The following is a 142,665-nucleotide window of genomic DNA, read 5'->3' on the forward strand; positions in this document are numbered from 1 at the left end:
CTCCAAAGAAAAATGCAAATAAAAATACCTTGAAACTCTAAATATGCAAACGAATCTACGAATTGCTTTGGCAAAACATGTTTACAATACATTATGACAAGAAATTTACATGCCTCGTTTCTTTAGAGTAGCCATCATTCGAAACAAAGATCAAAAGTAGTTTAAATTTTAGAGAATGAAAACAGATAACTACATCAATTTGAATACCTTCGACAGGCATAAGCCCTTCTAAACTTCTTGAACTGGTTTGCTGCACATCTTGGAGGAAATGACATTAACCAATGGAATTATCAAAAACAAATTACAAAGACAAAAATATACAAAGAATATATGTGACAATTTTGAGGCTTGCAGCAAGTGCCCCGTAATTTCTGCTGATAACCTATAAAGTGTAAATCATCTTTTGTATGCAATCCCGCCCAACCCTGACACCCAACCCCAAACTTAGAAGTAAATTAGCATGTTTCAAAGGCTTCAATACAATCCAGGCCTGCTCAAAACTTGCTTTCATGAAGAGATCACACAAACCATACTTCCAGGCATAGAAAACGGTCAAAGAAAGAAGAAATTGAGTCAGTACCAACGTTACAAAGAAGAAATCACTCCATATTCAAACCACCACAGATTCGCCACTAATTCCATCATGAAGCTGAAGTGAACCATCCTTCATCAAGTTTAGACTAAGACTCTTGAATCTCTCCCTTGAATATTGCCTAGATGCTTTTCTCCAGTCAGTTCCAGTTTTCATCATGGCCACAAACTCCTCATAACTTATCCGGTCATCCTGTATAAAAATAAAAAAAAAACAGAACAAAAATTAGCAATTTTCAGAAAGTCATCCAATGTCAGTCATTCTATGTTATTGAGCTCCTTTTCCACCGCCTTCCCTCCCATGTATTTTTATCTTCTTCAGCAATCAGATTCACGGTAAATAAAAAACCGAATCTGAAAAATCGGTCATGCGTTTAAAAGCCAAACCTTGTCTGTGTCAACCTCACGCATGATGTCTTTCAATACATCCGCTTCAGTCTCCCCTGACTCATCAGCTAATGCTTCGCGTAGCTCACCTAACTCAATATACCCGCTCCCATCTTTGTCAAAGAACATGAATGCTTTGCGGATATGCTCGTCATTCTCCATTTTCTGCAGGTGAATTGTCACAGCTACAAACTCTCCATAGTCCAGTACTCCGTTCCCATCAACATCGGCCTACGTAATTCAAAGCAAAGAAAACCATCCTTGGGTCACAAATATGTTATTACAAAATACAAATACATCTGAGAAGTCCAGGGTTGGAATGAATGAAAAACATTTTAAATAAGAAGCTCACTAGAATAAAACTATAAAACAAGGTTCGATGGTTTGTTCAGCCATAAAATTTAGTATAGCTAAGAGGTTACATTGGCTCTAGAGAAAAGTGTGGTCTATTTCTGGTGAAAATGTGCCTTTTTTCTCACAAACTATTTCAAAGAAAATAAATTAAAATAAGCAAGCAAAAAGGGAGAATAAACCCATTGTAAAGAACCTCTAGCTTCATTTATCGAATTCTGAACAGTAAGTCAGTAACACTAAAAGAAGACTACTTTTTGTCTATTTACATTAGCACGCATTCATCTTGTTTCTAACACTGTATGACATAATGCAATTCAAGGTATACGCATCTTGCACATGCCAAACCAGAAAAAGGATAATGAGAAACTTCATTATAGGAGGGTAAGGCGAGCTCAATTTTCAGCTCAACATATTGCTAAATTCAGTTCTCAAGAATCAAATCCGATTGACTTAAACTCAGCACTTATAGACTAACTGAAATGATGAGGAGCAATTCGCCAATTACATTAGAATGGTGTGTGATACAGAAACTTACCACTTCCATCAGCATCTTTATCTCTGGCTCAGCCAATTGTGAACCAACCTTCTGCAACCCAGCCTTGAGTTCCTCGTATGTTACTTTGCCATCTTTGTCAACATCCATCAATGTGAACATATCTTTCATTATTTCTACCTCTTCGACAGATAAATGCTCAGCAATTACCTGCAGATTTATTTCGAAGAAACCCAAACCACCAAGACATACATCAGTTTCTTCATATTAATTTTCATCACACAGAAACTAAGCCAGCAATTATACATGAACTAACACAGACGCTTACCCTGAGGGCTCTCTTTTTGAATCTGTTCATCACAGAGAACTGCTTAAGCCTTGCCCTCACAATATCTCCAAGTGGAACATTTGAAGCTTTCTTTGCATTTTGTAGCCAGGGATGTTCTGCAAACATATATATGGACTGTAAATATCAAACTTGCTTTCTATATTGACTGAAGACCATGCATAAGTTCAGCGACCAAAGAATTCAAACACATTATAATTTCTAAAGAAAAAGGAGGGGGACGCAGACAGGAAACAATGAAATAAAGGTTCACTTGGGAATGAGAATATTCCTCATAGCAAAAGAAAAAAAATCACAAGACAAGCAGATTATTTCAAATTTTTAGCTGCTTAAGCATTTGTCAATTTTTGTGTAGGCTTGTGTTTGGGCTTGTCCATATCACCAACATAGCTAACGCCATTGACACAAATCTACACATCCTTCGTCTTTCATATTAGACAAGAGACTTCTATTTACCAACATTACCCCGCCTGCTCTTCTTGTTTTTTTAAAAAAATCCCGAGTTTAGTTTTCTTTGTCCTGGGCTTGTGTTCTTTGAGTCTTAGAGGCCTTAAGTCACAATCTTCTCCTCCTCCTTTTCTTTTTGGGCCGAGAATTCAGTGATCTAAAGTTTTGAATTCTCCACTGATTCATCTTATTCAATCTCATCTTCAGATGCAAATAGTGTTGGTGATGATAGATACGCCAGATTCTCTAAATCCTAGATTCTAGGATCTAACCATTATTCAAAGCTCAAATAAATAATAAGATAGAGATAAATTATTAAAGATACTAAAAATACAATAAAACAGGATAAGGATAAAATAGAGTTAAGATATATATCTCAACACATTCTTATTATTAAGAGGCACTAAAATCATCTTATTCAATTACTAAAAGATTTAAATACTCCAGATATAATAGTTACCAAAACCTCATACTTGAAAGGCATGACACTTATCTCATCACACATCTCCCAACAGGGAAAAATAAAATACATAAAGCTTATTCTTCAACATCAAATAAGTTTATTACAACCCCCCCCCCGGCTTATACTCAGGCAAATTTCATATACACCCAGATACAGCCACAACATGAATCCTGCGTAGTCTAGTAAGGATGATGGAAATAAATTGTGCCTAAGGGCTAAGAGTCAACAAATATTGAATTTAATCGATCACATCAGATACTAGAACCAAAACTCATTGGGATTTTTGTCTATAAACATTTTGTGCAGCATGCTAGCACTTGGAGAAGCAAAATAGTCTCCAATATGACCAAGAATTAACAGTCCTCAATGTACCTAACATTGACATTACTTATAATTACTGAGACCGGAGACTGCAAGGCATACTTTTATCGGACAGATAACTAGACAGCCTGAAAAATTTCAGTGTCTCACATTTAGCGTACTTATAAATCCCTAGTATAATGATACCCTACCAAGTCAATGTGACAAATGCACTGTTACGCTCGTAACAAATAATTGATCATCTTCTCGGTGTTGCGGTATGATCAATCGCAGAGGGATGAAATGCTAACCAAAGCAAGAAATTTAGTGGGTTTTTTATTTTTCCATCTATTCAGAATATTCCATTTAGTCCAAGTTACATGTGAATTAATCTTACCAAGCACTTGTTCAGCTGTTAAGCGCTTTTTAGGATCTGGTTCCAGCATCTGTCGTACCAGGCTTTTGGCACTATCCGAAATCTGAGGCCAAGGTTCCCTCTTGAAGTCAATTACGCCTCGCAGAATTGCCAAAGCAACGCCTTGTTCACTTTCTGCCATGAAAGATACAAATGTCATGAAAATTCGAATTTCCGTTACCATATCCACCCGCTACAGAAGACAGCTAAAATTTCAAAAGCAGTACCTGCCCAAAATGGAGGAACTCCGCATAACAATATATAAAGAATCACTCCGGCGCTCCAGATGTCAACCTCTGGCCCATAGTGCCTTCTCAGAACCTCCGGCGCCATATAATAAGGACTCCCAACAATCTCTGAGAACTTTTCTCCTGAGAGAAAAGAAGAAATTAATTTAAGACGAAAGCGGCATGAAGAATCTGTTGAACTATAACCGAAAAAGCAAAAGCTAACCACACACCAGGCTTGAAAAAGATAGAGAGCCCGAAATCGATGGCTTTGAGGGCGGAATTCTCTTTCTTGTTGGCAAAAAGGAAATTCTCAGGCTTCAGGTCCCTATGCATAACCCCGTTAGCATGGCACATCCTCACAACCTCTGCAATTGTTCTGGCCACGTTCGCGGCCGCTCGTTCGCTGTAGTGTCCTCTCGCCACAATCCGATCAAAAAGCTCGCCGCCCTCGCACAGCTCCATCACAAGGTGCACGTTTTCGTTGTCCTCGTAGGTAGCCTTGAGCTTCACGATGTTGGGATGATCCGGTAACGTGGACATTATAGCGACCTCGCGCCTCACGTCCTCAATATCCACCGCCGTCCTCAGCTTCCGCTTCGAAATCGACTTACAAGCCAGTGCTTCCTTCGTCTCTCGGTCCGTACAGAGGTAGGTGATCCCAAACTCTCCTCGACCCAGCTCGCGACCCAGTATGTACTTGTCGCTGATTCGGGTTCGATGACTCAGTGGAATCACATCCTTCAAGACCCGGATCGGAGCCGTCGAATGAATAGCTTCTTCTGAAAATGGATTCGGTCTTCCTTCCTTGATTTTCTTCTTGGTTCCATGGTTAGAGTGGTGGTTGGACTTGTCTTCCACGACCTCTGCTTTCACACAGCAGTTTCCCATACTGATTTCGAACTTCAAAGCACAGAATCGTCCCCCTTGATTTCCTGTCACGATAAAATAGGCTTTTTTCGAGTTCCGTGGGGAGTAGACGGATCGGAGCACCGCCGGTGGGTCCTCCGGCGGAGGGAAGTGAAGGAGGGAGGGAGAGAAAACGCAAGGTCGGTTTCAAGTGAGAAAAAATATGCTATTTAGGATTATTAAAGAAATAATCTCCTCTGCCAAGAGAAAATTGAAATAATGATCCAAATATCTTAACTAAAGGCTAAAAGGTACTAGTAGTGTATTAGTTTTATCTTTTGTGCAGTTTTGTGATTTGAAATCAAAATACATACGCGGTTTTTGTTTTCCCTATCCGGGTTTTAACAATGGGTTGCACGCTTTGGTTCCTTTCCCTGTTGCTAGAATCTGGAATGAATTGCATAATTATTAGAGTTCTTATAATTTTGTTATGCATGGTTATGTAAATTAAGAACTCTTTTTCAGAACAACAACAATAACAAATCTCATTTCATTAACAGAATTGGCTACAAAAATTATATGATACCAATATACCTTATCATTTATTAAATCTTTAAAAATATTATTAATTAAAATATTTCATTTAATAATTTTTAAAAGTATTTTTTTAAATTTTTTCTACCTCTCTTAACAGAGTTTAAAATCACTTTTTTAGAACAAAATATAAAAAATAACATTTAAATTTTTTTATGAACAAAAATTTTTGTGAGTTGGATGTGGAGACTCATTAAAGTCAAGGTATACTTTTAAGTTTAAAAAATGCTTATAAAAAGATTGCTTAGTAACAAAACCCCCATATGTTAACACAAACTTATGGGTTATGAGAATAATATTTAAGTTTAATCTGACCGTAAATACGCGATTAGTATTTGATTGTAATCTTCACCATGTGGAGCTTTGTCACTCGCGTACCAATTTTTTACTTTAAATGCCTTGATCAAGTATATTTATAATCATCAATAAATATATACACGTATGTGTTTGTGTAGAGATTCGAATTAGGAAATCCGCCTCCAGCCTCAAAGCATGGGGTTTAAATAGGACAAGATATGTGAGGTGATGATAAAGGCACGGTCTTAAAGGACAGGTTAATACGTTAAAGGATTAATAATGTTTTTTTTAATACAAAGCTTCTGTAAAATCATATAAAAAAATCAAAATTAAAATCAGGTCATATCAAAAATCATAAAATTTTTATAGTTATTGGATGGTCTATTTAATAAGATAATATCAAAGTGACATCTCAAAGCTCTGTGAGTTAAAAGATCGACACAATTATTAACATTTTGTAAATAGATAAATAATTTATTGATGTTAATAGCAACCGTCTTTTATTTTTTGGATTTGAGGGGGAAAAAAAACAAGCAAGGAATTGAAGCAGAGCTGAGGCGAAGTGATTGTGGCAATCAAAACAGATTTCTCCATCGAGCAAGTGAACGAGTAACTTTGGAATATTTGAGGGAGGAAGCTTTGAAAGTAATTGGAATTGAAATATAGCAGTAATATAATTGATAATTGATAAGTTTTTGAGTTAAATGTTAGTATTTTAAAAAATAATGATAATTTTTTTAAAATTATATAAATGATATTCTATTCATTCAAAATGTCATAATTTTCTTTAAATTTTTATAAATTTTTTTTATATTAAAGAATTCATGTAAACAATCAAATTATCATTAATTCAAATATCAATTATCATTCGTAAGTTTTATTCTATATTTATAACTTTTTTAAAAAATTACAATAATTTAATAATAATTTACAAGTCTACATTTAAAATCCTAACATTCTTCAAACGTTACAAATATTAATTATCATTTATAAATTTTATTTTAATATTTATAATTTTTTTTAAAACTCATAAGAATGTAACGATAGTTTGTAAATTTACATTTGAAATTATAAATTAAGAATAATTTAATTATTTATATTAATTTTTTAATAACAGGAAAGTACTTGAAATTTTTTAAAAAATTATAACATTTTAATAGATTAAAATATCATTTACATAATTTAAAAAAAAACTTATTATGGCGTTCTTTTTTTTTTTTTAGTGAGATTTGAATCTTATTTGGTTCTGCAGTAAGAGACCAGTTCTTTCTATCTTAGATGTAATAGGCCATGAGTCCACAACTACGACAAAACGACATGGCCCCGTGTTGAGAAGATCAGAAAACAATAATTCTCAAAGCCGGTGGCTTCTAGATTTTCACTGCCCAAGTCGTTCAACGATGGAATGGAGGTGGAGGGCCCTGTTTCGTCTAATCTTAATCCTCTTGCGATTTATCTCTTATTCTTTGTAACGCCGTTCCCATTTATTTATCTTTGCCAAATTAATCTACTCTCATTTCGAATGATTCCATAAGCTGTCTTTCTTCGTTTTCTCTTACTAGCTTGACTTTGCGTGCCCACACGCGCGCGCACATTGTACCTCATTTGGGTGAAGAACACGAGTTATTTATCGATTTATTGATTATTGATTATTGAAGAATTTAATTATCGGTTGATAAAAAAAAACTTTAATTTTTTAGTCTCCATTGAAATTTACAAACTAGATATTTTTAAAATAAATTAGTATGGGAAACTTTTAACAACAGGGTAGATAATGTCGACAAAAAAAAAAATCGAATGTCCTAGGCTCACTGTCCAACTGAAAAAACACCCCACGCACGTAAAGTCCACTGTATCGGGTAAATCTTTTGCTTTTTTGGCCGGAGGTAAATCTTTTGTTCAACTAATAATAAAACACATAATTTCACCTGACAAATGTACTTGATTGTCACACTAATCAAGTATTTATATTTGTTTCAGTTGATTTGAGGTTTGCTACTGTCTCATAAAACTAGCGAGAATCCAAGGCTGGATATAATGAGCACCGAATAAATAAAAAAAATCAGAAGCTATAATGTATTTATGACCTAATACGGTAATCATTGATACAAGAACCGAATAAAAAAAATATCAGAAACTATAAAGTTTTCAATTTAATTCTGTGTATAGTGTATTAAAAAAAATCTGTATATAGTGTCACTATTACTATCTCGTTACACAAAGAACCATAATATTAAATTAAAAGTATAGAAGAGAATGTTTGTTCAAAGCATGTATACCTAATTACTATCTCATCGGAAACGTTGTATCTGAGGTGTTGGCCATAAATCGGAAACAACTTTAAAGACGAGCGTCGATAAGATTGACGAGGTCAGCGGACAAAGGAGCTAAAGTTCAAAAGCATACGTGGGATTAAAGACGATGTGTGACGCACGCGGAACTATTTTCTTGTGTCCTCGGTAAAAAATGAAATATGAAATTTTTTATTATTAATATAAAAAGAAAAATCAGTATAATCAAATTTTTTAAATTTTATCCTTTATTTATTTATTGTCGTTTGAAATAACAATTTATTATCATTATTAATCATAAAAAAGAGTAAAATTGTGAATTTTCATTTTTTTATAATTTTAAAATTATAACTAATATTTTTTAATAAGTGTGAAATTAGTTAACTTTTTCATTATCAGCGATAACATGAAAGAGTTCATGTACCTATCTCACTCTCAATTGTTAGAGTAACAGATCAAGAAGAGATAAAAATTATTATAAATTATAAATCAAATAAAAATAACACAAATACTTACACCACACTTGAGCCCTGCATAGTAGATAATAATTTACAGGGAAAATGGCAGTGAAGGCCTTGGAGGAGAGGGGGAAAAAAGTAATAATATTCCTGAACAATTAAAGATTCATCTATGTATAAGTCAACTGATTAATCTTTAGTTGCATATAAACGAATCTTAATTGTTCAGGACTTTCATCTTTTTTGTTTTTTGTTTTCCCTCTCCTTGGAATCCCACTGATATTCTCCCTGATTTATGTGAAGGATTCATTTCCAGGCAATACAAGAAAAACAATGAACAACGTTGAGATACGAGGGTGTCAAAGTCAACAATTTTATGATGACGCGTTTTTGTTCTACATTTTATCGTCTTTGTCTTCACTCAAAGGTTACCAAAAAAAAAAAGGGGAAAAAAATGTTGGCGATACTTTGTCTCCGTCGTCCCCAAAGTCCAAACTCCAAACTAATCCACCCTTCCCTCAACTCAAAGAACAAGTCATGGGTTGTATTTACGCCTTTTCTATAAATGCGTATCTTTTCCATTTTTAATTGTCTCAATGGGGACTTGGCCTGAATACTATTTCAATCAAGTTCTGCCAAGGTGCATGCAATAATATTACTTCCCTATGAATTCTTTTTCCGGGCCAACATTTTCTCATTAATTTTATGCACTGTTTACCAAGTAAAAATAACTTTTCTATAAAAAAAAAAACATGTTCCTTGCATATCAAACCAGTGGGCTAGGTTAGGTGGAATTTTGGCACAGATATCGTGTTTTTTATAAAAAGGTTCACATTCCTTTTTCTAAACAATATGTGTTAGCTAAACGTTCACACTGAGTCCTGCTTCTCTAAATCCCGCCAATATCATGGTATGCCTCGCGGATGGAAATGATAATAGCCAAATCTTCACAATTACGTCGAGGAGTTACAAAAATTAGCCACATGTTTAACATATAAAAAAATATTCTCCATCAAAAAATGTGATGATGAAACGTATGTTATCTTTAAATATTTCAATTCATATATAATTGAATATGATTGAATAAAGTAATGTATGCGCACCTGAAAAATTCATGAGTGCTTGAAAAATCCTGATTACCTCAAGTGTAGATAGGTATACAACCCACATGTTCCCAGAGTTTTCAAAGAGTTCAGAGATAATGAAGCAGTCAAGAAATGAGTCGTGTGTTTTGCGGTTATCCACTAATGGTCTTATATAGGTCAGATCAATAACCGCATTATTATATAATAAATAATTATATATTTTATTATCTCTGACTCAGTCAGTTAAGAGATGAGGAATAACTGATGGTTATTGGGTTATAGGTTGGGCCTCTGTCCATTGGACTCACTTGTACGGTCCTCCTATCATAGTTCACACAAAATCATAAAGATCAATCTGTTTGAATTTATTAATTAATGTTAATTTATAAATAAATAAATATTCCAACAACGTATCCATTTAGAAAATGAGGCAGCTGGTACGTTTTTCATTTTTCATTTAAAAAAATGTTTTTTATTTGCCAAACATTGAATAAGAGTTTAATTAATTTATCTTTTGATGTGTTTTGGCTGTGTTGATTTTCATTTTTTAAGATGCACTAAAGTTTCAACAATTTAGATAGAATTATGAAAACAACTTTTAAAATCCGACGAATGTCTTGAAATTTGTTTGAGTGTTGTGTAAGCCATCAATATTTCCCGTCTTTATAGAAATTAATGAATATAATAGTCAGCCGGCGTACACCTTTAAAAAAAAATGTACTATAAATTTCAAGAATATAGTCTGGGAATTTGAGGATTTAGCTAGGAACGAAAGGCATTCTCCCATGTTTGATTTGAGGTGGTTGTCTCCCAAAGATTAAATGACAAATTGACACATAAATTATAAGGAGAATTTTAGTTAAAGAGCATTGTAAAAACTTAATTTTATGTGAATTTAAACAAATTTTGAAATGTCAGTTTAGGAAAGAAAAGTAAAAAAAAATTTAATAGTGAAAAGGCTAAATACCATTCACTTATTATACAAAATTATTAGTTGTTAATTTTTCTACTCCACTTATTAATTTATAAATATGAGTTGTAAATTACATGAATTGATATGTCAATAATTATATAAGACTTGACATCAGGTTTTCAATCATAACTCACAAGCAGCAATATAAGTTTTAAATTACTAATTTTATTTATTAACTTATTAATATCAGTTGTGAGTTACCATCAAATTTTATAATTTACTAATATCAATTATCAATAAATTTTATAATTTATAAATGATATTAGTAAAATAATAATTAATGCTATTAATTGTCTGACAAATAAATATAATTTACAAGTGATAACAATAAACTAATAACTATAGTAAGAAAACTAACAACTACTAATTTTGCATAACAAGCAAAGAGTATTTTAACCTTTTCAACATCAATTTTTTTTTTACTTTTTTTAAATTGAACTAAAATTTTAAAATTATTTTGAACATTAAATCTCTATAGTACAGTAGTCTTTAACTAAAATTCTCCCTGAATTATATAGCCACAAACATATAAGATCCTAAGATCATTTTCATGTGATGTTTCCATTCAAACTTCAAAAATAGTGTCAGCTAGTAATTCTTTTCATTAACAAAAGTTATTTTTTATCATTAATTAATCAGAAAATGACAGAAAACCTTCAAAAATTTAAAAATATCCAAAAATTATAAACAATTATCCAAAAATTACAGAAAATGTGTAAAGAAAATTCTAAAGATCATTTCCTATAATTTTTTACATCATTTTCTCTCATTTGTCAATCAACTAATAACTAAAATTAATTTTTATTAACAATAAAAATCATGTTATATCATTTTTAAAAGATGAGAATAAATATTATAATAAAAATAAATTTAAAGCCTTATATAACATGTAATATAATTCACGAGTCAAATTATTCTTTTACCTCTGTGGCCATATGCATCATGCCATCGTGCATGTCATCACTCAAAGTCGCTTCATCGACCAATAATAAATAATAAATAACACGACCTGTTTTAGGTCTCACTTTGCAAAGTATTGATGGAATTGAAATTGTTCTTTTGTGCACCTAATTAAAGCTCGCATCTTTTTCGCATTCTGCATGCCTTTCCAGCTGATCGACCACCAATCTTCTTGTTCTTGTTCTATTTTTTTTGTTATTTCATGTAGAAATTTGCAAAAGTGAAAATTACATGCTACTGCCATGATTGTGCTGAATGATGACTTTACAAGAAGGAACAACTTTTCTCTTCTCGTTCCATCCCTCCCCGTCTCTTTACGTACGTTGTTCATGTAGGCTACTTTTACGTAATTATTTAAAGGTCTGGGTATTTCTATTTCTGCCGTATTTTTACAAAGTGGTTAATTATTGACAAGTGCTTATTTTCTAATCCATATTAGGCGCTTAAAAAACGTTTTCTGGCTCAGTGTCACGTGTTCCGTCTCTTGGAGGGCAGCGATATTAAAATTTTTTTATGCATGTAAAATAGAGTTTTTCTTTTGCCTAAAGGGCAATTTAATCCTTAAATTATAAATTTAAAAATATCTAAGATTTTAAACTCATTTTTAATTTATTTTTTATTTTTTTAAAAAAGTGCAATGTTAACCCTACAATTAATAAAAATTAATTTTAACTGTTGTTAATTAGAAAATGAAGAAAAAAAAATATATTAAAAAATATTCAAAAGTTTCGCGAATAACATGACATAAAAGTTTTATCCTTACAAAAAAAATAACACAGAAATGCTCTTTTCATTACAATTAATGTCATTGAAATATAACGTAATATGATAAAAAATGTAACGTGTCCGTAAAATAGCACTCTCCCTCACGTATCTACATTTCGCTGACTTCGTGATGGACATGAATCAGATGTATATGATCATGTGCTCTCTTTCGATATTTTCCATTATTATTAGATTAGATTCGTAAATACGGTTTTGTTTATATTTGAGCCGTAAACCTATGCGACGAAGTCTCAGTTGCATTGTTGCATAAAACATAAGAAAACTTTATCTTATTTTCTCATCCCCTCCTAACTATCTTTCTTTCTTTCTTCTTCTACCATTGCTTCTCTCATTATTTCACAATTTCATCAGATCATATTTAGATGAAGCTCAAATAGATATGATATTTCACTATTAAAAAAATTAGACTTGAACCGAAGTTAAATTGTAGAGTAAAATGACCATAACAACCTTCTTACATTAAAATCTTTACATGTGTTAATTAATTTCTTGTAATCACTTGTTAAAATATTTACTTTTTTATGTTAATTCGCTATTTTCATCGAAAAAAACACATTAATTCACTATTATTACTTGTTAAAAATTTTACCTGTGCAAGTTAATTTGTTAACATCACTTGATAATGATTTAACTCAATTAACGTGCTTATTAACATGTAATATAATTTATCAATTCGCTATAATTTACTTATTAAAACATGTGCACTGTATGTTAACATGTAAAGTAAATTTCTTTACAGGTATTGGCAAAAAAAAAAAAAAGTTTTTACATGTAACTATAGGAATTGCTAAGAAATATGACACGTCTAATAGGTCTACGATAATTGAATTACTAAGTTATTAAATAATATCAGAAAAATAACATGTAAAGTAAATATTTTAATAAGTAGTTATAGAAAATTTAACAAGTAACGTCACGCTCAATAGGTACAATAATTGGGTTAACAAATTATTAAATAATGTCAAAGAATTGACATGAAAAGTGTGTTTAGTTTAAAATAGAGCCGATAAAATGGGCCAAACTCATCGTAGGTTTGGTTGGGCAGATTGACATGGTTTGCATTCTGTACGGGTTGAATTCTGTCAACCCGCACAACCCATAGTGGGTTGGTGGGGTAACAGGCCAACCTAAAAATAAAAAAATATTATTTATAATTTTTTCATAGTAAACAATCATATATTCTCATTAAAAATTAATTATCTAAATAACAATGAAAATATTTTTAATTAAGACATACTTATATCGTTACTTAAATATAAACTAATTTAATTTCGTGATCCTTCAATTCTCTAATTTCTTAGAAGACGGGTTAGTATTATACATATATAAATTAATAGAAATATTTTATTTATCTCCTTTTCTCTTCATCCTGTTTTGGCATTTTCGCTACAAAATTAATGCCCCAATCTAAAATATCAATTTTTTTTAAGAAAATGATGATAATTTAAACTCTGACTATTAAATTACTATTTATAATACATTCAGTTCATACCATCTAAACATTCAAATATCTTTGTATCTATCTTTTTTCTTGTTATGTTCAAGTTAAGATGATAATATAATGTATGATTAGCACTTCATAAATATGTTTATTTTTTAAATAAAAATAGCAACTAAACTTTTTTTATTTGCTAATTTAAGTAGCACTACTTTATAAACAAGATAATTTAAATGAGCTATTATATGAATGAAACAGAGTATAATAAAATATTTTATTTAATATTATCTTGATCACATTTGGATTATATCATATCACTGCTTAAATGCATGAGCAATGTATTTTATTATTTTCTACCTTAATTTAAACTTGAATTAAATAAATATAAAAGTATCAAGTATTTAGATTGCAATTTTATGCATCTTTACTTTCAACACTTTATTTTAAACTCAATTTTATTTATTTATTTTTTTAAAAATATAAGCAGGCCAACTCGCCAACCTGCGAGTTAGCCCACTGTATGTTCAAGTTATATGGTGTAGGCCAAAATTGTCTTACATATAATTGAAGTAATTTCCTTTAACCCAACCCATAACTTTTTGACTATTGGCGAGTTGAATCCATAGGTCTAATTCATATTAATGGCTCTAGTTTAAGGGGAGGAGAGGAGGGGAAGATTTTAATATTATCTTATTTGATTTTGTTGGAAGGGGATAATAACTAATTTATTATTACACCCCTATACACTAGCTCAAATTTTTTTAATTATTCCTTATAGAAAATAAATTTACACCCTGATTTAAATTGCATAATTTTTTAAAAATTCACTCTCATCCTATTATATTCTCAATATGTGAATAAAAAATTAAATTAATAATTATAATGATAACAATTTTTTATAAAAAATAAATAACTCCCTAATATATAATAAAGTATGATGAATTGTAATTTTTTAAAAAAAATACAATGAAGTCAGTCAAGATTTAGGAGTGAAGCACAATCTAATATGAATTAGAGATTTTTTTAACTATGAGTATATTTAAAATATTAAAAAATAAATAAGGATAAAATAATAAAAAATTAGCTATCTTCTAAAAAACTTAAAGGGGAGCAATATGACAAAAAAAAAACCTCCAAAATTTTTTAACCAAGAAGCATCTCCCCTCCCCAGCCAAATAATATACCTGAAAAGTAAACATTCTAACAAATAATTATATAAAATTAGCAGGTAAAGTAAATATCTTACCTTAATAATATTATTTCAGCCATTTTATTTTGCTTTTTAATTTTAACTCGAGTCCAAATTTTTAAAGTAAGGTTTTAAATTTATTTGAATTTCATCTATAATAACGCCACATCACATCACTTGTCTCTCCTTTTTTTCCCCTGCCATGGTTGACCTAGAGATCGAGACCGATAAGCTGGTCTATCACAAACAATCATCCCAGGCCCAGGATAAACAGTGATTCATGGAAAAAAGAGACGAAGTTTTCAATGTTGGCCCAATTGGATTTTTTTTTCCTCTTTTTACTTCACCCGCCCCAAAAAAAAACGAAGAGAAAATTGGTGAAAAAATTGGTCCAAGACCAAATACAATTCAAAGACTAAATATAATATTTTATTTATTAAATAATACATAAATAACTAAAATATTCTTCATTTTAAATCAATGAAATTAAAAAAATAAAAATTACATGTCCAATGCATGCACCCCAAATCAAAAGTCTCGCATCCCAACTCAAAAATCTTGCACCTCAGACCAAAAGTCTTGCAAACCTAAGGTACAAGACATCTGACTTGGGTGCAAGATTTCTAACTTGAGGTGCAAGGCTTCTAATTTAAGGTGCATGTGTTGAACAAACAGTCTTTATTTTTTTTCAATTTTATTGGTTTAAAAAGAGAGGTATTTTGATTATTTATACATATTATTTAATGAATAAAATATTGCATTTGGTTTTTAAATTGTATATGATCTTTGGGATTAATTTTTCTTTCAACAAAGTATTTTTTGCCAATTTCTTCAAAAAAAATTATTTTTTAATAAAGATAAAAATCATATATCTTTTACATACACGAACATGTTTCTTTTTCAACAAATTTATTTCGGACGTTGCCAAGTATTAAATGTTAGTTTTTTTTAGCAGGAATTCGAACTTGGTTCATCAGGTTGTGAAAATTTTTTAACCAAGAAGCATCTCCCCTCCCCAACCAAATAATATACCTGAAAAGTAAACATTCTAACAAATAATTATATAAAATTAGCAGGTAAAGTAAATATCTTACCTTAATAATATTATTTCAGCCATTTTATTTTGCTTTTTAATTTTAACTCGAGTCCAAATTTTAAAAGTAAGGTTTTAAATTTATTTGAATTTCATCTATAATAACGCCACATCACATCACTTGTCTCTCTTTTTTTTACCCTGCCATGGTTGACCTAGAGAGCAAGACCGATAAGCTGATCTATCACAAATAATCATCCCAGGCCCAGGATAAACAGTGATTCATGGAAAAAAGAGACGAAGTTTTCAATGTCGTGCCCAATTGGTGTTTTTTTCTCTTTTTACTTCACCCGCCCAAAAACAAAGAAGAAGAGAAAATTGGTGAAAAAAACAAATAGATAAAACATTACATCCCTGTACTCCTATTCCAATGTCGTGAAACATTTTTAATTTCACATTTAAATTTTTTTTCAATCATGGTACATCAAAAATCATTAAAATTAAAATTAATATCATTTTTATCTTCTAATTTTATTTAAAAGATCATTGAACCTTTAAATTTAGTTATAGGTTAAACCTATCATTTAACATTAAAAACTTTCTTTCTCATCACCCTCACGTTGACTTATTATCTTTTCATAATTAGTAGGTCTTATGTAACATTAATTTTAATACTTTTATTATAAAATACTTAAATTGAGGGTGTACTCTGATCTTTCAAAAAAAATTTGAGGAGAAAAAATAACTATTAACTTGATAAAAAATAATAATTTTTTTTAAAAGCTAAGACTCACTGTTGACAAATAAATAGATTTTTTCAACATCAATGTGAAGGAGAAGAGAATCTTGAGTGTTGAAGGAAAAAATTAACTCATAATTAAATTAAAAATCTTCGATAACATTTCAAATAAAATTGATTGACAAGAATGACCATTGACCCTTAAAATTATATGACTTTAATTACTTTTGACGTGGGATGAGATGCATGCCTAGCCGGGTTTTTTTTTTTTTTTCTAATTCAATATTCAATGCCTCAAATGAGAATTATCGTACAGAACTGGAACATAGCGTGGCCACAATTTTGGCATTTCAAGCAGGTGCTGTTGAGTGTACTCTCATAAGGAAAAGACCCAAATGTACTGGAGTTGATCGAAATCTAACCATTAATCAACTAAACTAATTAACGTTGTAGTGCGTTCCGCCTTCATAACCTAAGTAAATGACACTTGAGTTTTAAGGTGATTAATTAATTTAAATTAAGTCTCAATAAATTTTAAAATGCCTATAAAATTCTTGAGTCTTTTAATAATAATAAGTCTTACAAGTATTTGTAAATAATTGTATGTTCTGTTGCAATTTTATTATGATATATTTATAATTTATTTTTTAAATTTTAATAGAGAACATAAATGTTCGTCTTTAACGTTGAGAAGTATTGAGTCTAATTGTTTTGGAAATTTGTAAATTTGGTTATCTATTTTACAATTTTTTTATGATATATTTATAACTTATTTTTTTAATTTTAATAGAAAACATAAATATTCGTCTTTAATACAACAACAACAACAAGCCTTTATCCCACTAGGTGGGGTCGGCTACATGGATTGCAAGACACCATTATGCTCTATCATTTATTAAGCTTTTAGAAATATTATTAATTAAGAGATCACGTTCAACAACTTCCAAGAGTGTTCTCTTAGGCCTTCCTCTACCTCTCTTAATCGGACTCAAAGTTATATGTTCCACTCTTCTCATTGGTGCCTCCCTTGGTCTTCTTTGTACATGCCCAAACCATCTCAACCGATTTTCTACCATTTTTTCCTCAATAGGTGCCACCCTCACTTTTTCACGTATGTGCTCATTTCGAATTTTATCTTTACGTGTATGTCCGCACATCCATCGTAACATTTTCATCTCTGCTACTCCAACTTTATGCTCTTGCTGTCCCGTTAGAGCCCAGTATTCACTACTATATAACATTGCCGGTCTGATAGCAGTACGATAAAACTTTCCTTTAAGCTTATTAGGCACCTTACGGTCACAAATAACTCCTTTAGCTTTTCTCCAATTAAACCACCCAGCTTGAATTCTATGTGAAATATCTCCACTGATTTCGCCATCATTTTGAATAATGGCTCCCAAATATCTAAACTTTTTCACTTGAGGTATAATTTGATCTCCCAATTTCACTTCCAAATTATTTTCGAATAGTCCTTTATCAAATTTACAATATAAATATTCCGTCTTACTTCTACTCAGACGGAAACCTTTCGACTCCAATGTCCTCCTCCATAACTCAAGTTTGCAATTAACCTCTTCTCTTGTTCTGCTATAAGAACTATATCATCCGCGAAGAGCATACATTTGGGATTTCCTCTTGAATATGTTCCGTCAAAACATTTAAAATCAAGTTGAACAAATAAGGACTCAGAGATGATCCCTGATGTAGTCCAATCTTTATAGAAAAATCCTTTGTTTGACCACTAGGCGTTCTTATACTAGTTTTTACCCCCTAATACATATCTTGTATGGCTTTAATATAAGCAATCCGTACTCCCTTTTTTTCCAACGCTTTCCAAAGCACTTCTCTTGGTATACGGTCATAAGCTTTTTCCAAATCAATAAAAACCATGTGTAGATCTTTATCTTTACAACGATACTTTTCCATTAATCCCCTTAGTAGATAAATCACCTCTGTAGTTGATCTACCTGGCATAAAACCAAATTAATTCTCAGAAATACTTGTCTCCAATCTCAACCTGTGCTCAATTACTTTCTCCCACAATTTCATTGTGTGGCTCATGAGTTTAATCCCTCTATAGTTAGTACAATTCTGAATATCTCCTTTATTTTTATAAATAGGAATTAATGTACTTCTCCTCCACTCATCAGGCATTTTTTTGGACCGTAAAATCACATTAAATAACTTAGTTAACCATTTCACCCCTTCTTCACCTAAACATTTCCACGCTTCGATAGATATATAATCAGGTCCGTTAGCTCTACCATTTGCCATTTTCTTAAGAGCTTCTTTTACCTCCTTATCACGTATTTTTCGATAGAATGATAAATTTTGTTCTCCTTCACCAGTTACTAAATCCTCCAAGTTACTAGATGAATCCTCTCCATCATTGAAAAGTTTAGAAAAATAAGTCTCCCATCTATTTTTAATTTCATTATCTGTAACTAAAATTCTTCCCTCTTCATCCTTAATACAACTTACCTGTTCTAGATTCTTGATTTTCTTTCCCTACTCTTGGCAATCTTATAAATATTTTGCTCTCCTTCCTTCGTCTCAAGGTTCTTATAAAATTCTTCAAAAGCTTTAGAACGAGCTTCACCCACAGCTCTCTTAGTTTCCTTCTTAGCCATACGGTACCTCTCCCAATTTTCCTCATTGTTACACAAATGTATGGCTTTAAAACAGTTCTTCTTATACTTGATTTTGTCCTGTACACTATTATTCCACCACCAAGACTCCTTATCTCTCGAACCAGAACCTTTCGATTCTCCCAAAACTACTTTTGCAACCTCCCGTATCTTTTTAGCCATATCCTCCCATATGATGTTAGCACTTCCCTGAGAATCCCAAATTCCTTTATCCAAAAGATTTCGCTTGAAAATATCTTGCTTCTCACCTTTTAATTGCCACCACCTAGTCCTTGGTGTTACTACTTGTCGACGTTTTTGGATTTTACTCATAATACACACATCAAGGACTAGGACCCTATGTTGTGTCGTTACAGCATCTCCAGGGATCACCTTACAATTTTTACAAAGTTTTCTATCTGTGTTCCTAACCAAAAGAAAATCAATCTGCGACCTTGAGGCTCCACTTTTGTAGGTGATGAGATGCTCATCTCTCTTCTTGAAACAAGTGTTGGCAATCTTAAAATCATACGCCAATGAGAAATCAAGAAGAGTTTGCCCTTCATTGTTTAACTCTCCAAAAGCAAAACCACCATGCACCCTCGCATACTGACCAGCTTCCCTCCCGACATGCCCATTAAAGTCTCCTCCAATAAAAATCTTTTCACTCTGTAGTATGTGTCGAATCAACCCCTCCAGATCCTCCCAAAATAATTCCTTAAGACTGGCTTCTGTCCCGACTTGCGGCGCATAAGCGCTAACAATATTAACAGTCTCACGTCCAATTATCATTTTTAAAAAAATAATTCTGTCTTCAATTCTGCTAACTTCTACAATGTTTTCTTCCACTCCTTATCTATAATGATGCCTACTCCATTGCGTGCACTTACTTTTCCTGTATACCAAAGTTTGAAACCTTGAATATCCTTAGCTTCTTCTCCACGCCATTTTGTTTCTTGCAAGCAAAGGATATTGATTTTCCTTTGAATCATAACCCCTACAACCTCTACAGATTTACAATTTAATATCCCAACATTTCAAGTACCAAATCTAATTTTACTCTTATGGACTAACTTCTTTAGCCGCGTGCGTCCAGAATGACGCGGTAGCCCTTGCTCATTTAACACTACATCTGGGCGCCGATGCAGCGGCTCTAACTCACTTATCACTGTACTCGAGCCATGCAGCGCGTTACTTACGGGCAACGACCTAGCATTAACATTATAACGTCTATTGTCCATGTTCATGATAGATTCAACAAATTTTTACATTGGCTGTTGATGGCCTAACACAACCCTCCTCCTTTATTCGGGCTTAGGACCGGCTATAAACATAGGCGGAGTTAAATATTCGTCTTTAATATTAAAACATATTAAGTCTTATGGTTCCAAGGATTTACAAGTTGGGTTTTTAATTTTGCAATTTCATTATGATAAATTTATAATTTATGTTTTAAAATTTAATAGATAATACAAATATTCATATTTAATGTTAAAAAATATTAATCCTATTGTTTATTATTTATGTTATCTATTGGAAATAAAATATTAGAATTACTTATTTATAAAAATTTAATATTTAATTTTGCAGTTCACACGGCATGTTTGCCCTTATTGATAGGTCATTCATTTTTTAATTACTTGTTGTTTATTTTTTAATCTTTTTAAAATTTGAAAAAATAATTTAAAAAATAAATTGCAAATGCATTATAATAAATTTGTAAAATTAGGAGTTGAACTTGCAGATTTTCGATAATGTTAGACTTACTACCATTAAAAGATCATAAGACTTTGTTGGCACTTTAAAATTGATTTGAACTTGACTTAAATTGATTGGTTATCTTAACACTTAACTATTATTCTCCTTTAAAAACAATGTGAAGTTTGATTTTTTTGACAATAATCTTTTACTTATTTGATAAATTATTTATACCAAACAAATGTATTAGTACTAAACCTCGAGAGGTTTGATATAGTTTAAATTTTAAGGACTTTAATTGATTATTTAATCTTTAATAATTTTTTTTTTACAGCATGAAAGTCAATTTACCTTATTAGAATCCAAACTTGAACCGTTAACCTCGGTCTAATAAAAAAATTAGTTTAAATTTTTTTTCTCTTAACACAATATTTGTTTTCAATATTTAACAAACATGTAGTTTCATACAAAAATGTAAGGACTTCTTTACCTATCCATTCATTTAATTTATACTCTGTTTTCATTCCATCGCATTTCTTGTATTTGGTCAAGTGGATGGTTGGTTTCTAAAAAGTCATTTTTACAAATTAGTGTTATATCATTGTCAATGTCAGCTAAGCTTGTGTTTGGCATTGCGTTGAAAGTAGCATCGCTGGAAATTAGAATCCAATATTGAGCCATTAACCACGGTCCAATAAATAAATTACTTTAAATTTTTAGTTCTCTTCCCACAATATTGGTATTGGTTTTTAATATTTAACGAGCATATAATTCCATATAAAAAGTATTTAGGGCTTATTTAGTTTTTCATTATTTTAATTTATATTATATTTTTATTCTGTTCCATTTCATTCCTGGTATTTAATTAAGTGGATTGTTATGTTTAAAATGTTATTTTTAAAATAATTGTTATATCATTGTTAACTAAACTTGTGCTTGGCATTGCGTTGAAAGTATTATTGCTAAAAATAATCAAATTTATTTTAGTTCCCTATTTTATCTTTTATTTTCAAATTATTGTTTATAATATAAATTATGTGATTAAATAATATTTGTTTTGGCAACAATGTAATTTATCCGATACACTAACTTAACTAGTGACATTGACTTTAACTCATGGGTATGTAATTTTGTTAAATATCTTTAACATTCTTATTTAGGGGAATAAAAATTAGATGAGTGTAAGTTATGATTGAAATCTTTTAATTCCATGAAAAAATAATTTTAATATTTCTATTTAATTAAAAAGTCACAAACTCACGATGATTAACAAAACATATAATGACGCTAGAACATTTTTTTTAAATATAATATAATAGCTTCCGTGCGTTACATATTGTAAAATGATGAGTTTTAACTTTTAACCCACACATTGATTTTTGTATTAAACACAGAGAATATTGACAATCACCCAGAAACAAATAATAACAAGCAACAACTAAAACATTTAAGTGCCTGTTTGGATTGAGAAAAATAATTGATAAATCGATTAATGAAAAAAAACCAAACATCAATTTTTTCAGTTAATCGATTGTTGGCGAAGAATCGATTTTTGTCCTAAGCTGTACTTGTGAGACTCTGTGAAAAAGCTGATGAAAAATATTGAAAAAAATTATAAAGAAAGACAAAAAAAAAGATACTAAATTTAATAAAAATAAAATTAAATTCTCTCCTCTCCTCTCCTCTCTCTATTTTTTTAATAAAATTTAAATTTTGAAGTCTAATAAAAATTGTTAATATAAGTTTTTGTCAACCATTACTCTTTACTTAGCACTAATTATTAAAAATAATTTAAATAAAATATTAATTGATAGAAAAATTAATTTAATTTAACTTAAAATTTAAGGTCATTGCAAATGTACAGAGAGAGAAAGAGATGCATCATTTATTATATTATTACATTTTTTATATTATCAAAATTTTAAGACAATTCTTAACATCTTCGTCAAATATGACTCATATTCATGATGTTATTAGAGATTTATTTATACATTATCATCTTTATTAATTATTATAAAATTGATGTTGATATTTAATAATTATGTAAATTAAATTGTTTATATTAATATAATTTAAATTTTTATAATTAATTAGATATATAATTTAAATAATATATTTTTTCTTAAATAAAATTTAACAAATTTAATAATATTATATACAAATATATTAATAATTTAATTTTGAAAAGCAATATCCTTTCTAGTAATTTATATAATTAAAATCGATTTTTACTAAATTATTCAAATATTTTTAATTATTTTAAAATTAATTTTAAAAAATAATATCCAAACAGATTACATTATAATATAATTAATTATAATTAAAATTATTCATATTAATCAATAATTTTTATAATAAATTATACTTAATTGAAATTCAAATGAGTCCTAAGTTATTTTTTGCAAATATATATAATATATGCATCAAAGAAAGGAAAGATGGCAATTTGAGACCCTAAGGTTGCTGATTATAATTATTAAATCTAAATATAAATTATTGAAATACCTCATGATCCTTACTTATAATTTAAAAATACAAATAGTTTAAAATGATCCTAAAAAGTGACTTTAATAAATTTTTAAATGATTATTATATATTTCAAGTGCTATTAAAAAGTTTTAAAAGTAATATTTTAGTTTTGTATTGGGGAAACAATTTATTTTTAATTATTGTTCATTAGTTTACCAACAGATATTAATAATATTCCCAATATCTTTTTTTTTTTAATTTTTTAAGTGGTCTCCCTATATCCTAATAAGGATAAAACTTTACAAGTAATTAAATTAATATTTATAAATAATTTTAATAAATTTTTAAGTGAATATTGTATATTTAGAAGTGCCATTGAAAAAATTTAAAAGTAAATTTTAATTTTATATTTAAAAAAATTTATTTTTAATTATTATTTTTAATTTTTTAGTTGATATTAATAATATTTTCATCTTATAATAATAATTTAAATAATATTATTTATTTATTTATTTTTTAAATTGAGAATATATTTATAAATTCATATACATTTTAAATTTTAAGTAAAGATTATAGTTTACAATTGATATTTTAATAATTTAAAATTGACATTAGAGATTTCCAATTGTCATTTTCCCCTAAAAAAATGACATGACGTGAAATAAAAACAGTTCATTATAACATTCAGGCCTTAATTAATAATTATTAGACTCTGTATAAATAGTTAATTTCCCCATCAAAATTCTCTGTCCATCAAATCTCAGCCCCTCCCGTCCGGTGTGGGTAGGTGTGTGTGTGCAGTGCCCAGACAAGTTAGCCAGAGTTTCCAGTTGCCACTACCGTCTTGGATTTTGCCGCCGATCACTCCTCGTCGCCGGCACCGGTAGGCACTTTCTCTTCCCTTCAATTCTTCTTTCGCATTCGATTCCAATCAATCTCCTGCCTCTGAGGCCTCTTTCTACAGTCCCCAGTAAGCGTCTTCTTCCATTTACTTTCTTGGTCTGAAATCTCTGTCTTCTTTCATGCCCTTTCGATCATATTCTTTTTCTTCATGGTTTTTATTTCTTGAGAGACCTACACGCGCAGGTTTTGTACGTATTCATGTGTGTAAATTGGATTTATACATGAACTCAATTGATGGGACATAAAAAGCGAAACCCTGCCCCGCGTTCCAAACAATCGGCGGCGGCTTCTCCGGTGACACAATCTGCCATCGGCGGAGCCGCCAATGGCCCTGCCTCAGCCGAGTCCGAGTTGTGCAGGAGTTCTAATCACACTATTCAAAGCGCGAGTAAGATCGAGCTGCCTCCTCACCCCGAGCCGTCGGCCTACTCCACTATCAAGCTTGAATGTGAACGAGCCCTCAATGCGCTCAGGCGTGGCAACCACACAAAGGCACTGAGGCTTATGAAGGAGTTATGCTCCAGACACGAGAGCTCCGCTTACTCGGCCTTGATTCACCGAGTTCAAGGTACCATCTGTGTCAAAGTGGCCTCAATTATTGATGATCCAAGTGCGAAGCAAAGACATTTGAAGCATGCTATTGAGTCTGCCCGAAAAGCCGCGGAGCAATCGCCCAGTTCTATTGAGTTCGCACATTTTTATGCAAATTTGTTATACGAGGCAGCGAATGATTCGACTGAATACGAGCAGGTGGTGAAGGAGTGTGAAAAAGCACTCGGGATTTCAAATCCAATTGATCCTGCGAAGGAGAGCTTGCAGGACGAGAGCCAGCAGAAAATATCAACTGCAGACGCCCGGATAGTACATGTTCAGAATGAGTTGCGGCAGCTAATTCAGAAGTCAAACATAGCTTCCTTGTCAACGTGGATGAAGAATCTTGGTAATGGGGAGGAGAAATTCCGTTTGATTCCGATAAGGAGGGCTACAGAGGACCCAATGGAGGTGAGGTTAGTTCAAGCTAGAAGGCCAAATGAGATAAAAAAGGTGACCAAGACACCTGAGGAGAGAAGAAAAGAAATTGAAGTTCGAGTGGCTGCTGCAAGGCTGCTGCAGCAAAAGTCAGAGTCACCCCAATCCCAGAACGAAGGGGACAGGGATGACAGGACATTGGATTCATCTTCAGGGTCTGGGCAGAGGATAAGTGAGAGGCGGAAGTATGGACATGTCCGAAAAGCTGGCTCTACATCTGAAAGGAGAGATTGGGTACGTTTATATTGGAATTCGATGAGTATTGATTTGAAGAAGGAGTTTCTTAGGATTAGGATATGTGATCTCAAATCTCACTTTGGCTCTTCAAAGGATACTTTGCTGAATGACATAGTAGCAGAAGCTTTGTCGTATGCTGAGGCTAACAAAACGTGGAAATTCTGGCTTTGCTGCCGCTGTAGTGAGAAGTTTTCAGATTCAGAATCTCACATGCAGCATGTTGTGCAGGAACACCTGGGGAATCTCTTACCTAAAATGCAGAGACTTTTACCTCAAAATGTAGACAATGAATGGATTGAGATGATTCTTAGCTGTTCTTGGAAAGCTCTGGATGCCTCTGCTGCAGTCAAAATGCTTGAAAATCAAGCAAAATGCAAAGATTTTTCGTTTCCTGAGGATACCTATATTGATCATACTGAGGAGCACCATTATTGCTTTAAAGACGCTAATAATTCTTTACCTGAAAGGGGACATAGCCTTGCTACCTGTGCACCAAATATAAGTAATCATTGTAAATCTGAGGAAACTAATATTACAGAAGGTGTTGAAGTTGAACGGTCTGTAGTATATTCCCTTGCAGATGGTTGGCCATTGTCAGATGACTCTGAGCGTGCAAAACTTCTTGAGAAAATTCGTGCAGTTTTTGATATGCTTATTAGACACAAATGTCTTGCTGCTAGTCATCTTAGCAAGGTCATACAATTTGCCATGGATGAGATTCATGGACTTGCTGCTGGGTCTCAGCTTCTAAACCATGGTTTAGACCAGTCACCAACGTGCATATGCTTTTTAGGAGCCCATCAACTTAAGAAAATTCTCAAATTTTTGCAGGAACTATCACATACTTGTGGTTTGGGTAGATATGCTGATAAAAGTACTAGTCCCATGGATGATTTACACAATTCAAATCAAATTCCTGAGATTAAAGAGAAGATTGTTCTCAATGGAGATGCATCATGCCTTCTTCTAGATGAATGTTTAGTGCCTGCAGAAATCACTCCAGGTGCTACTAAGAGTGCTGCATTGGATGATGTAATTACCCCAACTTCTAATGACGTAGTTTTACATAACACCGGTCCTTTCCTATCTTGGATATTTTCAGGTTCATCTTGTGGAGATCAATTGACCTCATGGATGAGAACAAAAGAAGATAAAAGAAATCAAGGAATGGAACTTCTCCAGACTCTTGAGAAGGAGTTTTATCACCTACAGAGCCTCTCTGAGAAGAAATGTGAGCGCTTGAATTATGAGGAAGCACTGCAGGTAGTAGAGGACCTTTGTCTAGAAGAAGGTAAGAAGAGGGAAAATTTCACTGAATTTGTTCAGCAAAACTATGGATCTGTTCTCAGAAACCGGAGAGAAGAGCTCATTGAGAGTGAGAATGATGTCATGTATGTTAGCAATAGATTTGAGTTGGATGCTATAACAAATGTACTGCAAGAAGCAGAGGCAATGAATGTTAATCAATTTGGTTATGGGGAAAATTATACTGGTGGATGTGACGTGGAATCAGGTGAAGATGATGAATGGAGAACAAAACAAATGGATAGCTACATAGAAATAGCCATTCAGAAACTGAAGGAAAACCTATCTGTGGAGGTCAGTTTGTTGACTTCACTACGTTTTTACTTGGTTAACAGAAGAAATGACCTCCTTGATGTTCTGACTTATTTTGTTATGCAGCTTAGCAAAATTGATGGACGGATCATGAGAAATGTTACAGAGATGCAGCAGTTGGAGCTCAAGCTTGAGCCTGTTTCTGCTTTTGATTATCGTGCAATATTACTGCCTCTAGTGAAGTCATACCTAAGGGTTTGTATCTTAACTTTTGAAACATTTACTGTTGCTTCACGTCATTTTTCTATCTTTATTGTTGTTATACTCTTTTAAGGCACGTTTGGAAGATTTGGCTGAGAAGGATGCGACGGAGAAGTCTGATGCTGCAAGGGAAGCATTTTTGGCCGAGCTTGCTCTTGATTCAAAGAAGGGTGTCAAGGGGGGAAGTGATGGTGCAAAACATATGGAGAAAACGAAAGATAAGAAAAAAAATAAAGAGAACAGGAAAACAAGGGATTTGAAGGTAGGATCATGAATGCTGAAATTTGTCCACATACTGGGTCACTGTCCATGACAACCATCTATTGTCTGTCTTGCAGGCTACATATGGTCATGAGCAGCTCATTCTGGACACTGCTACTCCCGAGTTAGTACATTTTCCCATATTTATCTACCTGAGATCATCTTTGCTATCTTTCGGAGACATGGCAACTTTTATAAATGCCTTTGATGTGCTTCTGCTGCAGTTCTTATTCTGCTGCGCCTGATAATGACCATGATTCCATTCTTGTTTCTACAATTAGTGCTGACTTGGAACAACTGGAAGAGGAAGTGAGACGTAAAATTGAGTTAGAAGAAGAGGAAAAAAAACTTGAAGAAACTTTGGAGTTACAACGACGAATAGAAAATGAGGCTAAACTGAAGCACCTCGCTGAGCAGCAAAAGAAATCTTCTGTGACGTATTTGGAGAAGTCAGCTGACAAATTTCTGGATTGTCAGTTAAGGGCTGTTGCTGATGGTCCAGAAGTTCATGAACATATGAGACCGCCTATGCTGGTAAGTTTCTCCTATACATGGTAGGGGATGGAATTTCTGGTGGCCAGCCATTAAGTTACTGTTGCATTTGAGAATTGGAACGCAAATGTCCAACTTAGGGAAATTTTTAGATGAGAATTAGGTATTACAGGAAGTAAGAAGTATGCCTGTGAACTTTTACTTTTTCTCAGGAGCAGTTGCCAAATATTAATGGTTACCCTAGCAATTCAGATGGTGTGCATATTGCCACATCAAATGGTTCTGCGGTACCAGACATATCTTTACTCGATTCAGTTAATCAAACTATTCATCATAAGCATCCAACAAATATCAAACAAGGTTGGCACTCTTTTTCTAAGATCTTTTAAATTGCAGTATTTGCTTTTCTTGTCCAAGTTCCTCATCACGTGCTTCTTTCTCCAGCAGATCTGTCTTGCAAAATAGCTCCTGAAAATGATTTTCAGCTGGCTGAGCAGCGGACAGGTAAAAAGGGTAAACGGCATAAAAATTCTTCCAGATTGGTTGTTGGAAAGTTTGAGGCTGTCTCATTGGATAAAGAGAACACTGATGCATATACCGACAATCAGTCAAGAGAGCAGGTTAAATTCCACAACAATCAGGATGCTAACAACGGTTAGTTTACTCTTTTCCAAGGTTTATTTCCGTGGTATATTGGTTATGTTACCTTTTATCTTGGGTTTGGCTGCAGTTGATGTATGTGCTCATACTGTAAGAAAAGCATTTAACTGTTAGTTATCTATTACTTTTTTGGTTGCTTGTTTATGGTCTATATGCTAGTGGCTCAAGAAAATGCTCAAGGATGCATAGTTGCTTGACAGCGTTCAATAAAAATATTTATTCAAAATATACTCCCTTTAATGTACGACAGGGAGGGTCTATGGGGCTTAGTAAACTGGCATTCAAGATTTAAAATGGGGGTTGTTGGAGAAAAATTGTGGATTTAGTGTTGATTGGTGGTATCTCAAGAAAACAGCATTCTGCGTGCAACAGGGTGTGGTTTTAAGGGATGTTTAGTGGCTGTTTAGGAGCTATTAACAAGCTAGAACTGATTGAGTATTCTATGGGATTTGATTATTAGTGGTGTTTGCCAAAGGAGTCAGGTGGGCCTGTCCAGAAAACTGATGAAAACAGAGTAGACGTTATGATGAAGGAAGATACCAGGCTTCATACCTATGGCCCCCTGGGCATCTTGTTTAAGGTTTGATGGCATCTGATGCAAGACTGGAAGTTGACCCTGGATCACAACTTCAGAGAATCAAATACATGCATAGAATGGTTTCCTTGTGTGGCTTACTGATCTTGTCCTGTCATAGGAAGCCCTGTTAGGCTGTTGGTCACTCATTCTAGAGATGTGTTCAATGAGCTTATGCTGGACCTTATATGCATTGATGTGTATGGTATTTGAACTATAGCCTTTGAATAAAATAAGTAAATAAATAAATAAATAAATGAAGGTTTGATAGCATCCCCCAACCAAAGAAGAGGGCAGTTTGCTAGCACAATAGTGTAACCTGATCATTCTGTCCAAAATATAACAAGCCTTATCCCACTAGTTGGGGCTTGTCCAAAATAAAGTATTATGATATTTAGATAGGCCTCTTGTAACTTGAAAGATATTTGTATTCTATTCTAATGATAATGGAGATGATGGTTTGTGACCTAATGGAAGATAGTAGCCAATGAAGTCATAGGGAACACAAGCTGCTGCTTGAACAACTTGTTGAACCACAAACACTTGACCAATGCACACAGTGACGTACCTAGGTCAAATCATGAATTGACAGCGTTGTGAACTTGGATCACCAATCTAAGAACAAATTAATGAGATAAGGTTACAAGAGCCAAAAAAATGACATAGTTCTCGCACAATGTAGAGAAAACACTCTGCTAACAATTCCAATCTGAAAAATAATTGCAGTGGTATTTATAGCCAAAAGTTGCCTAATAATCCTATGAATATTCTTTCCAAAATAAATTTGCTAGGAAACTACTTATGACTCTAGCAGAATACAAAATCAAAATTTTCCTAAAATAAAATAGCTAGAAAACAGGAAACTAGTCTAGATAGTAGGAAACTAAATGAGATGGCAAGAAAATGGAAACCTAGATAATCTGACTTGGAGAGCAAGTATGGTTCTAACTTTGGGAGCAAGTATTGGATCTAACTGTCTAAGCCCCTTTGGCCGTCCAAAGTAGCATTCCAATCACTACTCAAGCACTCCAACTTGCTTGGCCTCTTTACTCTTTAGTGATCCATTTCGGCTTAAAGAAGGAAGGCTAAGGTTCTATTTGCATCCTCAACGTTCGTAATAATGTTATGAGTTTCTAATGTAACAAATTGATGTCCAATTGCTTTTTGCAACTTCTTGAATCTTTGTTTTATCATTAGGCTATTATTTTGATACGGGATGCTTATTTCCCTTCCTTTCCTGCATCAGTCTCATATGACATGAACTCAGGCCCTTAATACAAGCCAAGACTTGGAAATGCAGACGACCTCAAATACCTCTTGGACTGAAGCATAGAATTAACTTGAGAAAACATCCTTCTAATCCTCTTACCCTTAAATAATTGTGAGTAAATTGGATCTTTGACATATTATAATAAGTTAATAGCCCACAATTATATAAAAACATTGAAACAACTTGATCTTTAATCTTACCTTTCTAATTCTTGATGTGAATGTGTCCCTGTATCATTTGTGCTGTTAAATTAGATCCAGAATCAGATTTGATTGCCATTATATTTATTAGCATTACTCCTGCTGTTCTCTTGGTTTGAAACTATGTCAGTATGCCAAAGAAGGCATCTATTGAAGGTATAATCTACCATATGAAAACTAAGAGTTAATGCTCTGCCATCAGTGCAAGGAGACAATGGCTTAATGACTCTGAAAGAGTTACAAGTGGAGCATGATGAGGAGGAAAGGTTCCAAGCTGACCTAAAAAAAGCTGTGCGCCAAAGTCTGGGTATGATTTTTTGTATATGACCTGCTGCTGCTGCTATTTCATACATATTTGTTATAGTAGCTCTATACATGTTGCATAGAATAAGATTGTTTTTTGACTTGTAAAACTTAGGAATTGAGTTGGCATGCATAAGAAGAACAGAATCTAATTTACCATCACGAAGTTACAAGCACTACACATTTACTATAGCATGAATAGCAGCTTCACTTATATTCTACTAATCTTTGGTCTGACTTAAGTAATTGAGGCATTATATGTTTGAATATGTTTAACGTGTCTAGTATATGCAGCTATAATTCTTAGTTGTACATCTAGGGTGAAGCTCAACAGTTGTTTGCATTGGAACTCCAAGTCCAACTTTCTCCGTGATTTGATAACTAGATTTTTATATTTTATCTCTTGTTGATAAAACTAGCTGCATTTGTTACATAGGATAAAATATCGTTTGCTTTCACTGATACTGTCCTCAAAATGCTTGTGGGACCCATTGCTTGTGGTAGGGGTTAAGGGCTAAGCGTTATGGGATTTCAATTGCCTGTCATTGAAAATAAGAGTTGAAGACCACTTTCTAGGAACTGAGTGCCATTGTATATCCTTTAATTTGTTCTGTTCTCTACTAAGAGACATCAACATTGCCATAATTTCTTATTGGGATATGGATGAACCTAGTCTAGAATATTGTTGAGCTTTTTATGATGGGGCAAGCCTGTTTGCATTATATCAGGTAACCTGCTTGATGAAACTTTTATGGCGTCATCTCTTTGAATTATTATGGAAAATTTGATGACTCTCTGACCTTGTTTGAGGTACTGCTTATTCAGACACATATCAAGCTCTTCAAAATTTGCCTCCAGTTTCTAGATTGGGAATGCCAGATAAAGCTGCTTTGCAAGTCAATAATTTTGGTGCTCCACTGGAGGAAAACACTACTGAGAATGTCAATGGAGGTACTTTGCTTGGTACTGGGCTGAAGAATGAAGTGGGTGAATATAATTGCTTTCTCAATGTTATAATACAAGTAGGTCTTCAGTTTTCAATTTGTGATATACCTTATTTAATCAATGTGATATGTTTTATGGTCTAAAACTTCCCTTCTCTGTATGAGCTCAGTCTTTGTGGCATTTGCGACTTTTTCGCAAGGAATTTCTTAGAAGACCAAGATCAGAGCATGATCATGTGGGTAATCCTTGTGTTGTCTGTGCCTTGTATGAAATCTTCACTGCCATGGAAATTGCATCAAAGGATTTTAGGGGAGAAGCTGTAGCCCCTACTTCTCTGAGAATAGCTCTAAGCAACCTATGTCCAGATAGTAACTTCTTCCAGGAGGTGCCACCACCAATATATGATTGTATTTCTTGCCTTAAAAATTCCTAGTATTTAAGCATGTTAAGACATAATGTATTTCTTGTGCGGGCAATTTGATTTATATGCTGAGTGCTGACTTTTCACAGGCTCAGATGAATGATGCTTCTGAAGTCCTGGCAGTGATATTTGACTGCCTTCATCGATCATTTACTCATGATTCAAGTGTTTCTGAGACAGAATCAGTGGAAAGCAATTCCATGAGGTCTTGGGATTGTGCAAACAGTAGTTGCATAGCACATTCACTCTTTGGAATGGACATTTTTGAACGAATGAACTGCCAACATTGTGGTCTCGAGTCCAGGCATATGAAGTACACTTCCTTCTTCCACAATATAAATGCCAACTCCCTTCGGACCATGAAGGTATCTTTAGACCTTCAATTACTTTATGAAGATTCCCCCTCTCTTTCCTGCTGGTGGAAACATGGGTTGACAATTATGCTTGTTAAGACCTTACCTGAATCCCCTTCCATACTCTGCAGCTCATGTGTAGCGAAAGCTCCTTTGATGATATCTTGAATCTAGTGGAGATGAATCATCAGTTAGCTTGTGATCCGGAAGCTGGCGGCTGTGGCAAGCTAAATTACATCCATCACTTTCTTTCAAAACCACCTTATGTTTTCACGACTGGTAGCTTGGATTTTTTTTTTTTGGGAATGTTGTTTTTTCCCCCTTTGCTGTGCCTTCTTGGGCCTTTTACCTTATTGATGTTGGGTATGTACAGTTCTAGGTTGGCAAAAGACATGTGAGAGTGCTGATGATATTAAAGCAACTTTGGCAACACTGAGCACTGACATGGACATTAGTGTTCTTTATCGTGGATTAGATCCAAAAAGCATTCATAGCTTGGTTTCAGTGGTAATTTTTTTGTTTGCTTGTTTGTTTGTTAAGATTCAATGTTGAGCACCCCAGTTATCATAATACTGAGATGTTTATATATATATATATATTTTTTTTTTGTAATAAGATAGAAAGTTTTAGCTTTCTTTTGGAAAGAGACATGCAATATAAACATTTTTATAATAAATTTTTGGTAAAAATGTTAGTAAAAAGGGCATTATTTACAATTTTCAGTTTAATCAAGATCTGGACCTCTAGCGTATGTTATGGGAGTAGGAGAACACTGATCTGCAAGTGATTTTAGCCACTGGAAATTCTCTCTCTCTCTCTCTCTCTCTCTAAAATACTTCACATATCACTAATTTTTGTGCTGGTTACTTTTTTAATGCAAGTTCCTGGCAGAACTATACCAAACAGTGAATCCTTATTTATCTACTAGATAATTTGTAAAACTAGTATTATGTCATACCTATGTTTTAATAAAGAGGATGGGAAGAAGGAATAGCTTTCATTCTGTCTTTCCGATTTTCTATACTAGATTGGGTGTACCATTTTTCCAATTTTGTGGTGAAGTGAGTCTCCCACGTATGCCCACCTTTTTACTCAGTATTGTGGATGTTTTGAATGAATAACAGTATCAATCGTCCCATGCAATCCAAGTATTCTGAATAATTTATTTGCCGAGGTGTTGTTACAAATTTTTAGGTATGCTACTATGGGCAACATTATCATTGCTTTGCTTATAGCCATGAACATGAACAATGGATTATGTATGATGACAAGACAGTCAAGGTGAGTTAAATCTCTGACGGAATCGATTCATTTCTTGAGTTTTACCCTTCTTGTGTTTAAATTTTTTCATCATTCTACAGGTAATTGGTGGGTGGCTTGATGTTCTTACAATGTGTGAAAGAGGGCATCTACAACCTCAGGTTCTTTTCTTTGAAGCTGTAAACTAATTTTCTCGGGGGAACTGATAACATCATCTTTGTGACTGGAGAAATTATCTTTGACATGGTTTGGTATTCAACTGGTTCCGTGTGAAGCTCTGTTCATGTAGATGCGTCGCTGCTTAGACAGAAGCGGTATACAGGGGCAAATAAAAAAGCAAATTTCCGAAGAGGCAACAAGTTTTGGTCTACATAGGTCATTTTTGATACTCAAGGAAGGACGGTTTCAAAAGGGGGAGCCGGGAGGGGACTAGTGAACCGTGCACCAATTTTTTTTTTTTTAATACTAACTGGATGAATTTGGACGCTGAAGAACTGAGGGAGACTTTACATAATTGGTCCATTTTGGGAGTTTATTGTCATTTCCTGTTTATATTCAATAAGCAGGCTCTGTTTTTGGGAAATAGCACCAAAGCACGTGGAGGTTGCCCAGCTCTGTGCGAGAAGATCTTATGGTAGAAATGAGTACCTATTGTTGTCGGGAATTATTTTGTCGGAGGGGTTATAAGAAATATATACATATTAGTTGGAGGAGAGGAGATTATGTTTGAGATTTTTCCCTTGCCCTCCCTACCTCCTCCCCACAAACAAACCAAAGTGATTTTAGAGAGGATCTGTATAGCTTACAGACAATTTCATTTTTTTTGGGAAATGTCATCTTGTTGCAGTTATGGCTGAAAAGAGTGTGGCTTCCTGATCTTTCTTCTATTTGATTAGTTCTTATCCTTTTCATGAATTTTGATATCTGCAAGGGAAGTTGTTATTTGCTGCGTTTTGTTTGTGCAGCTGTGTACTGAACACTCGCTTCCTCGTTCAGATTGCATTTTTTTCCCCTAGGGGGGTGGATTTGTATTCAGCGTAAGCTGACTTTTATTAGCTTTATTATTCTATCAATTGTATATTTGTGACGTTTCAATAAAAAAATAAATAACGAAAATACAAAAATCTGTACATGATAATATTCCATTCTCCCATTCTGTCAACGGGCCTGAGATAATTCTTCTCACTTGCAAACCTACACGAAGAGGCAGACATAATTAATATCATTGTATATATAATAAAATATATGAACTTTTTTTATTGATAAGTTGTGAATAATACTCCTTACAGGGTATTTTTGAAGGTTTTTTTGTCTTAAAATATAAAACTCTAAATAGGTTAAGGTTTTATTAAATACATCAATTTTAATATTATTTTTTTATAATTAATTTTTATCACTTTTATTTTCAATAAATTAAATACTGAATATTTTTAAAAATTTATATTTTTATTTTAAAAAAATAAAGTTGTTAAGTGTATTTAATCATGTTTATTGATATGTAAAATTTTATTTAAAAGTATTTTATAATTTGAGATAGAGAGAATATAATTTATTTGAGAGAATTTACAAATTAATTGGGTTGGATTATTAAAGTGTGAGGGTAATTGAGTTTATATGAGAAGTTTTATATTAAATAAAATTAAAATTAATAATTAATATATAATCAAAGTGAGAGATCGCTCTCCATTGATAACAAATTGATTGCTTTGCATCCTGATTCAAAGATATTAATAAAACAGATCAGGTTGGTATAAAATCTTTGTCGACTGTAGACAGTGACGTTAGATGGAGACAAGTACTTTTCTTTTTTTTTTTTTTTTTAATAAAAAAGGACAAAAGGTTAGTCTTGAGCAAAATCTATTTGATCCATCGATCCGCTTCTATCAACATTGGTCCGGATACAAACGGCTTACCCCCTAAATTAAATTAAGGCGCACGCACGAAGGTGGTGACAATTTTTCATTAAAAAAAAAAAAAAAAAACTAGTCACGAATGAGCACAAGGTAGCCCCGAAAAGTCGGAACGAGGAGTCTCCACATTCACAACGGTTCTCACACTCACACCCATATCCGAGCAAATCGCCTCTTTCCCCAACAATCCCCAGTTTGACTCAGTCTCTCCACTCCCACCACAGGCACTCGTGATCAAAATGCCCCCCACTTCCCTCTCCCTCACTTTCTTCCACTCATCAATATCTCTCCACGCATTGCTTCTCGCCTCCATCGTCGCCGAATCTCAGCTCCTCATCATCACACACCGCCGTTTCACCATATTTGACTTCCTTGTGATACAATATGACCCTCAAGGGTGGCACCAAGCAGGCCTGTGCTGCTTGCAAATTTCAGAGAAGAAAGTGTACCCCAGAATGCGTTCTTGCTCCTTACTTCCCCGCCGACCAACCCAAGGCGTTTCAGAATGTCCACAAGTTATTTGGAGTCAGCAACATCGAGAAGATACTCAAGAACTTGGATCCCAGCCAGAAGAAAGTTGCCATGGATTCCATTATCTGCCAAGCTAATTACAGAGATAAATACCCCGTTCATGGTTGTTGGGAGGAGATTTGCAGGCTTCGCTACCAGATATGGTACGTCGAAGAAGAGCTTCGTGTTGTTCATCAGCAACTTGAGATTTACAGACAACATTTCCTGCATTATCAGCACCAAGGTTCTTCTTCTTCAATGGTTGATGATGTCACTTCTCTGTTAGAGTTGGGGATGACACCCCGTAATAATTATGCACTACAACTCCTCAACCATACCCCTCCGTTAAACCCAGATACATATAATTCCTCGGAAGCTGCTTTGCCGGCAGTTTCCGACCAACATTCTTACTGCAACAGCAATAGTGTGGGTTACAACTCTATGGACGTGGAATCCAAGGATCATGTTGTCACACCAAATCACTTGTTAGTCCAGCATGCCTGCCAAGATGATGATGGAGATTCCATGGCCATGGCCATGCAGTCTTCGTTGCAGCTAGGTGACTCGCAGCCGCTGGACATGCAACAAAAAGTTGTCGGAGAATACTACGATGAGATGTGTCCACTTTTTTGATGCAATCCATGTTAGGCAATCTTATAATTATTCTAAGGAGGCGGCTTATGAGGAAAGGTACATTTTGTTTCTTACATGGTTGTCAAGCAGGGATCTGAGTGTGATCAACGTGTAAATGTGCCTGCGGTTCTTCTGAATATTGACTGAAAGATCAAGAAAGTGCATTGAGATTAAGTGATCAGAGGATGAATTTAACCAACCCCCTTTTAAGCTCTCTTTCTCCCTTTCCTTCCGGATTTCATTTTTCTTGGTAGGTTTTCCACTGTTAATTAAGCAGTCCCCTTGCTTGTTGACATTTTGAATAGAGAAGAATACCCTCCACTTGATTATAATCAATTGGATGGATTCATGAATTTCAATGCACGATTAACATCCACACGCTCTCATGTCACTTGGTCAACACTCAAGCTCAGTCAATTATGTCACAATTGACGGTTCATTAATGAACTTTTGGCCTGTTAATATAACCCTAGCTCAGCATAATTTCTGTTAACTTCTCATTCTTCTTGGCATTAGTTTGGTTGAGATAAATATGCAAAACTGTCTGAAACTCTTGCGAGTGTATAATTTTCAGAGTCTAATGTACGTGAATGGCCATCAGATTACGGGAACAGAGCATATAATAAATTAAATATCTAATAGCAGAAGATGGTTCATCCTAGAACTTCTTGGTTTTTTCAGACTGATGATGCACCACTGTTCATAACAGTTTGCAGCGGAAGAGTAGAACATTAATCTAGTTCAAAGGCAACAGGATAGTTATTCTTACCAAAAAAAAAAAAACTAATTATTTGGCACAAACCATAGAGACAAACATTGCATCCTACGTAGAGTCTGATATTCAATGTAAAGGAGCTGGAGAGAAGCAATTAATCCTCCTAACGGAAGAGTCATAGAACTCTGGTGTTGTAGGAGCCGCAAGAAGAACATTTGTGGTAAAGCCAGTGGAAGGGAACTGTTCCTTTCTTTTCACAGTCATTGCATAGAATCATCTGCAGCTCTTGCAGGGGGGGGTACATTTTGGGAAAGTCACAGTCTCATACAATATTCAAGCTTTATATACGACAATTGACAAGTATGAATAATAGTAGATTCACAGTTACCAAAAAAAAAAAAAAAGAGCAGAATCACAAACCTGAGTTTTACCCAAATGCTCGTCTGGGATTTTTTCTTCAGCCAAGTACGCGTCTAACATCCTAAAATATACCTGCGAAGGCATTCTAATGGCTTTAGGTAGCTCATCGCCTCCAAGAAGATCTACTGAGTTAATTATAACAAAAAGAAATTCCAAATTGGGCAGTTCATCTAGTAGAAACAGGCGAACTGAATCTTGAAGAGCTACAAAATGAGAGAGAGATAGGAACAAGAAAAAATTGGTACAAGCAATATATAGGAAAGTAACAAGAGGTTCTCCAATCTAACAGCCTCAATATCCCTGAGCATGTTTAGATTGAAGAGAATGGGAGAGAAGGAAGTTTTTTCATTTAGACATTCTCTTTATTCGTATTTAAATAGACACAGTAAGATTCAAGTCCAAAAAGAAGAGTGTTTAAAATAACTTTTTAGATCTAATCAATACCCTTAAAGACATACACAACTCTAACCAAAGTTGGAAAGGATCCGAGAAGCATGTGAAGCATCTTCTGTCTATTCCACTTATAAGTTGATCAACAGTCTGATATATAAAAATAAATATGAGCATTGGCCCTTCAGAATTCTATCAAAGTTCTGCAAATATTTTTTATCTTCATAGTTGCATTGATGGTGAATCTATATGCAGTAATTCCAAAGTAAAAAATAATAAGTTTTTGGGAATCTTCCATATACTACCATACCAGAAAACAATTGTTATCATAGGACTGGAGTGCGTACCAATTCAATGCACGATCAGATCAAAATTCTATGCTAAGTGTTGCCCAACAATATGAAGTACGAACCATAAAAAGACACAAGATGCAGGATGCATAAGAAGTATCAACATTGAATAACAACTGACCTGCATGTCTCCAAGTGACTTGTAACATATTGGACAGGTATAATTGAAGTAGGTATACTCCTGAAAGCAAAATCAAGAACAGTGCTCAAGTTATCTGTATATATGCTGCTCTGAAAGGAGAAAGAATCACTAGAAAATACCTTGAAACATGTTGAATGCATGACATGACCACATGGAAGGGCCTTTACTGGAGAGCAGGACGTAAAGATGTATTCATGACAAATTGGGCAGTTGTCCTCTAATGATTTCTCTCTGCATATATGTACTGTAAGGGAACGAGCCATACAAGCATTGCAATTCATACAATGAAAGTAGTCTAGACCCAAGCCCTTTCCAACTCGGCACAGGTTACAATAGGGACAGTGGTAAATTTCCCTGTCGAACACTTTCAATGTAAGAGGGACCGCAGTAACAATTATCCTTTGTTTAAATGGTAGAAAAGGAAAACTGCAATAACAAAGTTGAAATCTTAGAATTAAGATAGACATGTAGACGTCCATGTACTTGTTCATTTCCTTTTACCATGAAGAAGAGAAAGACAGCGAAGACGGGCCATACTATCTCTTTTGCATTATTGATTTAACAAATAAATTAATCAGGATAAGGCAGCAAGGATCCTACCATAGGTTTGTAAAATCTACCTTCCATAGATATGAGGAACATTGAAATGTCAAATATATCAAGTCTCTAGGGGTTAGCTTCCAATTACTGGCCCAAGGACTTTGAAGGGTCAAAGACTCAAATTTACTCATAGCCTATTCATGTGCAGTATATAAATAAGTTTCAACTAGTGGCCCTGAGCATGTTGGTATGAAATTGATGGTTAGTTAATTGGGGTGGAGAATCCTCTCCAAGAAATTAACAATTGAGGTAGGAGAATCAATCCACTTAAGCACTCTATAAAACAGCCAGTACTACTTGATATAGGGCTAAGTAAAATTCTGTTATTCTTTTACATAAACAATTCAAATCCATAACTTCCCTGGGCAAAGATGGTAGAAACACAAAGCTTACAGTTCATCACACAGTGAGGGTTGGGGATTAACATTAACAAAGTCCATACTATTTAGTTCTCTATAAAGATGAAGTAGATCAATCCAGTCACATTACCTTTCATCATCAAACAATCTACAGATCCTGCAGTAGTATTTTGCCATAGCTAAGTTACCACAAGACACAGTAGAACATGTGGCACTGATTGGCTGAATCTTCAAGCACTTCATGCACATCATCTTTGTAATGGATTTCCTTCATATATTTGGAAAAATGGTGCAAACATGAAGAATAAAAAAAAAAATGAAAGTATTGATTCAAGAACTAAAGAAAGAATAAAAGCAAACTGTTCATACCTGTCAATCAGATGATCTGTTGCATCATTATGGCAATGTATGCATGTATAAAGTTGGTTGCAGCAGGAAGCCAAAAGCTTACAGCTTCTCTTGTAGTGTTTGCAGCCATAGATTAATTTGAGAGGGTCCCTGTAAGACGGATACTGTCCAGGAAGTTCCTGCCCATTGTTTGTGACAGTGCCTTCCGAAAAAGAGATATGCTGTCTAACAATCCAACGGCTGAAATTATGTGGAAACTAGCTTTAAATTTCACAAGCGGATGTTCAGGATAAGCATGGAATAGATTGGAGAAATTTGAAATTTAGTTCTCCTAATAGTATTTTAAATAGTTCTGGGTAACTAGGTGTATAGTTCTTTAAGCAGGTATGCACTATCTGCTTTAAAATGTATGCTAACTTCTAGTAAAATACATATGTGTGTGTTACTCAATTCCCAAAGTGTTAAGAATGGGGAGCGACTGGCCAGGAATGGAGGAAAAGGAGAGTCAGGCAAGAGCAGCAAAAGACGCCACATCTTAACTGAAAACCTCAAGACTCTGATACCACTTACTAGGAATAGAAAACACCCACCTGAGAATAGGGGGAGAGGAGAGACAAGCAAGAGTAACAGAAGGACGCCACATCTTACCTCAAGACTCAAGTTTATGAGTCATTTCTCTTTATTATATATTAGTTGTTAAGTCCAACTTTATTCGATATGGGACTTTCCACATCGTCTTATGTCCACTCACACTTGGACAACTTAACACAAAGGCATCTCTTAACGGGGGAAAAACCAACAGGTATCATGATGCATGTCATGCATTTAATCTTAGTGCCTTATATAGTTCATTTTACTGACTGACAAAAAATTTACAAGATCAAGTAATCAATCTTTCTAGTGACATCTAGTAGGATTAAGAAGTGAAATGAATAGAAGGGAAAATTAAACAAGATTCTGTGACCTTGCCATTAAGATAGTGAAAAAAAGAAGTGGTACATTAATATAAAAAAAAAACAAGATCCTGTTGCTTTTTTATGTTTCTAGCAATATTCTAAAATAGTTATCCCAAAATTGAAGAGGTACATTAATATAAACTTATAACAAAAATGTGGGGAAATACCAACCTCATCAGCAGATTCTGAATTATACATGACTTCTTCTGCAGATCTAAGGAAGAGTCACGAGATACCCTTCTTATGGCCATCTCCAGATCATCTGGATTTATTTTCATAAGATGGTCATAGTGCCCAGAGTTTTCACACAATTGAAAAGTCTGACCTTTATCATTGATCGAACTTGTGATATCTGTTAATTTAGTGCATGTTTGTTTGTTTTTATCACTCAATTGATTCCTGCATTCTGAACATTCACTACTAATCTGTTTTGCTTTACGAACCTTAGATTTGCCATGAAGATTGCAATTGTGGGACTGCTCATTATTATCACCAATATCATCCCTCTGTGAAAAAAATTCGCTTTTGTTGGAAGTGGATTCTTCATGTAGTTCATTGAGAACTTCTTTAGATAAATATTTAGATATGATCTCCAACGGCTCAACAGTCTGCAGAGGAGGATCATTTGATCTCTCTTTCTCCTTTGCTATCCTGTACCCATCCCACCATTCAGCTAGCCATTCATCAAACATTGTATTTTTGGCAATCATGGACCATAAGAACATTAAAACATGCTGTTCCTCTGGGGTTAAAGATGTCATTAACCAGGGTATCATATCTTGCAAAATTTCTGCTCTAATTCTTCCAAGCATGCATCCTATGATTTTTATTTGCTCCTTATTGGAGAACAGTTCTCTAATTAAATGCCAAATTTCAGTTTCTTCACGACTCATATGGTCAGAAAGTAGTTTATGCATTGATTTGCACATTTCCTGCAGCTTTCTGCACAGTTGATGATGCGTCAGCATTCTCTGCTCCCATGTATTTGTTTCAAAACTAGAAACTGAAAAATGTAGATCGAACATCTTATCAAGGATACAGGATATCTTGTTGAAGTGTTCAACTTCAAATTTGTGATCAATCGTATAGGAAAGGCTAATGTTTTTCACTTTACTCATTGCCTCTAAAGCTGGGAATGCTATCTCATCCTCTGTCTCACTATGGATTCGATGAAGAAAGCGTATTAGATGAAATCGTTTGTTGAAATTCACAAGCATCTCAACATTCTTTTCTATCCGAGCTGATCCAAGAACAAGGTAATCCAAATCATTCTTGATAGCCTTGTGAAAGAAAAATATAAGATCAATAGGCTTTGAATCATCAAGCCAGGGAACAGGAGAACTATTAGCTGCCTGAAATCCAGGACGGTGATTTAACTTCATAACCGTGGCAGGGAAAAATATATGCATATTAATTCCCGTAGAGTATGGCGTCTCATACTTGGTCACATTGCTGAATCCGGAAGATGATGAATAAGAGAAACCATTATTTCCGGTAGATATTTTATGAGGCTTGTCATGATTTAAGAAAGAAAACCTGGGAGCTTCCTTGACTTGCTCAGTTAACAAAGAGCTTTTGCTTTTGAATATATGTCGCAAGTCTTGTCGGAATTTTTCAATGGAAGTTTTACCTGAATAACCAACACGGAACCACTCATGTACCAGTGATGCAAAAGCTTCATGGACAAAAGTATTTCCTTGTTTTATGGCATTGAGAATGGACCTAGATTCATTTTCAGACAAGTGACCTGCGAACCAAGTTATCGCGCACTTCAGCAACCCAAGTGGCATCATGTGCAGGCTCAAGCTAATGAGTTCCTCTAGCGTTCCGTTGCTGCAGTTCAATCGAATGACAGGAAATACCTGATCAAAAAGAGGGTGTCAAATGGCGATGACAAGGCAACCAATTGGAATGTCTCTTCCTTGGCAATTTGACATCTTTAATAGATAAAGTATAACTCGTATTACATATGAAACTAGCAATTATTCACAAAAGCATGGGTCACTAATGCATTAGATTTGGAAAAGAGGAAGAAACCTGAGAATCTATTTGAAACAAGTGATTATAATGTCACTTGGTTGATTGGTTCCTGTGTATCTACATTTTCTCTAAATTATACAGTGTACTTTCTCATCTAAATTCTAATCTCTCATTTTCTTGTCCCTCTTTTCGGTCCAAGTTGAACAAAGAACTATCTAATCTAAGGGACAACTTCACGAATACAGGTAAGGAGGTGACTTTACTTGTAGACATAATAGATATATAGATCTATGAGCCTCATTTTCATCGAGATCATACTTCTAAAATTAGAGAAATGTTTCAAAAGTAATTAATAAAAAATGTTCAAAAGTACATTATGCCGATATTTCTTTTAATTATAGTTGAAGATAAAATGAAAGGAGTCCCCCGTTCCTTCATCGTTTACTGACAAAATTGTGATACAAACAATATACCTCTGTTTCTTGAAAAGCAAATTGTTTGTTGATTCGTGCCACAAATAGCCCAAGCTCTCTGCAAAGCTTCTCCACGAATTCAGACGAAGGCATACTGTTCTCAGCATTACACAATAGCAACTGCTGTAAATCTTCAACGTGACTTTCACCGAAAAATTGTTCAGTAGACTTGGTCAACCAGCCGTAAGCAAGTTCACTCAAAACCGGGTAAAAGAATTTCTTCTGAGCATTACTGAAATCAGGAGGTTATATAGAAAAATTAAACAACTGAAAAGAACAAAAGCGTGTACTTTAAATAAAAGAGAAGGAGGAGACTCCATCATGTTTCCAAAAAAAAAAAAAAAGAAAGAAAGAAAGAAAGAAAGGAGTTTTGTGATAAATTACTTAGCATTTACCTGTAGCAGATGAGAACATCAGCGAAGAATTTTAGTTGGATGAGTAATGAATCCAAATTATGAAAACAGGTGTTGTTCCTGATTTGATGAAGTTCTTCTAACATTTCTTTCATATCTTTCTTAATGGCATTATGCCAAAGGTGAAGAATATTAACTTGATTGGCTCTATCTTCTATGTCTGAGCAATTTGCTTTCATCTGATTTGAAACGGCTTTAAAATTCGTATTGCAACAACTCAACCATCGCGGTCTTTTCATATGTTGGGATCCATCAGCACGTTGAACAGCTTCATTCATAGAACAGTCCTGGTTGAAGGTTTGGGTGTTGCTACCAAGCCAAGCAATCAAAACCTTCACATTGATATATCAGAATTAGTTAAAAATCAGAAACTTTATTAGACGTCTAGTATTGATCTGTTTTTTTTTTTTTTACCTCTTGCAGTTCTTTTTCCATTGGTGTAATTTCATTTAAAAACTTCCGAACTTCGGCTTGTTTTTCTGCAGAAAGAAAGGATACCATCCATGGCAAAATTTCCCGCAGCAACATTATAGGAACACTGCATATGAATTGCCAGACCAGCAAAGCCTGTTCGTCGATAGAAACTTTCTGCATCAAGAGAGGAAAAACCTGCAGAATTGCACAAATGCGGAATAGATGTATGACAGTCAGAAAAGAGTATGCCAGTATATGTTCATGCGCAGATAAGCATACGTTAGACAATGAGGAATCAGAATCTGAAGGTATTGCTCAAGAGATGAAATTTCTCAGTATTTCTAGCACACTAGTATTAACCTATATACATTCTTTAGCATCATGCTTACGAAAATTACTTTACAGACGCTTAAGCAATTATGAAAGAGTGAATAAGAGAAAGGTAAAGTAAGCCACATAATTCAACAGTTCATAAAGTAATAAGACAAATAATCATATCCATAATTCATTACTTTATTCCCTTTTTGCTCTACTTTTTCCCATCCATAAATGATATCTGTCTTGACATCATTTCTTCTTCTGATTAATCAGTAGAATATATTGCCGTATGTGCAAACTAATTTCCAAGAATCTGGAACAAACCTAAAAGGCACCGTATCCATATTTCACGTCCACAATAAAAGAAATATTTTCTTCTCCTTTATAACACAACTATTAAAGAAAAAGCATTATATGCATTATTGCCTTAAGTATATGTTCGTATTGAATTAATTTAACATCATCTACACCACAAGGGGGAAAACAACCAACTGCTCAGTCAGAAATATAAAGCGGTCAAATGAAAACTCCATATCCGTAACATAAATTTAGAAAACAATATTAAAAAACAAAGTACTTTTTCTTTTTTTGAAACAAAAACAAAGTATATTTTCAAATACCAAAAGAATAATAAACAACTAGACCTGTTCTTCTTCCTTCTGCATATGCTGAAATGTGGTGGCTTGCAAGATTCCAATGCAGCATATAAGTTCTTGAAACAGCTTGGAAATATTCTCATTTGGATCCATCAACTCATCTAAATAGTGAAAGATTGAGCTGAAGACTTCATCGATGCAATTATGTTCAAGGGAATAAGTACATACCACATTTTTCACAGGTACATCCAATGCAGGGAAGATAACCTGCCCAAGAAAAAGAAGTTTAAGCTGTCTTCAAGACTCAAAAGTGATGAATTTTAATGAATAATCATATATATATATATATATATATATAAAAGAAATACTTGTAGAGCAGGTATGCAGATCCAAAGTGTCTTGAGCAGAACTTAAGTAAAAAATGAAGCAAACAACTAACACGTAAGAACTAACAGAGCCAGAGAGTTGCTTGGCCTTTCTATTAACCAATTATAACAGTTAACAGGACAACCTCAAGATATCAAAGAATAGAAGGCTAGTGCGCTTAATCTTAAAATCCAACTTCTTCTCAGTCCATTTTATTTTACCCCTCTTTGCAAGCCTCTCTTGCCACTCCCACCCAAAGAGATGAAATCCCTCCCAACCTCCAGAAAGTTTCTCATGCAGCACTACCATGATGATGCATTCGGATGCACTGACGCCTATTGATTGTCCGTCGAAATCCCTCCGTTATTTTCTTCAAACCAGTAACTTCGTTCTTCGAAGGCCATGATTGTGCAAGATCGCCTTTCTACCCCAGTTAGACTAACCACTCTCGTCTGAGTCTGTTTAGTTCCTTGTTAATGCCTCGGAGCGTGTTTCCTCCTCGTGGCCAAATCTTCCTCAAAGCAACATCTCAACTTGCATGCAAAACCAACGACTAACTTCTTCCAAAACTTTTTTTCAGCTTCTTCGAAGCTCGGGCATGGAAAAACTCATCTCTTATGTGAATTGTTCTTCCTTTATGGAGCCCGATCATCACTGTGCCAACCCAGCTAGCTTTGCACCAATTAAATTCCGGTGGATTATTTATTGCTCGTTCTTAAAAAAACCTCGTCCTTTAGGTTGGGGGGGATCCCAGAGGACCCGTCTTTTTTTCTCGTTTTTCTTGGTTTTCACACCCACATGAAGCTTAGTCTACAGAAGCATATAGTCGCAGTCGAGTTCATTTATCTTCTCTTTTCCTAGCTCATCCCCCCCTTTCACTGTGCCCTCTTTCTGTCCACTTTACAGACAGGTTTTGGGCCGTCATTTTCTTTACGATATCAGCTTTGCAAGTGCATCTCTGCTACTAATGCATCTATTTTTGTACATACCAAATTACCAATGCACCTTTTTATTTATAATATTTTTATTAAAGCAGTTCATGCGTAAAAGTTATAATTCACAATTTTAAGTTAAAAATTTGGTTTAAAATTTATAAAACAGTTTTATAATTTCAAAGCTTTTAGAATGAATATCCTGTTAATTTTTTTAATATTTCATTGGATTTTCCCACGTTTTGTGGGGTCCTCTCCTAAGACTGAGACCCTCTTTTTAATAGAAGTTTTATGTTCTAATCAAAATATTAAAAATCGGACCACATGTTATTGAACTAATTTAATAATTAATCGTGAAAACTGTACTTAAATCATAATTAAACTTGATCATGAATAAAATATTTTATTAAACAGATTTAATGATTTAATCGAACAAACTTACCTAGATTTTCGTTTATGGTTTTAACTTTTAATTAGTGAGATAAAATTTCCTTTTTTAACAGGGAAAAAGAAAAGGACTAATAAAGGCATTCTTGTTTGAGCACAGAGAATTACATTGTTGGCTTTGGAACGCGGCTTGTGGCCATAAAAGGTAGGTTTGACAAATTTGGAGATTGCGCTGGGCTGATCAAAACTAAAATAGTCCTAAGGATGTTCTTGTCGGACATTGGAGGATCAAAGTCCACTTTCGTTGAAAGGCAGGTAAATGGGGTTTGTGATGGTGACATCTCAAAGGGTCATGGTTCAGTCAAAAGAAGGCTCAGACGAAAAGGCACGAAACAAGCTGCATGGATTACAGGGCCTATTTGACCACTTATTTTAAAAACATTTTTTTATTTTTCAAAAAAATAAAAAATTTATTTGATAAAAATATTTAAAAAATAATAATATTATTCTTAAGAACAGAAAAATAAAAATAATTTTCAAGTGTTTTGAGATTATTATTTTAAAGAATAAAAAATAAAAAACATATATTTTTATTATTTTTTTATTTTCATAATATATTTTACAAAACATTAATTTTCATAATAATAAAACAAAAATAATTTCAAATAGATATTCTCTGCTTCTGGACTTCCTTCTTTTCATTTCTTTTCCTTCCACCCCCATCTCAACTTTTAAATCAAAATTTAAATACTCAAAATTTAATATTTCATAAAATCATTATTAAAATGTGAAATCATGAAAAACAAACAAATAAATTTAAACTGTAAAACTGTTATTAAAAAATAAAAATATTTAATAAAATATTAAATTTTAAACCCTCAAAACTTGACAAAGGATTGAAATGGGAGGTGGAAAGGAAAAATAAATGGAGAGAAGTAAATCCATATTCTCCGTCCACTCTTTCAGTGCATCTCCTGCCAAATTAGCACATCTATACATTTATTGCAGGATCTAGATTCTAGGTTTAACCTCGCGTTCTTCAGGACGTGATCATGATTCATGTGTGTCTATCTTTCACTTTATTGCTGATTAATATGCTGTGCATGTTTTTATTGAGAAAATATAAACACAAAAATATATTATTAAAAAAAGCACCAGACACAAAAATATACTTGCATAGTTTTCTACCGGTTATGTTCAGTCCTGTTGTTTTAAAGAGATTTTTTTCTTAACCAACGTTCTAAAGAGATAGAAAATTAGGCTGATGTATTTTGATTTTTAATTTAACTCTAGCTCTGTACTGGCCTTTCTATTGAAAAGAACAAAGAGATAAATAATCGCAGAGGAACAAATACTTTGCAAGGTACTGTTGAGACCATATTCCATGCGTCAAAAAATAGAACAAAAGATCGCGAGAAAGCCAGATTTTTTTTTTTTTTCAAAAGGGCAGATAAAAATATTTGCGGCGATCGGATCTGCTGCGCATCAGGAGTGTGTGCAGCAGCTCTTCGGACATGTGGCACAATGCAAGCCTTTTTACACAAAAAACTACCAGTTTTGCCAGGTCATCTAGCTTAAAAATCGATCTTTTTATTATTTTTTAAATGGCCAGGAAAGTCAATCCTGAGCGACTCGTCTGAATTGAGAGAATCCTAATTCCTAGCCAATAATTAAATACTCATATACCTGATGTGCGTCTTCTCCGAATTGGGGTTGAGATGTGCAAGTTGGGCCTCTAGGGATTTTACAGCATGAAGAGGGGGATCTAGACCAGCCATAGACACGTGAAAGATGGACAGAAAATATATAAAAAGGCCACAAAACGAAAGGAATATAACTTTATTACAGTGGACGGATGTGAAATCGAAGGAATTTTCTCGGGCAGCAATAGTTTTGCGATTTTTGCATGCGTTTAATATATTTTCAGGGAAGTGGAAAACGTACATAGTAATAGAAAATGTCAAATGAAAAGGAGGGAAATGAAAGAGGGAGAGAGAGAGAGAAGATTTCCACAAAAAGGCTTAAGGACTGGTTTATTTAAGATTAACATAGAAAATATTTTGATTAAGTTACGTGGAAAAGATATGCAGAAAACTTTAAGCTAAATATGAGAGGCTGTTGAAAGAAAATATATTTTCAGCTTATTTTGATAAGCTAATAAAAAATCTTTGATCAAAATAAACTGAAACCCTATTTTCTTCCAAGTTCCAATAACTTCTCCTATATCTAGTTTAAGGCTCTCCCAAAAACTCTTCAGTGTAATTTAATTAAAATGATTTTTTGTTAATCTTTAATTAGCAGGCCCTGATTAGATGAAGAATTGAGAAGATATATATAAGAAAGTCACAAGATGCAAGCACTAGACTATGTAGAGAACATAAAATTTAAACATAAAAGAAAGAGAGAGCTACAAGGTGTAATGAAAAACTCCTAAACAAATATGTGCTATATCATTTTTGATCTATTCAATTAGAGTTCCTCAAATCATTTAAATAAAATCTTATATATGATATTATTTTAATTTATTTTATTTTTATAATATAATGCATATTTAATTTATTACATTTTCTCTTTCTACTATCATTAATGTTAAAAAAATTATATTTAATGTTATATGAATATTAGATTTATATTGGACAGAATATGACAGTTTATTTAAGAATTTCTTGTGCAAGAACTACTCTAAAATTAAACAATGTCGTATCTCACTAATTTCAACAGGAAGTATGGCCAAGGATGGGAAATTAAGACTATATAACACAAAACTCCAGTGGACGATTTCAGTGATATGTAATATCTAATATGCTTGAAACATTTAGCCAAAACGTCATCCTAGAAGTTCAAATTCTGCTCAAAATACTACATGAAGATGTATGAAATTATCTATATAATCTCGCGTCAATAACAATGTGTGTGGAAAAACTATAGTTTATATGGATGGATTTTTAGTCGATATTCCTTTCGTGTTTAATATTGCTCTCTTGCGTGGCGCGTGGACAGTTCCAGATCAACAACATTCAGTTATGTTGCCGGAACATTGCCTCGACCAAAATCTCCATGCTCCGATTACTAACTCCTCGCTTAACAATGAGGCCTGAGCCAGATTATGTATTAAAATTAGCTGCGACCGTGAATTGGATGCGATGAGCAAGTATTCGGACAGCATTGTTAGAGAAAGTTTCCCATGGTTTCAGAAAAAAACTGATAGCATTAATCCCATTCCATTTTTATTCGTTCCTGGTTTTCCTAGAAACCATCAGAGTTCAAGGTATAAGTTAGACTGACCTCGTCTTCCGCAACGCAATGATACTTGAGAACTAGTTTGAGAAACTCGAATCTTCGTTGAAGTATAAGAATTGGCTTTGGGCTGTGCGACGCAGTCTCCAACGATGACGTTTCCGCCAAGCCCCGAAGCTCGTTGAGTTCCGCACGCAGAGCCTTGTGGAAGCAAACAAACAAGAGTATAGGGGCATCGACGAGTGGAACTCGGGAGACGCAATCGGACGCGTCATGTACAATATTCTCCTGCTTATCCGGCCCAAGTAGGTCCATCGACCATGAAACTGACCGCAGAAACCACCATGAACGGCGACAGAGGGAGGAGAGGGAGGCGAAGCATGAGAAGTGGCGAGGGATTTATCCCTCTGCATCTCATGCTCTCTGGTCCCTCCTCACTCTGTAGCTTTTGGCCTCCTGGAAGGCTCTTCTAATTTTTTAAAAAAACCAGCGTTTTAAAAATGGATATAAATCGCTGCCAGTTGACACGAAACCCTGAAAGCGACGTCGTAACTAACCAACCCTCCAACGTTATTTGCGTTTGCATTTTGGCGCTACCCAGAGGCATGAAGAGGGCCTTCAGGGAGTGTCTCCATATCTCAATTTTTGGACCATTCGTATCCTTGACTCTGTCTTTAAATCAGTTAAAATATTTTATAATTGAATAAATTACGTAATACATAACTGATAATCCACTCGATGAATCATAAATCACAGTCCAATAAATTCGCAGACTTTTAGAAGAGAAGCGTGATATGACGCGCCGTCGAGGGTGAGAGTTGAACTGTTCCAGCATCCAACTTGCAAAACAATGTTAGATAAATTTTGTTTTTTTAAGTCCACTCTGTCAGATTCTTCCATGTTCCAACGCTAGAAATGATTTAAAATGGGCTTTTTTTGGGCCTGAGATTTTAAAAAATGGGTTTGACGTGAGAGTATTTTGTCGTATTTTGTGTTTTGACCAAAATAGTCCTAGTGGCCTCGTAGGGATAGAGGGCTATTATCATGGACTCTTGCTTCGTTTCCTTGATTCCTTCAGGGTGAAATAGTGAAATGCCGAATGCGTGCCGTTGCTCCTTGTGTTGTGGGTTCAATACATGCCTGCTTTTACATTTGTCTTCGGTTCAGGTTCAAGAAAAAATTAAAACTATATTTTTATCTGCTGTTATTTCTATGAAGCTATTGTTTCAGCAGATTTTTATTTACATTTTTTTATTGAAAAAAAAGCTGATTTCTGCATCTCCTATCACGGGACGGTAGGGGTGAACAAAAATAAATTGAAATTAAAAATTAAATTAAATCAAATTAAATTTTGTCTATTTAATTTGATCTATTTAGTTTTTTAATTTTCTTTTGAGGAACATCTTGATTAATGGGTTCGATTCGGTTTGAAAATTTTAAAATTAAATAAACTGAACAGATTGAATTATTCATATTTTTCTTTTTATATTTTTTAAAAATGTAAATAAATTTTCATTTAGATAAGTGAGTAACATCTTTCTATTACTTACAATAGTAGTATTTTTTTATTTAATGTGATATTTTAATTTTTTTTATTTTTATAATTTATTTTTAGTGCAGTATTGAGTTTTTTTAATTTTTTTATAAATTATGATAAAAGATTATTATTTTTTTGTCAAACCTTTAAAATCAAGAAAAAAATTAAATAAAAAAATATATGAATAATTAAAATTTATAAATTTAAATTAAAACTTATAAATTGAATAGATCAATCAATCAAACTATTAAAATTTAATTTGATTATATATTTTAATTTGATTTAAATTTTTTATATAATTTATTGATTGATTGTAAAAAAATTAGGATCGAATCAATGAATGCTCGCCCGGCCGGGCGGGGCTATTCAAATTTTATTTTAATTAATTATTACGTGTTTCATTCCCAGACTTGAGCTTGTGTCCATCGAAGGACATACACGTGGTCTATTGTGTTGCCACGTTCCTTGCCCGCGTTTCCTAGTCCGCACAGTGCACGTGGTTGCTCCCCCTTCTCTTTCCCATGTAACTTACTATGTTGTTTGAACCTCTCATCAAATTGTTATTTAACGAGAAGTCTCATTTCACTGTACTCCCTCTCATTTCATTTATAAATTACATTTTAAAAAATATATTTAATTTTATTTATAAATTATGATATATTTTTTAATGTAATATTTAAAAATTATTTTTAAAATTATTCTTTATAAAAAAAATATAACAATACTTTTTATATTTGTTATATAAAATATATTTGAAGTTGGTCAAAAAAATAAAGATATATTTAAAATTTTACACACTTTTATTTCTTTTACTTCTTTGTACTGAATTAATGAGATCAGTAGTAAAAACTTATAAAGAGGATCAGGAAAATATATTATTAAATAGTGTCAGATAATAATTAATTATTATAAAAAATTAAATTCATCATCAAATTATTAATTATAATAATATTAATTATTATAATTAACCTAGCGTACTAAACCTGGTTCAGATAGTACAATACCTGGGGTAACATACGTACGCTGGACTCATTATGCAGATAATGTGAATGCGAAGAACTCACTGGCCCGAATTTAGACGTTGGGCATGGTGTATTAATTGCAGGACATTTTTTGACGATGAAACTCGTTTGGTTGGAGCCAACCATCAAGGAGGAAAAAAAAAAAGAAAAAAATAGAGTTGAATGTATCCACTTTGTGATACTGGGAAATTGATTTTTCTTAACGTCTGAGTTCTTTTATTTGAGCAGTGAAATTACATTGACTTTTGAGAAGCCCAGGCATTTTTAATTGCGAATACTTTGATGGGATTTGAGGCATTAACGCCGATATAATCACACCCCAAATTTTGAGTTTTGACAAGTATTTGTTTCTACTTGCTCGCAAGACTTGATTATTAACACTCTTGTCGATCCGATCATGTGATATTAGGATGGTGGGTGCTTGATGTTTATCGAGTCCGGGTTAATTACAATGGGTCAACAAACGAAGAAAATTCAAGTATTGGCAATGTGATGGCATTTTGAGAAATTTCTATAAGTTATTTGTATCAGCATCCTTTTATTGTTGTTGTTGGATAACATGTTTTAGTATCTTTCATGTAAGAATTCATTAGATCAGTGAAGAATGATCCAATGAGCAAGGATATCACAAAGACATCACAACAAAATATTAAACCTATATAAAAACGAGAAATAAATTAGCCTGAATAACTCATTATATAGATTTGTTGAGTTTGTAAATGACTTAAATAAAAATGAGTTTTTGAATCTAAATAATTTAATTAGGTCCTAAACTAGATGAATTACCCTTGGGAGTTATGCTTTGCCCATTTAATTCATATAAGATTTCTATGAGAAGTAAGGATGTAAAAATTTCTAGTTCCACGTGCTTAAAAAATAAAACAAAATAAAAAATGAAGAGGTAAAAAAAACCCAATCCAGAGTTTTGAGTTGCATCAAACACTTTCATTCCATATTTGGCCGTTCATACTCTATTTACTTTCGACTATTCACCTCTGATACATGAATTACATTGAATATGATAAGGTTTATATTTATTTTGGGAATTGTAATTGATTTATCAAATCACAAATCATGACAATGAATAATTATTTTGCCACAATCTACTTTTATTTTTGAATTATCAATATAGATAATTATGTCAATTGAATTTTAAGTCGCGGACATATTAACATGTATTAATAAGACACATTTTTTGTGAATTTTTTGAAAAATGGAAACAAGCTACGTGAATTGACCCATTTCAACCTGCCAAATCACACGAATCGGGATGGGCTGGAATTTCTCAACTCATAGAAACGAGTTGAAATTAGCTAATCTACTTTTCCTCCAACCTATATGTGATAACTTATGCGATATGGGTGAACTTATATTCTCCCTGCTATGATGAAAACAAGTTTCACGTTGGATAAATCTAATAAGCCATGTGGGAATTTTTTTTGGGGGGGGGTTTGTATTTTAAGAATAAATACGCTTTGTATTTTTAATAAAAGATTATTTGGTGGGCGGAGTTCACTTTATTAAAATAATGGTGAGTGATTTAACAAAACGTTGCTAAATTTCATCATTTATTTGGCCAAAAAATTATATTTTATATGCAAATATTATATCGGCCTGCGAAGATGCAGGTGTCGAACCCGCAATGGATTATTGTCCAGGCAGGCTCACCCTGCGGAAGAGAAAAACGCATGAATAACAGAGGGGAGATAAACTCAACAACGGATAGGGTAAAAATAAACCCATTAAAATGGAGAATCCCTACTTCGATTTCGATTTCAACTCCAAATGGGTGTCAACGGTGGCCAGCATATGGATCCAGTGCACTAGTGGCTCCCTGTACACTTTTTCCATCTACTCCGATGCCCTCAAGTTCAGTCAGCACTATGAGCAGTCAACCCTAGACACCATATCCGTCTTCAAGGACATCGGCGTCAACGCCGGCGTCCTCTCAGGTTTTCTATACGATTTCTCTGCCCAACGAACAAGGGGCCGGCCCTTGGGTGGTTCATCTTCTTGGTGCCGCTCAATGCTTTTTGGGCTATTTCCTCATGTGGGCCGCCGTCGCTGGCGTCATCCCTCCACCCCCCGTGCCACTTATGTGTTTGTTCATGCTCGTAGCTGCTCATGCTCAGAGCTTTTTCAATACTTCCAATGTTGTCACCGGGGGTGCGTAATTTCCCACGCTATGGGGGAACCATAGTGGGCATTATGAAGGTAAAACCGAGTTTTTAATTCTTTATTTCCCCTGTCTGTTGCTTTCCAACATTTCTTTCCCGTTCAGGAAAACATTAGTTCATAGACCAAACTTCCTAAATCTTTGTTCATCAGCATGGACACTATAATTCACTCTGTCATCAATCAACACACTTTCACTAGACCTGTTATCTGGTTTAGACTTGATACTAAACTGAGTTTATGGGTGTGCATCAGAGATTTGATGTATTAATATATTGGCCATACTCGACATTATTTAGCACTCATTACTTGTCCTGCTGTAGTGCTGAGTTTGGTCTCAGGACTTCTCTTTTCCTTGGCAGGGATTTCTTGGTCTCAGTGGCGCTATACTGATCCAAGTGTATCGGACAATATTTAAGAACCAGCCTACATCATATCTCCTGATGCTAGCCTTCTTACCACCTGCAAATACTTTTGTGCTTATGTGGTTTTGTCAGAATCCACAATACTCGTGAGGGAGATGAGAGGAATATCTAAATATTTTGTCTACGATAGCTTTAGCTGTAGCTGCTTTTCTTATGGTTATCATAATTCTAGAGAACACTTTTAGTCTGCAAGTATTGGTAATGGTCCGCGTCTTTGTGTTCATTTTGTTGATAGTGCTGTTAGCCTCGCCTCTATGGGTTGCACTAAAAGCTCAGAAAAGGAACTTTAAAGATACTTCAGAGAGCTTTCCTTCTGAGGCTTCCCCATTATTGTTGAACCAGGCTGCTTAGATAGGAAGGAGAGGGATGCAAGACAGATTCTGCCGAGGGTCCTATGCCTAGTAATACAGATGAAGATATGTTTGCTAACAATCAAAGGGCATTGCGAGGGGGAGAACAAGAATCTGGCCCAAGCTTTGCAATCTGCGAACTTTTGGTTTCTGTTTGTCTCAATAGCATGTGGTATGGGATCAGGACTTGCACAGTCAACAACATTGGTCAGATTGGAGGATCACTTGGTTATACGAGCCATGAGACAGGTACCCTGGTTTCTTTGTGGAGCATTTGGAATTTCTCGGCCGTTTTGGAGCTGGCTACGTTTCTGATCATTTCTTATACACAAGAGGATGGGCAAGACCTTTGTTCATGTTCATCACTCTAATGATCATGAGCAGTGGGCATGTGGTGATAGCTCTGGGCTGCCTGCCGCTCTATATGCCGGTTCAGTATTGGTTGGTGTTTGTTATGGCTCTCAGTGGTCCTTAATGCCCACAATCACTTCCGAAATATTCGGGCTAGCACATATGGGTAGCATATTCAACACCATTGCCATTGCAGGTCCCGTTGGATCTTATATATTCTCTGTTAGAGTAGTGGGTATATATATGACCAAGAAGCGTCAGAAGGGTATACATGCACTGGAACTCGTTGTTTTATGTTATCTTTCCTTATCATGGCATCTGCTGCTATTTTGGGTTCTCTGGCTGCTTTAGGTTTGTATTTTCGAACAAAAAGTTTCTATAATCAAGTTATTCTCAGACGACTTCGATAGCCCATTCCTACTGAGTGAAGAGATGAAGCTGCGGTATTCTGTGTTCATTTGTCGTGGCTCTGCAAGTTAAGAGGCTTTGATATCCCAGTTTTTCTGTCTATAGGAGGACTCTGTAATCACTCGTGCTCATGGTCTCGTATCATTGTCACACGTACAATGAAAGTCACTGGAGGAGCCTGTAATTGCTGCGTTTATTGTTCAGGTGATGGCGTGGTGCAATTTGTTTGTTTCCAAATAAAATCATGTACAATGACTTCTCCTTACTATATTATTATGACGCGGTGAACAGGAACGAACTTTGTGCCATGCTTTGCTTCAAAGATGTAAAACTGAGTAAAACACAGAATAAACAGCACGGATTCAGTGCTGCCTTCGCGACGAGATGTTTGTAACAGTGAATACAATTATTACGTTCTTATCAACGTTTTTTTGCGTTTTCAACGGAAGATTCAAAGCGGGCAATTAAAAGTAAAAATAAGTGTAGAAGAACGAAAAGGCTAAAAGATACAACGGAATAGAGGTGTAGATGCCTTCTAAATTGTGAAGCGTAATCTTTCTTAATGCAACAAAAGAAGTGAATTTATGAAATATAAAAACAACAATGATCTTGAATGTGACTAAATCTTTTATCCAGCAAATTACCTTTTTTTCCCCCTTACCCTGCATCCAAGCTGCTGTTCCTAACTAAGGTGTGTTTTAGTAACCTACCTTTGATTTTTGAAAGGTATTTTTTCACTTTTAAAATGTGAAATGTTGTTTGAAAAAAAAAATAAAAGTACATTTTTATAAGGTGTTATCAAAAGTGTATTTGATAGGTATAAGAAGATTGAGCTTTTAAAAAATGAATTAAAAAGTGAGATATTAATTGGTCATGCTATTCCAAATTTAATCTATTATTTTTATTTAAAAATATTATTAATTCATTAAAAATATAATCATCATTTAAATAATAATAATATATAATAGTAGTAGTAGTAGTAGTAGAGTAACAGATTAAGTTTTTAGTATTATAGATTGAATAATTAATAATGTTAATTTTTAGCATCAATGTATATTCAACTATTTATAATTTTTTTGTCCAATAAATCAAATTTGATATTTTATATTTTTATATTTAATATATTAGATTTTATGTTATTTAAAATTTTTATTAATCAATAAAGGCTTGTTCAATTATTAAAGTTATTTAAATAAAAATTAGAGAATATTAGCTCAATAGCAAGAAAAATAGAGTTTTCAAAAATTATAAATAGGTTTTCAATATTTAAAATATGGCCCATTTATAGAGGTGATTTTTTTTTTTTATTCATAAACTGTATATAAAACATGCAACAATAACTTTTGGATAATTGGGCTAGGAATATATCTTGTATAACAGAATGATTTTAACGTTCAGCTAAGTTCTTTTAGCTAACTTAATTGATTTCCCACATATGACTATCTTATTTTCTGCCTTTTACAATCTTTCTTTCCTTTCTTCTTCTTGCCTCATGAGGATTATTGTCAAATATTCTCAATAGTATTATCCAATGCTTGCAAAACTGATCATCAATTCTAGTATCTTGAAGTTAACAGTACGTCAAATTTATATCCATCTTTTCTCAGCAATATCTTCACCGAATAGGTGTTCATTTCTTCACAATCTATGATTTGTTGTCATTGATTATAAAATTTTGTTGAATTATTACTAGAAAACACAAGTTACTCTCTCATTGTTCATGATTTTTTTTTAGTTTAGGTTTGATCTCTGTTATAAGTAAAAGTTTAAATTTTTTTACAAACTGTATTTGATTTGTTTTAGACAAATGATTATGTGTTTTTCATGTTATTGATTATGATATTACATCATTGATATATGTAAACAAGTTTATGTTTGATTGTCTAATATATTAATTTTAATATATAACTATGTATAGTGGTATATTAATGATATAGTATACACATCAATATAGGAAAAACACATTATCATTTGCTCAACAAATAAAATGCAGTTTGAAATTTTTTTTGAACTCTTAGTTTATCATAGAAAATCAAAAACTTAAACTAATAAAATAAAAAATTATGAATAATTAAGTCTTCATTTGTCTGCTCTGCTCTCTTATCCTCTCTTACGTTTGGGGTCATCAGGCATTTGCAAAAACTAGGGCATTATAATTTTAAAGAGCAATTTTGTCAATTAAATTTTAGATAAAATATAAGGCTATTATTCAATTTAAAAAGGTTATACTATTGTTTTTATCTTGTTCTATGATATGGGCTAAATTTGCAAATCTCCAAAAATTTATTATATATATGTGTACATTTTTTTTGAATCATGTAATTTTTAATGTTAATGTATGTTGAATTTTTATTATATAATTTATTTTAACATGTCAAATTTTATTTTTTATTATTTAACATATCAAATTTTATGTTATTTAAATTTTTTATATTTTTTATATTTTAAATATAATACATTTGTGCAATGAAATTACAATGATTATAAATCAATGTTCTTGTTAGTAATTCTACATTCACAAACATATTTTACTATCATACTTTAAACAAATTTTTAAATATTAAAATTAATTTTAAAAAATATATTCAAATCTAAATATAAATTCTAATATAATAACTTACTGTTATTAAATGATTGACAAATTGATTTTTGACTAATATAAAAGGGAGAATCACATTTAAGGACTTCTTAAAAAATTATTTAAAAGTAAGGATTAACAATAAATTTTATTTGAGGAAAAATAAGTTATATTTTTTATTTAATAATAATTTATTATGTTTGTTAATATTTTTATTTTGAGAATTTTTATGTCCTCCCAATATAAAACCAACCGCACACTCGTCTCTGATTTTTTTAGATACCCTGCATAGTTTGGAGGAGATTTTATGCCCAACTACTTACAGTTTTCGAAGAAATCCCTTGGTCAGCTTCTGCGTTTTACTCGAGTGAGAAGAGAGAGTGCACTAAACCAAATCAAAACAATCACTGTCAACCTCTCCAACTGCCCCTGTGACATCAGGGCCAAATTCTGTGAAGTCAGAGTCAATGAGTGTTGGAAGAGACAGAGAACCGATGACTCGTCCATGGCTTTCTTAAAAATATGAAAGCCATTGGTGGGCTTGATGGTTGAGATTATTTCTGGAGACAGTAAAAGGAGGAGGAGGAGGAGGGAGGAGTTAAGCACAGCCAATAGAATAAAGAGAAAACTTTTCAAAATTTTGACCCACGTAGTGTTATTTATAGTCTAATTTTTATTTCATTATTTGCTCTGAGTCTTTTTCCTGGACAGACTTCCATGTCATCGGTGGCTTCATGTTGTTTTTCACATGACTCGGTTTTAAACTGCCTTAATTGTTGATAACTTGATGTGATGCAACTGGATAACGTTCCTGGAGTGGGAAAGTAGAAACTATACAGATTGAAAATTGTACCATTTCGTCCCAAGTAAACAACAAATAGTGAAGCCTCGTGCAGCGAATTTATGTGAGTAGCACTATTACTATTTAATGTGTCAAATTTTATGCTCTTCCGTACAAGAGACTATGAGAGTTGAAATGTGTTTTCCCGTGCATCGATCTCCATATGGTTTTCTTGTGGCCTTGGTTCAGGTCTCTAGTCGCCGCCAAAACAGACAGGCTCGCTTTCCATTCCAAAACCAATCTGTGGACTTCCCCGTCTCATAAGTGATGATCAATTCTCAGGGTTTGGCGTAACCTAACCATGACTCGATTTTGCTGCATTGCTATGTGACAGACTTGTTTCTCAATGTTAAGAGCTCTCTTCCATAAGCAGTTTGGTAATTCTATGATATAAGCAACATTATTGATGACAGTTCCACTATTAACAATTAGGACGACGTAGAGGTCAGGTGAAACTGAGTGGCAAGTGAGAAACTTCCTCTGGGTCAATTTTTTCTTTCCTGCCATGTTGCGGATTCAATTAAGCTCATCTTCTAGAGCTAGTTCGTAAAAAGAAGCTAAGAAAGCGTAAATTCTACTTGCTCTTAAGCATTGGATAGATTCATCATGTCTTGCAGTCTTCATATTCTCTTTCTGTCTTTCTTCATTTCACATATCTCAAGTCCTCTTCATCTTACCCCTTTGCCGCTAAATCCCGTGAGTAATCCTCCTCCTCCTATATTTTTAAATTAATTGATATGATGATGATTGCTCGTCTGGTTTCTTCTTGATTGATCAGGAATGCCTTCCAAAATTCGAACCTTTATTGCAGACACAGTTGGAAAAAGACTTGACTTCTCTACCTCCAAACATCCAAAGGGCCTATGCTTAGAGAAAATTTGGTTCCACATCCTCATGGTTCCAACCGTGCTTTCTTGACAAATTTACAAGTCAAGGTATGGTTTAGCTTCAATTCCTGATGAAGGGTCCGAGGGGATTTTGGAATTCGATGAATCCAAACCCTTCCTAGTCATCAGTGATCACATTCTATTTGATTCTGGGCACGGTTTGATGTGAATTGCATTTCATCCAAACTTCAAAAAAAATGGCCGCTTAAACGTCAGACAAAATGGCCGCTTCTTCTCTTATATTGTTGTGATCAGACAAAAAATCCTAGTTGTTCTGGGAGATGTGCTTGTAACCCATTGTGAAATGTGACCCTTTCAAACTTGGATCCGATGATGGTGTCATGCCATGTCAGTATCATGTTGCGGTTGCAGAGTATAGAGTTAATGGCAGTATGGCATAGCATTAGAGCCTTCATTGGTATGCATTGTACCTCTTTCATATTTTGTCTCTGAACACTGTTTCCTATATGATTTTTGAGAAATGCATTGATACCTATATTTAGGCTGAAAGTGCCAATCTATTGGAAGTGAGAAGGACATTCACAATCGGTGTTCCGTACAGAGGAGGTCATGCTGGTCAGATTCTCTTTGGACCCGAAGATGGATACTTGTACCTCATGATGGCAGATGATCCTTACAAATTTTCCCAGAACAAAAAGTCGTTATTGGGAAAAATTTTGAGGATTGATGTAGATAATTTAACCTAGTAAGTTCTAGCTACTTCTGCATGAAAAACATTAGCATGATAACCTTATGCATAGAACTTGTTGGCATGTATTTTGTGCAGACGGGGCTTATATAAGATCAATAATCAATGTTAATCACGCATGATTATGAGATTTTTTTTTTATGTGGACAAAGTAGACAGTTTTATTCTGAGCTCACTTGTTTATGAGTGGAGTCTATAAATATAGACAACATAATGGGCCAAGCATATAGAAGAATAATCTCTAACAGTGATGGGATTTCTTTATGCCTTTAAGTAACAAGTACTTTTATACTCTTAACCAGCACGCATGTCGATTTGATTTTATATAAACTGTGCACGTGTCACTTCATGTCGACATTCTTAGCAGGTACCAGAGAAATAAAGGATCAAGGTTTATGGGGAAACTACAGTATTCCTAGAGATAATCCATATCTCAACAGTGACAGGGAGCTTGAACCAAGATATGGCCTTTGGGTTTTAGGAACCCTTGGCGTTGTAGTTTTGACTCCAAGAGGCCCTCCTACTTTCTATGAGGAGACTCAGGACAAGTTCAGTGATCCAATTGTATATACCCTTGGTGGTAGAAGAGTCCAGTAGGCATGCAAATCTGCTTAATTTTTAACATCACGTTGTTGCTTGCGCTAACTGTGATGTTTTCTGTCTTCTGATTCATTCTTTGTAGTATCAATATCAAGAGATTGATATGGTTAAAAAGAGAGGGAACTATGGGTGGCGAGTCTACGAGGGATCTTTACTTTTCCAACTATCAGAATCTCCTGAAGGAAATACCTCTGCCAGTTCCATACACCCTATCTTTCCTTCTATATGGGATGTAGTCATTTCAGAGATTGATAAAATAGCCGGTTCTGCATCCATTGTAGGTGGCTATTTTTGTCGCTCCACGACTGATCCTTGCATGTATGGAAGGTAGACTTCAAGTTATTTATCAATTTGGCCCTCTTTATAAGCGGCCATCTCACTATTCAAACCTGTCAATGTTTGAGGATTGATGTAGATAATTTACCTAGTAAGTTCTAGCTACTTCTGCATGAAAAACATTAGCATGATAACCTTATGCATAGAACTTGTTGGCAATGTATTTTGGCAGACGGGGCTTATATAAGATCAATAATCAATGTTAATCACGCATGATTATGAGATTTTTTTATGTTGACAAAGTAGACAGTTTTATTCTGAGCTCACTTGTTTATGAGTGGAGTCTATAAATTATAGACAACATAATGGGCCAAGCATATAGAAGAATAATCTCTAACAGTGATGGAGATTTCTTTATGCCTTTAAGTAACAAGTATCTTTTATACTCTTAACCAGCACGCATGTCTATTTGATTTTTATATAAACTGTGCACGTGTCACTTCATGTCGACATTCTTAGCAGGTACCAGAGAAATAAAGGATCAAGGTTTATGGGGAAACTACAGTATTCCTAGAGATAATCCATATCTCAACAGTGACAGGGAGCTTGAACCAGAGATATGGCCTTTGGGTTTTAGGAACCCTTGGCGTTGTAGTTTTGACTCCAAGAGGCCCTCCTACTTTCTATGAGGAGACTCAGGACAAGTTCAGTGATCCAATTGTATACCCTTGGTGGTAGAAGAGTCCAGTAGGCATGCAAATCTGCTTAATTTTTAACATCACGTTGTTGCTTGCGCTAACTGTGATGTTTTCTGTCTTCTGATTCATTCTTTGTAGTATCAATATCAAGAGATTGATATGGTTAAAAAGAGAGGGAACTATGGGTGGCGAGTCTACGAGGGATCTTTACTTTTCCAACTATCAGAATCTCCTGAAGGAAATACCTCTGCCAGTTCCATACACCCTATCTTTCCTATATTGGGATGTAGTCATTCAGAGATTGATAAAATAGCCGGTTCTGCATCCATTGTAGGTGGCTTTTTTGTCGCTCCACGACTGATCCTTGCATGTATGGAAGGTAGACTTCAAGTTATTTATCAATTTGGCCCTCTTTATAAGCGGCCATCTCACTATTCAAACCTGTCAATGACCGTTTCTTCCAAAATGTTAAGATGCACTATGAACTATGAAGACCTCTGATTTTTATACCAGTATCTCTATCACACCTCTTTGTACGTGTGGAGATAAAGCACCGACAGATGATACTTTACAAATGAAATTCTAGACCAAATAATTAACTCAGATGCTTAAGCTATTTCAGGCAATACAGATAACAAAAAACAACATTTGTATTGGTGATATTTCAGGTACATGTACACAGATCTGTCTGCAGGATCCATATTGACAGGTGCTGAAAGTCCTGAAGGAAGTGGAAACTTCCCCGGTTCCAAAATTCCTTGTACATGGGCTCCTGACTCTTCATTGCAATGCTCTTTTGTGCAGGGAAGTTCAACTCCTGTATTGGGGTACGTATTCTCATTGGCAGAAGATAACAGGAAGGACATTTATTATCTCACAAGCACTGGTGTTTATAGTGCAACACGACCAAGACGTTGTAGATACTTGTGTACCAAGGAAAAGGCTGCTGTTTCAGAACATCACAAACCTCTCTCTTCTTCCTCATTTCATAAAGATGTTGATTTCCTTCTGTTGTCAGTCTTTCTTATCCTACTAAATTCTGTGTTTTGACTGAAGCCTATCAGGGACCAATTTGATTTCTTTTTAAGATTCGACTTTGGACTTTTCCTCTGAATTAGCCAATACAAGTTCACTAGTAAGAATGCAACTAAACTGATGAATTTTTCACATTTTTTTTAACGTATTTGGTAGAGCCTCCAATTACAAATCAGTATGCTTTTCATGGGAACTTGTAATAAATAAGACTAAGATATGTGTGAAAATCAGAAGTGCAACTTTTAGATCGCTTCATTTCATTGATTGTGATTGAGATCATGTCATTAACTTATTTAACAATTTATAATATATAAACTTGGACATCCAAACAACCCGAACGAACTTGAATATGTAGAAACACTTTACTGTCATGTCAAGTTACAGCACCATACATCATGGTCGTCAGTGGGGCTTACTGTAATGAAATCACAATTTCATCGACAACCCAATATAAAAGGTGAAAGTGAAACTTTTCAAAAAAAAAAAAAAACCTACAAATCACTTACTTCTACTTACACTTTGGTATGAATGAGGCAAACAAAATAGGGGGGAAATGCTCACTGTGAATAAAACTATAAGAAAGGAAAAAATAGGCAAAGATTTATGTAAACTATAAAATTTTGGAATAAGAGATGGTGTTAAATTTTGCTTTTCAAGGTTTAATAACAAGACTCAATAAGCTTATGCGATGGTGGAAATCTTTTTAACATGTGAGACAGCAAAAATCAGTTCAAAAAAATATGAAGGATTAGCATCGATCCATTGCCGGACTGTTATTGCCATCAGGTTTATGATTGCTTTGAGTAATTTGGGAGAAAGAGATACAGAGAGAAATAAAATTCACTTATATTTCATGCATTACAAAAATTAGAAAAAGGTGAGTCCTAATGGAAAATCTAGACGGGTGGTGAGCCTCAGAAACCTTAGGATTTGTTTGAGTTTGAATGCTAGTGCCAAGGGAAAAAGCCAAAATGTGGGTCCTATCTTTTCTCAATTTTCTCTCTTTGAATTTTAATCTAATATTGACTCTAGAATTTAGTCTCTAGGACTAGAATTATTTCTTTGTAATAACTTATTATCTGCTTAAACTTAGGATTTATTGTTGATTCTCTAGTAATTTTCAAGATCAGACAATCATGGGCTATTCTCTATTCTCTCTCAGCTAAACACAATCAGAGAGGACATTGGCCAAAGAAAACAAAAGGAAAGGGCAAACAGTATTACATATTTACCCCTCTGGCCAAAATTATCAAGAAAACAATAATGGCGAATTACTAAAAAAGTGAAAAGAATAGATGGTGGGAAGGGTGGTTGTTGGTCAAAGCGTACAATGCGTCCGAGGATTCTTATGTTTTCTGTAGGAACAATAATTCTTTTCGGGAATTCTTACGATTAAATTTTGTCTTCAAAATAATTTTGAAAAAAATTTAATGAGAACTCCTCAACCAGATTTACTTTTAGTCAAAATTTTTAAAATTTTGAAATTTTAGACAGAGATTGAAATAAAATTAAAGAATTAATTGAAATAATCTAATTGTTTTTGATATAGCTAGGCACACAAACAACTCATATAAAAAATTAATAATTAATGTATGTAAAATGAACAGCTAATATAGATAAAATTTACAACTTTCATTAAAAACATAATATCATTATGAATATAAATAAGTAGAGTAAGGCACATAAACAACTTTGGCGGAAAAAATGAACAAATGATTTGTGAAAGATGAACAATTAATATGAGTGGAATGAAAGTTGTAAATTCATAATATGTTATGCTTCTATTCTAATAAGAGTTTCAAATTTCACCTATATTAATTGTATTATATAATAAAAAAAAATCTCATATTTAAATATTAGAAGATAGATTAAAAATATACAAGTTTATAAATTTGATGGAATATGCTATTTTCAAGCAAACTTAATATAAAAAATTTAATAAGTTGTTCATTTTTTTATGCATTAATTATTAATTTTTTTACATGAATTATCTATGCGCCTAAGTTTATTTTCGACAATAACATTATTTTAATCTGCTATTTAATTCTTTTTAGTCTCCATATGCAGCGAAATTTTGAAGGTATTGATTGGAATTAAATTGAGCCAAAGGTTCTCACTGAAATTTCACCCAAGTTGAATTCTTCTGGGCTAGCGATCGCTATTGTGTGGATCACACTAACTAAAAATATTAAGGTTATCGTGATTTGATTAGACTGCCATCACCTTATGTTATTATTGTTTACTCATGATCAGCAGATTAACATCACATGCATTGAAGACAACCTAATGGCGTTGGCTAAACATATGCAATGCACTTTCTGTGAAAACAAATACAAGAGAAAATTAAATGTTTTGACAGAGGAAGACTTGCTTATGAGAAGAAATAACAATTAAGAACTCATAATTTATGCTAATAATAAATAATTATAAAAACTAAACTTTTGGAAAATGATAAAATATTTTGCTGACATTTCTTAAGGTTACTATTTACACTTTTTTAATTTTTTTTTTCAATATTGTTAGAATAATAAATAAAGTTGTCCACTAAAATTAAAAAAAATAAATGTCTAATTAAAGAATGCAAGCGTTAATTTTAAAAATACTTAATTATTATCAAATAAAGTAACGAGTTTTGATCACTTTTCTGTCACGCTTACATGCCACAATGCCAATTACTAAACGGATATGCAATTTGAATTTCCTTAGCAGGAATGGAAACAAATTCCTTGTATGAAATTCATCAGCTTCAGTATATTAATTCCTAGTGCAGATTAAGCTACAGATAATGAGAATGGTAATAAATAAAAGTGAGAGCATAAACGAAAAATATTTTGTCAGGCTTGTGGTATGAGTATAGAAAATTGAAACTACATAAAGAAGGCATTGGATAAGAGGGTGAAAATTATCAATTACGAAGGCTAACCCAGAAAGGCAGAAACAACACATCTCCAATTCATTTCACACTCTGCGGTAAAGGACAAGAAGAGGACAGGAAAAAAGAAGTCATTTTTACCAAATAACCCCAAGTGAAAGCAAAGCCCACCTCACCCCAAATCCCAGGAATTGTCCTTCTTCCTCTGCATCGCCTGTTTATCTTTCTTCTCTTTGTGCTTCTCAGGGAGTCTCCTATTTGCAGTCACGCAAGCAGTACGAAGGTATATGTAACTTTGTGTATAAGGGCTTGGACCTTTGGTCCTTCCCACCCCTTTGCTTTTTCGCATTCTGTTTTTTGTTTGTAGTTTCTCGCTCTTTTGAGCAAGGGGCTTCTCTCTCTGAAATCCCTTCACTTTGATTTCTTGCTCCAATGCTAACCCATGATCCTTCACGCGTAATCCCTCTGTAACTTCCCGAAAACCTTTGGATCTCCATAACCATGCCCGAAGGATCTCCCTCTCCTCCTCCGATTTCCGGCGAACCCGGTAACCGATCCTCGCCGGAACCAAATTCCGGAAACCACGTCCCTGATTCCCAAAACGGCGTCGCTGCTTCTAAGGAAGAAACGACAGCCGCTCCTACCACTACGAGGAGCAACAGGCCGTCGCGCGCGTGCACCATTCGCGCTGCGTCTCGTCTCTATTCATCAGTGCAGCCGGCGATCCAACGGAAGTCCAAGGAGGCGAAGAAGGAGGAGAAGCAGGAGGACTCGCCGCAGCAGCAATGCAGCAAGATCGTGACGCCGTTAGTGGAACCGCCTCCTCCTTCGCAGTTGCCTCGGTGGAACCTGCGGTCCATGTGGGAATTAGCTTCTGTACTCAATTTCTTGCATGTGAGCTGGAAAGCTGTGATCTTTGGTTTTGGATTGCTTTTGTGAGGTTCTTATGCCTTCAGTGTTCCGGGACTAATGGTTCTCCATCTTGCTGTAGGTATTTAGGCCTCTCTTAAACATCTCAGTAGAGTTTTCAGCTGAAGAATTCGAGACAGCTCTTCTTATGCCAAACGACACATTAAGTGATATACACATACCCTTGTTAAAGGTTGGTGCTTTGTGGTTTTGGTTTGTTATTGAAGTGCTGTTTTTCTTGCTTACGTTCATCTTCAGATGAATGTGATAAAAATTTTGTTACTTTAGTGCTTACTTTTTTGTTGTATCTCACCAGAATAAATATTCCCTCTCTTGTTTGCTTTTGTTTTATGTTGACTAAAGTTATTTTTTGCAATGCTTATACCCGCACGATTCATCTATGCACCACAAGCAAATCTTAGTTTCGTGGTAGTTTAGCCGGCTGCCAAGCCATACAGAGAGTTTTGAGGTTTAAATATTCATGTTTGTAGGCTGTTATGGTTAGAAGAAAATAAAGTGAGGCAGCCAAGCATTTTATTTGGTTTATATTAGTAGTAAAAAGGTGAACTTATTTGAATATGCTCATTGGGTAGAATATTAAGTCTTAAATGATTATGGCCATCAATCATTGCATGAAGTCTCTTGTAAGTAGATAATTAATGATAAATAGATCTATCAAGAGTAAGACTTGGAGAAAGTCAAGGCTGTTTAGATTTGTTTAAAATTGTGATTTCATCTGCAGTTCTATTGCTATGTTCTTATGTCCCATGTCCTTCGGTGTCTATTAATTAGAAAATGGTACTGTTCTTCTTTCGATAGTCTAATTGCCAGACTGCCACTATTCTGCTCATAACATTTCTCAATATTTTGATAGGCAATCCCTCCATCACAAGAATGGCACTCACACGTGATACTTGGATAACTGTGTATGCAGGAAAAATTGAAGGATTGGTGGTTTTGTGGTAATGAGGCCAATTTAACCAGCAAGCTTATATTTGAGAGTAATGTGAATTTTGTAGCTTTAGAGCCTAATAAGATTGTGTTGTAATTATGCACAGGTTGCCGATGGGGATGTTCCAATTGTTGCTTCGCATGGGTAAGTAGCCATGAAATATAAAAATATTCTGTGATGTCAATCTATTTGCATGCTTGAAGTCTCAGGTTATTCTAATATGACAGGGCGGAGGTTGAAGCATATAAATCACTTGATCTTGGGATCCGTCTGTCATCTTAAAAGCTTTATGTGACATTCGTGTTGAGGTACTATTTTTGTTTATGTATATTTTTGTTTATTTTATCTCTAACTAGGTATACTTTTGGCATGGTAGAATGAGCTCCACCTGATGTTTTCAATCTATCTAATTGGAAGAAAATGCTGCAGAGCCCTTTTCTATGAACACACAAATTACATGCAATCAATTTCCTTGCATGATTGTAGCTTGTGTTAATGAATTTTCCATAATCATCATACAATGTACTTCGATATGTGCATGGCTGTGTAAATTTAAACTTCAGATGGTTGAAGATATTCACATCTGATTTGGTTCTCGACCTCTCCAACCTTATGTTAAATGCTATCATTGCTTGACGTGGTCCTACTTTGACAACTGTACCTGCTTATGTATCAGCAGCTTGATAATCCAATTTGGGTGATATTTTGCAGCAAGAAGATGTCCGAAGTTACATCGACAACTCACTCAGACATGGTGTTCAACTTTCAACATTTCGAAAAGAGCGAATTGGGGGTGATTCTCATGGAATTTCTTATTGGTGATACTTTTTCTTCCAAAATTGAAATTTCACTTGGAGTTGTGAGGATCTTGAAATAATATATTGGATAGCTGTTGTACAATTAGATCGACTGTTGGTTTATTTATTTGTAATTTGATTAGTGCAGGTATGAAGATGACCCAATTATTGGTCATAGGTTATATCGTGAAACAAGGAAAACTGAAGTAGTTCAAGTGAAGAAAGGGAGGGCAAAAGGTTCAAAGGTTCTTTCTAATACATCATATCAATGGGAAGCTGTTGCTACTAATTTTGATGAATTTCAAGATGTTTCTGTAAGTTTCGGAAATTGTTCTATTTTCATATTTTAGTTGCCTGATGACAGGGAGACATTTTAATTATTGTTGGGTGGCTTGCTTGGGAACAAGTTTGTAGTGTAATATTAAGATGATTATTATAGAGAGGAAGAGCACTCAAGATAGGCTAAGAAATGTTGAGCAAGTAGACAATACAGTTATCAATCCTTAAAATGTCGAAATATAAGTCACACATTGTTCTTACATGCCCAATGAATAATTAATCCAATGTTCTCTATGAGGAGAATCACTAACTTAATTTCCAAGTAACCTAATGTTTTGGTGGTAATTGAAGTATGAGCATGTCATTTAGAAGGAAATCTCAATCATACATTGTCAAATTAGAAAACTTTTAATTCATGAATTATTCTGATTAACCCTTCATTACCATCTCTCTTGGTTGCCAAAATAGTAATTTAGAGTAAAGTCTTGACAAAAGACAGATATAGAAATTTTGTGGTTGAGTAGAACTTTACCTGCCCAGTGATAAAAAATCTTTTTATAACTGTATCAGTCTGCATCATCCATTGGGCATCTTTACGGTGTGTAATGTCATTAATATTCTCCCAATAACTCCCTCATGTTGCTTAATCAAAATCACTTTTTTTGCTAAGTTTAAACAACAGGCCCTAAGACATCCTCTAGGGAACATACATGGAAAGGCACCCCAAAAAATGAATGATTAAAATTGAAGGAAAAAAAATGAAAGAAAGAACGCATTCATAGGACCATTGTCCTGAAAACTCAACCAGACTGGGTGATTTGACCTTGAACCAAAATCATTGAGAAGCGAGGCAACAATTTTCTTGCTAAAAATAAGGTGGTGGAACTTCTAAAAATCTTAGCATTATGCTCTGGCCATGTCAACCAGCTTAAAGGGAATGTCAATTTTCTGCAGAAGACTTTGCATGCCTTTTGCTTTGCTAGAAGCTCTAAAACTGGTTACTTCTTCCTCTTTTTTTTTTTTAAATGCATATGACGTCCTAGCTTATACTCTCTATATTAGAGAGTTTTCTTGATCCAAAATATAAGTCACTTTTTCAAGTTGTCTGTATCATTAAATGGCTTTTCTCTTAAATACCTCATTAAAACTTAGGATACAGAAAACTGAGAGAAATTAGAGAAGACATAAAAAATAATTCAATTTACTATGGAAGGAAGTCAACCATTTAATTAGGGGAAAATTTGAAAAATAATCGTGCTTTGGTACAAATTTAATTAGTTAAACCACCTTTAATTAATTTTCTTAATATCTGTGAAGTATTATTGGTGACTTGTATTTGAGACCAGAAGAAGTAATTTATAACATTTAACAAAAATCTCATATAGCTAGCTTATTGAGTCTCCTTTATAATTCCCAATTTTGAACGTTTTGGCATCATTATAAACGTTCCTGGAACTTTTTCTTTTTGGAATATGGGGCTGTGTTGTTGATTTTAACACCGTTGAGTCAGGCTACATTCTTCATTGGCATTTAGTAATGTGAGCTAAAAGAGTATAAACTTTATCTCCATAATTATTCAACAATCATGCTTTACGTCAAGTCAATTCCCAGGATCAATTCTTTAAAACATTATTTGCTCTTTGATCAATGTAATTGACGTAGTTTCATTATAGATTTACAGTTCTGATATTTGTTTGTGTCCGGATATAGGATTCACCCTCTTTGAAAAAAAATAGGGGGAAGATTACCTCCCCTGCTTTCATCGTTGCTGGTAACTTTTTCATATTATCAAGTTTAGTCTTACTTGATTTTGTTCATATTCACGTATAGGAGAAGCTTTGCTCAAGCAGAAATAGAACTGAGGCTTCTCTAGGGAAAAAACTGAAGATAGACATGCTTCCAGAGATTGAGAAAGTTCACAAGGTACTGTTACTGTTAAATTTATTTTCAGGTGTGTCTCTTATTTTCTCTAGAAGAATGATAAGAGGAGGGCATTCCAAGATTTAAACTTTGGATTCTATCCTTTCATTTTTGCTTATTTATGGTCCTTGCGGAATTGTATTGCTATTTGTATTTTTGGGTTAATTTTGCTCTGACAAAGAGTAACTGATATAAATCTGGTTTCCCCATTTTCACAGAGGAAGGAGAGGTTGCTGAAAAAGCAACACAGACAGGCTCTTCTTCTTGATAATTTCTTAGGGGTTGATGGCCTTGCTACTGGGCGTTCACTTCGTGATAGGAAGCCTGTTACTTACACATTTGGTAAGAGCAAGAAGGTTTAACCTGTTGTAGTTGGAACCTGTGATTTCATGATTTTGCTGGTTGAAGCCCACACTGTAAAATGCTGTTCATGTTGATTTTCTAACCCTATTTTAGGCTATTATGGCATCAAGTCTCCATTTCATGTGGTTAGCTGCTTGTGTATGTACCTCGGGGTGCTGATGTAGGCTAAATGTGATAATCCATACCTAAAACATTATTCTTGGACAATGCTTGGCTGATAAGCGTTCCTTCATGGGTAAAACAGGGTGTACAGGGATATTGTTCTGACTGCTAGATGGTATGTGTTTATGGACTAACCAACGAGTCCTTGATCTGATGAATATATCATCTTGGGTTTTTACTGTCTGACTAGGTCAGCCTTGCCTCGCTTATTTTTCTGTAGCACACACAAATTGCCTTCTCCATTATAACTATTGTTTGGAGATTCATCACTCAGCTTAGTTATTGTTTAACTGAAGCATGTTTGTCACTTCTCCATAATATTTTTGAATAGAGGCGAGGCAATCTGGAACAGATATAGTTCAATGTGTCATTATCGATGCAGGATGCACTTCCATGTATTGGCATCGGCTTTCTTGTTTTACGATCACCCTGATACAATTATCATCTGAAGTTACCTGGTGTTCTTTTTTTTTCTTTTTTTTCTTGGTTGGGTGGGAATCATCTTGCTACCCGTGCATTTTCATCTGCCGATGGAACACTAATATAATTCTTTACATGAATGTCATTGCAGATGATTATGATCGGTCCATCAGTGAGGCGATTAAAGTAACCAAGTATGAAATTCATCTCTGCTTGTTCCTGATGTATTTGTGTACATTTTCCTACTGGGAAAAGGGGTTTAATCATACACAGCATAAAAATCTACTCCTTCCTTTTTCAGACAAAAACAACCATCTCCAGAACCTACGTCCAGGAGAGAAATAGTAGGAAAACATGAAACCTTGAGTAATGGTAGACGGAGTGGTCCTTCACATGCCTCAGAACATCTGGATTTTAGCATGCCATCTCCGAAATCACCTGACTTTGATGATACAGAAGAAGAGCACAAATCTGAATTATTGGACCGAAGGTGAGAATTCCTAACACATGCACCCAAAAATATAAAAATAAAGACAGAGAAGAAAATTCCCGATGTTGCCTGATGTCTAACCTCTGATTCTTGCTTATTGTTTTTACGACAGCAATCGGCGAAGACAGAGGCCTATGCGTTACTCAGAGAAAGAATTTGTCGAAGCATTGTCAGATAATGAGGCTGACTATGACAGTGATGATGATATTGTCGGAGAAGCTGTATATGATGAAGAGTATCTCAGGAAACGTAAGCAGAGAAGGAACCGTTCCAGTAGCTCTGAGGGAGATGATGAATATCAGTGGGATGAAGACAATGTTGAAGAAGAAGAAGATGACGACGACGACGAAGATTCTTTGAGTATCAGTGAAGACAGTGACAAGCCTCGGAAATCTAAGCAATTGCCAGGTCGCACTAGGAGAGAAACTAAACTCAGGTCCGTAGATGAGATTAGCATTGGTTTGCGACGCAGCAAGAGGGCCACCAGAAACCGTATCAATTACCGTCAATATGAGATGTCAGAATCAGAGCCAGAGTCTATGAAACCTGAGAAGTCTAATGCTTCAGACAATCACTCAGGTCCCAGCGAAAATGGTGATTATATGATGGAAGATGAGGATTCAGATGACGATGATGGTGAAGATCAGGAAACAAAAGTAGATAATGAGCACCATGCTTATGTTGAGGTGGAAGAGAGAGAGAGGCAAAATCTACCTCCTGCAAAATCAGATCCCAGTCAGGAGGATGGTGAGGGATCAAGAAAAAGACGATTCCTTGATTTGAATGAGCTTGCCCCTTCCTCTGGCTTTGACGACGGTCTAAACACAATAATGAAAGATGAGGATAATAATGTTCAAGCTTCCCCTTCTTCCTGATTGCAGGCGTTGTAGTTTTCTATCAAGAAAGTCAATGTGTATGATAATAGAACTATAAATTTTTGTTATGAGCCCCAGTGGAAGGTGCCGTCAGATCTCTTCCCTATGGTGAATGATTTGCCGCCAGAAGCAGCATGATACTGAGATGTGTAGATTAGGTAGTCATTTTTTAGTATGTCTACATTCAAAGGCCCTACGAAAATGAATGAGAATTTATTGGGCGTTATTTAGCCCAGCCAATCAGTGTACAATATCTTCAGTTAGCCCTGTAACTTTTAAAGATCTTTAGTTGGTGCAAGTCCCCTAGTTCTATTTCTCTTGAACTTCATAGTGCAAGTGAGCATTTGACATTTCGAACCTAGTTTGTTTTCAACATGGAAAAAAGATACAATAATACCCGTCTAGTAATATAATGACAAATCTGCCTCACACCATGCCCTGGGCAAGAATCTTTTTATACAACAAGGTAATTGATGGACTATAGCTGGTAATGATTCATTGCTTTGGCAGTCTCTGTGTCACCTGTAAACTCACCATTTTCCTTTATAATTGGAACACGTTGTTTCTGTTCCTCCACCTTTGCGGTAGCTGAAGCTTTCTTGACCTCCTCAAGCGCTCCAATCAAGCTTGAAAGACATCTTTCTGCATCGTCCATGGGAGACTTCGGCATCAGGTTCTCAGCAACATCAGCTGGGGTGATCTTCATCTGCCCTAGTAGCTTCTCTATTGTATCAAACGTAGGATGTGTTTCAATCTTCAAGTAGTTCTTGGCAAGCACTTTGAACCCATCAAAACTGCAGTACGATAGCTCTATATGCTTGTCCATTCGACCCCTCCTGATTAGTGCAGGATCAAGCTTCTCCACATAATTAGTTGTAAACACAATCAGTCTCTCCCCTCCACATGCAGACCAAATTCCATCTATGAAATTCAGAAGTCCTGAAAGCGTCACTTTGCTGCTGCTGCCGCCGCCTTCTTCCTTTGCTTCTTTCCTTCCCATGTCTGCATTCACCTTATCCCCATCATCCTCTGAGGATATCTCTGATTTCTTCTTCCTCTGCCCTGTAAGATCAAGAGAGCAATCTATGTCCTCGATCACAATTATAGACTTACAGGTTGTCTCGATCAAAAGCTTCCTCAGCTCTGTGTTATCCTTGACCGCGGTAAGCTCAAGATCATACACATCATATGCCAACAAATTAGCCATTGCTGCAATCATCGTAGATTTCCCAGTACCAGGAGGACCATACAACAGATAACCCCTTTTCCACGCTTTACCAATTCTTGCATAAAAATCTCTGCTTTTACTGAATGTCAACAAATCCTCAATGATCTCCTTCTTCTTCTCCGGCTCCATAGCCATTGTGTCAAACGTAGCAGGGTGCTCGAATACAATGTGACTCCACATTGTCTGCTTATAACTTGGCCATTTATAGCCAGGACTGTTCGTGTACAGCTTCCTCTGCCTGTTCCTCAGGCGTATTTCCTTCCCTTCTCTCATCACATGCTCCAGATACGAGCCAGTGATGGTGTCTCTGTATTTATAATGAAAAGTCAGCTTGTACAACCTCTTCTCCTGTTCTTGATAAAAAGGCATGGACCTTGTCGGAGACATAATCTTACTCGAAACCCACCAAACTTTGACGCCCTGAAATTCGTCCGCCACCCTCTCGTACTCGTCCATGGTGAGTACGAGGTTGCTGCTGTCTCTACCCATTTCTGCTTTGAGCCTTTTTGCGCTTTTTGATGTGTTGGCACTGAGATACGCCTCTACGGCTGCGTAGGCTTCGCTACGTTTGAGCCGATCTCCAACGAATTCATGGAAGGAGATTCGAATGTAAGGGTAGAAGTAGCCCATGAGCCTGTGCGTGTACTTCTCGAAGAAGCGGCGAACCTCGTACGGACAGTACTGCCGTACGATTGCCCACACGAACATGAAGCTAGCTATGGTCGACCCCATTGTCGCCCACATCTCTGTCGTCTTAAGGGGCACCATTGTTGATCTGTTGCGTTGGGTTTTGGACTATCAAAACAGAGACGAGAAAATAATTGAAGAGAGTGGTATGGTGGGTAAGGATGAGAGTTGAGAAAGGACCAATTTTTATAAGCAAGATGAGTCAAGTGACACTAGCAAATAGCATGAGGGTTTGATGAAATGAAAAGGACAAATATGAGATAGAATATTAGGTTCAACTAACACTAATGTGAATGAATGTTGACGATGGTCCAACATACGGAAAAAGTTTTAGAATATGGACCGACTCAGTGTCCGCTATGTGTAATTTATTATTGGGGAGGGAAGGACAGGAGAGAGCGAAAGGTCTGAATTTGAAAGAGAGAGACACCAAAAAGACAAAAGCGACCCTGCGAAGGGAGAAGGATTTACGCAATGCGCCGTGAAGCTATCTGGCGAAGTTTGTACTTTGGCTGTCTGGGATGGTGATAATGGCGATCCTCGGCGTATAATGGGGTCCTTCTCATTCTTACTTTTTCTTTTTTAATTTGTAAATCGATGGACATTTGCGATTTGCTTGCCTCTCGTTGCTTGTTTGATGTAGGACTTGTCATTGTCCACAACTCGAAAGTTGCACCATGATAACGCATACAAGAATTATTGATGAAGCTATAGCGTAACGCCACTAGTGATTTCCATTTAGCTGGACTTGTAGTTATGTATGCTTGATTTTTTTTCAAAGAATTTAGAAAAAAGTCAGGATCAACATTGATGCTAATACAAAATATAAAATTATGGATATTTGAAATTTATCTTTAGATTAAGAAAATCTAGCACTGATTTTATTCTTATATATGATTCTTTTTATTAGGAATTCTTTGATTATTTATTATAATTTTTCCATTTTACTACTCTTCAATGTTGATATAGGAAAGTTTACAAAAAAAAAATTATGATGTATTTAATATAGGCAAGGTATGTAATTTATTTAACTTGAAGATAAATTAAACAAATCTTAAAATTTTTCTTGATTGATTTCAATGGTGAAGTTGAGTTTAGAGCACATGGAGTATTAAGTTATATTCTTATTTTCATAATTTTTTCACTTAAAACTTAAGTTAGTTTTTGTGCCAAACAATTAAGTTAGGTTTAAGTTTCCCAGGTTTTCATCACCAGAGCTACAATCATTGGGAGGATGATAAAGAAGTCTCAAAAAAATTAAATAATTTAAATTAAGTTTCAGGTGTCAAACTTCAAAAATTTACGACTCAATCTCATAAGTTTATAACTGTACTGTGATGAATTTATAACTTATTTTTTAAATTGTAACATAGTTAAATAAAAAAAAATTATTTCTCTTGCTAAAATTTAAAATATAAGTTGTAAATTAATCACAACGGATGGCAAAATTGAGAGATTGAATTATAGATTTTTAAAATTTAACACTTAAAACTTAACTTAAATTAATTGATACTTTTAAGATCTTTATACCGGTTTCCCAAAATTATTCTTGTTGTTGAAATTCTCCTAAATTTAAAGTTTAAAATTTTATTTTCTAATTTTCCTTAAAATTTGTTTAGTTTCTCTTCTCTTTTATTTATATTGCTTTCTTTCTCTCCTCTCGCTTCTCTCTTAAACTTAGTCCTACATCAAAAATTTATGTCTGTAACACCCTCAAATTTACAAATCGATTTTTTTGCAAATTATTAATTCAACAAATTTTTTTTTACTTTCTTTTTTTTTCATTGAACCCTTATCATACCCTTATCATGGTAGAAAAATTTCTATCATGGTACATCCAAGACAATATACCACAGGTCTTAAAATATCTCAAAAAAGCAATTAGAACCATGAGGGACAGACAGGATCCTCATGGCATGATATTTAAATCAGGTTATGAATCAAGAGGGACAAACATAATCCTCTTGGTCAAATAAATACTTTTAATAAAAAGGATTAAAGTTTACATGCTTCACAAAGAAGATATGTCCTAAGTTGGCACAAGATATATTGTATAATCCAAAATAAGAGGCAACGTAAAAAATGGTGTCTCATACACCATAATTACACCTCTGGTGCTTTCTCGGCCGGACTCGCTCCTGTAAAAATATTAACCACGGAGAATGAGACTTAAAAGTCCCAGTAACCAAAAATTAATATGTAATGATGCATGCGGATGTAACTAATCATGCGATTGCTAAGTGGGCACACAAAACATTTAGCCGAACAATATTTTCAAACAAATCGAACAGGTATTTAATTGCATGACTGCACCTTATATCCTCCTTTCACCATGCTCGGACGCCAAATCACCCGGCCAAAGGTGAGTTGGACCAAGCGACACGCCACTCATTGGGTCCAATGAGGGCTTACCACGTGGTAATAATTAACCGAACAGAAATTTCCATTAACATCATATATTAAATACCCTGACAAGTCATGCATCATTCAAATATCCAAACAGGAATATATCCGAACAATAATATCTCATCATGATAAACAAAAATAAATTTTTGACCCACTTGGCAATAATTTCAAACAAGTATATAACAGTATTTATTTTCAATAATTCATAATTTTTCCAAACAACAAGTCAACACATAACCATTCACAAACACACTCATCACAACATATTAATAATGGTTACCTTGTGTCTTGAATAACAAGTTTCCCTTCACAACTCCTTTTTCACCACTATCTTTGTCAATATAATCTACATAATTATTTCACAATATTATATATTAATTTTACATTAAAATAAATAACTCTAATTTAAAGAGTTAGAAAGTCTTAGATCTATAATCCATATTAACACTAGTTTAAGATTTATGCCTCATTTAACTTTCCAATCCTTTTCTAAAATTCTCATACCCTAATAAACTATTTTATCCTCAAATCACTTCTAGTATCACAATTTCATCCTTCTATATTCTAAAAATTCATCCAAAAATAAATTAAAAATTTTAAAATTATCCTGAAGCCTCAAATCACCTTTCTATAACCTCAAAAATACCTATTCATACTTAAATAAATATTTAATAATCATAGGTTTATCCCTACATCTCAGATTGCACATAAATTCAACCATATAGATCTAAATTTTTAACTCAAAAATTCTTAAACATGAGTTTCAACCTCAAGAAAATATTCTATAATATTTATTATATCCCTAAGAGTTTTAACCTATATTTTTAATCCATCATATCATCAGATTAACTATCCTATAGAAAAATCTTAATCAAAATATTTACCCTATCCTACAAAATAATCATATCACTAGAAAGCTAATATTATTTAGAAAATAACTATAAAATTAATTTTGTAATTAAATAAATTTTTAAATGTTAATCTAAACAGGAAAGTTAGAACATACCTGAAGAAAAAGAAAATAATCCCCCCTTGCGAGAAAAACGCCGAGCAACGTGAGAGGAAGAGAGAAAAATAATATAAAAATGGGATTGTGGTCCCAAAATTATATTAAAAAAAACTATAGGTTCGAATTTAATTATTCAAACCTTTGGGCCAAAAGTTGCAATTTCCTCTAAATTACATCTTAGCCTCTCATGCTTCCTAATGCACACACCCCCTCCTTTTTATACATGAAGGCACCTCTTCTCTTCCTTCATCTAACCAATGTGGGACTTAGAAACAACAACCTTCCACCCCCCCCTTTTTTTTTGTTCCTTCTACCTTCTCTTTTTTTTAACACACAATAAAAAAATTATTTATGTATTATATCTTAACTAAATATTGCTTATGTGATTTTAAATTTAAATTTTTAAATTTATAATTAAATACCTAACCATAATATCATTTCTAAATAACCTCAAATAATATAAATTCCTATTATTATCATTTTTTTTCCTCAAAACCTATATTCCACAATTTCTTTATTATATAAAAATCAGGATGTTACAATGTCAATGGACCAAATGAACTAGAATAGAGTCCAAGTATTATCTTATAATTTTTTAAACATTATAATTTATACCTTAAAAAATAAATATGTGATATTATCATATAAGAATAAATTGAAAAAAAAAAAGAGCTTACAAACTCAACTCCAAGACCAATAAATAAGGACTAAGTTTTTAAAAATATCAAATTTTAAGTAAAAGAACTTTTTGTGCCTGAACCCATATTGATTAGGTTTGTTCATTTTCCAACTCTAACCCACGGATTTAAATTAGTATATATAGCAAGGACTCTTGTCACTTAATAAATGGTTAAGATTTGAAATTCAATTCTTATTTATTGTAACTTAGTTAAAAAGAGATATATCATATGCCTTCAATTCTTGGAAGAAATTATATTTAGTTGTCAATAGAACATGCTTTGTATATTCACCAAAAGAAGTTTATAACAACTCTAAATTTTGGAAGTTGTGAAGTTTTAACAACTCTTGTTCCGTGTAAGACCATTTAATTATGTATAAAAACGCTTGAATATTTAAAGTTTTATTGTAAAATATTCATAAACTTGATTAAAAAAGTAAATGCTATACATCAACGTTGTCAAACTCATGAATTTAAATAAACTTGTGATAGAAATAAACCTATATCGCAAACTTATATTTTAAACTCATAAAAATTACCTCTATTAATAAATGGCTATTAAAATATAATTATACTTTAATTAAATATATTAAAAATTAAAAATATTAAAATTAAATCTATCTACATTAATCAATTATCATATACAAGGTATAGAAATTTTAAAATAGGGGAACTTTGTGCTTGTTTTTTGTTGTTTTCATTTTTTGTTTTCAAAATTGTTTCATAAAACAATTTTAAAAACTGTTTTTGAGAACAAATAAAAAAAAACTTGTTTGGTAATATTAATCCAAAAACATTTTTATAAATTTATGAGATGGGTGATTATTTTTATCGATACAAAATTACTCCCTTCATATCAAATTATAAAATATTTTTAAATAAATATCGCATGCTAATAAAGCTCATTAAATATACTTTGCAACCTTACTTTTTCAAAATAAAAATATAAACTTTTAAAATGTCCTTCATTTAATACTCCATTAATAAAATAATATTGAAGAGAGAGAATATATGGGAAGGATAATACGAAAAAAAAATCATTAATGAAACTTTATTTTTATTAAAGTATCTTATATTTTGAGATACCAAATTTTTTTAAAAGTATTTTATAATTTAAGATGGAGGGACTATAATGTTTGCCATTAACAAGAATTCTCATATCTTGGTTTCTGCTTTTTCTCTGTAAAACTAAAAAAAAAAGGACATAAACAATTAAAAATTGTTTTGGTTTTCTTGTATTCAAAAACAAAAAAATTAAAAAATGTTTTCAAAACAAAAATTAAAAAATCATTAACCAAACAAGTTTTTTTGTTTTTAAAAAATAGTTTTTAAGAATAGTAAAAAAACAGGCCTTTATTTTTGATACTTTTGTTTTTTATCAATATTAGTTTTTGCATTTCAAGTTTTTTTTTCCTTTGAATTAGGTTTTATAATTATATGAACTGAATTTTTTATAGTATATATTTAATTCACTCAACTAAAAAATAATAATGAGCTTAATAAATTTAACTAAGCTTGTATTTAATCTAATTTTATAAATTATTTAACATGATTTTGTAAGTTATAAATGTAAAAATGATAAACTCGTAAATTTAATTGAATTTATATCTAGTTCGAGTTTATAAGTGAATTAACATAATTTTATAAATTAGAAACATAAAATTATTAAATTCATATAATTAACTTGAGAGTTTGACAATCATGATATACATATTTTTATTCTTTATAAAAATCTACAATTAAAAGGTTAGGAAATCTTTGCACGAACATGATTTTTTTATATTGATTTTGAAATAAATTTTAGAAAACCCACAACAGTGTTTTTTATATTATTGTTGTTAATAATATATCAAGGCTTTATTCTGGACCAGGATGTATTGAAAACAATTTTAAAAAGAATATTGTACTTTAATTTGGTGTATTTGAAAATTTAACTTTAAAATATTGTCTAAAAAGTCAAATTCAAGTTGCTAAAGCGAAATATATACTATTTAAAGTAGATAAGTATTGGAATCAAATAATTTTTGTTTTTTAAATTGCAACTTACCCATCGTCGCTCATGTTGATCCACATCCAATGGGTACGGCTGCCTTTTTATTTTTTAAATTGTTTCACGTTCCCTCAATCTCATTGAAGTGTTTATTATAATCTTCCGCTTAGCGATATAAAATTGTGTTTAATATAGGCCACAGAAGCATAGCATGTGGACAATCCTTACCAAAGGAAGGCAATTATAACGACGCAAAAAGTTGTGAAGTCATGAAATTACTGCCTAATTGAGATTAGCCAGGACCTAATGACAATTATATTCTAGAAATATAGCGATTTGAAGAAAGTGTTGGGATGAAGAAGAAGAAGGAATCAGGTAATATTCTTTGGTGGGTGAGAAACAAGGAAGATATTGACAAGAATCACATGACATGAGAGCAGAGTCAGAATCTGAGATTCTCATGATATATACAAAGACATGTTCAAATGTTGATCAATAACAAATCTTTGCCCCCATGTGAATGTGATGTGCTATTTTTGTCATAGCTCGTTCAGGTACTGGATAGAAGTGGCAGCCACGCCGGAGCTAAATTTGATAAACCCTCCAATGACTTTTGCTTCTAAGTGAGCGAAAGTTGAAGAAACTTGTTCCTATGGCTTTATTCCCAAAACAAATCATTTTCATGTTACAGAGTTGGCACTTGGCAGCCTCAATAATTTCTCCTTCCTGGCCTAATTCTACCTTTGATTGAGTTTGCTCAGGATAAACTTTTTTTTTTTTAAGGTTTGATTTTTAAAATCCAAAAATTATTGAAAGTAAAAATAATAACAATTCAGCCTAGATAAGACTAGATTACATGATAAGAATGAAGTAAGATGTGGATAGTAAGTAAAAGCCCAATGGTTAAAAATAAATAATATATACTTTTTATATATCAATTATGTATATTAAAAAAAACTGATAGAGATTTAGTGATGATAAAAAAAAAAAGATTGATAGTTGGTACAAGTCATGGATATGTGAGCCTTTTTCTCTTTTTGGCCAGAAGGGTTTAAATGTTGGCTTTGCCTACTGCTTTGACATGTGCAAATTTCAAAATAAATTCTTCAATATTTAATGTAAAAAATATAAAAGAAATTTCCAAAGCAAACGAAGTTCTTTGAAATTCATTGAGGATTACAAAGAGGCGCAATCCATATTAATTATCAAACAAATGTAACGAAACAATTTAGTTGAGATCTGACGCGTTTGTGGATGAAAATAAACCACCAATAACATTGCATTAAATTAAATACAAGAAACAAACATGACGCCGTGTTGCTGACGAAAATAGTCGCGAGCGAGGAGCGATCAGTGTGAAGAACTCTTGCGAAGAGAATTGGTCAGAGGCGAGAACGTTAGCTACGCGGGTTAGCTGAGTTGGATTTGTCCCCGAGTTGCACTTACGTATCAAAATCATTTATCAAATATTAATGTTGCATGAAAAAGATTAAAAAAAAAAGTCATCAATTTTTTTTTTGGGACAAACGTACCAATTTATTTTTATTAAATACATTTTATTAAATATTTTTCCTTGAATTTAACATTTTACTCCACTCATAAAACCTTACTAAAGAATAAAATTTAAAAAATTAATAACACATGTTTTTATATAAAATGTTAAAAAAATAAATTTCTTCTAAAAAGAAACTTGTAAATTATATATTGAATGGAAAAAAGTATTAAGTACCTTTGACTTGGGTTCGGAAAGAGAGTGACTTTTTTTTTGGGGCCAAGTTAGAGAAGCAATTCGACTTGGGCTTCCATTCCATTTTGAATGCTATTCCCAGAGAAATGAACCCCTCAGAAAAACCAAGGAAAGGAAGGAAAGAAAGAATCATACATGGCATGGGGCAATAAAAAAAAAATGAATTCAACGAGGGGGCTATATTTATACAGGGGCGAAACGTTTCTCTATCCAAGCTCCACAGTATATACAATATTCGATGGCTATAACTGCAAAACTTGCTGCTTCTTTTTCTGAATCCAAAGATGGCCTCTAATCATATATCCCTCCATCGTCATCTCATGTTGCAGCACTGGGGGGTTGTCTCTCTTTGCAATTTATCCCACATGCACATCATCTGCCTCGGTGATTGGTAATGAGCCGTGTAATACTCTTCTATGCATCCGAACTGGCAGAACTTCAAGCTGTGCAGATACTCTACTGGTTTCGTCTTGTTGAATTGCTCGACCCACATTCCCATGCTTACATCTTCCATTTTGAACAACTGCATTGTGAAGTCAAGTCACCACGGAATCGTTAAGCCAAAAAAAACAAATACTTCAACCGCCATTGTATCAGCAAACACAGGGCATAGTTCACTAACCCTTAATTTATGCCTTTCAAATTCAGACACAACATAGCGTGCAATATCGGACGATAAAATATAACCAGGCCCATTAGCATAGGGTGGGTAATCCTCTTCGGGCCACTCCTGGAAAAATAATGCAAGAACACATCACTTTGAGTCCACCAAAAATATAGTTAGAAATGAGAAGCTAATAGTCAAGAAGTTCAAAGCGGAAATAGTTAGGTGTAATTAAAAATAATAATAATAAAGCTACTTAATGGCATATCACAGCAAACAAGTTCGTGAAATCGTTCCCAGAAAGCTTCATTCCACAACTCTAGAAAGAACATTGTTGTGGAACGTATTCTAAATACCTCGTATGTCACGGCCCATTTACCGTAGCGCAAGGGCTTGTGGTAGTAGTTTATGTTCCCAATATAGAAGCTCTTGTCAACCGGAAAGTTCCTTGCTAAATTCAATACAGCATCCACTCTGACAAAAGTGTCATCATCGCCCTTCATGATATACTTGGCAGAAATTGTGCGAGCCTATAGACAATGAAGCACAATCTATAAGCGCTGAAGAATTCGTGTGATTACAAACTTAATCGTTCAATCAATCAACAACTCACCCCATATTCACAAATGGCCACTGTTTTCAGAACAACAAGGTCATAGTTGTCCATGTAGGGCACTACAACAATGTCACCAAAATATTCTGCTTCCTTCTTTAACTCTGCATTAACTTCTTTTCTGGGATGCTGAAAGAAAGTTGGTCAGAATGTTAAGAACCCAGATTTGACACAAGGAACTAAAATGTATCGGACCAATGAAAAGGTTGTCAACTTGCCACCATTACCGGTGCTACAAAGAAACGAGCCACTACTTTTGAAGATTTAATAAGCCTATGCTGCATCCATGACTTTCTTACAGCCATCCGCTCAGCAAAGTGATTTCCAGCAGAGAGGATGCCGATGAACATTTCAACATCAAAATTAGGAAGAGGAGGGGCACGCCATCTGCTTGACCAGTCAAGATGCTTCTGTGGGGCAAAACTTGGATGGTTTGAAGGCAAAGAGGCAGCAAATACAGAGTGGACATCAATATCGCCACTCAAAGAAAGCCCAGTGGCATCCTCAAGGGTAAAACCCTAACAAAATTAAACAGTAATATTAAAAAAACTACACAAATTCATATACATGTAGATCAGCTCAAGTATAATACTCACGGTGCGATAAGGAAAAGATGCCACGTGCCTCCCATCAACATTAATATGATAACCCTCCAATCCAGCACTAAGAGTGAGAACAAACAGCTTGCTCTGGGAAAATGGGAATGGCCAGTCAACTGAAACTTTCTTGGTCCGGCCTATCAGTCTATTCAACCACCATCTAGCCTTGGTCTCCTCTGCATGATTGTCATCATCTCGAATCCACTTCTCACACTTCACCAGCCCATCAACTACAGTCCATAAAAGGAATAACTCAAATTGATTCAATAGTAATGGAATAACCAGACAGTTCACGGGGAAAAAAACCCAACAGAGGGAGCGAAGAAACTATGGCAGATTAAACAAATAAAATGTAGAGAATATAAGCCTATATTTATGCCGCCACGAAGATTTGAGGCACAAGTTAAATTTGTCACATGCTCAAAGCCAGGGTATTCAAGGGTCCTGCTTGCCACCATATCAACCACAGCATAACATCATGCTCCATACTGAAACGAGCAGACCCATGCATTCATCCTCGCAACTCTGGGTTCCAATTTCATTCGGTTCTTTTCCCTACATATGTTTTTCTTCCTTTAAAAAGAAACTGAAGACAAACTATAAAGCATAGAATCTGATTTTCATAACCGTGCCCATGGGAGGATCCAATTTCCCCGCGCCACTCGTACCCCTACTTCCGCCTACGGTTTATGCCGAATCATGGATATGATTGTGCAACTCTAACTCTCATATAATATACGAAGACAAAGTAATATGAATATCTATCTTGAACGCAAATCACCCAAAGGAAAGAGTGATCGCAGTTAAAAACTCTAGTTGCACCGTAAATATGCTGCCAGTCTCTGACTACGGAAGCCAAAGCGACAAAAAGTCAACCACCAAAGTTATCATTCAACAAAAAAAGACCACAGCTTTTATGATCTATCACTATTATACGATAGCTTCACTGTTCACACTTACCGGTCTCTTCATCAGCCTTCGATTTCCAACCATCACACCGAAGCGCTGAACCCCACTGCATTCGGTAACAGGTATTGAGCTCAATCACAGGCTTCCCACTCCAGTCTCCTTTCAATCTGGGATTAAAATGCAAAACCCTGGGGGGTTCCTCGCCGTCCACTGTTTTCAAACCCTGCAGCTCCATCATGAACTGCGAAACCATCACCGGTTCATCATCATCCTTCACCAAAGTTATCTTCGGGTCCAACTCTGCGTGCGCCGCCAGCGGCTTTGCCACAACAGTCACGTGGGACCCCAATGTCAGTCCACAAGGAAGAACCATAAGTCGCCCATGGGCCAAAAAGTCCGACTCGGACAACGAAATCGATCGCGGGCACGAATCCGATCGATTCTCGGATTTCTTGGCGGCGACTCGCGATTTCCCGGATTCTAGCTCATCCCAAATCTTCCTCCCCACTTTCCAGGCATTCTTAGCTGACTTGTAAAGCTCCAGAGACCCATCCTTATCAAGCAAATCGAATGTGCTGTTATCCAGGATCAACCCTGAAAGAATCTTGTGCTCGGCGAGTTGGCTCGGAATCGGTTGGTACGCGTTTACAGAAACTCTTTCCAGCGGACGTGAAGGGGCCTCCCTTTCTTCCAAGTCCTCCTCGCTCTCTAGTCTAGAAGGGCGAGTCAAGAACTCCTGAGAAACAGAACTAAACCCAGTTTTGAATACAAAGGGGATTTCCACGGTGACCAACAGTATATACAAAAGCCCAACTCCGATCAGAATCTGAACGGATCTTTGCCTTGTCAATGACACAAAAGTATCTAACTTAACTAGTCTGCCTCTCTTCATTTCTGATTCGAGCAACCAGCACCGAAACCTCAAGAATGGCAAGCAAGAGTTCCAGCCAAAGATTTCTAGTGCGATTGAACGTTGTTAGGGTTCCGCAAAAAGATTTTGTCGAGCCCTTCTCTGTCTCTCTGTCTCTCTCTCTCTCTCGTCACAAACACCTTTAAGTTAAACAGAAGTGCCGTGAAAGGGGCGAGAGAGAAGAGGTAGCCGAAGAGAGGAAGACCGTATTCGGTCAGCGACACCAAAGTTTGAAATGAACGCGTCAGAGAAATAAAGAGATGGCACTATAGTCACGATAAGCTAAGGTTAAAATAAACTTTGAAATGTAGAAGGAGCTTGGGTTGATTTGAGTCGGTGATGTTAGCATTTTCCAGGAAATGTGAGAAATTTTTTCAGGGAAAAGGGAAAGAATATAATAAAGCTATGGATTCGAAATTTTAAAAATACAAAAAAGGAATAATATCAATAATAATGGAAATTGGATGGTGTTCGTCATTCTCAAGGTCACACATCAAGCGTTAAGGAGCCAGCGGATTCTTTATGTTAACTCATAAATTACACTTTCTACACTAAATGGTCAAGTTTTACAAAAAAAGAAAAAAAAAATCATCCTTAATTTGTTACTGCAAGATTAACAATTTTATTTTTAATTATGGAATGGAATGATTTTGGTCAATGGTCATGAAGCATTAAGGAGCAACGGACTCCTGACGTTAATAATTATTGTAATGGCTGATGCTTTTAGTGAAGAGGAAAAGGGAAGAGAGAGATTAATGGGATCGCACCAAGACAAAACCGTGTGATTAGGTGTCAACAAATTGCTTGCCTGATTCACGTGTCTCTTTCCTATGTTTGTAACGGTCTGATTTGCAGAGAGAACCCTTTTTTTCTTTTTTTCTTTTGTTTTTTTTTTCGGAGGGGACAAATTTGGCCTTGTGAAAATTACTAACACAGTCACACCCGGAAAGGCGTGAAATCGCAGGCCGAAGAGGAAGACGTGAAGGAAAACAACCGAGTAAGAAAAAGAGTACGTAGAAATTTTATTTTAATTGCCCAAATCATGATATTTAATTAATTACTATTATTTTAGTGTGGGGAATTTCTTTGTAACGAAAACTAACATTCGCTTGGGCAATATTACTAGATTAAATAAGTAAATTATCTCATAAAATTTATGTATAGTAGCTCCATAAATTATAAACTTGTTTATTATAAAAATTATTCTTTTAATTTTTAAAAATAATATAATTTAACTCTTATTGTTAATAAAAATTAACTTTAATTATTAGTTAACAAAAAATTAATAGAAAAAATATAAAAAATTATAAAAAATGATTAAAAAAATTTTATCCTTTATATGTTTTTTGAATTTTTGTTTGTGATTTACAATGCTATTTGATTTAAAATATGTTAAAGTATATATTTAATCCTTTAACATTACACATTATTTTATTTTAATTTTTTAATTTTATAATTATTTTTTTAGTCTTTTAATCCTGATATTATTAATTATATTCTAATAATTTTTTATATTAAAATTTTAAATATTATAAAATATTTTTAAATATTAACATATTAAGTTTAATTTTTTTAAAATAATAACTATAGACATAAAAAATAATTATTTGAAAATAATAATATTAATGTTAAATAATTAAAAATATACTTTATAAATTTAAAAGATAAAATTAAAATCTTATATAAAAATAAATAATTAAAAATATATTTTAACCTTCAAATATAAGGGATAATGTATTCTTTGACCCATAGAATCACTCACAAACGTCATTATTATTATTTGGCCATCGTACCGCCAACAAGAAATTTGGCTGGACATTCCTTCCAGGCTTATTCAAACTTGGATGGCTAAAATTACAGGCATTTGTATTTGTCATCAATGTCAACAGGTTGAACTTTCATTTCCTCGTTATCCTCTTATTTAAATATTTAATAAAATATTTTTAAAATTTAAATATAATTAAAATAATTTTAAATTTATGAGATGTTTCAAAATATTTGTTCTTTAAATTATTGTATTAACAAGTTTACTCCTCCTTTATTTCTTTTTTATTACTTACAAATATTCTCTTATCACAAGTAATCTTATTTAAAGCATGATCAAATATTAAATACAAGCACCTCTCTTGATAAAAATTTAAACTTTAATTTATCATATTGTAAGAAATTAATTTTTTTACTAAACTCAATCCTAATTGGTACACTTCATTTATTTCTATTAATATTGTCAATACTCTAGCAGTGCTTTAATACTTCTAAGAGTAAAATTTGAAAAGTATTATTATCCCGTCTCAAATTATAAAATATTTTTAAACCATATACTAATATATTTTATTAAATATACTTAATAATTTTATTTAAAAAAATATAAACTTTTAAAAATATCATTCATCTAATATATTGAAAGGAGATATAAATAAAAATTAAAGAATAGTATTAAAATAAATTTGTTTAACGAAGCTTTGATCTTCTTAGAATATTTTATATTTCACGACGTCAAATATTTTCAAAAAATATCTTATAATTTCATACGGAGGAATACTAAATAGTTCCTTCAAAATTTAGAAGACAAATAGCATGGAATAATTTTTCCTCTTGAGAAACAAATATTTTAAAATGTTTATATCAACAAAATTTATGTATTTATGCACACACACATACATATACATAGATATGGATACTGACGTAATTGGACCCTCTCCACATTAACCCAGTGTTTTAAGACTCGGATCAACCCGAACGGTCAGACCAATTGAACCGTCACCTAAAGAAGAAAACGGCTTGGTTCAATCATTTGGCTCGTTCTGGCAGTTGACCTGACTTGGCTTGGTTTGACCCGAGCAGTTCTTGAAGACCCAAAGCAAAAACTTGAAACCCGGAATAGTCAAACCATTTTGACTTGTTTTTCAATATATATGTATATATAAACATTATTTTTTATTTAATTATTATATCACCGATTCAACCACTGGTCTGACCGATTGAATAATAAAACCTGTGACCCATTGATATTTTCAATTCATTGTTCGGTTAGTTTTTAAAACATCGCATCAACCTCAGGTGACTTGGTTTAAGATCGCATGATCCTTTTTTCTACAAGACATGAATGACAATTTGACAAAATAAAAATGTATTTAAAAATAATTGCCTCTCAAATATTATATCTATTTACAAGCAAACTGTTAAATTGAATTAATATTTTGTAGATAGGTGGGGGATGGAATGGTAGAAATTAATTTAACAAGAGTGATGTCAACTGCTAAAAAGATTGATTAAGATATGATTCAACGATTAATAATCAAAATCATAGCTTGATTAATACCAAAAAAAGTCATAGCTTGATTACAGTGAAGATTGATCATAAATAAAATATTTTATTACATCGGTTAAAAAGTAGGAAAACCATCTACCACAATTCAATCAGTGGATTCATATTAGGAAGAGCAAGAAGTGAGGCAACGGCTATTAACGAACAGTGTTGGGCGCACTCACTTTGGTGTGTCGTCCGAGAGTGGACACCTAATGGCCAAGCGGGACAGTTGCAGGAAATGATGCCACAATAAATAATTTTCATTCCTTCTTGCTCATTCCCCTTCCTCCATTTCTGCTTTCACCTATACCACTTTCCTTGTATGTGACTGTGACTGTGTAATTTGCCTTCAACTTTTCCACCCACTTATCTTGTCCTTGTCCCATTCCTCTGGCTCACGTATTTAATGCAAAGATGCACAATTCAATCTGCCTTCTCACTCAACCCACAAAGATTCTTAAAATTGGTTTACGTTTTGTAAATTCCAAAATCATTTCAACGAAACTCATTGATTACAAGGGTAAAGAGTGACATATCCTTTATCAATTAAAACAATGTTATTATAGCAAGAGGGGTCGATGGAAGAATTAATTAATGATAAGGATGTAAGGACGAAGCATAGTAATGTTCGAAGTGAGTGGGACGCGAGGTCGTTGTAAATTGGGTGGCTACACGTGAGCACAAGTATGTTCCGCTGGAAAAATTTAAATGGTTTTCATTATTTATTGGGATAAAATCTGGTTTGGCTGTACGCCAGACCTCACACTACAAACACAACAGACAATAAATAAACACAACATATAGAGCTTCGTCTAATAATCACGACATTCAATATTGGTTGGCATACACGGTGCAAACTATGCAATAGTGACCTGTCTTTTCATTACTCTCTGCTCCAAAATGGGGGAAAAAAGGCAAAACCCAAAAAAAAAAAAAAATTTCCTTCCCCCTCCATCCCAAATGCATAGTATGTTTTTTATTGTTATTTTTATGTTGGATCTTGTCAAATGGGAATATTTCTTTCAATAAAATTTGACATTGATTTACTGTATTGTAAAGAATTAGTCATTTTCTCTAAACCAAACTCCCATTGGTTGTACCGTAATATTTATGCTGACAACAATATGTTCAAGTGATAATGCTATCTTCTTCATTTGAAAGAGATTTTAAATTTAAGTTTGGCGCTGACATATTTACACGTGTCTCTTTTTATTGGAAAGAGTGAAGTTAGGGGTAGATATTAAAAAAAAAAAAAACACCGTGATGTTCACACTATTGTTATGTTATTTTCTTAACTATTAATTGAATTTTATGAGAATGTCCATGATAAAATAAACAGAAGAATTTGATGTGAGAGAAAGTAGAAACTTCATGTAACATTGAGTTCTGTTGGCCGAAAAAAAAAAAAAGTAACATTGAATTCCACAGATCAAAGGGGTCAAGAGGGTCCACGGGTCTTCATTTGAGAAGAGAATAAAATACGAGGGCAGTTGAATTGAAACTTATCTAGTAAAAAAAAAAAGAGTTGAATTGAAATTTGAAAGTGAGATTTCCTTAGTCATGAAGAACTGTCCTGAGGGCATGCCACGATGGATCAAAAGAGACGCCCATGACACGTCCACTTCCACTTGGCTCCACGACAGTTTTTCTTTTTCCGCAGGAAACTGACCAAGCGCATTCGGCGTAGACTTTGAAAATAGGAAACCGCAAAAAAAAAAAAAAGCCTATCATAATTACTTGGAAGACGACGAGGTCAAAGTCTGCTCATCTTTAACCATTTAAGAGTTCACTACAAAAAGAAAACAAAAGAGGTGAAATTCTGGAGTCCTTTCGTTTTTGTTGGGTTAGGCTTAGCCCTTCCAGAAACAAATATGAACTGGGCTTGTACCGTCATTTTTTTTTTGAAGTGGTGGCCTTTCTTGCACCCTAACTCAAGCTGCTCACCAATCTCGTCTCTTCAGCATCCCCACCTCCTCCTTTTTTTCCCTCTCCAAGAAAATCAGCTTAAGTTTGAATTCACACATAATGAGAAATTGAAGTTAATGTTGTCCAATGAATTTGAGACTGTCTCTTCTGCTCACCATTCACACGTACATATATCAAGGTCAAAATGATTATGCATCAAAATATGAGCGAAATGACTTTGAAGTTATTTAGTGTTGCAAGATACTTGTAGTTTAGTAATTTAAATAATTTAAAGAAGCCATGCTAATATATAAAGAAAACGAATTAATGAATGCCAGAATATAAAAAGCGATGGAGGCCGACAATTGAAATATGCACAAGGTTTAGCAGCACACATCACGCGAAAATGACGGCCCAAGCTTGAAAAATAGTAAAACACATTGGAAACGGTTCAATCTAAACTAGCTGAATCTATAGTTTAAACAAATACTATCATCAAACTTGTGAGAAAAGATTAGAAACTAATCAACCTGTACTAATAAAAGTTTTACTGACTTAAATTTAATCTAAGTTTAACCAAATAACTCACCGGATTCAAACCTGACCCAAAGTGAGAAGGACTATGTGTTTTATTTTCATCTCTCCTTCTGAAGCTGTTAATTTGTTATGACAACAAACACCAATCATCATGCAAATGAAGTTTAATATGTAAAAAAAAACCCATGCTTTTCTTGCTTCTACACTAACAAGTGATATCTTTTAAACCCATCTTCTCCCTCTATCACCTCTTTCATGTCAAAGGGAGTGTCAATTTGCAGAACAGGTTAATCTTGAAGTTGCAAGTCTTCTTTCTCTTTTCCAATCTTTACACTTCCTTCCTTCCCCCCCCCCTCTTTTTCAATCTTTGTTTTGTTTAAGCAATTAAATCCCAATGTGATTTTGGATTAACAGAAAAGAAAATGGTGAGGCCTCCATGCTGCGAGAAGATCAGTGTTAAAAGGGGCGTTTGGACTCCGGAAGAAGATGCTAAGATGATAGCATTTGTCTCAAAGCATGGGTCTGGTAACTGGACATCTGTTCCCAAAAAAGCAGGTGAAAAGAATTACTTTTTGTTAAACATGAAATGGGTCTCTAATCAAGATTTCAACTCGTTACTTGATTCTACAACTTCTATCGAGGTCATTTTCAGGTTTGAAGAGGTGTGGGAAAAGTTGCAGGCTCAGGTGGACTAATTACCTCAGGCCAGATCTCAAGCATGATAGCTTCACACCCCAAGAAGAGGATTTAATCCTTAAACTTCACGCAGCCATTGGAAGCAGGTGATTATAACTAATTTACTACGAGCTATTCCTTACTTTTCTTCTTAACTTTGAAACCTAAATTTCTTTCTTTTGCAATTCTGTGCAGCGTCATTTGCTTTTCTCGTCTGGCATCCGCTTCTTCATTGTTATGTTGCCAAGACAAAAACATTTCAAAATGACATCTTCTTTTGGTCTTCCCCTCTTATTCTTTGATGTTTTATTTGTATGTCCTATCAATGTAGTAAACTGCAATTAGATAATTTTTACTTTTACACTTGTTATGATCAAACACGTACCTTTGGGCTAAAAATAATAAAAGTGAACTTTACCTTTTGCAATATGTAACTTAGAAGAAAACCCAGTTATTCTCTGCTGCAACTTCAGTAAAAAATTCGCCTTTTAGAACTGTGGCTGTGTACAATAGGCCGATATAACCATGGTAGTTTTTATGTTTTGTATGTTAGTATGAAAGAATGGTGACGGTTCTAATCTATGGTGCAGGTGGTCTATGATTGCCCAGCAGCTTCCTGGTAGAACAGACAACGATGTAAAGAATTACTGGAACACAAAGCTGAAGAAGAAGCTCACAGACATGGGAATAGACCCTATCACTCACAAGCCCTTCTCTAAACTCCTAGCTGATTATGGAAACATTGGGGGAATCAAGAAACCAAGCACCCGAATCGGGTCTCTCAGTAAAGACTTCAAGAACGCAGTATCGTTCAAATCAGACTCGTTTCCAAAGCTACCTTCAACCTCACCAAAGCTGGAACCATCAACAGAAAGTAGCTTTTTCAGTAACACACACGTGATGGAGAAGGAGATAATCCCAGCAGCTATATTTGGGGAAGGCTTCTTCTCGTCAATTTCTTCACCGTCTTCTTCTTCTTCTTCTATTTGTTGTTCCAATGCTGCCCAGGAAGGCTGGCCTTTTCCCTTTTGCTGGAATGATTTTCTTCTTGAAGATGTTTTCCCACCTGCTGCTGATAACCCAGAGAACGAAAATTCAACAACGAACGAGAATAAGAATGAGGTGACGTCACTGCAAGTTCCCAGAAGTGACGTTCGGAATTCATCGTCATCCTCTGAGATTTCCTTCGTAGAAGCCATGCTCGATCAAGAAAATGAGATGTTCTTGAATTTTCCTCACCTCATGGAGGAACCGTCCAACTACTGAGTCCCCTTCTGTTTGATCATATGTTTTAGATTTCGTAACCAGTGGACAATAATAAGGTGATAGAATTGGGATAAATGAGCATTTTGTGTTCCAAACTTGTCATTTTTTCCCCCTTTTTCTCTCAAGACAATTAACATTTGGTGATCATAAGTTTTACCACCATTTTCTGTACATCCATTGATGATGAGTGAGTTCAATTGACAACCATTTCTACACCAAGGTTCAACTATCAAATGGAGATTACAACTACCAATTGAGTTCTATTTCTACAGATATTTTTAGCTGAGCTGTTATGAGTCGACTAGATATTTTTCTGTAATGCTTCGTAAACAGGACGAACTGTTATGTGATTTAAATTACTTTTTACTTATATTAATAATATAATGGAAAAATGACAATTAATAATATATTCATTATCATCGTTCACCAACCCCCCCCCCCCCAACTCAATGGTAAATGTTTCGATAAAATTCCAAACAGACAAAAGACGAATTTTTTTCCCAAAAAAAAAAAACTTAACATTTGTTGATTTTCTTACTGTCAATGGAAATCTATATAGAGGTTCAACTATGGGTTGTTTGGGGATGAAGAAAACTCGGTGAAGATGGTGGCCATTTCACTTTACAGAGGGAATCTCCATAGAGTACCAGACGTGCCTCGTCGATGGCTCATGCCAGCCCCGAAAATTTCTCTCAAAGAATTCAAATCGCTTCTTGGGCGTCGCACCAGGGCTCTCTCCCGCCTCCTTGCTGACGGGGCGGTCACCACCACGTCCACCACCCTCTCGATCCCTAACCTTGTCTCTCTATCTGGCGGTCAAAATGAGGTCCCTGTAATTGATAAGCGGTCTGTTGCGATTCAACCCGAATCAGAGAAGGTCAGTGATAATGGAGAAGGTCATTCGCGGGAGGGCGAAGATCACAGGGAACCGGAACTCTGTAATGGTTCCATCCGGAAAACAGTTGATGGCTCTAATTCGTTAACTGATTCCAAGACTGATGCGATAGAGAAAGCGTCTAAACCTTTCGACGGTTATGCCTCTTTAGTAACAAAGCAGACAGAGACGGTAAGAAAACGTACTCTATCAGTTCCGTTTCCTTCTTTAGCTTCACACTTGATTAATAGTTCTTTTGGTTTTAGCTGCCATAATAGGTTTGCTTGGGAATGGATTTCGGGAATCTTTTAATTATGGAATTATTGAAATTGATTTATGGATTAATTGTGGGTTTTTAGTGCTTAATTCAAGTGCCTTAGCGATATGTATTTTATCGAATGCGCTTACCATTGGAGTTGATGCCAGATCGGAGACAGAGAAGATATGTTAAATGGCAAAGAGAAAAGGAAAAAAGAAGTGGAGGACAAGTTACAAGTTTTGAATGCAAAGAAACATAATCTTGTTTTAGCGTTGAAGCAGGTAACCACTGGTTCATCTCTTTTTTCATGTTCACAATTCATTTAGAATTTGAGATGTTCAAGTTCTTGATCTGTGGCCGTGCTTGGTGTTAAGATTATCGATTTTGTGCTGTTACGGATGACAGATCTTAAATGTGGAGGAGGAATTAAAAAGACGAACTAGTGTGCAAGATATTGCCTTGCGCTCTTCTGTTCCATTTCAAGCAGATGGGACAAATGGTACTGGTTCACTGACTAGGCATATAATTCCAAGAGTGGGTTCAGAAGCAAATCTTGGTTGTGATGTGGAAGGGAGTGAGAATGATGATCTTTCGAACCATAACATGCTCTCTCGTAATGTGCATTGGATGAGTAGCATGTCACCTTCGGAATCCCCTCTTAGGAGGACGCCTTGTGTTCAACAAAACATGGTAATGTTGCTCACTGCGAGAAGCAGTATCACATCAATGATTTTTCAAGCTTTGTTTGTGGAAGTTGATTTTAGATTTGGTGTCTGACATGAATGTATGAGCATCTGAAATGGCTGCTGCCTGCAGAAGGTTCATCTTTGGTAGATCTAACTATTTAATAGAGCTCACGTTATTATTACATGCTGAACTGCAAAAACTGACAGAACATTAATGGTTTCTGAGGACCCAAGCCCATTTGTTTTAGGTTCATTTGAGTTCTGACAGGGCTGTTAAACTGGTGAATTTCATTTGAAAATGGCAGAAGTCTAGCGTTGGACTGAACTGAATTTCTGACCATGATTTATGCAGTCAACTTGCTGCGGGCTATTTTATATTTAAACTGTCTTCCTATATATATATATATGTAGTATATATATATAAATATGTATTGCCTGGCACGATATAGATTGCACTAGACTAGATCATAACATGTTCAACGGATGAATGAATGTGAAGCTGGAAGGCGAGTGATGGGGCTGGCCAAACCTATAAATGCCACTTAAGATGCTGTACAGGACACGTCCCATTTCTTTACAATAAATAGATTTTCCCTTGGATTTCCTATTGATGGATTGTATGATGAAATATTGATGCTTTGTTGCTCCATTTGATTTGAAGGTTTCACAGCCTTCCAGGGCAAGTCTCGGGGTAACTGGAAGTCCATCACGCTTTGCTCTTTCACATCAGGGCAATCCTATGAATCCGCCTTCAGTATCTCTGTCAGGCACAGGTTACATTGCATCATCGCCTTCCCCGGCTGCGTCTGGTGGTACTTCTATTTTCAGAGATGCTCGCCACCCTAGTCCCTGGAACTGAAAAGCATTCTTCAAGCAGAATCCTGATTGTGGTATCTAATTTTTCAGAATTGAGCAATGCTGAGACACAGATACCTGTGTCAATTTCAGAGACAAAGGATTTGAATCTCTTCTTTTTATTACAAGATTGACGCAGTCAATTGTGTAAAGGAGAGATACAACATTTGTATGGATCCATAAGTCTAGCGAATCTTGCAGCTGAACAACATCAATTTCTTTGAAAAGTGGGATGATTCGAATCTCTTGGAAACTAATTTATTATTTATTTATTGGTTTGATTATTGTTCAACTTCTCCTAGTTGGAAGGGCTGCCTAGGATGGGCAAGTTGAGAATCCCAGGACCCAGGTACAGTCCTTGTCATAGTGACATACTCCATACTTTACAGTTTTTTGAACAACTGAGGGGCCAATTTTATACATACATACATATATACATACTCTTTTTATTAAAAAAATATTTTATATTTTTAATTGAATTTCACCTCAATAAAGTAGTTACTTATTTTTAAACTAACATTTTATTTTTATATTTATTCCTATTAAACACCTTACAATAAATATAAAGTTATTTATTAATAGGAATACTTTAAAAAAAATAATAATTATACCTCAAAAAATAAAAAATGCCTTTCACTTTTTAATATCAAACTTTTTAAAAAACATCTTACATTTTTGAACGGAGAGAGTATATATTACTATTTTTGTCCTTTTAGTACAAGGAAAAAATTGTATAGAATTATAAATATACTCTTATATAATAAATTTAAAAAGTAATCTCATGTTATTTTTTTCATGAAGGATAACATTAAAAATAATTTTTAAATATTATCAAAAAAGCCATATCATTACTTATAAATGAAATTAAATAGACTTTTAAAATGTATTTTATAAATAAAATTAGAGGGAGTACATGATTGCAAGTTAATAAAATTATTGGTTTACCAAAAAAGAAAAACCATTATTTTTCAGTTGCCATTAAACAGGTTTAAGCTAGTCAAAAAAAAAATTGAAATTTTATGCTTTTACGATTTAATAAGAAAAATATCATAGAAGCGCGATCCCATTGTTTACTGTAACAAAAATGTGCGCGTGTATATCTGTCTATGTGTGTATATAATTTAATATGTTTAAAAAAATGAAGAGGCTAAAAAAGATTATCAGAAAAAAATAAAATTTACATGCGAACGTGGTAAGAAACTGAGCAATTTCGAGACATTGCATTGCCGTGCAAGTGTATTCAACAGTAAGAACGTCATGATTTTAGGTATGATTAGATTTTTATTTTTTTTACATGATTTTTTGTGACGTTGTATTGAAAAAATAAAAATAAAAAAGTGTATCCAACGGTTGTGAACTGCCAAGATCTCCTCATCGAGTCGTTGACCAAGGCCACCACGCCCTCCTCCCCACCTCGTCACTCATTTTTCTTCATAATTAATATTCCTAAATTATGAACTCGGCACTCGGATATGTTACCATCCTTTATTAGTATCATCTCTCCTTCACACTACCCTACAAACCCCACCTCTTCCTTCCTGCCCTTCACCTCCTCCTTCAATTCCTCCATGGCGCACCGCCCCATCCACCACCGGCGCAACCTAGCAGCTCCACCGTCCTCCTCCATGGATTCCACACCCACCACCTCCTTTACTTCTGCCCCTTCTCACTACTGCCCTTCCCCTAAACCAGATCTCACCCTTCCCTCCAAACCCTCTTCCTTGCTTCACCACTTCTCTTCCCTCAACTTGAATCACAACCGTCCCCATCATCCTCAGCCTCTCCCTTCTTATTTAGACTCCCATTTGCAGGTCAAGTCCTTGACTTCCTCCGCCATTCTCCGTTCCTCCAAGACATATCACGCTAAACGCGCTCCAAAGCTCCCAAAAGAGTGTAAGCCGTCTAAGAAAACGTCCAAGGAGAAACCCCAGAAATCTACTCATGAATTGGAAAGGAGGGAGGTGCAGGGTCTGGTGAAGAATGATAAGGTGGATGATTGTTGTGCAGGGCTTAATGGTAGGGGTCCATTTGGAGATGAAGTTAAGAGGCCCTCTGTTTCACTGGCTATAAGTCGTGGTAGAAGAAGATCCTTCTGTGGCTCGCAGGTCGATTTAGGAGATGTCTTTGCTGTTAATGGGGTCAAAGTGGTTTCTGCTGATATGCCGCCGTTTATGCAGATCCATGCCGTGGATTGTGCCAGAAAGACGTTTGATAGCATGGAGAAGTTCACATCCAAGACCCTGGCACTTGCCCTCAAGAAGGTTAGGAATCATAACCATTTAATCAGTTTCAAGTATTCAATTAAGAAAAATTGGGTTTTTGTTAGATTTCTTGGTGCTATTTCAAAATGTGTCTGTGTGAATGATTGGTCAAAGGATTTGGTTGGCTGGCTGGTTGGAAATTTTGCAGGAGTTTGATGGGGCATATGGTCCGGCTTGGCACTGTATTGTGGGGACGAGTTTCGGGTCCTTTGTGACTCATTCAGTTGGAGGGTTTCTGTATTTCTCCATGGATCAAAAGTTATATGTCCTCTTGTTTAAGACCACTGTGCAAAAAGCAGATTGAAAAAAGCCCAAGAAGGAAGCGGCTTCTGCAATGATAATCAAGATTTATTTATATATATATATATATGAAAATTTTAGCGGAAGTTTTGGAGAGCCCCAAAAATGCTCTTGTACATTAGTTTTGCTTCAACCATGCAGGCAGGGAGATAAGGTAGAATGTAACAAATCTGCCTTATTTCCTGCATTTATTGTAACACTTGAGATTTTATAAAAGAAATCACCTTCACAATTACAAGTTACCTATGGCTGGCTCCATTACTGCTGTAAATCTCGTTATGCACGTCATCTATTTAAATTTTGATTGGACTATGATTAGAAGGTTATATTTTCTGTTGCCTTTTTCTTGTTCGAGTGAGTAAATGGAACAGCTGTTGGGATTAGAAATAGTGGTTACCAGTGCAGCATATTGTGCTGCATGATTGAGGGTGAAATTGCGTGCACGTTTTATTAAATCCAGAACTGATATGATATGGCAAGTGAATGAACTGAAGTGTGTTGAGAGCAGAAAGATCAATGGAATTTATTATTATTTCTTGTTCAAGAGATTTTACTATTATTCTCACGTCTCTCTCACTCTCATTACTTAGCCTGCAAATTTGTGAATCATTTAAAGTTCAGATAGAACTGGGGTCCACTGCATTAAATTTGATGTTTGAATACACTTTCTTCTCTCCCTCTCACTTATGGGGAACCAGAGGTTGCATCTGCCGGGCTTCATCCTTGGTATATCTTCTCACTTGCCGAAGGGAAAGGTACAGTAGCAGTTTACTAAAAATTATTAAATAGAAGTTAAAAGCATTCGCTCATTGTATGTTAATAAGTATACTGATAATTGAATTGGTTTATCACACATTATCTTTTGATTCCTTCGAAAACTGTCCAAACTTACTTTACTTTTGGGATGAGATGATGGACAAGGTGGAGGTAAATACTAGGGTTAGGTTTCAATTTCAAGAAGAAGCTGAAGTTACCCGGCAACATATTGCCCTATGGGAAATGTACTTTGGGACACTGGATCTAACCAGAATCTAAGAACTGTCACTGAGATCTCCTAAATTTTGGTGTTTCTTATTATAATGATAATGATGGGGTATGCAATGTAAGGCATCCCCACAAAACAACGCAAGCCACCCCTACTCCCACTCCGTTTCCTGGTAGGGTCCCCCAGTGAAGCATGATATAATATAGTAAGTAGTAACATACTATTGGCCTTTGCGTGTCATCATTAATAATTGGGACGCACTGCTCTACGAAAGTAAGACCAAGCTAATCTCCCATTTGACTCGTTCTTAGTTTTTTTTAAGGTTCCTAAAAAAAAAAGTTTTTTTAAAAAAAGAAAATTTGCATTAAAGGATCGCCACAACAGGTTATCTTTTAAAAAAGAACTAGAACATTCTAGATTAGTTCTGTAAGTCTGGAGGACTTAAATAAAATTAAATTTGTTTGTGAAAAGACATGACCATCCCTAATGCTTATTATAAAAAAAAAATCCGCAATAAGGTTAACGTTTCTAGAGATTAGGGATAGTTAGGTCTTTTTGCAAATTGATTTAATTTCATTTAGATCTTTCGGACTTGTAAAGCTAATTCAAAATTTGGTCTTTTTTCGCAAATAAATTGCTCCAGCGATCTTTTAGTGAGACTTTTCTTTTAAACAAAATACATATCACGCTGTATTTCCTAATAGTACTATAATAATATACCCCCAAATAAAAAAGGAAGGTCATCTTGCCTGACTAGTCTGGGGCTTCCTGGGCCAAGGGTCAACAATGTTGACCCAGCAATAAAGTCAAGTCGGGTTATTACTTTGGCACTAAATAATTTGGGCCTTCATTGCTCAGCCTCTTACACTTCCTACCAGCCTAAGTCCAGCACAAAAAGTTAATGATTTTTTTTTTTTTGAAAAAAGAACCGAAGCAAGCATTTAATTTTCATAGACTGCTCCAAGTAGCACTTTTTTTTTTTTTTTGTCTTGAGGGGATCTCTAACTCTAACTAGCACATTCAATTTAGAAGTCTAAGATGTTACAATTTATTTTTTAAAAAACTTAATAAAAAAAAGATGCATTGAATTGTTTGATGATAGGGTCCGAGAAATGAGAAAGAAGCAAAGGGGATGATGTGCTTCATCCGGGAGCAGCGGCCGGGTTTCTGATATGAATCCACAAGTTGTCGCATTGTTTGGTCTTTGTTCCCCCTTTGTCCTTTTCTGCATGGATTCCCTTTTCTTTTTTTATTATTGACTTCCTAATTTGTTCGCCATTTATGTTGAGTCTGTCTAAATTGAGTTTCACCTTATGACTTCCGACTAACGCGATTTCTTATCATTTTTGTTGTATATTATTTTGTTTCCATTACAAGTCACGTTCTGAAAGCTTTTTATGTTCTTGTTCATAATTCATTTTGTAAAATCTATAAATTAGTGCTCTTGATATGGATATTGTTAAGTAATTGTGTTAAAAAGATGATAAAAAAATTCTGCATTTAGTTTAAGGAATTTATTAGAAGATGGGATTAATTTTAAAACAACGAATTTATTTGAACTAACTTTTTTTTATTTTTTATAAATTAGTTAAAAATAACTTGTAAATAAATATCACAACTAGAGAGAAATAATAATCTGAATTGGTCCGATTAACCGAGTTCGACCTAACCATCTTATATTTATATTGAATTGAGCCAAAAAAAAAAAATCTGGAAAATTCAATTTCATAGTTTTGGCCTCAGGGTTAAAACATTTTACAGCATCATTCATGTTCCTGTGAATTTGGAGATCCACCTAGTTTTGAAGCGATCATAGACATAAGACATGTGTATCTTGCTGTGGCTGTCCAAATCAGTGGCCGTCCTCATTGTCTGGAGAACAAAATTCGTGGTACCAAACCAAACTCGGATGCTCCAATCTAAATCAGCGGTAAGTAGTTGGCATTCATTGAAGATTGGAAAGGTTAAATCTTGAAAACCCATGTGCTTCAAATCACTATTTGCTTCCCTCCAGAAAGAATCCTAATCAATGCCTAACACGTTTCTAATTACTCCCAAATCTCCCCATCAATCACCTCTCACAAAGTACCCACCTTGGCTTGGTCCTTTCTCTCCTACTCAAACCCCATATTTAGCCTCAGGAGACACTTGCTTTCGTGCCTTTACTTCAGCTTTGCTTGGATGATTGGCAATTTTTGTGCTAAGCCAGTTAGGTCATGACGAGTCCTGCCTAGCTAGTGGAATTTCTTTTTCTTTTTCTTTTCTCTTTTATTATATATCCATCTTTCTTGGGTTAGGGCGTTGGGCAGAGATTATATTTTGATGCTTAGGCTTAAAAAGACTCTGGTTTCTATTGCAGTAGTATTAATCATAGGCGGAACCAACCTAGAATGCTGCCCACTAACTAAGTGTTTTTCTTCTTGTCCTTGTGTTTTCACGCGTGAAGGTTGAGAAATCTTAAGCTACTTATAACTATATATTTCATTTGATCTATATTATAAGACACTTTTAATTACTTTATCAGAGTCAAATAATGACAGTTAACTTATTAAATATGTCTTAAAAGAAAAAAATTATCAACTCAACCCCTATAAAAAATAGAAAGAGAGATACGATATATGTTGAATCATTAAATTAAATTTATAAAATTAGTAAAATTGAAAAATGATAATAATTGACCTTTCATGTACATTATATTAGCAACCAATGATTTTTTTTTTTTGAAATATAGAAGTAATCTATATCTTTACATTAATATCTGTGACTCACCAAGTCAATTCCCTACACGCCAAAGTTGTGTTCTCTGAGTCGTGAAAATCTTATATATAATGAAATACAATAAATTATTGTATTGTGGGGAAATTCAATTGTTTTTCTTTCAACATTTTTTTACAGTATTTTTTTTTTGGTTATACTTACCTTTTTTATTTGGGTGACAAAAATCAAACACGTTTAATGTGACTACTAACGTTCTAAAATTATTGTTATAATAACAATTTAAAATAAAAAGTCTTGCAAAAAAATAACAAGTGCTTTTTATTGCACGGTCGGATAGTAAATGCTGACAATTATTCTTAAAAAAAAGTTAAACCTTAGTTTAAGAATCAATTTACTTTTTTTACCCATAAATTTACTGTCAAGTTATTAAAAGTGTTTTTTTTAATATAACCATACTAAATTATTATTATAATGGTGCCGCCTTCTTTTTATTATCTTTGGAACAATTTTTTTTTACTATTTGCAATCATAACATGTAAAATTATTGATAACTTAAAAAAATAGACTAACAGATAAATACGTCATTTAAATTAAATATTGTTGTGCACATCAACATTTAAAGTTTTCAAATTAAATATCAAGCATTATTGAATTAGTTAAAATGTATATTGAAAATGATCCAAAATTTATAGAGGTACAAAATACAAAAATTCATTTCACTTTCGTATAATTTTCTCTAAATCGGTGGGTGTATGTGCATCCAGCTTCATCATTGCACTAAAATAATACCTAGAGACAACAACAAAAAAATCAAAAAAGAAACACCCCATCCAGATCAAAATATAGAATATTAATAATTAATTCATGATTTTAAAAAATATTAGTTGAAACATTAATTTTTTTAATATATATATATATATATATATCTCTTTTAAATTTTACTCTTATTAAATACTCTATATAAGTGCTTTGATAATGATAATTAAAATTTTAATGTATTATTTTTCAAAACAAAGTAATAGAAATATTATTAAATGACTTATATTTGAATTAAATAAACCTTGTAGAAGATATCTTGCCTGTTTGAATTGAAGTTTTAATCGATTTTTGGGCAAAAAAAATCGATTAGTGAAGAATTTACCAAACAGCCCATCTTTTTCATAATCAATTATGTTAACTAAAACCGATTAATGGATGAAGCAAATGGGAGCAGCTTTTGGATTTCAATTTTACATTTGCATGCATTTATTATTTATTAGATAATTCACTTGTCAAATATACCCCTAAATGTTGAATTCAAAGCTGAAACAATAGTTACATTATTAATATTATTATATAATAGGATTTAAATTTTTATAATTAAAATATACTCCCTCTTTTAAAAAATATAAGACATTTTAAATTTTTTAAATAATGTAATAATTGCCTTTTTTTAAGTGCTCTTATTAAATAAATTACTTCATATTTATTTTAAGATAAAACACCATATTAAATAGTTATAAAGATTGAAAGATAGGATTAGTTTAAAGATAAATAACTACTTTATTAAAAGTGAGATTCAATTAAAAATATTTTATATTTTTGAATACAGGAAGTATGTGTTAAATTATATAAATACTAACAGACTACTATTGTATATAATTATTTGCTAAATGGAGTTTGGTTAAAAATTGAAGTTAACTTGTTAGGATATAAGATTTCAAAAAGAAAAGCTTTAAAATTAAAACTCAATATATTAAGCATTAACACGTTAATATTTTGATGATAGCAAAGATGATTTGCTAATAACATTACACGCAACTTTATTAATAATTTAATTTTAAAAAGTAATGTCTTTTATAGTAATTTATATAATTCAAATTGATTCTGACCAAATCATCTAAATATCTAAATATCTTTAGTTCTATTAAAATTAATTTTAAAAAATAATATTTAAATAGATTGCATTATAACATAATTAATTATAATTAAAATCAATCATATTATTAGTTATTTTTATAATTAATTATACTCAATTCAAATTCAAACAAGCTCTTCATGTATTGCAGTTTAGAAGGAGTGAGTAAATTTCTCTACAATTCCATACGTGACTCAGGGTATTTTCTAGTCACTTACTATGATTAAATGTACCATGATCTATTTACCAAAATACTCCTTCAGTCTTATTTATACAATAAAAAAAATTGATCTTATTTGTAGGGCATTGTCAATTTTCAATGCTTCTCTTTATATTTTTACCCTTATTAAATGTTTTAAATAAAAATATTAATAATAAAATTTAAAAATATTTATTAAGGGTACAGGTGAACACTTATTAAATTTTAATATAAATTCAATGAAGTTTAAAATTTTTATTAATTTTAATTAAATATATTAAAAATAATTTATAAATAAAATTAGAGAGAGTATAAACTTCAAAGAGAGAGTCTTGGCTTCTATACAGATTCCTACAACAATTAATTTGATTGTGGGATTTGTGGAATATTTAAAGACGAACCACTTTATTCATAGTTAATGAATACTGCAGTGATTTATGCCTGTAACAATTATTCTGCACTACGTTGCTTGATAATAGGACAAAAACTCACATCTTAAATTGACTGTAGATTTAATAACAAAGACTGAATAAGACGCACATATTAATGCTGAAAATTAAAATTCTGTTCAGCAGCATCAGAATTCTAATGATTCAATTTCGAGTTACAAAATTTGTACATTTATATATAAAATATTTTTTACCATTATTATTAAAAATACATCACTTGTTTTGTTTTATTAAAAAGTTGGTAATAAAATAAAAAAATTGAAGTATATTTTCAGTCCTTTAAATTTTATACAATCTTTCATTTTAGTCATTTAATTTTATAAAGTATATTTTTAATCTTTTAATTATAATACTGTTAGTTTTATTATAAAAAAATTATATTAAACTTTTAAATATTGATAAAATATTCTCAAACGTTTATATGTATCTAGTTTAATTTTTTAAAAATAATAATTATTGGCACAAAAAGTAATTATTTAAAACTAACAATATTAGGGTTAGAAGGTTGAAAATATATATTCTAAAATGAATAACTTAAATTAAAATTTCATACAAATATAGAAAACTAAAAGTATACTTTAGTTAAATAAAAAAAAATAGCATCCCAATGACTTAAAAGATTAAAATAAGATATGGGTTAAAGATAAGAAAATTCTAACATGATATATAAAATAATAATGTCAATGTCAATTATTTTGTTTCTTGTTACAAAATATTCCCTCAATCTCTATATATAAGATATTTTTAATCAAATCACGTAAATCAATAAAAGTTGATCATCTAATTAAAAGTATAAAAATATTTTAATTTTGCTCCTAATTATTATAAATAAAAAATTAAATTTATTTTTTAAAGTAAATTAAGAAGAGTATTTATCTTTAATGAAAGTGCTTATCTTTTTTTTAATTTAATAAGGATATAATGGTTTATTCATTAAAAAATGCTAACAATCCTTTATATTTATAGATAAAAAAAGATTCTAAAAAATTTTTTATATATAAAAACAGAGGGACTATATCAAGTTCCACAATTCAAGTGGTTTTTGTAGCATTAAAAAAATAAAGCATTGAAGAATGAGATTGATATATGGATATAGATAGATGAGCATGCATTGATTCTAATAAAAAAAGGTTACGATCCCTTACATTTGTTTGGTTAAAGGAGAAGAGAAGGAGGGAGATTGGGGTTGTTTGAAACTTTTTTATTTTAATATTCTAAAAACTGGAGTTTTATAGAACATATTTTAAAAATAAAAAAATAATAAAAAATATGTTTTTCTCATTTTTCTTTATTATTTGAACAATAATTACATAACATCTAAAATTTATTTTTAATTTTTTATTATCCAAATTAATATTTTACTTTTTTTGTTCTCAACACTATTTAAAAGCCCATTACCAAATAAATATTTTTGTTTTCTTGTTTTGGAGAATAAAAAATTATTTTTAAAACAGGTTTTCACACAGACCCTTCTTCTCTTTATTTAGATGGAGCAAAGGGAGGATAGGAAAAATGTTTCTAAACTCTCCCTTCCAAATTAGGGGGAATTGGGAGGGATTTCTTTCATCCCTTCCCCTCTAGCTAGATATAATGATAAGTATAAGATCTTGAATTTAGGTTTAAATTTATGTGAATGTGAAAAACAATTTTGAAAAAGTTATTCTCAATTAAATTCAAAAATATTGAATTTGACTCAATCAGCTAATTTTATTAAAATAATACATGAGTATGGATGAGGCCATTTTGTTAGGAAAGATTACACTTAGGTCACACGAAAGATGATTTATTACTGAAAGGTTATATGAAATTTACAAAACACTTTCAAATTTTAAATCTTGTGACAAATTATAAATATTTATTGTCCAATTGTGAATACCCATTACCAAGTTATAAATACACATTATTTAAGATTTGTGGGTATTTTATAAATTTTATGGGACTTCTCATGTTAAATCCTCTTTTATGAGACATAATTGTAATATTTTCCAGTTTGTTGTGTGTGTGTGATAGAGCAGCATCGAGTAATTTGGCTTGGGGGGAAATCATGGCTACTGCAAATGGAAATTAACCAAAGGATCCAGCATCATTATAATTTGGAGATACCAATGATTCCCCATTAACACACAATCTTTTTAGTCAGATCTCATGCAATTCCCATGACAGTTTCACCCACCTTTTTTTTTTTACTATAGGGATGTTTATTTATTTATTCATTTTCTTATTTTAACAAACGATACCGTTATTTATTCTTAATATTGAATCTCATGAAAATTACCCAAATCCTTCCTTCACACCTCTCACGCCAAATGCTTATTTTTGAATACTATTTTATATATACTTGTCCCTCACAAAACAATAAAAATCAAACATATTAAAGACATTGAGTTTCAAAAATAACAATAGATTTTCTGAGTCCTCTTGCCTCAATTCACTTAAACGTAAAGATACAAAAGGGTTGGAATAAAAAGTATTTTTGATTAATGAGAATATAAAGTTGTATTGATTACAACTTGAAAGTTGGAAGCAAATCTAAACCTAAATTGAGAATATAAGGTAAATAACTTGAAAAATAAAATGAGATTTAGTGAATGGTATATCTAGTGATGACAATGACAACGACAATGATCCCTTGATGGTTCATTTGAATTTCTTTTTTAAGTGTTTGTTTGAGACCATTATGCCTGAAAGATCCAAAGTCCATGTGTAAAATATTCATGATCACTTAACACAGCCTTATGAGATTCATGGCACATCAAATAACACTCTCATACTCATTTAATGGCCTTTTCTATCCAATCACTCCAAGTTTTAAAAGTTACATTGAGTATGTGCATGGCACGCTTTCTTCTGATAATGAAACAAGCTTTTATTATTTGGGTTTGTAGTTTCAATTTTTTTTTCCTCCTGATTTGCGATTTTGGACTGTTGCTTCATTTATGGTACAAACAATATTCAAATGAATCTAATGCGTCCCCTCCAAACTCAAAGTGTGTGTGTGTGTTTTAAATATTTTCATATTATGCTAGGAGATAGTCCACACTCCGTGTCACAGGTGGGACACTGGGCAGCTCATGCACCACTCTCAATCATATGAATGCAAATATATGAATGATCAGTAGTCCAAGCATCTAACAGAAAAGACGTAGTATCCCTCTCTGGCTCTTCAATATCTATCTCTTCTGTTAAGTTATTCAAATCAGTTCTCACAGTCATCGCTTGATTTCAGCTCGTTAGGATCCACATTCACCCCTAATAAACTTCTAGGTTTAATATATGCCAACGTTTTATATAGAGTTTGGAGTGGAGTGGAGTGAGCTGGATCTATTTGTCATTTTTGGATAACATTATTTTTTCCTCATAAATCTTAAATAATGTACATAATCATCAGTATATGGACATTGTGGTGACGCAGACTATAACTGATAATAGAATCAATTTTTCTTAAAGAAAAGTACGACTTTTTATCTCTAAATTTGTTCTCGGCTATCGAGTATTAATTCAGTTTTTATATTTTTATTGGCTTGATATAACTCAAGTCTTATAATTTATTAATTTAAAAAGCCACAAGAACTAAGTGGTATTGAGAAATATTGAAGAATAAAAATTATATTATTATATTATTTTAACTTAGCCATTCAAGTATAACAATAAGAAAAAAGTTACATCACTTGCCCATGATCGGATAAAAATAAAAAGAAAAAATTACTTTAAGGTCCTAATATCTTGGGAGAATGACATAATTATTTTAAGTTCAGTTGTTAATGAATTTAAAATTAATTAATTATGTTGAGTGAGATTTATATAATCCTTTAAATAAAAAAGAACGTAGCTTTCCCGGAGAAAAAATCTGGACAAATAAATAAAAAACAGATAAAAAAGATTATAGATGTCAGCACAAGTGGAGTTGGTGAAAGAATTGTTACAATTACAATCATCCATTATCATTATTTCCGTACATTTATAATAAAAGTATTTTTACATGCAGTTGAAAAATTATGAATATTATTTATTTAAAAATAAACTATGAATATTTTAGTTTAGTAATTTTTTAGATTTTCGTTTAAGTAAAAAAAAAAAAAAGACCTTTGAACAGGTATTACCAACTTTTTTGTGATATTGCATCGAGCCATCAACTATGCATGCGTGAACCTGAAATGTGACCGTTTTGCCGTTGTTATTATTATTATTATTCAAGTACACAATATTGTTTTTTATTTTTAAAAGCTCACAAATATTTATTTTATTACCAAGTTTTGAAAATATCATTAAAAATAAATTATACAGATTTTCTTTGAGTTTTGAACAAAAATGCTACTCCTCTAATCTTATTTATAGGGTAGAGAGAGAAGATTAATTTTAGTCTTATTTATAGGATACTCCATTATTTTTTATATTCATCTTTACTTTTATATCCTTATTAAATACTAGAAAAAATTATTTAAAATAATTATTTTTGTATTTATTAGAGATAGAGGGAGAAACTTATTAAATTTTAAAATAGAATTAATAAAGCTTAAGATTTTTATCGGTTTCAATTAAATATATTAAAAATAACTTATATATAGGATCAAAAAGAGTATGAGCTTATTTAGATTTCAGTTGGGTATAATTAATTATAAAATAATTAATTTTAATTATAATTAATTATATTATAATTTAATTTATTTGAATATTATTTATTTTAAATTAATTTTAATAGAATTGAAGATTTTTGAATAATTGAGTTAGAATCAATTTTAGCTGTGCAAATTATCATAATAGATATTGCTTTTTAAAATTAAAATTGTAAATTTTTATCTAATATTATTAAATTTGTTAAATTTTATTTAAGAAGTAAAATTTATTATTTAAATTATATATCTAATTAACTATAAAAGTTTAAATTATATTAACATTGTAAAAGTAGAATTTTTTGGCTAATAATCGATTACTTAAATCCCAGAAGCTCCTTCTGCGAGATTATATTAAACATCAATTTTTTGGCTAATAATTGATTACTTAAAAATATTGTTGCCCGGATAACTTCCACTAAAAAATTGATTTTGACTTCAAAAATTTATTTTACGTTTTATCCAAAGAGGTAGCATGTATATATTTTATAGAATTAGGGAAATTTTGAATAATTTCATTTTTTATATTTGTTGGATGAAATAATTAATGTAATTTTAATATATTCTTGAAATAAATTTTAAAATAAAAATAGACATAATTAAATTTTTATTAACGTAAAAAAGTTTATAATTTTAGCTTAATGTCTAATTTTGATACGAAGTGGCGTAATACTGTAATGTTTGCAGACGGACAGGTAGATTTATGTCAAAAAAGCGAGTAGATTTGGAGGGCATGTTTACAAAAGCGCTGGTCTCTTTCCTCCGAACCACTCTACCCAAAAAAAAAAAAGAGAGAGAGAGAGAGAGAGAGAGAGATCAGAGACTTCTCTGACTCTCACTCTCTTCGTCATCCATTAACAGTCTCCATCTTTCAAACTCCGATTCTCCTCTCCCTCCTAATCACAACTTAAATCATCTCTTCGCCTCTCTTAACACGCACACGCACACGCTCTCTCTCCCCTCTTTCTCTCTCTGAGCTCCCTCTCTCACCCACCTTGCTCATCATACTCATTACTCAGTCACTTCACTTCTTTCTCCCACAAATCTCAATTTTGGAATTTCCCGTTTTTGAATGAATTTCGGTTCTTCCTATGGATCCTCCTCTCATCAACGAGTCTACATTCTCCTCCGCTAACCCTTCTGCCTATAGTCTCGCAGAGATTTGGCCTTTCCCTGGGGACCACCCGGCCGGACCCGGATTGGGTCTCCGGATGCCCCATTTAGGTCACAATTTCGGCTCCATTCCCGATAATTCCCTCCATCGAGATGCCTCCGCAGAGGAGTCCACCGTCACCGAGCAGAGCGGCGGCGGCGCCGCTGCCGCCAGTGGAAATCATAGGAAGAGGAAAGATGCCACCTCTGAGGACGAGTCCTCAAAGATGGTTTCCATGACTAGTGCCAGTGATTTGGTTGGTCTTCATTTTTAACTTAATTTTGATTTGCTGATTTAATTCTCTGCTCACTTCCTCAAACAACGAATGCAAAAGGGGTGAACATAAATTTTGATATCTCAGGCTGTGAATTCTTGCGGCATTTTTTTCTTTTGGGTCACGGTTAATGAAATGATGAGCGTTTGTGTGATAACTCATTCTTTAGCCTTTGATCTAGCATGATGAAAAGATGAAAAGATGTAGAGGTTGTGTGGCACCGGAATTGTCGGAATTCCTTAAATTATTATCCTACTTTCCAACCATGAGGTATTCCGAGATGAATGGCTTTCGTAAGGGGTTCCCACTGCGAGGATTAAGAAATTTTTTTCAATTAAATTCTGCACCTTTTCCGTGTCATCGGTCAAAGATTAAGTCCAAGTCTAGGACCATAGGGATAGGATGGCATCTGCAGTTTGCCTTTCCCTCTGAACAGTGTTTTTATTTTGTTTCGGTTTCTTCTTCTGGAATTATTTAATCTTATAGCTTTTTTTGGAAAAAAATTATTGAACTGAACTACAGTGTTTCCTTGATAAGGATGGGTGAATGAAGTTATATGAAGTGAATGGTATTAAGCCGTTATATACTTTGGAGTGAACTTTGAATCTCGCTGGTCTTTCCTGATATCAAACTCTTTTTACTTGCTCAACTCATTTTTTGAATCTGATTTGTGATGATGTTTCCTTATATCGGTGCAGAATGATTCTGGCAATAAACGGATAAAATTAGGAGCATCCAAGGATGAAAATGGTGGTCTGAAGGCTGAAGCAGAAGCAAGTTCAGTAGGTGGTAGCAAGTCAGCTGAACCAAGCATTAAACCTCCTGAGCCACCTAAGCCGGACTATATACATGTAAGAGCGAGAAGAGGCCAAGCAACTGATAGCCATAGTCTTGCAGAAAGAGTAATTCACTGTTCTCTTATATCTTCCATCTTCACCAAGCTTTAAATGCTTATAGAGACCTAGAAGTGTTTTTAGTTGGTTCCTGTCACTTGAAAGTTGAAACATCTATTTTGGCAGGCAAGAAGGGAAAAGATCAGCGAGAGGATGAAGATTCTTCAAGATTTGGTCCCTGGATGTAACAAGGCAAGGATAATTATTTGTGGAATCTGTGCTGGATTATTGCTTTCAATTATTGTTTCCGTATCATTTCTGTAACTAAATGATAATAAATATCAGTTGTCTTATCCCTTCATAGCTTGTCTCTCTTATTGAATGTATTTGGTTGAATTTTCTTTTTCTGCAGGTAATTGGTAAAGCACTTGTCCTGGATGAGATAATCAATTATATTCAATCGCTGCAGCGGCAGGTTGAGGTGAATATTTTCACCTTTTTATCTCTATTGCTATTGCCACTTACTAAATTATTGGGAAAATATCAATAAAGACCTCTTTCCAGACTTATTTTGAATCAAAGCTCCTAAATTTTCTGAAATATCAATGCAGTCCAAGGGTCCTGACTTGATATTAAACTTTTAGAGAAATGACAAAATTGCCCCTCATTTAAATTAATATCAGAACTGCCTTACTTCACTTGTTCATTACCTTATGTCACTTGTTCATTTACTTACGGAATATTATTCATTGTCTTACTTCACTTGTTCATTTATTTGGAATGAAATCAAGTGAAAGTTTGATAATAAATAAGTAAAATAGAGTAATGAACAATATTCTGTAAGTAAATAAACAATATTTTGTAAGTAAATGAATAAACAAGTCGTCTTAAGATGATTTAAACACTTGAAATAAAATCAAGTGATAGTAAGGCAATAAACTAGTGAAGTAGGGCAATGAACAACATATAATATGGGAATCAAAAAGTTGTCTTAAGATGGTTTAAACACTTAGAATAAAATCAAGTGAAGTAGGACAATTAACAATATTCCATAAGTAAATGAACAGGTGAAGTAGGGCAGTTCTGATATTAATTTAAATGAGGAGCAATATTATCATTTCTTTCAGAAATTTAATATTAAATCAGGGCCCTTGGACTGCAGTGATATTTCATAAATTTAAGGGCTTTGATTCAAAATAAATCTGTTTAAGGGGTCTTTATTGATATTTTCCCCTAATTATTTTTGCCCTTCACATCTTAATCTTACCTGTGATGCACAAATATTGTAGTTCCTTTCGATGAAGCTTGAAGCAGTTAATTCGAGAATGAACATGAACCCCACTATTGAAGGGTTCCCTTCAAAAGATGTAAGTCGCTGACTTTAACTGATGATGAGCACATTTTCTTACATGAAAGCCATTTCCAATAACGCATATCGTCTTTTAAGTTTAACACTGTACTTTTACATCCCTCTTTATAAATTGCCCTTTTCATTGTTCAGTGCTTTGATTTTCATGAGTTGTTTGTGTTGCATAATTTGTGAAAGTATACTCTTCTCATCAGTTATATTAAGATTGGTTTGTGTGCTCAAATTTACCTTTAAGATTCTCGTACAGATGTTACCCATTTATGATGAGCCTTTGGCATGTGTTAATTCACAATTAACTTTCATTTCAGTGTATATTTTACTTCTCTTTCATTTAACAATATAATTTTCATTCACAATCTAACTTACGCATGACGCTGAACCAACTGTTCCAATTCAAAGCAAATGCTAACTTTCCTTTCATTAACAAGAGAGTAGACGTTATTACTGAAAATGAAAAAATAATTTGCTTGAGTATTTCTTGGAGACTCACTGCTTCTGGCCTCAATTTGACTTATCGAAAATTTCCACGTGCTCAAAATTCTTTATTGTAGTCCTAACGCAACTTGCTTTTTTTTTCCTGTAAACTGACTTTTTATGAATCATGAATCAAAATAACTTAAAAGTTGATGCCAATTACCCAACACGATCTTCCACTATTTCAAAATAATTGTGGTTTTATATTCTCTTTGGTCTCAATAATGTTACACAGAGGTTTATCATTTTCCTATTTCTTAGTTTTTAACAAGTTGATCTGTTGTTCCAGCTTGGTGCTCAGGCATTTGATGTTGCTGGAATGATATTTGGATCACAATCAGGCAGGACGTATGCTCAGGGAACACAACTCGGATGGCTGCATATGCAGATAGGTGGTGGTTTCGAGAGAGCAACATAGTTCAAGGAGATTGGTTGCTTAGCATATGTTCATTTAACAACCTAGTCAATTGGTATAGAATGTATTTGGTCAGTGTGTCTCTTGTTATTATATGGTATCATTAGTAGGAAGTGTTTGTAATCTCCATGTGCGTCATCTGACACAGCATATTGTGCTTCACCATGCTTGCCACCAGAAACAATCTTCGTGTGGTTTTCGTTTTAAAACTATGCTGCTATAGTGTTCCTTTCACTTGATTTGTTTTCTTTGTGGCACAAATCGTATTTATCATCAGCTTTTGTATGTGTCTATCCAGTGGAAACTAATATGAGCATTACAAGTTAGTGAATTATTGTAACTAACTGACTGTGAGAAAGCTAAAGCTAACTTTGTCCCCAAAAACCGTCTCTTGTCAAGGTTACAATGGCCGCTTCATTCAATGCTAATATTGAAATACTAAATTGCCATTTTTTTTAAAAAAATAAGTTAATAAAGAGCAAAAAAGTAAAAATATTCAAAAACGTTTTTTTTTTAAATACTTAATATTATAAATTTTTTTAGAGCAATATTGCCTCGGTTTCTAACACTGGACCAATTTTATCTTGTCATTAATTATGTTGATCATTGAATTATTTTGTCTAACCAATTAATGCACACGTGGCATGCTGAGTTAGATAGTTAATTAATAAAAAAATTAAAAAAAATATTTTTGAAGTTGGAGAGAGAATCAGGGGAGCCACCAGCCCACCACCACCCAACAAATTCCAAAACCACCATTCACCACCTTCATGTGACTGTCGTCAGAAAATTTAGGTTGAAGGACATATACCAGCCTAGAAACCTTACTCGTTTTTGCAAATCTTGCTCATCTCATTTAAATCAAAAGAAGATTTGGTTTTCTGTACCAACCTAGAAATCAAAAGCAAAAAGGTTAAGGATTAATTTTGTCCCTAAAACATACACAAAAGGTTACAAAATGATCTTAAATTTAATTATAGATCATTTATATCCCTTAACTTAAATATTTTTTGTTTCATTACCTTACCGTTTAATAGTTCATTTTTTTCCGTTAGTGGGTCCACATTCAATTTTTTTAATATTTTTTATTATAAAATATTATTTAGTGGGTCACACTATTTTATACTTTTTAATAATATAAAAAACTCGATCTCTCTCTTCCCTCTCTCCCCTTCTCCCTTCCTCTCCTTGTCCTTCATTGCCCCTGTACAAAGTCTTTAAGCTTGTTGTTGGAAGCTCAATTGAAGATAGCAAGAGGCTTAACAAGAGGAATAGCTTTCATTCAAGATAAGAAATAAGTTCATGGCAACATTAAACCCTCCAATATCTTCTTCAACTCAGACATGGAACTTGTCGTCAACAACTTCAACCTTGGTCATGTCCTCTGCAACTTCAGCAGCTAAAACCTTAGAGCTAATAGTTCGTCTGCTCTCATCAAATAGCCAACTAAACCCAACAACCTTGCTCCTTTCCTTCTCTCCCTCCTCCCCTACTCTTTCTATCACCCTTCCTCTCCTTCTTTGATTTCTCGACCCCTTCCTTTCTTCCTTTATTTTTGCCAGCTTCACTGTTGAATACACATCATGTTTGCCTTCTGCTTTCTTGACTCCTTCTCTCCTTCATGCACCTTGATAGGTATTTCAATATTCTTTCGTCACTATCGATGACCACCTTAACATCCCTCTCTGGCCCCCATAAAACAGAGCCTTCATCTTCTGCTTTCTCTCATCTTTCTCACATATACATGCCTCCTTGAGAACCTATTTTTTGAGGCAAAACCAACACTGAGAACCTACGAGACCATTGATGGTGGTGAAGAGAGAGTAGTTGCTATTGATGCGACGTTGAGCAAAAACTAAAATGGATTATTCTCAAAGAGATTTCTTCTCAAAGCAAGATGGAGGAGAGAGAGCAAAAACTGAAATGATTGTTGGCAACGTTTTCATCTTCAACCTCTTTAGAGCTTCTTTCGCATGGTAGCCATGCCAAAGGAGAGTGGGGTGAAAAAGAGGAGAGTGGGAGATGGAAAAGAAGGGGCAAGAGCAGGGTGTAAGAGAAAGTAGATGAATGGAGTATAGAGAGAGAGTTTTTTATATTATAAAATATATTAAAAATGTGAGACCTACTACATAATATTTTATAATAAAAATTTTAAAAAAAATTTGAATGTGGAGCCCACTAATAAAAAAAGGCACACGATAAGATAACGAAACAAAAAATATTTAAATCGAAAATATAAATCACTGATAATTAAATTTAAAATTACTTCTAACTTCTTGAATTTAAAGTTATTTGTCACTTTCATGTATATTTTAGAGACTCAAAGCAAAAATACAAGGCCCTAAATAAAAATCAAGTAAATATAGATCCATCATCAATCCAAATGAATGAATAAACAGAAGTCTTATTGATGCATCATCAAAATCAATGGCTTGGTGGTGAGCATTAGTTACCACAAAGGGAAGCTCGGGTTTTTAAGGAGGATATAAGAAGTTGAGTGATCTAGTCTGAGCAGAGCGTTAGGGAAGCCAGAACATGGGAGCAAAGCTCCATCTGTGCATAGCGCGCTCGCTCAATCTGCAACATGGCATGGATCGTTCCCAGTCTCTTCTAAAGCTCCATCTGTGCGTAGTGCGCTCACTCAATCTCGCTGAATCTTAATCTTCTAAAGCCCTACTCTTCTTGTCCGGCCTCGAAGACCCTCGCCCTCTCTTCTCTGTCATTCTAATGATAGCTAAGAAGTCAAAAACCAGAGAAAGAGAGGTCAAGGTCCGAAAGTGGGGATTACTTCAACCATATGAAGAGCAAGTGAGCAACATTGATCCTAGCTGTACAACCCTAACAGTACAATTGCAACCTTAACCGCCCCAGCCCCACAACGGAAATTACAAACATAATGGAAACGAAAAAGGAAAACAACCTGAGAATCTAATTGTACAATTAGCAATACAATTCCATAGGTCAAAAATTAAAGGAACCATCACAAGGAATCAGCAAAACAAGCACGATTTTCTCCACTTGTAGAACCAGGTTTTGGATCGAACACGAGCTCCGACGGACAGATCAAGCACTTCGAATAACCACCAATACTGAGATTGAAATTCCAAATGGCTTTTGGGAAAGCGGTCGTGCAGCAGCCAACGCCGGAGCAGGATCCGTTCATCATGAGTGTCAAGAAGGATCTCTGAACCACCCTTCACTTGTGCCGAAGGGATACGAGATGCTCACATTCTCGCACTTGCTGTTGCAACCTACTTTCTATTGGACTTGCTCATAACTTGAACCCTTGATGTTGTTCATTAATCTTTTGAGCGACTCTCGAATCTCGTTTTCTAGGAACCAATCTAGGTTAAAATTAGGAATTTGGCTGATGGATCGGATTTCATGGTTAGAAGATTTTGAGGGAGACGGAGAAGCGAGAGGTGGAGGAATTGCCACAGTGATGAATCTGCAAAGAAGCAGACGTCGAAGCTGTAGGCATTCAAATCCGTGCTGAGAAGAAGAAGAATGGCTCAGCATATGACACGTGTAAAGTTGGGTCAAAATGTCAGAGTTAACCGTCAACAGTTAGTCGAAGTTGATGACGGGTAACATTACACCGTTTTATGAAGGTTTTGAGTGACATTGCTCATAAAAAAATTTAACATTTTAGACATTTCTGAAAGAAAAGTTTTAGAATATTTTTCTCCTTTTGTCCGTTAATAAATTAGTTATCTTTCTCAGAATAAAGCATTAAGTTACTTCAACAATAATGAACAAACCAAAAAATAAACTGTAGTACTTAATTGTGGAGAATAAAAAAGTCTGTCAACAATTGACACGATTAGTAATAATTGTGTGTGCTCTGTGTGTGTGTGTGTGTGTATGCTTTGTGAACTTAACCTACAATTGTTGAAATTATTCATTTATCATATTACTCTGTCGAAGCTAAGCTAAACCTACCCACCCTTTAAGTCACTGCGTTAATCTAATCAAGTTTTAATCTTATAATATTTATTTATAGCTACACAACCATTCATTATTCCATCTGAATTAATTGATTACACTGTCGTTAATATATCAATTCATAAAGCGATAATGATTAACATAATCTAATTGACAATCTTCTGCTGAGCATAAAGCAGATGTATATGGATTTAGGTGTGCCCTGCTTCTTTCCTTCTTTTGTCATGTTTTTTACGTATTTTTAAATCATTAAATGTTTCTTTGTGATTAAACCGAATGTGAGAGGTTAAAGTTTTTGAGGAAAAAGATCACACTATAAGCTTATTAAATCTTCAGATCCAGCCTGATGTATTTTATCATTTTTTACAGATGAGGTAAGTACGAACTAATGCCAGAAAGGAAGTTTCAAAACACTCCATATAAAACAATCAGATCAAATCCTGGACAAAGGGTGTTCAAATGAACCTATTGAACAGTACAAACCTAGTAAAGGGATATTCAAGACATCATATTAGCTTTGAATTCCCATGTAGTTGATCTCTATTTTACAACCATTACAGAGACATCCGTGAGAGATAGAATATAAGTTGCTATCACCATCTATTAATCTGATACTTGAGCAGTTCATGGCAAAGCAAATAGTGCCCGAACACCTCACAATTACCATTACCATCATTCCAATTCCAAGTATAAATATAATATCGTTGTTTTGTTACAGCAGAGTCAAGACACTTCTACTAGTGAAACTCCGCTTCCTATTCCTGCCACATCAAAACAACAGTGAGAAATTATAATATCTACCAAAAATATTAGAATCTTACGTATACATAAAAGCAAGATGTTGACTTGTTATTTTACCTGTCTCGTTGTCTGCATTATTAATTTTCTGATTCCCATGTTCTGCCAAGTGAGCTTTAGTAACCTGAGCTGGGACTGCTTGATGACCATTGAGGTCTTTTTCTTTCTTATCCTCCCAATCATCGAGCTTGGGAGGAGAGATGTTACTGCTGTGAAATAGATAAGCTTGTGAATTGAACTGTTGGTAATCCTCAGCATTCAAGCTTTTGTGTTCCCGAAATTCATCTTCCATTAAGCTTCCATATTTTTCTCTGTAAACAGCCAACTCATTCTCTAATCCCACTACTTCTTCCTCTCTTTTGAGTAGCATCTCATTAGTCGCACGCAGGGACTCTTCATCATACTCTACTTCCTCCTCCATCATTCTCTGATACTGTAAAGCCTCCATCTTTATCGCCGCTTTCTCTGACTGTAAACGTGTGATCATGGCCATTGCATTGTTAGCAGCAACAGCCGAAGCATTTCTTTCTTCATCCAGTTCCATATACAAAGCCATGAGTGGCTTTCTATCCAGACGAACTTGTCTGTTCGAAAGGTTTAAGGTGGCTTCCTCTCCTTCGTTAGATTCTGGGTTTGATCCTGTTTTCTCCACTGTCGATTGCCTGTCGATCCTGTAATAATATCTGGGACTGTTGGTGGCAAAATCTACATGTGGAGATCCAAGAAATTCATTACCCGTTGGCAATGTTGAGGTTTTGATCTCGTCCTTCAAATTATCAGCTTCTGTCAATAAAGGTACGGAAGCAGCTTTGGTATCATCCTTCACTGTAAAAGAAAATTGAGACGCTGTCAGCGACATTTCTTGGCATGATTAAACTGCAGACACGTAAAAATTACAAATTTACTTTTTATATTATCGTGCTCACAAAGCTCTGAATTAACTCGAGGTGAAGGAGCTGGAGCTAGATCTTGTGAAAGTTTGACTGCATTTTTGGCTTTGGAATGAAATAACTTGACCTTCAATGGCTGTCCACAGCAGGAACATTTCTGGGTATTGCTTGTCTCTTCACACACATCCTCATTAGTCAGACTCAATTGAATTTCTATGTCATCCCCCACGAAGCATTCCAGATCCTTTTGCAGAACCCCAACGAGAGACTTGTAGGTATCACAATCTGATTCCCTCTGCGTTGCAAAAGAAAGAAGACACGCCTCGCACATGTTCCTTATGTCAGAGAGTTTCTTGTGCTTGTGACAGTACGCGATAGACGATATACCCTTCTTGTGAAACTCACATATGGATTCGTTGCAGTAACAGTCGGACTTTTATGAACCATTACGTGATCACTGTTGCTGGAACAGAGCAGGCATGGGATTTTCAAATGGAAGAAGATGGCGAACTCATTGGCTGCGAAAGCGAGAAACTCGTTAAGGAAAAGTATGCCTATCAGCATCCATTCAAGGACTGTGTATATCAGTAAGTGTGGGAATTTTCCAAGTTCTTCCTCAACACAGCGAATCAATGATCGAGTGCCCATGCCCATGGTGGTTTTCTCTTTAGGTTGCTAATGAAGATGAGTGGTGAAGATTGCGGAAGAACCAGAAAATAGAGGAGGATATCAATGGTAGCGAGAAAGAAAAAGATCATGACCCAGCAAGGATTAACCCTAAAGAGATCACGACCTTTTTCTCTGTTCTATCCTTCTAGGTTTCTCTCGTTGAACGTTTCTGCAAGGAAGGAAGAGAGAAGTGAAGAAGGTGGATATGTTAAGAAGCGAGGCTTCAAAAGTTTGGATGGTAGAACTCGTTTGGCCATATATAGTAACAGAGGCTGGAAAAAAACAAACAAAGGGGGTATTACGCAAACAATTACCTGAATTAACGGTCGATCATGCAATGCACTCTTAGCAGTTTCCTGTAATTAACTCTGAAAATAAGAATATCCTTTCCATATCTCTCACAAATTGTTAAACAAGAGCAACGGCAGTACACACATATGGCCATGTCTTGTCAAGGAAAGATACATATTTAATATTCATATAAGAAGACGTAGTTTTTTTTTTTAAATTATTGATATTGCCTAAAAAAAATTTAATTTATTCTTAGTAAATATATTATTTTTAAAAATGTTTTTCCTTTTACGTGAAATATATATTTTTTAGTTTTTTAAAATATCGCCACAACCTATAGTTATAAGATTAATTTTTTAAAAAATTTGGATGCCATTTAAATGGTTATTATTATGTGAAATATTTTACTCAACTAAAAAAATTATAAAAAGGTTAAAAGTAAAAATAATTAATAATAATTTTTTTTTTACAAAATGACAACAAGATAATTTTTTACATAATACCGGTATCCTTTGGTGGGAGCTTAAAGTTTACCTATATATTATTAATTATTGAAAATGATGATCATGGTTGATGCAAAGATCGTGATTATCACGGACACGAATAGCGCGTCATGCTATGAGAGCCAGCCCAGGGGAGTTCCACTCTGATTGGTTCTCGAAATCCTTCTGTACTTGTGCCAATTGTCACCTTTGTCATCGTCGTCCCGCGTTTGTCTCAGTCCGTCTGCATCTTCTCTTCCGTTTGTGATTACGGCCCCAAGAAACTAACCAGTAACCGAAAATGGTGTCCACGTCGCAGAAGAAAAACCTTCACTCCCTCCTTGCTGCAAACCTTGGCAAGCTCACCATACCTTCCTCCTCCTCCTCCTCCTCCACCACCACGCACCATGATTTTGACTTTCTGCCTTTCTCTTCTCACGATCCCAATCCATCCCCGTCCACTGCCATTCCTGGGAGCCCACAAGTTATCCAGAGTAGGTCCCACTCCTTTGTGGGACCTTCCCCACTGTTCGCTCAGTCCTCCAATTCCCTGGCGTTTCTTGATGAACTCGATTCCCAGAGCGATGACGAGGCTGAAATTGATGCCCTGAGTGGGTTAGGAAGTGATTGTGCGGTTGGCGAAAAGCAAGTGGGTGTGCGTGATTCTGGAGAGGAATTGGCCTGCAAAATTGGACCTGGGGATTTTCAAATTTTGAGAGTTGTGGGGCAGGGCGCGTTCGGGAAGGTCTTTCAGGTAAGGAAAAAGAGTGACCGTGTGGATGGAGAGGGGGATGGTGGTGGTGGTAATGGTGATAGCATTTTTGCAATGAAGGTGATGCGGAAGGAGACGATCATAAAGAAGAATCACGTCGATTATATGAAAGCCGAGAGAGATATTCTCACTAAAGTGGTTCATCCTTTTATCGTTCAGCTCCGGTACTCTTTTCAGGTGCTTTTTCTCTACCTTGATTCATGTTGAACCTATCGAAGCCATTCGTTTGGCTTGATTCTTCAATTTTGAATTCTTATTGGGAGGGATTACTTATGGAAAACTCTCTCTCTCTCTCTCTCTCTCTCATTATAGACTAGCATTCCAAACTTTCATGTTAGCCCACTAAAGTATCGCCGATGATTCGCAAGTTCAATTGTAATTTTCGTATGCAAGCACCAAGGAGTAGTTATCCTTGTAGAATCTAATTGACCTTTTAATCCCTCAAGCTCTGGCATCGTTGCTCTCAGTTTAGAATTTAGATGTTGCTATCTGCATCTTCTCCTAAATATGGTGATTTAGTGTTGATATGAGAAGATGGTGCACTCCTAGCAACATTCAGTTTATTGACAGAAAGTCACGTGTGTCTCATTAGGTGATCTAAGAAACAGTCAGCACCTATTAAATCTGTTCTAGTGACTTCTAGACGTTAGCAACATGAATGTAGTAAAATAATATCTAGTTCTAAAACAATTTTACTCAGTTAAAGTTATTTTCTAGTTCTGTCTAACTCTTTAGATATGTAGAATACTCTGGCACTATAATTGTTTTGTGAACATTTTTTTCGTTTTTAATTTCCCCTTTCTTTCTAGCTTAATCATTTCAATGACAAGTAACTTGCTTTTTTGTTTTATTTAAATGTTTGTGCAGTCTAAATCTAAATTATATTTGATCTTGGACTTTATAAATGGAGGACATCTCTTCTTTCATCTGTATAGGCAGGGTATCTTCAGGTACCTCATGCACAATTCCCCTAAATACTGCAATTTACATATTCAACTTCTTAATTCTACCTTTGGTATGTCTTGAGTAGTGAGGATCAGGCAAGGCTTTACACTGCTGAGATAGTATCTGCTGTTTCCCATCTTCACAAGTGTGGGATCGTGCATCGGGATCTTAAACCTGAAAATATCCTTATGGACGCTGACGGGCATGTAATGGTGCTGCCCACCCGCTTAATTTTGCTTAAGGAAGATGCTTAAATCTTGTCACATGTCCTTGTTATCTTAAGTTTTTTATCTGATTCTTTATATTATTTCCTTTGCGAAATGACAAGTGATCAATCAAAATCATCAGTTTTGTTATGAGATTTTTTGAATGATGCAATTTTTTTCTTAAACTAATTTTCTTATTCAGGTAATGTTAACTGATTTTGGATTGGCAAAGGAAATTGATGAATCAGGGAGATCTAATTCTTTATGTGGGACCACAGAATACATGGCTCCAGAAATCTTACAGGCTAAAGGCCACAACAAGGAAGCAGATTGGTGGAGCACCGGTATACTGTTGTATGAAATGCTAACAGGGAAGGTAATTCTATCTCTTGTACCAATCATTTTCATTGAATAAGCTGTGTGTTTATATGAAGGCTCAACACTCAACTGGGATTTATGTGTGTAAATGATAGAAATATGCAGCTGGAGAGTCAGTGCATGCATAGGAGAGACTTATCTATGTAATTGTCAGACATTTAATTTTTATACTTTCCCATGATTTGGTTACTTAGTCCGTAAACGTGTTTGTGTCATTCAGATCTAAGGTCTTGTCAGTCTAATCATTTAAAACTAAAACTGGTATGTTGGTTTGTTTTCACCATTGATGACAAAATTGTCAATCCTGATAGCCTTTCTCATAATGAGGATCAATCTTTTTAATTTGATGTTTGGACTAATCTATCTGTCATGTTGTGCAATTGGGTCTCTTTTTTGTTAATTTATTTCTGATTAAGAAAACATAAGGTTGACCTATGCCTTTTGGGGCCATCTTGGGAGATTCCTTGGGAGTCTATACACATTAAGCCACACACTACTACGACATTGACAGCTGCGATCTGTTTCCAAGTCAATGGGCTATTGCTATGTAACAAAACGTCTCTATTCAGTTTTTTTCCCCCTGATTATTAACTTCTATTTTGCAGCCCCCATTTACACATGCTAACAGAAAGAAACTTCAAGAGAAAATTGTTAGAGAGAAAGTGAAACTTCCACCATTCCTGAGTGGTGAAGCCCACTCTTTGCTTAAAGGAGTAAGTATGCAACAGCATTCCATATCCTCCATTGTCTTTTTTCTAGCCTATAATAGAAGTTAGATATGTTTTTTCCCCTAAATATAGGGCAAGAGTTATATGTTTGTTATTTTTCTCTAATATGATTATGTTTAATTTCTATTTGGAAAATGAGGTGTGGAATTGACCTTTGAAGCCATTGTTTAATTACTTCTCAATGTGAAGAAACTGAAAATTGACCTTGAATCAAAGACCAATATACCATGTTGATAAGTGTATGTGTATTAATTTTATCATTCCTATTACCATTGTACCATCATAAATTCATAATTATAAAATGCTTGAATTTATATATAATAATAACCTCTGATAAGTCTACTATTTATGAGTCATGAATAGCATGATTCATTTCTCAGATTGTGTGTAACACATGAGACCTACACTAGTTGATACTGACTTTGTTCCAAAGTAACTAGTTAACTAATTTGTGCTCAAATAAATATCTTCTAGTCCAATTTCTTGGAACTCATACAAGGGTTTTCTAAAATACATGATTTAAAAACCTGTTGGGTATTAATGTACTTGGATTTCACTTCATTTTATTAAAAATATCTTGTTTTAAATGTGTAATATTAATAAAAAAAATACATTCTAGATATGTAAAGAACTATAAATTTCTTCATACTTCACAGTTGCTGCAAAAGGATCCATCAAAAAGGTTGGGCAATGGACCGAATGGAGACAACCAGATCAAAAGTCACAAGTGGTTTGGCTCAATCAATTGGAAGAAACTGGAGGCAAGAGAGCTGCAGACAAAATTCAAACCAGATGTGAGTGGGTTAGACTGTACAGCTAATTTTGATCAATGCTGGACCTCAATGTCTCCTGTTGATTCACCAGCACCCACACCCACAGCATCTGACTATTTCCAGGGCTATACTTACGTGGCACCGAACCCTTGGCTTTCATCTAGCTAGACTGAAGGAACATAAAGCAAATATCAATGAGTTTTTCAGATGGTTCAATCTTCAAAGAGTGTCCTGAAGCATGCAGGCGAGTCTCACTGAATAGTGAATAGTATTGTAAGCTAACTTGTAACTTCTGTAAGTGGCTAACTATTCTAAAAGGGAACACCATCCCCACCTCTGATACCTTTTTAAAAGGAGATGGCTCTTAGCAATAATGAATGTAGAAATAAATAGCCATTGATCAAACTCGTTAAAGTAAGTTTATCATATCTCAGTTTCGAGTCTGTACGATTTATTTTGCATTAATGGAAATATATATCATTTAGTCTGCATGGAGTCATTCTAAAAGGGTCATGAAATAAAATGAGCAGATTTGATTTCCTGTTCATCAAGTTTGTCTGTCCTGCACCTTCTTTCTTGTATACAGGTGAACTACAATTATCCTTAGCTAACTTGTTTTGAATAAAATTTTAAAAATTTTAAGGTGAGGGAGAGAGACAAGGAATTTGGACAGTAAGACAATATAAGGTTTTCATATAACTGTATGTTTAGCTTGCGGAGCTTTCTGCTTTGGAAAAAGAATTGAACGGTATGCGACCTTAACCGTCATTTACAGAATTTAAAATAGACAGACCTGAAAATCAAGAAACAAATTTTTATTTTGCCCTATTGAGTCTTGAAAAATATTGAGATATTTCTTGAATTTGATTCATTCAGACCATCAAAAGTAAGTAAACTGAAGTAGTTATTAATGAATACGAACAATGTTGACTACTTCATACCATCTCAAATATTTGTTTAAATCATTGAGGAACACATATCAGAGGATTTGCTGTCAGATCTCTGGTATTGGTGGCTGGGAAGGGCTCCAGATTTCTTCCTTTCTCACTCACTGCTTTTCAGATATGCTCAAGAAACTTCCTTGACAAAGCGAGGAAAGTAATTAACTAATACTTAAAGAGAATCATTGAGAAAGTGAGAGCGACAAAGAAGCACTCTGAAAATATCAAAATACAAAATGGAAACTAAGCCACTATCCCAGAATCTTGTTGCTTTACCTCATCCACTTGCGCACCTCTCTAACATGTGGTTTTGGTTTATAGATGGAAGCTTATGATGAAGTCCCATGTTAACACACAATCTTTGGTCATGTGACTGATGAACACAGTGATCTAATTTGTCACAACGATTCTCCAAACCGCACTTTCTCAAATGCTTGGTTTCTAGTGGAACCACTAACCATTCCTAAAAGATAAAAGTATATTTTTGCCTTTAAAATTTTTTTCGAAGAGTACCCAACACCTTAAATTATTTGATATAGCATTTTGACCCTTAAAATAATTAAAACATAACATTTGCTATCCTGACATTAAATAATGGACGTTGACAATTAATATAATGTGAAAGAAGGTAGTTTGATTATACAGCAGACATTTGTGAGAATTTAATATTAAGGTAGAAAATGTTATATTTTAATTAATTTAAAGGTAAAAATCCTACATCAAATAATTTGAAATTCTAGGTGCTCTTCAGATAACATTTTAGGGGCAAAAATGCACTTTTATTCTTTCCCAAATAACAGCTTGCATGCTACGAAAATCATTTGCTTGTCAATCAGAAACAAGTAAGATTATAAGATCCTACCGATTACTTGAAGGTTCTATTCTTTGTACACTACCTTCAGTTAGCACCTGTAGATTAGAACCTCTACGAAATCAGAAAGAACCATCTCTTATCAGATCCTTGTTTATAAATACGTGTTCCTTGACCTTTTTGGTCTCCTAACAATAATTTCGGTGCACTATGGAGCTACATACAACCAGGATAGGCATGGATGGCAGAGCCACGTCGACAACGAGTGAGAAGTCTGTGTGTGAGAAATCGATGAAGCTTGTAGCAAACATCATTAGGGTATCATCCTTTTCTATCGCACTAAAAACTGTTGGGACTACTTCCGGAAAGACTTGCAGGGGGCTTTCAAGCTCAGTGTCTGAATATGCTGATGTGATCCCTGAGAAGGAACAATTGGTTCCTGATCAGCTCCATGGAAGCAGAACCAAGAGTCGCGCTAACCCCACGTACGTGATGACCTGTCCAGTTCTAAGCAATGGATCAACCTCCCATGTGCAAGAACAGAAAGTCCACGCTAAGCAGAATGAAGGAGAGGGTAGTGACAGTGTCGATGTGTTGGCTACTAAGTTTATCGAAAAGATGCGTAAGCAGCTTGGATACGGTTCACAGAAGACTTAGAATATGCAGAAATATAGTCCTTGCTAGAAAATGAATTGAAAACGGAAAGTTAGACTTGTATGCTTGGTACGTTAGAAACTAGTGGAAAATCTTTTTCCTATGTTTATTCCTATTATCTTTTTGGAGGACTTTTCCACATACCAAAGGTAAGGTCTTTGAGGAGCTAAGTGATTATTATCTTCCTCTACTTGCGTCTATGTATCTATAAAACTATTTCATATACAATTGTTCTGGTTAATTAGAATAATATAGATTCAATAAAACTGACGTTAGGTCTTGTTAGCTTGGAAAAATGAATGAGTTTATAAGTTTCTGAAGTGGCTCAGCTTCTGTTATTGCTTCGTTGTATATTCCTTACTACTTGATCAACATTTCAGATGATGTTTTTGAAGAACCGATCGGTTAAGCCCATGAAGTAATACAGTGATAAGGAGGTAGCTAATTTGAAGTTGACCATTGAGAAATCTCGATAACGTCAGGTTCAAATTTGTTAAAAATTCATACACGTGTGTAGATGAGGCACAAGCAAATTATAAACAAGTGGACCAAAAATATGACCGCTAAATCATACTCAATATTTGAAGCTTTTGATTGCTTGGGTTTTTAATTTTTCAAAGCCAATAGAAGCAATTAGGAAGTTGATTTCTAGATCCCAATTGATTTTAGAAACAAGATTGATTGATAGCATTATTTGTTATGAAAAGATTATGTGCACCTATGCTTCATGTCAGATGATTAGCCAAGCTTAGAAGGAATTAAATAATGAATTTGATATAAAAATTGGAAGTTGAAACCTTTTGAGAAGGTTACCAAACTTTATTTTCCCCTCTGCTCGTGTGTATAAAATGTCTGTTGTTTTTCCATTTGGAATGGAATTGATAATTTCATCCCAATTTTTTTTTAAAGCTCTTTTTTCATCAACAATTTTATGCTTTAAATTGAATTGCAGATTTTGAGTATTTGTCATGGTATGCTTCCGTTCTTTCCCTCTTTTTATTATTTCTTTTGTTTCTCATTTTAATTGGCGTACGCATAAGAGAATTTAGAGTTATCCAAGTTTTTTTTCCCATTAGTGCGTGCCACTCTTCGATTAATCACCAATAGGAAACAAACAAGTATAATCATGCCGTTAAATATTATGACGGTGAAAAGGATAAAATATGGGAGAATTTCAGTTAAGAATCTAAGAAGATATATAATTTTTAATGGGTCTCTAAAAAATTTAAAATTTTAATTCAATCCTCCAATAATAAACTAAAAAGAAATTGAACGTAAAAAAGATAAAAATACTTTCATTCAAATATTAAAAAAAACACTAATCATAGTCGTTGGAGCACCATTGCCAATGATTGGAATCTCACCGACAACAATAGCCACTGGACCTCTGTTACCAAAGCTCCGACCATCAATTGAATCATCACTAGCGGCAGCTAGAGAATTGTAAAAAATTAAATTCTCCAAAGGTGGCCAAGGGCGAGTGTAAAACCCATGACCCTTTGGCTCACCAAAAGGTTATGAACAACCAAGCTATTAGACCAATTCAATCATGTAATGCATAAAATTATATATATAACAAACATTATTTTTAAACCACTTGATTATTACATTAGTTGTTAATCACGTAACTTTACTTATTAATGTCTTAACGAGACTTGTTAATTACTTAACTTTTTTTATTAACTCCATAACTCTTACAACAGAACTATATTACTTGTTAATCATGTAACTATACTTGTTAATATTCTTGTCAATTACATAACTTTTCTTATTAAGTTTGTAACTCTTACAATAAAATTACATTACTTGTTAATTGTGTAATAATACTTGTTAATACCTTAACATGACTTGTCAATTATTTCACTTTTCTTGTTAAGTTCATGACTCTCATAATAGAATTACATTATTTATTAATCACGTAACTTTACTTATTAATACCTAAACAAGATTTATTAATTACTTAACTTTCTTTATTAATTTCATGACTCCCATAACAAAATTACATTATTTATTAATATCTTAACAAGACTTGTCAATTACTTAACTTTTTTTGTTAAGTCCATGACTCACACAATAGAACTATTTTATTTATTAATCGCTTAATTGTACTTGTTAATTCCTTAACAGTACTTGTTCATTACTTGAATTTACTTGTCAAATACATAACTCCTTCAATTAAAATACATTACTTATTAATCATTAACTTTACTTGTTTATTACGCAATTTTACTTATTAATTTCGTGACTCCCTCAAAATTATTTATATAATAAATCTTATTTTCAAACCTCTTGAGTATTATGATAAGAAATATACTTGTTAAAAGCCCAATATAGCTTGTCATTTTTTTAATTTTAATTATTAATATTATATTTATTTTTTAGGATATTGCTCTATATATATGTGCATATATAATTGAGTATTCAGTTTGATTAATACTAATAAGGGAGACCCAACTGTCGTCAATTTTATTATCTAACAAACTCAATTTTTTATATAAATTATACGTTCACTTAACAAGAGATAATAAACAATCAACAAGTATTGTTGAGGAATTAACAAGTAAAGTTACATAATTAACAAATAATTTAGTTGCTTTTTTGAAACAACAGTTAAGCAAGTCTTGTTATGGTATTAACAAGTCAAGTTGTGCGATTAACAAATTTTTTTAAGGTATTAACAAGTAAAATTATGTGATTAACAAATAATATAGTTTTGTTATAGGAGTCTCAGACTTAACAAGGAAAATGAAGTAATTGACAAGTCTTGTTAAAATATTAATAAGTATAGTTATGCGATTCATAAGTAATGTAGTTCTATTATGAGATCACTGACTTAAAAAAAAAGTTAAGTAATTAATAAATCCTATTAAGGTATTAACAAGTAAAGTCCCACAATTAACAATTAATGTAATAATAATCAAGTGGTTAACGTAATAATAATTGATAAGTCCTATTAAGGTATTAACAAGTAATGTAATAATTAAGTGATTTGAAAATAAAGCTTATTATATTATGTATATAATTTTACACATTATATAATTTTATGGATTCAATGGTTTGGTGATCTATAACTTTTTGGTGAGCCAAAGGGTCATGAATTCTACACCCACCCTTGACCACCTTTAAAAAATTTAATTCTCCATAATTCTTTAATCACTATCGACAATTGCCTGACTAACGATTGGAACTTTGGCAATGAAGGTTCAATGACTGCCGTAACAGGCAGGACTCTGGTCACCGATGACAATGGTAGGCAATTTTTTTAATATTTAAATTGAAAATATTTTTATCTTGTCTACTTTTAATTTATTTTTAATTTAATCTTAAAAGACTAAACTAAAATTTCAAATTCTTTAAAATTTTATCAAAAATTATGCATCTTCTGATTCTTCTCCCGTCTTTAATTAAAATTCTCCCCTAAATATATAGTAATAGATCACAGAGCGAAAAGAATAGAAAGAATGAAATCATTGGCCCGGAAATAAATGACGAGAATGACAGTAGTCAAGGTGGTTCCGAACAAAGCCGAATATGACATGGCCCACAAACCACAGACATTCATGATGCAGTGGCAATCAGTCAACCACGTAGGCCATTAATGAGGACTGAGGAGTAAATAGAGGGAGGCATATTCATCAAAAGTAATTAAAAAAAAAACGTGGCTTATCCTGGTTCGAAGACACAGACCACAAAGAAAGAAAGCCACATCCAAGCTGATTTTCTAAGGGCAGAGAGCTATGGGAAGCTACTAAAATGTGTAGTCCACATCCAATTCTACTATCAGTAATGAACATGCAGTCCTCGTTATTTTCAACCAGCTGCATCAAACTACAGACATAAACGACTAAATAAACAAGAATCTAAGGTCATAAGCATTAGAATACATTAATACAACAATGACAGAACAGGACCTTTCCAGGGTCTGTACAACAAACCAAAGGATCAACTCCAGTCACATATATAGTTGCCTTCCCACCATCCTTCCCTTTGAAATTTTACTGTTTTCACCACCAAAAGAGACAGGAGATTAGATAAACATCACTGTGAACTTGAACCCAAGTTACTTTAGCTATGAACCACATACAGTCTTTCTTAATCTTCAGCTATCAAGCAACACTTATGATGTTATCTCCATTGTTGAAACACGGCATAGTAAGTATAGATGAATGCCTTGATGAAGTTTGTCTTTGATCAGAAGATAAGGATAACCCGAGAGACAACGTTGGTGGATCCACAGCTGAACTCGAAGTCGATGTGATATTGGACGCCTCAGAAGCTTTAGGATCTGAAAGAACAGTAATTGATCGAAGTAGCTGGGGTTGCCCATTTCCTTCCACCGTTCCTTGCCCTGGAGTAAGTTTTTCTATTGAATTCGAAATTGGGACTGAAATCATTCCAGAAACACCCATCGGATACATCGGCATCATCGGAAATCCATTTACGTAGTTAGTTTCTGGGGTTGCAGGACACACAGGATTTGAATGAGACACGTAATCTTGATGCTGGATCTGTTCTTCCACTGGGATTGCAGAGACCTGACACAGCAAATTGAAAATATTAGGAAGATTTGTTTCTCTCATCCTTCGAGTTTAGAAAATTCAAAGACTTATATTTGACTAGGTCTACCATGTCAAGTCTCAACTCTATCCATAGAAAACAGATAATCACGCCATCCTACTCTTTTCAACTTCTCTTTAACCACCAAGAAATTCTAGAACTAATCAAGGAACATGGAATACCACTAGTAATATATTCTTCTTTCTTCTCCCTAAATAAGCAAAAGTAAAACTCACGTTAACAACCCACGAGAAGACTAGAAACTAAATCAGGAATTCTAACAAGACTTAAATGACATTGAATTAGGATAACAGGAAATGAACATCAATTCAGACTAAGTTCCTGCCTTGATTCTCAACTTTTTTATTCTTAAAAAGGGAAGGGGTGAGGTTGAGTGTAAAACAGTACGGTCGTGGAATTACCGTGTCGGTGGTGATATCGAAAAGGCTGGATCTGCGGCGTCGGCGATTGAGGTTGCTTCGCCGGAGAAAGTACTTCTGAGCATGGCTCGCAACCTGTGTAGGCGTCCGAGTTTTCACGTAGTTCCTTGAGATCCCTCTCCAATCACCTTTCCCAACTTTCTGCAATCCTAGCAAGAACAGTTTGTGCTCTTCTTCCGTCCATGGAACTCCTGTTGAATTTACAGTACTATATAAGCCAAAATCAATCTCAATGCATATCAACCGTCACGTTTCGTTTCCAACGAGACCCAACGGTTTTTAGATTAAAAAAAAAACTAATAACACTATTTGAATCGGCAGTTATTCTTGGCGGAGCTATCAATTTCGCTCATAACAAAATCCAAGCAAACAAACGAAAACACAATCCAAATTCCGCGAAACAATAGACCGCCGTGAAGAAAGCCAGAATTGATAAACGATCAAAGCTTTTGATCGGACCTCGCTTACGCTCACGCTCGCGATGCCTGCCAGAATTATGAGCAGCAGCTTCATCGGCAGAGGCATAGCCGGCAGCCAGAGCATCTTCCTTGTTGCCGTTATTATTGTTCGCGGCATCCTGAGGATGCTCGTACTGAGAGAGATTATTCATACTCACGCTCTTCCTCATGGAATCCACCACGACTCTAACCCCAAACAGCATGATCTCTCCGGCCGAACCATCACCATCGGCGCTTACGGCAGGATCGGCTGCGGTGCAGGTGTGAGACATCCTCCAATGGACCGTCAGAGACGTCGAACGTTAAAGAGGGAAGAGAGTCCGTTCAAGCTAAGTCTGAGAGAAGAAGTAAAGGGAATATTGAGGCGAGTGCGGCGGCGAGAGACTCAGAATCGGTGGTGTGTGGTGTTTTTATATAGAAAAGAGAAACCAGAGACAAAGATTAGGTGGCAACATGTGGAGAGAGCATGGTGAAATTACGGATGAGTGGATTTTGTGCGCGCGCTTAGACGCGTGTCGCTTTCTTATTCGCTCGTATATCTGCCACCACCATGTGTAATATTTTGTCTTTTTGTCCAATCTAATCTTCTATTATCTTCAGGCAGTTTGGTGAGTTTTTTATTTCTTGCTTTTATTTCTGATTATTTTTTGGCAATTATTTCTGATTATTTTAGTATATCTTCTCCTATCGGCTATATATATATATATATATATATATATATATATTAGCCTTGATCAGCTAACTATATTTTATTCTCTGTAATAAATGCAGGTGAAACAGCACTTCCTAAAATTTTTTATTCGATCATCGATGGCATGTGGTAGTAATTTTTAAGTTAGAAAATAGTTTTGACACTATTTAAAAATATAAAATATTTTTAATTAAATATTATTTTTATAAAATAATTATTTATTTTTAAATTAAATTTATTTTTTATATTTATCTTTATTAAATACCCTACAACAAATATAAAATCATTCAATAAGAATACTTTAAAAAAAATAATAATTATATCTCTAAAAATTAAAAATGTCTTATATTTTTTAATATTCAACTTAAAAAATATTTTATATTTTTAAATAAAAGGAGTAATATTTACTTTTAATTTTTATTTAAAAATTCTATCTAAAAAAGGTTATTGTAACCTTCACCCGGTTCAAATTTTTTAACTTGAATTGTGTCTTATGACAAGAAACACATCTACTTACTCTTCTAAAGTAATTGTATACAATATAAGAAATGTCTTAAAAAAAGCTTTTACTAAAAATCAAGAAGTGACATTATTTTAACAATGTGTCATATTTTATTATTTTTTTATAAAAATATACAAATATTTTATTCATTAAAAAATATAAAGTAATTTTAAATAATTTTCATTTCTCATTGAAGTAGTTAACTTTCTTCAAATTAACATCAATATCTTTTATATTTATTCTTTTCAGTAAAGTATTTTATTTAAAAATAAATATAAAATGGTTCATTTATTAAAGAAATTTTAAAAAAACACATTAATTATATCTTAAAATATCAAAAATGCCTTATATTTTTTAACATATATTCTTAAAAAAATTACCTTATATCTTTTAATAGGAGAAATTGTTATTTACATCATTATTTTTTATGTTATATTTTCGCATGTAAAATGTAATTTAAGCTCCTTGGATGGTTTTTTTTTTTCAGGAAATTGGAGATTTTCGTTAATTAATGTGAAGGAATTTTTAGTTGTGTCACGACTATTTAAAAGAGGCTGACTTCCCTATAAAATGGAACATTCTTATTAAAATCAAGCACTGCCAAAGAGGAGACCAAGAGAACATATGAGATGTTATTGTTAACAACGAATGCATAAAATGCCCATTGCAAAACACAGAGCATCTGATTTCTGTTTATACTAGCAGTGGAAGACGACATCATGCGATATTTTTGGAAGATCTAATTTCTTCTAATTTATCATGGCATGTGTTAAATTTTTTTCACAAGTATTATTACTTTTATTACTATTTTAAATCACCACGAAACATTGTAAATAGTTTTAGTACATGCGCATTTAGGTAGATAGTTTCATTTGGGATTTTAAGTCCTCTGAATTTTGCTATTAGAGGTTTGATGAAGATGGGAACATCCCAAATGAATTTTCCTCAAAAGTATCAAATGTTATCCAATCCTGGGCTTCAAATCATCCCTAATAATATAATTTGAAGATCATCTTGGTGGAATATAATGGATAAAAGGTGCTTATTCAATAATGTAAACACTATACCAAATGAATGATGTAATGATACAACCACGAATTGAAATGACCATGCGCGTCTGATTTATGGAGGGAAAAATTAGAAGCATTTTGCCAGCAATTTTTTTTGCATTAAAACCACTCCCACCCATCAAAAACGCAACATTTTAATTATTACATGGCATAATTCTGTGGTTTGATGTAAGCAATGGTTATGATGCTCCTAGCTTCACCAAACTTTAGATAAGAAAATGTAGAGGATTTGAATTGGTTTCTCTTGTTCATAAATGGTCATAGCCTTATAGGTAATTACATCAATAACCAGTGAATTTTTGCGTGCGCATGTGTATATATTATAAGATTATCATGTAATTTTGAAATTGAATACATTTTTTCAATGATCTAAACGAGGATAAGCATGGGATCCACCATAGGAACTACTTGGTAATTAAAAAACAGGAGTTCAACTAGCATAGATCAAGAGTCAAACAACTTGTCTCGTGAGCTAACCTAATAACCTACAAGGACTGAAATTAAAAAAAGTGATTGTGAGAAATGCTCAAGCTTAACCCTCCAAAGTGGAATCCGAAGACTGACAAGTGGAAATTAATATTTTGACCGAATAAAACAATGAAGATTGGGGGGACAAGTCCGAAGAGCCTCCATTATTTTTGTTCTTATTTTAATATTCAGTGTTATCGCCAACCCATGGGCTATCACTAGCCTTTTCTCAAAGGCTTATTAGACTCTCACATGCAAAGCACCAACACTGTGGCTTAGATATTAATAAATTTTAATTATCCATGGACCCTATATATATATATATATATATATATATATTTTTTTTTCGTTTAAAAATGTAAGACATTTTTAATTGAATCTGACGCACAATAAAATAGTTACTTACTTTTTAATTAATCCTTTCTTTTATATTTACCCTCATTAAACACCTTACAACAAATATAAAGTCATTATCAATAGGAACACTTTTGAAAAAAAGTAATAATTGCACTTTGAAAGACTAAAAATGCATTACATTTTTAAACATCTAACTCCTAAAAAACTGTCTTACATTTTTTAACAGAAAAAGTATAAAGACACAGTTACCGAATTTTATTTGGTACTACTACTAATAAGTCCTCAAGGTGGCATCAAATTGTAAATATTAAATCTAAATTATTTAAAATATATTTAAATGATTAATTTATAAAATTTATAAACTTTTTAATTGTAAATTAAGTTATCTAAATTATACTTAAACTATAAAGAGTCTATTTGTATAGTCAAATTATAAAATTATAATTTTTTTAATATTAAATTGAACTGTTAGATTAAATCCGTACTGACCATATTGATAATAAATAAATATATTAAAATTTTTATATTTTTATATTAATAAATATGATATTAAAAATATTTAAAAAATTAATTGAAATATATGGCAGGGATCAAATAAGGCTGAAATGAAGGATCATGATTTCTTCTGACCTGATGAGCATAATGATGAGCACTAAATGCAATTGGCTCAAGGATTGGAATTGAAAGTGAATAGAAAAAGGGGTAAAATCACCAAAGTGTCTTGATATTTGACTGATTATTAATCGATGTTGAGTGCAAGAGTGTTCATGGGACAAGTCCCGTCTCGAAAAAAAGATCGAATTGAATTTTTGTCTCATATCCCGTCCCATTCTAAAAATCGTTTTGTCCTGTTAGGAATCGGGACTAGATTGGAACGTTCCGCCGTCCCAATAAATAAAAAAATGTCAAATAAAGATCTGAATAATAACATTCATTAAATTTAAAATCAAAACAACATAAGTACATAAATCCCAACAATTTAAAGTCAATTATTGAATTATATTAATCATAACTACACATTATGATAACAATTACAAGCGATCTTTAGGCAATAAGAGTAGCAACAGCCAAGCACAACATCAAATCATTATTCTTCTACTTTACTTAAGATGTGCTAAGCTAATTACTCTTTCAAAAATAAAACAAAAAGTACAGTATAAATAAAAGTTATTAAATAGATAACTATAAAAATAAATTGTATTAATATATTAATATATTAATATATTATAAAGAAAGATATCGTCATGTTTCTTCATGTCAATAAAATTATTGATATAAAAAATTTTAGTTTTATATAAGAATTGCAAATATTGACATTATAATTGATATAATTAATAAATATCAGTTATACTAATACAATCAATATATTTAATGTATATTTTAAAAATAAAAAATAATATATATAATATTCGGGACGGGACGTTATAGTAATCTCGTGTCCCGTCCCATTTCGAACCCTTTCTTATTTCATCTAGCAAAATCTCATCTCGATTGTTTTCAAATTGGGACGAGACCTGTCTTAATATGATTGAAACGATATCAAGCCAATCTGAACAGGTAGAAGCTAAACATTTCTAGTTGAATGGCATCTAGGCCACGTGCAGTTGAACAAGTATATTTTATTTTAATAAATTTTAATTTAAATATTTAAATTTTCATGTTTCTGTTTCACATATTTACAAATCTAATTGCATGGTTTTGCATAATTTGTTGAATATATAAGTGTGTGTCATCAATCGTAAATAACACGATTTGACTTGTCAAAATAAATTAAAAGTTAAGAAAATTAAATACATATATTGGCCTCGCCAACTTGGTTTAATCTGTCCGGACAATCTAAATTCTTAAATTATTTTAAATATTTATTATTCTTTTTAAGGATTAAAAGTTAGCGTCATTTGTAATTTTTTAAATTTAAACTACACAAAAAGTTTATAAGTGCAAGATAAAAAATTTCATTGACTGAATAATTTACAAAAATTTTAATATAATTGTTTTCAGTTGAATTTTGGTCTTTAAATTAACTCCGATTGACATTAGATATATCTGCGCATAATCCTGATTATTATTAAATAACACCATCCTGATCAGCACTATGAGTTTATTAATAGAATAGTACTACTTGCAGTTGCAGTTATAATTAAATTATTTGTTAGCCCTCTGTTTATAAAGTCTTGGCCGTAAACCAGCTAATCGATATGCTTTTCTCTGTCTCTGTGTGTGTGTGTTGGGGGGGGGGGGGTGTTATATAATGTAATTTATGAAAGAAGTATATTATTATGTCAGTAAATAAATAATATCATTTCTTTCATATATTCTATGCAACATAATACATATATTTTAGTCTATGAACAACATAAAATAGGATAGTAGGACTCGTGTGCTTCAGAAAAGTTTACATATCAAGTCACAATATTCACAATTTATAAACATTGTCACTTTCTATATATTTAAATAAGCATACGGATATAGATTTTTAATTGAAAAAAATATCACTTAAGGATCTTTGACACAATTTAATATCAAATAAAGATTAAACGATAATGAAATATCACTGTAGGATCATGAGATTGATTTGAAAATAAGTTTAGATGGAAAAAAAAACTATAATACCCTTATTTTTTTATTAATTGACAAGTAGTCATTCATTAATTAATAAATATTCATTCATATTTAATAATAAATTATTATTAATTGATAAGTTTAAAAAATTGAAAGAACTTGATTGAGGAAAATGATAAGTAATATTATATTTTAACAAATAGTCATTTATTAATTAAAAAATATTCACTTATATTTAACAATAAGTCATTTGTTAATTAACAGATACCTATTTATATTTAATAAAAATTTATTCACTAATTAACAAGTTTAATAATCTAAAAGAATTTAGTTATGAGAAAGGACAAGTGTATATCGAGTTTCAATAAAAAATCATTCACTAATTGATAATTTAAAAAAAAAAAGGTATTATAATTTTTTATCTAAAATTATTTTTAAGTTAGCGCCATGATCTTATAATAATATTTAAAATTTATTGGCACTTGTTTGATATTAAATTACTTTAACAATTTTTGAATGATATTTTTTTTATTGTTAAAAAAAAGGGCTGTGAGGATATTGAAAGTGACTTCATTAATTGCTTATGAGAAAAGACAAGTAATTGGTTGAAGTCCTGGCTTCGAAATTTTTGTCCAAATTTACAAAATCCAAATTGTCATGCAGGGCATCACTAACATAATATAATATTCTCTTTATTTAAAAATATAAAATATTTTAAATTAAATTTTATCTTTTAATAAAATAATTATTTATTTTTTAATTAATTTTATTTTTATATTTATCTTTATTAAATACCCCATAATAAATATAAAATTATAAAAATATTTAAAAAATATAATAATTATATTTTAAAAAAATAAAAATATTTTATATTTTTAAATACTTAATTTTTAAAAAAATATTTTATATTTTTAAATAAAAAGAGTATACATACGTAGGTGGGAAGACAAGGGAGACAATTTGATCCGCACATGTTACCAGTCAAGGACGCATTATCAAGATCCTTTTTATTTCCTACCTACATATTTCCATCGCGTTATACATTTTATTTGAAAACTAGAATTTATGACAAAGGCCTGGCCCCTCAGTTATAATTAGAAGGGTTAAATGAGAATTTTACTCATAAATGATTGATTCAGAAATATCTGAAATCAACCCATTTTTAGTATAATATTTTTTTAATTTTTAAAAATGATGCAATATTACTTTCACTATTAATAAATGTTGGCTTTAACTATTAGTTGATTAAAAAATTATAATCCTTTTGTTCAAAAATATAAAGTATTTTTAATCAAATTTTATCCCAATAAAATAGTTGTTTACTTTCAAACTAATTCTATCTTTTTATATTTATCCCTATTAAACACTCTAGAATAAATATAAAGTCATTATCAATATGAGCACTTTTGAAAAAAAATAATGATTACACCTCGAAAGACTAAAAATATTTTATATTTTTGAACATTTAACTCCTCAAAAAATGCTTTATATTTTTGAATGGAGGAAGTAAATTTTTTTAAATAATTACAAAAAATAATTCTTAATCATTTTTATATTTTTTTGGATGCTTGCTTATAATTTTGGGTCATTTTTTATAATTTTTTTTCATTTTCTGTAAATTTTGATATCCTTTTCTATAATTTTCTAATCAATTAAGGGTGAAATTTAATTTTTGTTAACAGTAAAGAAACATTGTAACATTTTTAAAATTAAGTTAAAGGAAAATATTATATCAAAAATAAATTTAGAGTCTCAATGCTTCTAAACCTGTAATCCAACAGTGCAATTGCTATTTAACTCTTATACTTAATTAGCAGCAAAAGGGTAAGACATTTAGATATATTTAAGTGACACGGGTATTATTTATTTGTTTATGGTTATTTTTAAAAGCTTACGGTAACATTATTTTTATTCTGATTTTGTTTTATGTTTGAGTCTTGCATGTGAAAAAAAAAATTATAAACGAATATTCTG

The 142,665-nt window shown here is 33.5% G+C and overlaps 13 protein-coding genes, 1 long non-coding RNA gene and 3 pseudogenes across 30 annotated transcripts; 10 read left to right on the forward strand and 7 right to left on the reverse strand.

Annotated features, from left to right (window-relative positions):
• Window positions 1–178: 178 nt before the first annotated feature.
• Window positions 179–5,132, reverse strand: LOC129320487 (calcium-dependent protein kinase 10-like). Its single transcript, XM_054965974.1, has 7 exons — window positions 4,257–5,132; window positions 4,024–4,167; window positions 3,779–3,931; window positions 2,154–2,269; window positions 1,868–2,035; window positions 979–1,209; window positions 179–784 (listed from the first exon to the last, which is right to left on the reverse strand). The coding sequence occupies exons 1-7, from the start codon at window positions 4,912–4,914 to the stop codon at window positions 611–613; spliced, it is 1,644 nt and encodes a 547-aa protein (XP_054821949.1). The 5' UTR covers window positions 4,915–5,132; the 3' UTR covers window positions 179–610.
• Window positions 5,133–24,269: 19,137 nt separating this feature from the next.
• Window positions 24,270–35,376, forward strand: LOC129319520 (uncharacterized). 6 transcript variants are annotated; one of them, XM_054964631.1, is made up of 17 exons: window positions 24,270–24,395; window positions 24,599–26,684; window positions 26,784–27,280; window positions 27,365–27,493; window positions 27,573–27,761; window positions 27,838–27,884; window positions 27,985–28,294; window positions 28,465–28,612; window positions 28,697–28,906; window positions 31,159–31,263; window positions 32,085–32,281; window positions 32,374–32,589; window positions 32,715–32,990; window positions 33,110–33,257; window positions 33,352–33,485; window positions 34,173–34,259; window positions 34,340–35,376. In XM_054964631.1, exons 2-17 carry the CDS (start codon window positions 24,650–24,652, stop codon window positions 34,424–34,426), a joined length of 4,815 nt encoding a protein of 1,604 aa, XP_054820606.1. In that variant the 5' UTR covers window positions 24,270–24,395; window positions 24,599–24,649; the 3' UTR covers window positions 34,427–35,376. The 6 variants fall into 6 exon arrangements, with proteins under 6 accessions (XP_054820606.1, XP_054820601.1, XP_054820604.1 ...); XM_054964626.1 differs by having other exon boundaries at window positions 24,599–27,280; XM_054964629.1 differs by having other exon boundaries at window positions 24,599–27,280; window positions 32,118–32,281.
• A 742-nt stretch (window positions 35,377–36,118) lies between these two features.
• Window positions 36,119–37,872, forward strand: LOC129320218 (LOB domain-containing protein 27-like; annotated as a pseudogene).
• A 21-nt stretch (window positions 37,873–37,893) lies between these two features.
• LOC129320216 (zinc finger protein BRUTUS-like At1g18910) lies at window positions 37,894–51,132 on the reverse strand. 10 transcript variants are annotated; one of them, XM_054965528.1, is made up of 13 exons: window positions 50,736–50,822; window positions 45,994–46,032; window positions 45,814–45,926; window positions 44,852–45,046; window positions 44,420–44,769; window positions 44,025–44,256; window positions 41,743–43,433; window positions 40,637–40,855; window positions 40,398–40,535; window positions 39,428–39,662; window positions 39,288–39,347; window positions 38,427–38,498; window positions 37,894–38,283 (listed from the first exon to the last, which is right to left on the reverse strand). In XM_054965528.1, exons 3-13 carry the CDS (start codon window positions 45,916–45,918, stop codon window positions 38,182–38,184), a joined length of 3,399 nt encoding a protein of 1,132 aa, XP_054821503.1. In that variant the 5' UTR covers window positions 45,919–45,926; window positions 45,994–46,032; window positions 50,736–50,822; the 3' UTR covers window positions 37,894–38,181. The 10 variants fall into 10 exon arrangements, with proteins under 10 accessions (XP_054821503.1, XP_054821502.1, XP_054821501.1 ...); XM_054965527.1 differs by lacking the exon at window positions 50,736–50,822 and adding an exon at window positions 46,438–47,091; XM_054965526.1 differs by lacking the exon at window positions 50,736–50,822 and adding an exon at window positions 46,410–46,455.
• A 3,757-nt stretch (window positions 51,133–54,889) lies between these two features.
• On the forward strand, window positions 54,890–57,066 carry LOC129320408 (protein NUCLEAR FUSION DEFECTIVE 4-like; annotated as a pseudogene).
• Window positions 57,067–63,047: 5,981 nt separating this feature from the next.
• On the forward strand, window positions 63,048–64,681 carry LOC129321068 (HIPL1 protein-like; annotated as a pseudogene).
• Window positions 64,682–67,539: 2,858 nt separating this feature from the next.
• Window positions 67,540–74,861, forward strand: LOC129320253 (DDT domain-containing protein DDR4-like). The gene is given in 14 exon segments (XM_054965596.1): window positions 67,540–68,345; window positions 68,443–68,557; window positions 69,235–69,287; window positions 69,289–69,320; window positions 69,418–69,456; window positions 69,540–69,580; window positions 69,583–69,620; window positions 70,024–70,130; window positions 70,258–70,423; window positions 72,219–72,311; window positions 72,527–72,650; window positions 73,405–73,447; window positions 73,555–73,743; window positions 73,856–74,861. Coding segments are annotated over 14 exon segments (2,196 nt in total). The 5' UTR covers window positions 67,540–67,952; the 3' UTR covers window positions 74,619–74,861.
• A 132-nt stretch (window positions 74,862–74,993) lies between these two features.
• On the reverse strand, window positions 74,994–76,765 carry LOC129320244 (AAA-ATPase At3g28580-like). Its single transcript, XM_054965585.1, has one exon. The coding sequence runs from the start codon at window positions 76,612–76,614 to the stop codon at window positions 75,097–75,099; it is 1,518 nt and encodes a 505-aa protein (XP_054821560.1). The 5' UTR covers window positions 76,615–76,765; the 3' UTR covers window positions 74,994–75,096.
• A 1,588-nt stretch (window positions 76,766–78,353) lies between these two features.
• Window positions 78,354–80,114, reverse strand: LOC129320254 (uncharacterized). The gene is made up of 3 exons (XR_008595704.1): window positions 79,946–80,114; window positions 79,220–79,285; window positions 78,354–78,671 (listed from the first exon to the last, which is right to left on the reverse strand). It is a non-coding gene; the product is annotated as an uncharacterized LOC129320254 (long non-coding RNA).
• A 4,410-nt stretch (window positions 80,115–84,524) lies between these two features.
• On the reverse strand, window positions 84,525–88,264 carry LOC129320243 (hydroxyproline O-galactosyltransferase GALT6-like). The gene is made up of 7 exons (XM_054965584.1): window positions 87,141–88,264; window positions 86,178–86,410; window positions 85,809–86,099; window positions 85,582–85,710; window positions 85,325–85,498; window positions 84,987–85,094; window positions 84,525–84,887 (listed from the first exon to the last, which is right to left on the reverse strand). Exons 1-7 carry the CDS (start codon window positions 87,979–87,981, stop codon window positions 84,678–84,680), a joined length of 1,986 nt encoding a protein of 661 aa, XP_054821559.1. The 5' UTR covers window positions 87,982–88,264; the 3' UTR covers window positions 84,525–84,677.
• Window positions 88,265–94,173: 5,909 nt separating this feature from the next.
• Window positions 94,174–95,930, forward strand: LOC129320250 (transcription factor MYB35-like). The gene is made up of 3 exons (XM_054965593.1): window positions 94,174–94,306; window positions 94,404–94,533; window positions 95,017–95,930. Exons 1-3 carry the CDS (start codon window positions 94,174–94,176, stop codon window positions 95,690–95,692), a joined length of 939 nt encoding a protein of 312 aa, XP_054821568.1. The 3' UTR covers window positions 95,693–95,930.
• Window positions 95,931–96,184: 254 nt separating this feature from the next.
• On the forward strand, window positions 96,185–98,645 carry LOC129320248 (uncharacterized). Its single transcript, XM_054965589.1, has 4 exons — window positions 96,185–96,758; window positions 96,993–97,106; window positions 97,231–97,515; window positions 98,173–98,645. Exons 1-4 carry the CDS (start codon window positions 96,297–96,299, stop codon window positions 98,368–98,370), a joined length of 1,059 nt encoding a protein of 352 aa, XP_054821564.1. The 5' UTR covers window positions 96,185–96,296; the 3' UTR covers window positions 98,371–98,645.
• Window positions 98,646–99,689: 1,044 nt separating this feature from the next.
• LOC129320249 (uncharacterized) lies at window positions 99,690–101,169 on the forward strand. Of its 2 annotated transcripts, XM_054965592.1 has the most exons (3): window positions 99,690–100,471; window positions 100,544–100,627; window positions 100,776–101,169. In XM_054965592.1, exons 1-3 carry the CDS (start codon window positions 99,839–99,841, stop codon window positions 100,929–100,931), a joined length of 873 nt encoding a protein of 290 aa, XP_054821567.1. In that variant the 5' UTR covers window positions 99,690–99,838; the 3' UTR covers window positions 100,932–101,169. The 2 variants fall into 2 exon arrangements, with proteins under 2 accessions (XP_054821567.1, XP_054821565.1); XM_054965590.1 differs by having other exon boundaries at window positions 99,806–100,627.
• Window positions 101,170–112,575: 11,406 nt separating this feature from the next.
• Window positions 112,576–116,647, forward strand: LOC129320252 (transcription factor bHLH79). The gene is made up of 6 exons (XM_054965595.1): window positions 112,576–113,194; window positions 113,911–114,114; window positions 114,232–114,297; window positions 114,458–114,526; window positions 115,335–115,412; window positions 116,178–116,647. Exons 1-6 carry the CDS (start codon window positions 112,877–112,879, stop codon window positions 116,304–116,306), a joined length of 864 nt encoding a protein of 287 aa, XP_054821570.1. The 5' UTR covers window positions 112,576–112,876; the 3' UTR covers window positions 116,307–116,647.
• Window positions 116,648–120,634: 3,987 nt separating this feature from the next.
• On the reverse strand, window positions 120,635–122,774 carry LOC129320247 (probable myosin-binding protein 5). Its single transcript, XM_054965588.1, is given in 4 exon segments — window positions 120,635–121,009; window positions 121,107–121,871; window positions 121,973–122,362; window positions 122,365–122,774. Coding segments are annotated over 4 exon segments (1,419 nt in total). The 5' UTR covers window positions 122,591–122,774; the 3' UTR covers window positions 120,635–120,971.
• Window positions 122,775–123,516: 742 nt separating this feature from the next.
• On the forward strand, window positions 123,517–127,727 carry LOC129320245 (serine/threonine-protein kinase AtPK2/AtPK19-like). Of its 2 annotated transcripts, none has more exons than XM_054965586.1 (6): window positions 123,517–124,327; window positions 125,018–125,100; window positions 125,181–125,307; window positions 125,504–125,677; window positions 126,285–126,392; window positions 127,064–127,727. In XM_054965586.1, exons 1-6 carry the CDS (start codon window positions 123,680–123,682, stop codon window positions 127,346–127,348), a joined length of 1,425 nt encoding a protein of 474 aa, XP_054821561.1. In that variant the 5' UTR covers window positions 123,517–123,679; the 3' UTR covers window positions 127,349–127,727. The 2 variants fall into 2 exon arrangements, with proteins under 2 accessions (XP_054821561.1, XP_054821562.1); XM_054965587.1 differs by having other exon boundaries at window positions 123,520–124,327; window positions 125,181–125,301.
• Window positions 127,728–133,332: 5,605 nt separating this feature from the next.
• On the reverse strand, window positions 133,333–135,454 carry LOC129320251 (transcription factor MYB1R1-like). Its single transcript, XM_054965594.1, has 3 exons — window positions 135,043–135,454; window positions 134,566–134,774; window positions 133,333–134,121 (listed from the first exon to the last, which is right to left on the reverse strand). Exons 1-3 carry the CDS (start codon window positions 135,311–135,313, stop codon window positions 133,693–133,695), a joined length of 909 nt encoding a protein of 302 aa, XP_054821569.1. The 5' UTR covers window positions 135,314–135,454; the 3' UTR covers window positions 133,333–133,692.
• Window positions 135,455–142,665: the final 7,211 nt, after the last annotated feature.

This window comes from Prosopis cineraria, unplaced genomic scaffold, assembly GCF_029017545.1.
Source record: "Prosopis cineraria cultivar Desert tree isolate PC_DT_omini unplaced genomic scaffold, ASM2901754v1 PC9, whole genome shotgun sequence".
In the NCBI taxonomy this organism is placed as follows: domain Eukaryota; kingdom Viridiplantae; phylum Streptophyta; class Magnoliopsida; order Fabales; family Fabaceae; genus Prosopis; species Prosopis cineraria.

Bases quoted from the DNA above. Each gene is read 5' to 3' on its own strand.
- LOC129320487 (XM_054965974.1), bottom strand. From the start codon at position 4,914: ATGGGAAACTGCTGTGTGAAAGCAGAGGTCGTGGAAGACAAGTCCAAC. The intron at 2,036-2,153 runs GTAAGCGTCTGT...ATAAATCTGCAG, and splicing joins TCAAAAAGAGAGCCCTCAGG to GTAATTGCTGAGCATTTATC. The intron at 1,210-1,867 runs GTAAGTTTCTGT...TGAATTACGTAG, and splicing joins TAAAGATGCTGATGGAAGTG to GCCGATGTTGATGGGAACGG.
- LOC129319520 (XM_054964626.1), top strand. From the start codon at position 24,650: ATGGGACATAAAAAGCGAAACCCTGCCCCGCGTTCCAAACAATCGGCG. The intron at 28,907-31,158 runs GTTAGTTTACTC...CTCTGCCATCAG, and splicing joins CAATCAGGATGCTAACAACG to TGCAAGGAGACAATGGCTTA. The intron at 34,260-34,339 runs GTGAGTTAAATC...ATCATTCTACAG, and splicing joins ATGATGACAAGACAGTCAAG to GTAATTGGTGGGTGGCTTGA.
- LOC129320216 (XM_054965520.1), bottom strand. From the start codon at position 51,002: ATGGACCTACTTGGGCCGGATAAGCAGGAGAATATTGTACATGACGCG. The intron at 44,770-44,851 runs GTAAAAAAAAAA...ATCAATGTGAAG, and splicing joins TGGAAAAAGAACTGCAAGAG to GTTTTGATTGCTTGGCTTGG. The intron at 38,284-38,426 runs GTTTGTGATTCT...CAAGAGCTGCAG, and splicing joins AGCATTTGGGTAAAACTCAG to ATGATTCTATGCAATGACTG.
- LOC129320244 (XM_054965585.1), bottom strand. From the start codon at position 76,614: ATGGTGCCCCTTAAGACGACAGAGATGTGGGCGACAATGGGGTCGACC.
- LOC129320243 (XM_054965584.1), bottom strand. From the start codon at position 87,981: ATGAAGAGAGGCAGACTAGTTAAGTTAGATACTTTTGTGTCATTGACA. The intron at 85,711-85,808 runs GTAATGGTGGCA...ACTTTCTTTCAG, and splicing joins CTCGTTTCTTTGTAGCACCG to CATCCCAGAAAAGAAGTTAA. The intron at 84,888-84,986 runs GTTAGTGAACTA...TTCACAATGCAG, and splicing joins TTGAAAGGCATAAATTAAGG to TTGTTCAAAATGGAAGATGT.
- LOC129320250 (XM_054965593.1), top strand. From the start codon at position 94,174: ATGGTGAGGCCTCCATGCTGCGAGAAGATCAGTGTTAAAAGGGGCGTT. The intron at 94,307-94,403 runs GTGAAAAGAATT...GGTCATTTTCAG, and splicing joins ATCTGTTCCCAAAAAAGCAG to GTTTGAAGAGGTGTGGGAAA. The intron at 94,534-95,016 runs GTGATTATAACT...TCTATGGTGCAG, and splicing joins CACGCAGCCATTGGAAGCAG to GTGGTCTATGATTGCCCAGC.
- LOC129320248 (XM_054965589.1), top strand. From the start codon at position 96,297: ATGGTGGCCATTTCACTTTACAGAGGGAATCTCCATAGAGTACCAGAC. The intron at 96,759-96,992 runs GTAAGAAAACGT...AGTTGATGCCAG, and splicing joins TAACAAAGCAGACAGAGACG to ATCGGAGACAGAGAAGATAT. The intron at 97,516-98,172 runs GTAATGTTGCTC...TTTGATTTGAAG, and splicing joins CTTGTGTTCAACAAAACATG to GTTTCACAGCCTTCCAGGGC.
- LOC129320249 (XM_054965590.1), top strand. From the start codon at position 99,839: ATGTTACCATCCTTTATTAGTATCATCTCTCCTTCACACTACCCTACA. The intron at 100,628-100,775 runs GTTAGGAATCAT...GAAATTTTGCAG, and splicing joins TGGCACTTGCCCTCAAGAAG to GAGTTTGATGGGGCATATGG.
- LOC129320252 (XM_054965595.1), top strand. From the start codon at position 112,877: ATGGATCCTCCTCTCATCAACGAGTCTACATTCTCCTCCGCTAACCCT. The intron at 114,115-114,231 runs GTAATTCACTGT...CTATTTTGGCAG, and splicing joins GCCATAGTCTTGCAGAAAGA to GCAAGAAGGGAAAAGATCAG. The intron at 115,413-116,177 runs GTAAGTCGCTGA...CTGTTGTTCCAG, and splicing joins AAGGGTTCCCTTCAAAAGAT to CTTGGTGCTCAGGCATTTGA.
- LOC129320245 (XM_054965586.1), top strand. From the start codon at position 123,680: ATGGTGTCCACGTCGCAGAAGAAAAACCTTCACTCCCTCCTTGCTGCA. The intron at 124,328-125,017 runs GTGCTTTTTCTC...ATGTTTGTGCAG, and splicing joins AGCTCCGGTACTCTTTTCAG to TCTAAATCTAAATTATATTT. The intron at 126,393-127,063 runs GTAAGTATGCAA...CATACTTCACAG, and splicing joins CCCACTCTTTGCTTAAAGGA to TTGCTGCAAAAGGATCCATC.
- LOC129320251 (XM_054965594.1), bottom strand. From the start codon at position 135,313: ATGTCTCACACCTGCACCGCAGCCGATCCTGCCGTAAGCGCCGATGGT. The intron at 134,775-135,042 runs GTCCGATCAAAA...TAAATTCAACAG, and splicing joins CGAGCGTGAGCGTAAGCGAG to GAGTTCCATGGACGGAAGAA. The intron at 134,122-134,565 runs GTAATTCCACGA...TTGCTGTGTCAG, and splicing joins TCGATATCACCACCGACACG to GTCTCTGCAATCCCAGTGGA.